Here is a 144,179-nt window from a genome sequence, read left to right on the forward strand (position 1 = left end):
AAAAGGCCTGGATAGGTGGAGTATGTCCGCTGTCTCCCTGTATCTGCCAAGAGTGACAACGCACATAGCGAGGGCTCCTCGGGCATGCTGGGTCAGACACCACGGTTCAAAAAGGTAAGTGATTTTCCCATTGAACAGTCGCGGGATGAAACACCTCCTAAAGCTCCTGTGCAGGTGGTAAAAATTGATAGGGTCCTTGTGCACCCCAGACAGTGGCTTACCTTTCTATATTTTTGTATAATGAAGACTCAATATAATAGGGTGTGCTGAGTCCCTAGGCATTATGCTTATTAGTTCCTCAGGGCCACCATGAAATGCTGTTTCAGGTGGCCCATCCTATTTCTATGGCGGGGCACCTCGGGCAGAATAAGATGCTATGGTGTTTACAGGCACAATTTCATTTCCCAGGTATTCAAGGGACGTCCGTCGGTGGTGCGCTGCCTGTCCAGAATGTCAGCATGAGAATCTGCTGCTGCGTCAGAATGGACCTTATCGAACCTTTGGAATGCAGCACTCAGAGATTCAGTTTTGTGTTGTGACAGTGGATTATGCTACACAGTATATGCAACGCAACATGACAGCCCGCACAGTGGCAGAGCCTTTGTTCTGGGTAAATCTCAAAGGAGATTCTCACTGTAGAGGCACAATGTTTATGTCATGTGCACTTGCTGACCTCTATAATTTCCTCAAATGCTGGCAACAGTCAATGACACCTCTATCGTCAGTAGGGAGCCTGTGCAGGATGAGATAGGCCCAAAGGTTCCCACCATGGCTGTAATCCCACCGGCCTCTGAATTTGGATTGGAACAAGGGCTATTGGCAATTTCCTTTGTCGTCAGAGTCCAAGGACATTTCAGCTTTCCCGACTCCTTTTGATTTGCACCAGTTAGTTATGCGCCCGTTTGCTTTACATTTGGCTCCAGCTATCTTGCAGAAGCTTGTGAAGCCCCATGCAGGGTACACTGTGGCCTGTCTGGATGATGTCATCATTTAGAAGGGGCTTAAAACTCACCTCTTCCAGATTAACTTCTCCAATGATCTCTTAAAAACATGTAATGTGTAAATGTTCATGCTCTGTAACTTTGAGATTATAACTGCGGAATAAGAGATTAACTTTCATGCAGCTACAAGTGTAATGTCAATGTTTGTTTTAAAAAAATGTGATTAGATATTGGAAATTATTTTGATAAGCATTTATGCAGCTACTTGTGTGATGCACATTGGTTCATATGGTGGAAAGTAATAAATTAACTGTGTTTTGGAATATTAGGAAACCAAAATTTGCTTCTAACACTTACTGCCTGCAAAACATACCCATAGCTCATGAAGCGTATTATTAAGTGATTCATGACTGCATCTAGATATTGCTGTCTGTTTAGGAATGTGACAGCATTGTGGAAAGGGTAGGAAATTCATGAAGAGTGTTTGTTGGCAGCCCTTCCTGGATTGATGCCTTGGCGTGATGGAAGGGCTTGCATGATCTAGCGATCTCCAGAGCTATGTCGTCGGGAGCAGTATGCTCCTGGTAGGGTCTCCCAAGGCAAACAGGACTGGAGTGAAGATCCACACTAACACGATCCGAAAAACCCCTATGGAAAATGGGAACAAAAGAATATTTACCCTGCCCGGAATAGGGTCACTGGGACATACCCCTGCAGCCAGGCCTGGGGGTAGTGTTCGTAGGCAAGCGCCTGGTGGCCGGATAGCCCATGTACCCCAGCTGGGCTCAGCCCGAAAAGGCATTGTGGGGGGCCACGTGGGCCCACCAACCGCAAGGTCCAACATGGGGGTTGGGTGCAATGTGTACCAGGCGCTGGGAGAGGGCGGGGTGGCATATGGTGTCACAGCCCCTCGCGACAGAAACTGACTCTTGCCATGTAGAATATTACCTCACTAGGGGGGAAGGAGACGGAACTAGATATAGTTAGGCTCACCTCCACTCACAGTGTTGGCCCTGGAACAAAACTCTTCGACAGGCGGTGGTCCCTTTCCTACTCAGGAGTTGCATGGGGTGAGAGGTGCCGGACGGGTGTGAGGATATTCACAACCCCTGGCTGACTGCCATACAGTTGGAGTTTATCCCGGTGGAGAAGAGTGTCACCTCAATGCAACTTAGGGTCGCAGAGAGGAAAACTTTGACTGTTGTGTGTGCTTATGCACCAAACAGCAGTTCAGAGTATTTGACCTTCTTGGAGAGGGTGGGTGGGGTTCTGGACAGGGCCCCACCTACAGACTACATAGTCCTGTTAGGGGACTTCAACGCTCATGTTGGTAATGACTGGGAAATCTGGTGGGGGGTGATTAGGAAGAACGGCTTGCCTGATCTGAACCCAAATAGTGAAATGTTATTGGACTTCTGTGTTAGTCATGGTTTTTCCAAAACAAATACCATGTTCGAACACAAGGATGCTCATAAGTGTACTTGGTACCAGAGTTCCTTGGGCTAAAGGTCAATATTAAACTTTGTAATCATTGCATCTGACTTGAGGCCACATGTTCTGGACACTTGGGTGAAGAGAGGTGCTGAGCAGCCAACCAATCACCATCTGGTGGTGAGTGGGATCAGATGACAGGGAAAACTGATGGACAGCCCCAGTAGGCCCAGACGTTTAACGAGGGTGTGCTGGGAACAACTGTCGGAGGACCTTGTCCGGAATGATTTTCACTCGCACCTCTGGGGGAGCTTCTCCCATATCCTGGAGGAGATAGGGAACCTGGAGTCTAAATGGACCCTGTTCAAACCTCCATTGTCAAAGCTGCCAGGCAGAGATGCGGCCAAAAGCTTGTTGGTGCCAGCCAGGGTGGCAACCCGAGAGCCCGCTGGTGGACATTGGTGGTGAGGGTAGCTGTCAAGCTGAAGAAGGAGGCCTTTAGGGCCTTGTTGGCTCTGGGGAATCCTGACTCAGCAGACAGGTACCTGCAGGCGAAAAAGGCAGCAGTGGCTGTAGTTGCAGAAGCAAAATCTGGTGGCATGGGAGGAATTTGGAGAGACCATGGAAAACAACTATCGGTCGGCTTCAAAAAAGTTCTGGAGAGCCATCCGGTAGCTCAAAAGGGGTCGGAGGAGCTTCGCTCAGGCTGTGCTCAGCAAGAGTGGAGAAACTCTGACCTCTGATGATGACATTCTTGAGAGGTGGAAGGAGCACTTTGAGGAACTCTTAAACCCGAGGGATATGTCTCACTTACAGGAGTCAGGGCCAGAGGCTTCCGGGCTGTCAAAGTACATTTCCCTGGTGGAAGTCAGTGAGATAGTTGGTAAGCTCCACGGTGGCAAAGCACCGGGGGTGGATGAGATCCGCATGGAACTGCTTAAGGCCCTGGATGTTGCAGGGCTGTCATGGCTGACACGCCTCTGCAATGTTGCATGGACTTTGGGGACAGTGCCTTTGGATTGGCAAACTGGAGTACTGGTCCCTATCTTTAAGAAAGGGGACCGGAGAGTGTGTGCCAACTATCGGGGTATCACACTTCTCAGCCTCCCTGGGAAAGTCTATGCCAGGGTGCTGGAAAGGAGGCTCCGGCCGACAGTTGAACCTTGGATTGAAGAGGAACAATGTGGATTCCACCTTGGCCGTGGAATAATGGACCAGCTTTTTACCTTCTCGCAGATAATTGAAGGGGCATGGGAGTTTGCTAATCCAGTCTACATGTATTTTGTGGACTTAGAGAAGGCCAATGACCAAGTTCCCCAGGAAATTCTGTGGGAGATGCTTAGGGAGTATGGGGTACCGGGGCCACTACTGCAGGCCATTCAGTCTCTCTACATACGGAGTGAAAGCTGTGTCCGCATACCCAGCATTAAGTCAGGCCTGTGCAATGTGGGTGTTGGACTCCACCAAGGTTGTGCCTTCTCTCCACTCCTGTTTGTGGTCTTCATGGACAGGATATCAAGGTGCAGTTGAGGCCAGGAGGGCATTCTTTGTGGGAGTCGGAAGGTGACGTCTCTGCTTTTTGCGGATGATGTTGTCCTTTTGGCACCCTCACATGGTTGCTTCCAGCACGCACTGGAACGGTTTGCAGCTGAGTGTGAAGCGGTTGGAACGAGGATCAGCACCTCAAAGTCTGAGTCCATGGTTCTCTCACGGAAAAGGATGGCATGCCCCTTCCAGGTAAGGGGAAAGAATTTACCCCAGGTGGAGGAGTTTAAGTATCTTGGGGTCTTGTTCACGAGTAACGGGAGAAGGGAGCGTGAGATCGGCCGCAGACTGGGAGCAGCGGCAGCAGTAATGCAGTCACTGTACTCAACTGTAGTGGTGAAGGGGGAGCTGAGCCATAAGGATCATAAGTCCCTACCCTCACCTATGGTCATGAACTTTCTTTAACGACCGAAAGAATAAGATCGCAGATGCAAGTGGCTGAAATGAGTTTTCTCTGCAGGGTGTTGGGACTCACCCTCCGTGATAGGGTGAGGAGTTCGGACATCTGAGAGGAACTCAGAGTAGAGCCGCTACTCTGCCACATTGAGAGGAGCCAGTTGAGGTGGTTTTGGTATCTGATAAGGATGCCCCCTGGATGCCTCCCTCTGGAGGTATACCAGGCACGGTCAACTGGGAAGAGGCCCCGAGGTCAGCCTAGGACCCGCTGGAGGGATTTCATCTCACAGTTGGTCTGGGAACGGCTGGGGATCCCCCAGGCTGAGCTGGAGGACGTTGCGGGGGCCAGGGGCAGCTGGGCCTCTCTGCTTTCCCTACTGCCACCGCGACCCTACTAGGGTAAAAGGGCTAGATAATGGATGGATGGATAGATGTTTGTTGGCAGTATTGGGGTGTGTCATTTAAATGTGTTAATTTTGCTGACTTTAAAATTCTGAGCTACCTACAATATTCACCCATTTGTACAACTGGATAATGTTACTGGAAAAATCTGTCATGCTGAAATGATGACTTATAGTTATTGTAGCGATAGCAGGGGAGCTGTGGCTCTTCCATACTGCAATGCTGCTGCTGTATGTGTGTACATAGTTGAAAGGGAAACTGTTTATGGGACGTATGGCAGTGCTGGCCCAGTGTTGAGTGTTTATTGAAAATATGTAGGCTTTGTGATTGCTGCTGTAACTCTGCTGACAGCTTCTCAGTATTTTGGCCAAGATCTAGTTTAATACTGGCTCTATCAGAGGGCAGGATAGAATCTAATATGGGATTGGTGATGGGACATTCTCGGGGGGGGGATTGATGAATAAATCTTCTTTTGGAATGGTTATATTTTGTTATGTGTGGTCTATTGATCTTAAGTGATAGGATTTATGGTGGATTTCCCCCATTCTTTGCAGGGTCATGTAGACATTTTACTTCTAGTGTTTTTAACTCCAAGGGGGTGTGGTGGCAGTGGGTTGGACCGGGTCCTGCTCTCCGGTGGGTCTGGGATTTGAGTCCTGCTTGGGGTGCCTTGTGACGGCCTGGCGTCCCCTCCTGGGTGTGTCCCCTCCCCCTCCGGCCTTACTCCCTGTGTTGCCGGGTAGGCTCCGGTTCCCCGCGACCCCGTATGGGACAAGTGGTTCTGAAAATGTGTGTGTGTGTGTGTGTGTGTGTGTGTGTGTGTGTGTGTGTGTGTGTTTTTAACTCCAGATGTCCCAGTGAAGGGTTTCTCAAGAAAATGTTGATAGTTCATTGTGAAGGTGGTAGGAAGATAACAAGGTCAGAGGCTTCAGGGATGTAGACTTAAAATAATAACATCTCTTTTCAATGGAAGAACCACAAGGATCCTGATGGATTTCCTAAGTGAATGCCTTTTGCTTGGGAGATTTTCTTTGGATTCCTCAGATTCCCAGTGGAGGATGTCATCTTACATTCCAAGACAGTGTCTTTGTTCATTGGATGCATGTTACCTTAAAGTAACTGCAATTACTCAGTTCTCAGATCTCAAGATCTCAGCAGGAGGGTGTGCCTTTCGCTATAAAGTACCTATGCTTTCCTCTAATTTCATTAAGTCATCGGTTATTAACTCTTCTTTCTTCTTGAGCAAAGTTTCACCATGACAAAACCTGAGGAGAACCGACTGTGATACCAGAACTCCATGTTGACATAAACTCATGTCTGCATGCCATGGTGGATGGGACTTGCCTATACAAACCAGGACAACATCTTATTAGTATTTAACAACAATGTTATTAATATTAGTAAATTCACTAAAATGTTTTTTTCTTTTTCTCCCTTGCCTTTCAGTTGGGAGTGTTTTTCTTTTCTTTTTTTTTTTTTTTTTGTTGTTGTGTTACCGGGTAGGCTCCGGTTCCCCGTGACCCCATACGGGACAAGCGGTTCTGAAAATATGTGTGTCTGTGTGTGTTGCTTTTCTCTGTGACCAGTTCACTTACTTACAGCCAACTTTTTATGTATATTATGCCTCAGATCCTTTGTTTGGTGCTCTGTGTCACTGTGTGAGAAGAGAACTCTGTAAAAACAAATTGAATTCATATGAATTGAACTTCCTTGTAAAATAGATAATTTTATAATCTCAGCACTCTAACTGTAAGATGGTGTAAACCAGTGTTATACGGTCATATTTTCTTTTTCTAGTCAAAATTCTTAAAGCATCATTGTGAATCAGCTGTGGTCTGGATATAATGTAACGTGGACAACCCGTTTATGAAGTGTACAGTAATAAATTCGGCTAGAGGTAAAAGCATGGACTAGCTTTTTCGCATCATATCTAGATTTTTTTTCATCAGTTTATCTAAAATTAAATTTTTGAGAATTTAAAGACAAAACTATTTGTTTAGGCATTACAGCACCCTGACCAACCATGAGAATTTCTTTTATATCAGCATTGAGAGATAAAAAGTTACTGTTCATTTCACTGCTGTCATTTTTTTTTCTTTAAGTAATTTGTTCATTATATTTTGCATTGGTGGTCTGCTGTTACAGTTCATCATGTTTTGGGTAAGTGTATTCTTGTAGCGTCCCGACGGGAGTCCGACACGGATGAGCGTTGCTATTACATCCGAACACGGACGAAACGTAAAATGACCTCCCGTGCAGGGTGATGTTAAAAGTGTACTGTGCATATTGTAAGACACTCAGTGGAAGTGAAACAGGAAACACACACGATTTTGAACTACGGTGAACAGTGAAATGCTACTCTGTGAGTATGACTGGAACCCCGAGACGTGACAAAATACCGGACTGGAACACTGGACCAGGACTGGAGAACAAGAGGCAGGAGCTGACAGGACAGGCACTCGGGACTGGAACATGAACACCTAGGAAACAGACTGAGGGAACAAGAGACCACTAATCGCCAAGAGAGCACAATAGAACCGCTGATTAAGAATCCGCAAGTAGTTCTGCTCCGCTGGCTCCTTTTATACCTCCATGTCCTATGAGACTGTGAGGTGATACGTGAGTGTTACCTAGCGGCACTGAGTGGCACCAGCCTCTGACCAGGAGGGGCAGTGACCCCGTGGGACGTGACATACCACTTTTTCCCAACACACATTGTTGTCATATAGTTGTGCAGATAGATAGAATGAATCAGTTGTACATTTGTGTAGTTGACAGTGGTATTTTTTTTTTTATTTGTTGAATTATATTTTGCTGTTTGTTAGGAGGATAGGGGGTGCGGTGGCGCAGTGGGTTGAACCACAGTCCTGCTCTCCGGTGGGTCTGGGGTTCAAGTCCTGCTTGGGGTGCCTTGCAATGGACTGGCGTCCCATCCTGGGTGTGTCCCCTCCCCCTCTGGCCTTGCACCTCATGTTGCTGAGTTAGGCTCAGGCTCACTTGGACCATGTATAGGACAAGCAGTTCAGACTGTGTGTTTGTTAGGATGCATGTAAAGCTGAACAACTCTGTGTCCTGTAGAGTGGGCATGACTATGTCAATTGATTAATCACATCTGTTTGTTTTTTTTGGTTGCCATTGTTAGAGTAGTTTCAATTTCAATTAGAAATCTCAGTTGACAGGAATTACACACACACACACACACACACACACACACACACACACACACACACACACACTTTCAGAACTGCTTGTCCCAGAGGGGGTTGCAGGGAACCGGAGCCTATCCGGCAACACAGGGCATAAGGCCGGAGGGGGAAGGGGACACACCCAGGACGGGACGCCAGTCCGCTGCAAGGTACCCCAAGCAGGACTCAAACCCCAGACCCACTGGAGAGCAGGACTGTGGTCCAACCCACTGCGCCACCACGCTCCCCCCTTGACAGGAATTAGCCTGGTTTAAATAGCAGCTGGTGACCCACAGTGGCAGCGGTTGCGGCAACCTCTTGGTCTACCTGTGGGAGTCCACCGAGGAAGTCCATCGGCAGCGTGTTCCATGAGGCATATTGCGTCAAACATGTTGACAATTAAAGCTATCTATAACAACCAAGTTGTGGGACGTTGTCACCAGCAGAGACCTAGATGCTCCCCCTGCTAAAAAATACTGGGTTTATCCTCATTTGTCAAATCCTCCATCCTTCTTTACTTTCTCCATGGGACTCTGGAACTGACAGAGTCTTTTGACTAGGACTCTCCACTCTGCTGTGAGAAAGGCTGACTTCATACAAGCCTATGTCTCCCATGTCTCACTGGACCTCCTGGCCCTAACTGAAACCTGGATCACCCCAGACAACTCAGCCACACCTGCAGCATTCTCTACTAACTACTCCTTCTCTCACACCTCTCATTCCTCTGGCAGAGGTGAAGGCACAGGCCTGCTCATCTCTCCCCAGTGGGAACATTCTGCTCTCCCTCTCCACCTGTATGATCTGTCCTCCTTTGAATGGCATGCTCTCTCTATCACTGCCCCAGTCACTCTTGTTGTGGTTGAGCTTGACCACTCTCCTGGCCCTCTCAGGTACTTCTTGGATGACCTTGACATCTTGTTCAGCTCTCCCTCAGGGGACAGTGTTCCACTAATTCTCCTGGGTGACTTCAACCTGCATGTTGACAACATTCATGCATGCAGCCTTCTGTTGCTCCTACAGTCCTCCAATCTCTCCCTCTCCCAATTACCTGCTACTGACAAAGCAGGCAAATGCTTTGACCTTGTATTTTCTGGTAACTGTGGTTCTCCTGTCCTCCTTGTTACTCCACTGCATGTCTCTGATCACTTACATTTACATTTATTCACTTAGCAGATGCTTTTGTCCAAAGCAATTTACAACAGATACTATGTAGTGTTACTAGTCCACACACCTTATTCACCAAGGTTACTACATTGCTAGGTACACTCCTTACAAGGGGTTACTCATCCATGCATCAGTGAAACACACCCACTCCATGACACTCACACACTGTGGGGAAACCTGAACAGCATGTCTTTGGACTGTGGGAGGAAACCAGAGCACTCAGAGAAAACCCACACAGACATAGGGAGAACATGCAAACTCCACACAGACTGAGCAGGGATCAAACCAACATTCTTTCACACCACCCAGGCACTGTGAGACAGCAGCACTACTCACTGTGCCACCATGCCACCCCACTTCTTCATTTCCTTCTAACCCTGCCTCACCACTAATCCTTCACCTTTTTCTGCACCTATTGTCACCTTCCCCCGCAGCTTAAAATCTTCATCACCTTCCTGCTTTGCTTCTGCTATGCTGTCCACTCTCTCCCTTGACTCTCTCTATCCACTATCTTCCAGAGCAGCACACCCCAGTGCCACCCCATGGTTGACTGATATGTTATGTGCTAACAGGACCAAACTCCAGGCTGCAGAGCAAAGATGGAGAAAATCTAAGACTCACTCAAACTTGGATGCCTACAAACTACTCTTAGCTACTTTTCACTCTGCTGTCTCTTCAGGAAAAACTACCTTCTACCACAATAAAATATAGTCTGTGACTAAAAAAACCACACAGACTCTTTACCTTCTCATCCCTTCTGTGTCCTCCACCGCCCCCTCCACCTTCTTCTTTCACTGCTGATGACTTGCTTTCTTTTTCAAAGACAAAGTCAATGCAATCACGGACAGTTCTCAGCATTACCCTGCTCGGTTTGTACTGGACCTCCCTGCGAAGTCATGCTCTCCAAATTCAAGCCACTCTCAGAATCTGAAATCTCTGATCTCCCGATATCACACAGAGCCACCACCTGCTCGCTTGACCTGATCCCATCATCACTCCTACAGAACATCTCCCAGCAACTCTCCACCTTCATCTTTAAGATCATGAACTCCTTGCTCTCTGGTTGTTTCCCAGCTGCCTTCAAGACTGTTCTCATTTCACCTCTGTTAAAGAAACCCTCCCTAGATCCCAATTCGGTCCAAAACTACAAACTAGTCTCTTTCCATTCCTTCCTGTCTACAACTCTAGAGCGGGTAGCCTGTGATCAACTATCTGAATTCCTCACCCAGAACCGTATCCTGGATGGATATCAGTCTGGTTTAAGGGTTAGTCACTCCACGGAGATGGCACGTCTGGTGGTGTCTGATGCTCTCTAGTCAGCTAGAGGCGGCTCCCTCTCCTCAGTCCTCATCCTCCTCGATCTGTCTGCAGCATTCGATACTGCCAGTCAGATTCTATTCTCCTTGCTTAGTCAGCCTGGGATCAAAGCAGTAGGACTAAGATGGTTTGAGTCCTACCTATCTGACAGATCTTATCAAGTGGTCTGGAGGAGCTCCCGTTCTCCTCTGCTTCTCTCAATCAGTGTCCCGCAGGGCTTGGTACTGGGTCCTCTTCTCTACTCAATCTACACTTCCTCCCTTGGCCCAATCATTGCCTCCCATGGATTCAAATACCACTGCTATGCTGATGATACCCAGCTCTTCCACTCTTTTCCACCTGGAGCATCAGACATTTCTGCATGCATTGCTGCCTGTCTGATAGACATCTCTGCATGGATGTCTGATCATCACCTCAAACTCAACCTCTCCAAAACAGAGGTTCTTCACCTCCCAGCTGGCCTGTCCTCCTGTCATGATCTATTGATTAAACTGGAAATCTCACTCATTTTGCCCACCTCCTCGGCTAAGAGTCTAGAAGTGACGATTGACTCAAGTCTATCTTTCTCTCAGCATGTCAAAGTCACAACCTGGACCTGCAGATACATCCTTCATAATATCCACAGGATCTGTTCTTACATCACAACTGACTCTGTCCAACTACTTGTCCAGGCCATGATGACATCCCATCTAGACTACTGGAACTCTCTCTTGTGTGGCCTTCCCGCTACTGCCATCAAACCTTTTTAGCTGATACAGAATGCTGCTTCACAAGTTGTGTTTGACTTGCCAAAGCATTCCCTTGTATGTCCCCTACTCATTTCTCTGCACTGGCTTCCTATAGCTGCCCAAATCAAATTTAAGACCCTGGTTATTGCCTACACACCTCTTTACAAGACTTGATCAGCCGCTACACCCCAACCAGACCCCTTCACTCATCTTCTTCTCCTCACTTGGTGTCCTGTGCACAAAAAGCAAAGCACAGAGGTTCTCAGTTCTGGCTCCATTGTGATTGAATGACCTCCCCCCCTCCACTCAGAACTGCTGAAACTCTACATTCTACATTCAGTCTACATTCAAGACGGGTCTTTTCTGGACTCACTTCCCCCATGTTCTCTCAAGCTCATGTACAGTGTAAATGTTCATGCACCATAACTTTATGATCATGCCCAGATAAGCCTTTACACAGCCGCTACTCCTGTATTGTGTGTAAATGTTTGCGTATCTTTAAAAAAAATTAAAAATTGTAGGAATGTGATCAGGATTCATCTATCCTGAGTTTGTGCAAGTACTTGTGCGATGAACATCAATGCATATAAAATGGAAAGAAAAACACACACACACTTTCAGAACCGCTTGTCCCATATAGGGTCACGGGGAACCGGAGCCAACCCGGTAACACAGGGCGTAAGGCCAGGAGACACACCCAGGATGGGACGCCAGTCCATCGCAAGGCACCCCAAGCGGGACTCGAACCCCAGACCCACCGGAGAACAGGACTGTGGTCCAACCCACTGCGCCACTGCACCTCCTTGGAAAGAAACAAATTAGGTTTACTTAAGAATCACATGTCTAGAACTATGTCTCTCTTTCTCTTAATGTAATGCAGTATGCAGAAAATTTTCTCTGAGATATACAATATGTTACTTTGCACAAAAGCGTCTGCTAAATCAATAAATGTAAATGTAAATTTGATGAGTTTAAAGAGAAAGCAGGCAAGGACTGATTTGGTTTAATCAAAACATACAGCTGAGTTTTGTTTGTGTAAGAATGAAAGTTATTATATTACAAAAAATATCTTCCAATGGTAACATACTGTATACAACAAGATCCTAACACTGAACCTTAGGAAACTGTATATTTGACCTTGGACAAGAATACAGCAGTACTGTTGTTGGATATTTGCACAAATTTAGTGGTTTGATAACCACCAATAAGCAACTTTATAGATAAATTAACAATAACAACAGTACCTTTCCTGGGATGTATGTAAATTTTTGAGGGACTTGAAACTCTAATTGTGAGGGTGTGGATGACGGATGGAGGCAGCAGTGGAGAACAGAACTAGTAGGGACAAAAAATTTACTTTACTTAAAAAAAAAATTTATCTTCAGTAATAAAAAACACTTTAACCCAAGCCAAATACAAATATAAACTGAGAAAAAAAAAACATTGAGTTAGAAAATAAAATGAGGCACATGAGCCATGGACTTAGACCCATGCACCAACAGCAATACACAGCTCTCTTTTTGTTTTCTCTTTCTTCCCTGTGTCTCTCTAACTAATGACCTAATACAACCTAGCAGTAAGCCTGCCTGCCATCTCTCTGAAGGATGGGACAGGAGACCGGGCTCAAATGCAGGTGCTGTGTTTATTGGAGGCGAGACAAGGGAATGGTTGAGGTACAAGCATAGGTCAATCAAGGGGCTAATGTTGTCCAGGGGATGTCACACTACTCAGAAAACCAGAAAGACAAGAGCCAGGGAGAGCAAACACAGGGACAGGAGCAGGAGAAAAGGAAACCAACAATGCTTGCAACAGCACACAGGCAAGCCATGTCCAAGGAGGTTCCACAGTCTGTCCTCTAACAAGCTGCTCCTTTTATTGCCTGTTGATGATCACCTCCAGGTGCAGAGGATGGGTGTGTCATCTGGGGCGTGACACCGCCCTTCTGGCTACACCATAACAGCCTCAACAACTAATTCCAAAAATACATATTCCCCAACAAAAAAAATACAAAAACATACAAACCATTTCTTTGTTATAAATATCCCTATTTTACAATATATAAAAACATTCATCCCATTACACAGTAAAACACTCCGGTCAAGTTGGTTTGGCCCAAGGACTCCCACCTAGAAATATACCAAGTGATTCACTCCTCCTGGTTTCGCAATACAAGCTAACCAGCACAATGGAGATGTTGAGTTGCTGAATTGTAAGTATAGAGATTAATGTTTACTTTGAACAACCAACTGCATGTACTTGTCATTCTTCCTTAATAAATGTAGTTAATGACAAAACATGGATACTGGTAGGCCTTTCCCAGCACCCAATCTGGTTCAGACAGAAAATGTTAAGTGAAATAATGGACCAAAATGAACAATGGAACAGTACAACATGAAATGCATTTGAACAGGCAGCAGCAGCAACAAGATTCAGTATTTTATTGATGATATTTTGTGGGCATATTGCTGAATCTTTGCCACCAGCATACCAGTCACAGCTCAGCATGTGATAATGATGTTTGCTCAGGATATCGTCAAACCAGCGAAGTGCAGGTCTGTGGTGCTAAAGAAAGATAAGTCTACTAAAAGATAGTGAAAGCAGGTGAAAGGCTTAGGTAAGTGGTTTAACCGTAGATTCACAGGCTGAACAGCTATTCAAGAAACTATCCAGGATTTGAAGGGTTGGCTAGCACTAGTACAGAAGTGTGGACTTCCAAATAAGTTAAAAGCATGCATCTGTTAGCATGGCATGTTTCTACACCTTTTCTGGCCACTTCTGGTTTACAAAACTTCTTTCTCAATAGTCAAGTCCCTTGAGAGAAGGGTAAGGTGCTATCCCTGTAGGAGACTTGGTCTACCTCATTGCTACATTGCCTTGTGTGGGCAGAGCAGCAAGCTAGTTTCCATTCAGAAGTATTCAGAGGAATTTTAGAGTAACAAAGGAGGGGGAAATGGTACTGTACAGAAATATGGTAGCTGTGAGGGTTACAGAAGCTGGCAGAAAGATAAGGACAGGTAAAAGTGGAGTGCATTAGCTGTGTGCAGCAGACAGACCAGCTTCAGAATAGCATGGTGGTGGGCTCATGAATAAGGGCTTGTTTCAGCAGTCTCATGGAGGTATCACAAAGCCCAGGAAAAGAGAAGCACAAAAAATTCAGAAGAAGGTGCACTCAGTGACTGAAGAAGGACAGAAGACAAGAATGGCATGGATATAATAGCAGAGAGTATGGATAATGTGGGAACAGGCATTAGAAGGCCTCTTGGGAACAGCTTAGGAGAGCAAGTTCTCAACATAAAAAAATTCTTCATCCAGACAGTCTTTGACGAACTTCCAGCTTCATCAATCCCGCTTAGCTTGGGAAAAGTTGACTCTTCCCAGTTCTGGACTTCTGGCAAGGCACAAGACTGATGGTCAGTCTAGACAGGAAACTGAAATTTCCAGTCTTTATCACAGAGACAATTCGAAGACCAAACATTGTGCTGTGAAACTTCCAGACAAGTTGTCTTGGAGGTTAGACCATATATGTGAAGTTGGTGGAAAACTGCCATTTGCACAGCTAGTGGGCAAGATAATATCGTTGTATAGGGCTTACATTGTGTGAGGTATCAAAGACAGTCAGAAGGCGAAGACTATTAAAAGTGTTATTGACATTGTGTAGAGGACATCTAGATGACTGTATATAAAATAAAATAAATTGCCCTCTCCCTGTCTGTGGGTCTGGTGGTGCAATGGGTTTGGCCTGTGCCTACTTTCTGGTGGGGCTGGGGTTCAAGTCCTGCTTAGGGTGCCTTGTGAGAGACTGGTGTCCTGCCCTGGGTGTGTCCCCTCCCCCTCAAGCCTTACACCCTGTATTGCTAGGTTAGGCTCTGGCTCTCTATGATCCTGCTTGGGACAAGGAGTTTCAGTCAGTGTGTGTATCCTTGTCTGTGGTGGTATGAAAAATATTTTTCAGTCATCTCTAACAAAGCTGACACACTGCATTTCCGTTCACTGAAATCCTTTTTTTTTTTTTTTAGTCTTGCAGCTTGTGATGTAGAAGAGATCATGCTCAATGGGTGTCGCTATACCTAGAGTCCTCAAAAATGTACTAATAAAGCAGGTTTTTAAAAAAAAAAATTGCAGTTTTGCATCATATCAATGAGCATAACGTTTTGGGAGACAACTAGATAAAGTTCTCATTGGGTGAAAAAGGAGCTATCAGTTATAATATACACATATCTGTATGGACCACATGACACTATTATCTTTTGCATGTTACTGCATTTAAGGCATTAGTGTCATGTCTAGAATTATTATTAGTACATTTTTAGAGTTTTGTAACGTTTTCGTTTGTCGATAAAGTTCATTCAAAAATTGAGTGCACCACTTCCTGTTTGTCCAAGCGCATCATTTCCGGTTTGTTCAACGAGGAAAGGCAAGGAAGCCACATGGCCAGCAGCACAAGGATCTGATTGCATCCACAGCTAGGGACTGAGAAATCAATGTCTTTTTATTCCATGTCTTGGTGAAGGAGTCATCAGTAAATAGTCTCAAAAAATACAACGACGACTCGTCTCTTTATCTTGAATGGAGTTTAGCTTGGTGTTTAGTCTGCGGTTGTTAAACCTTGACGAGAACACTAGAATTAGTGAAGCTCTCATTACAAGTAATGCATAAACGTACAAGCTTGCCTTGTTTCATAAACATAATCTGGCCATGAAATGATTTTTAAAAACCATATGAACTTCTGTTGTGCTGCTGCAGCTATTATGTCCATCCATCCATCCATCTTCCTCCGCTTATCCGGGGCCGGGTCGCGGGGGCAGTAGTCCGAGCGGAGCCCCCCAGACTTCCCTCTCCCCGCACACCTCCTCCAGCTCCTCTGGGGGAACCCCAAGGCGTTCCCAGGCCAGCTGGGAGACGTAGTCTCTCCAACGTGTCCTTGGTCTGCCCCAAGGCCTCCTCCCAGTGGGACAAGCCCGGAACACCTCCCCAGGAAGGCGTCCAGGAGGCATCCGGAACAAATGCCCGAGCCACCTCAACTGGCTCCTCTCGATGCGGAGGAGCAGCGGCTCTACTCCGAGCTCCTCCCGGGTGACTGAGCTCCTCACCCTATCCCTAAGGGTGCGCCCAGCCACTCTGCGGAGGAAACTCATTTCTGCCGCTTGTATCATGCGATCTCATTCTTTCGGTCATGATCCAGAGTTCATGACCATAGGTGAGGGTAGGAACGTAGATCGACTGGTAAATTGAGAGCTTCACCTTACAACTCAGCTCCCTCTTCACCACAACAGACCGGTACAATGACCGCATTGCTGCGGACGCCGCACCGATCTGTCTGTCAACCTGCCGCTCCATTTTTCCCTCACTCGTGAACAAGACCCCGAGATACTTAAACTCCTCCACTTGAGGGAGCAACTCCCCCCTAACACGGAGGGGGCAATCCACCTTTTTCCGACTGAGAACCATGGCCTCGGATTTGGAGGTGCTGATTCTCATCCCCGCCGCTTCGCACTCGGCTGCAAACCTCTCCAGTGCACGCTGTAAGTCTTGATTCAACGAAGCCAACAGGACCACATCGTCCGCAAAAAGCAGAGACGAGATCCTGCGGCCACCGAAACAGACACCCTCCGTTCCCTGGCTGCTCCTAGAAATTCTGTCCATGAAGATAATGAACAGAATCGGTGACAAAGGGCAGCCCTGGCAGAGTCCAACATGCACCGGGAACAGGTCTGACTTACTGCCGGCAATGCGAACCAAGCTCCTGCTCCGGTCATACAGGGAACGAACAGCCCGTAGCAACGAGCCCTGAACCCCATAATCCCGAAGTACCCCCCACAGGATGCCACGAGGGACACGGTCGAATGCCTTCTCCAGGTCCACAAAACACATATGGACTGGTTGGGCAAACTCCCACGAACCCTCCAGCACCCTAGTGAGGGTATAGAGCTGGTCCAGTGTTCCACGGCATTGCTCCTCCTGAATCCGAGGTTCGACTATCGGTCGGATTCTCCTCTCCAGTACTCCGGAATAGACTTTCCCAGGGAGGCTGAGGAGTGTGATCCCCCTATAGTTGGAACACAATCTCCGGTCCCCCTTCTTAAAAAGAGGGACCCCCACCCCGGTCTGCCAGTCCAGAGGCACTGTTCCCGAGCTCCACGCAATGCTGCAGAGGCGTGTCAGCCAAGACAGCCCCACAACATCCAGAGACTTGAGGAACTCGGGGCGGATCTCATCCACCCCCGGAGCCTTGCCACCGAGGAGTTTTTTGACTACCTCAGCAACTTCAGCCAGGGTAATGGACGAGTCCCCCTCCGAGTCCCCGGCCTCAGCTTGCTCTACGGAAGGCGTGTCGGAGGGATTGAGGAGATCCTCAAAGTACTCCTTCCACCGCCCAAGGACATCCTTAGTTGAGATCAGCAGCGCACCACTTCCACTGTAAACAGTGTTTGTGGAACACCGCTTCCCCCCTCTGAGTCGCCGGACGGTTTGCCAGAATCTCTTTGAGGCCGACCGAAAGTCTTCCTCCATGGCCTCACCGAACTCCTCCCAAGCCCGAGTTTTTGCCGCGGCGACTGCCAGAGCCGTGTTCCATCTGGCCCGCCGGTACCCGTCAGCTGCTTCAGGAGTCCCATGAGCCAGCCAGGCCTGATAGAACTCCTTCTTCAGCTTGACGGCATCCCTTACCTCCGGTGTCCACCACCGTGTTCGGGGATTGCCGCTGCGACAGGCGCCGTAGACTTTATGGCCGCAGTTCCGAACCGTCGCCCCGACAATGGAGGTGTGGAACATAGTCCATTCGGACTCAATGTCCCCAGTTTCCCTCGGGACCTGGCTGAAGCTCTGTCGGAGGGGAGAGTTGAAGACCTCCCTGACAGGGGCCTCCGCCAAACGTTCCCAACAGACCCTCACTATGCGTTTGAGCCTGCCAGGTCTGTCCAGCTTTTTCACCCACCATCGAATCCAACTCACCACCAGGTGGTGATCAGTTGACAGCTCAGCCCCCTCTTCACCCGAGTGTCCAAGACATATGGCCGAAGGTCAGAAGAAACGACTACAAAGTCGATCATCGACCTCCGACCTAGGGTGTCCTGGTGCCAAGTGCACTGATGGACACCCTTATGCATGAACATGGTGTTTGTTATGGACAAACCGTGACTAGCACATAAATCCAATAATAACTCGCCACTCGGGTTCAGATCAGGGAGGCTGTTCCTCCAAATCACGCCCCTCCAGGTGTCACTGTCGCTGCCCACGTGGGTGTTAAAGTCCCCCAGTAGAACGACAGAGTCCCCAGTGGGAGCGCTTTCCAGCACGCCCCCCAGGGACTCTAAGCGCATAAGCACAGACGACAGTGAGAGACCGTTCCCTGACCTGAAGGCGCAGGGACACGACCCTTTCGTTCACCGGGGTAGACTCCAATGCATGGCAGCTGAACTGGGGGACTATTAATAAGCCCACACCCGCCCGCCACCTCTCACCCTGGGCAACGCCAGAATAGTGGAGAGTCCACCCCTGGTCGAGAAGAGTGGTTCCAGAACCCAAGCTGTGAGTGGAAGTGAGCCCGACTATATCTAGATGGTATCTCTCAACCTCCTGCACTAGCTCAGGCTTCTTCCCCGCCAATGAAGTGACATTCCAAGTCCCAAAAAGCCAGAGTTGGCACCCGAGGTTTGGGTCGGCCGGGCACTCGGCCTCGACCACCGCCCAAATCACAACGCACCGGCCCCTTACGGCCTTTCCAGCAGGTGGTGAGCCCACCGAAGAGTGGCTCCACATCTTGGCTTCGGGCTGAGCCCGGCCAGGCCCCGTGGGCATAGACTTGGCCACCAGGCCCTCGCATACGAGCCCCTCCCCCAGGCCTGGCTCCAGGGTGGGGCCCCGGTGACTCCATACCGGGCGGAGTGAACGAGAGTCTCGATTTTATAGTCATAAGGGGGTTTTGAACCGCACTTTGTCTCGTCTGTCACCCAGGACCTGTTTGCCATGGGAGACCCTACCAGGGGCATATAGCCCCAGGCAACATAGCTCCTGAGGTCATTCAGGCACTCAAACCCCTCCACCACGTTAAGGTGGCGGTTCACGGAGGGGGCTAGTGTGTGTAATGCATATTTATTCAGTGCTGTATACATGACATGGCTGTTTTCATCTCAGTCTCCCTAGTTTGTCCCCGAATAAACATGCAAAACTCCTACCTTATATTTTAAACACAAAGGAAATTCACTGTCCATGACCCTGCTTGGGACAAGCAGTTGTGGACACACACACACACACACACACACTTTCTGAACCGCTTGTCCCAGACGGGGTCGCAGGGAACCGGAGCCTATTCGGCAACACAGGGCGTAAGGCCGGAGGGGGAGGGGACACACCCAGGACGGGACGCCAGTCCGTCGCAAGGCACCCCAAGCGGGACTCAAACCCCAGACCCACCAGAGAGCGGGACTCGGTCTAACCCACTGCGCCACCACGCTCCCCCAGTTGTGGACAATGAAATGGAAATCCAATTCATCGGTAAGTCCAAAACTGATCTGAACACCTTTAAACCAAAGTTCATTATTTAAAAATAGAGCAGTGAGATAAATTTTGAGAGGATATATACCATACAAAATCAATTTTGTTATGTTTAAGCGATTCTAAATTAATGTGTCAAAGACTAATGGCTCATCACACACTGTCTTTTGCATTTTCCATAAATGAAGGTGATGGAGAAGTTTGCTGCTGAACCTTTCTTACCTGACTGTCTGAGTTTGGGCTACATTGTTTCTCATAGGATTCACTCATCCCTCATCATTATTTAATGGACCCCCTTATTTGAAACAATGTTGGACTGAAGATTACTGTAATTTAAGTACATTTTCACGTAGAAAAAAAATGGTTTTAATGGTATCCAGAGCAGTTTGGATGTCTTTGATGTACTTTTGAAAAAAATTTTTTCCCCGTTTTAAGGGAAGGCATGTTGATTTGCTGTGTAGCTGTGTATAAATGGTTGCAGTGTGAACTGGGATATTAACTTGTACTGCTGAGTCATTACATGACCAATACCTCTCCTCTTTCTTTCATCATTATTATAGCTGAAAAACAAAAGCACAATTTGAATAATAGGTTAATATTTTGTGACTCAGGAATCCTGCATAATATTCGTAGGATCCATCCCTACCTCACATCTGGCTCTGCCTAATTACTTGTCCATGCCATGGTGACTTCCCGTCTGAACTACTGCAATTTTCTCTCCTGTGTGGCCTTTCCGCTACTGCCATCAAACCTCTGCAGCTTATACAGAACGCGGCTGCACGAGTTGTGTTTGGTTTACCAAAGCGTTCCCACGTATCTCCTCTACTCATTTCCCAACACTGGCTTCCTATAGCTGCCTGAATCAAATTCAAGACCCTGGTAATTGTTTACAAATGCATCAACAGAACTGCTCTCAGCAATTTGCAGGATTTGATCAATTGCTATACCCCCGCGCACGAAAGGTAAAGCTCAGAGGTTCTCGGTTCTGGCTCCATTGTGGTGGAATGACCTTCCCCTCTCACTCAGAACTGCAGAAACACTGTCTACATTCAAGAAGGATCTGAAAACTCATCTTTTTCGGATTCATTTCGCCCAAGATCTCTCCAGCTCATGTACAATGTAAATGTTCATGCACTGTAACTTCATGAGCATCCCCAGATATAGCCTTTATTCAGCCACTACTTTGGCATTGTATTTGCTTGTTTGTGTATCTTATGTAAAAAAATAAATAAATAAAATATAAATAAATAAATGGTAGGAGGGTCTCAGGGTATCAGAGCCAGTACAGGTGAGAGTGAGTTTCCCTCCTGGACTGACCACCTGACCACTAGACTCAGTCAGAATTACATCACCTTGGGCACCTGGACGGAGGAAAGAATTAATCAAAACAGTTGGAAACTTCTTCTCATATTCTGACATAGTTTAGTGAAACAACATTTTCAAGGCAAACAGAACCTGAATGAAAAAAAGAGAAAATTAAAAAATAAATACCATGTTGAAGTCCACTTGGAGTTTAAAAAGGACTCACAGGAAGCAGCTGCCGGCAGTAACAGCAGAGACACAGGGAATATGTTTGTGCTGAAGCTGAACTGGTTTGGAGATCTATGAGTGTCTCCTGCTGGGGTCTGTGTCCATCACTGGTATTTAAGAGTCAGGACTAAGTCATGTTTGCATATACTGAGGGTGTGGTATTATCGTGACTGTGTGTAAATTTTTTACTTGTCCAAGCCATGGTGACTTCCCCTCTGGACTACTCCAACTCTCTCCTGTGTGGCCTTCCTGCTACTGCCATCAAACCTCTGCAGCTGATACAGAATGCTGCTGCATATGAATTGTGTTTGATTTGCCAAAGCATTCCCATGTATCTCCTCTACTCATTTCTCTACACTGGCTTCCTATAGCTGCCCGAATCAAATTCAAGACCCTGGTTATTGTCTACAAATGCATCAATAGAACTGCTCCCAGCTACTTACAGGTCTTGATCAACTGCTACACCCCAGCTAGACCCCTTCTGGCTTAATTGTGGTGGAACGATCTTCCCCTCTCACTCAGAACTGCGGAAACTCTGTCTACATTCAAGAAGGGTCTGAAAACTCACCTTTTCCGGACCCATTTCGCCCAAGATCTCTCCAGCTCACGTACGGTGTAAATGTTCATGCACCGTAACTTCATGATCTTCCCCAGGTAGGCCTTTACACAGCCGCTACTCCGGCATTGTATGCAATTGTTTGTTTGTCTACTTTATTCTTAAAAAAAAATAAAAAATTGGTAGGCAGTCATCAGGATTCATCTATCCTGTGTTTTATCCACCTACTCGAGCGATGAACATCAGTGCATCAAGTGGATAGTAACAAATTAGGTTTACTTGAGACTTACATGTCTGCAGCTGTATTCAATTTATGTAATGCATAAATTGTACTTTTGCTGAGATGTACGTCGCTTTGGAGAAAAGCTTCTACTAAATGAATAAATGTAAATGTAAATGTAAATGTAACCCCCAAAACTAAATAAATGCCTGTAAATGAATGAACCATTCACAGCAAAAGCAGAATTGTAACTTCAGTCATTTCTGAATAACTTCGGAATAACTTCAATAATTTCAGCTGCAAATTCAATTTATGTATCACTATCGCTAATAGTATTTTGAAATGATGCAAAACAAATTTCAGAGAAATGTAGTAAAGGTCAGTCATACTGAATTGTGTCATATTATGTTATATTCTTGAGCTTTTTGTACTCTTTGTAATATATTTGCAATAAACGTTAAAAACAGGTTAGTGAGGATGAGTTAAACTTTTGAGTTACTCCAAATGTGAAATCTCCTGTTTTCAGTATATTATGGTAATATATTATTACACTGACATAGGTTGCTTAAATTATCAGCGGTGAAAAAGGTGAAAGCTACAGATACTTTGAAATACATAATTTGTGTATTATTTAAGTAGCATTTATGTGTGTACATTTTAGATAAAGGATACTTTTTGTCTGCCCTCTGAAATGCGTCTAATTCTCATATTTCTTTCTTTATTTTTTTCTTTATTTATGTTTTTATTTATTTATTTATTTATTTAATAGTAGATATTTTTATAGCTTTTATAGTACAAGATATGCCAAGACTATAGTATTCCAAAGAATGTAAAAGAGCAGCTTCAACATAGGAAAATTGCATATATAGATAATGTGCAAATAAATGTACATGGCTTTCTCTGTTTAAAAAATGCAAAGTGATTCCATAACCAGGTATGAATGAGGTTAAATGTAAAAAAAAATATAGTTTTATGCAGACTGTAAACAAAACTAAAACTTGTGAGCATTGTTATAGGGTTAAATGGAGGAAAACCTGAAACATTGTATGTACACTGATGCTATTTACTCTTTAATGAAATCCATTACTGAATAAAAGTGATGCATGTGAAATCTAATTGCTATTTTTAATGTGGCCTAAATAACAGATGCTGAGAATTACTGATCCCTAAATTCTCATTGCACACTGTGGTATCCTATAGCAAGGAACACATTAGGAAGAATGCCGAAAAGAGAGAAACCACTTTATTGTGCTATTGTTCTATTTTTGATCCTAAGTTGCAGTTGTTCTCAATCCTTTTCGAAGATGATTTATCTTCAATGAGACACACAAATGCTACAATATGCAGTACAAAAACACGAATATTAATATATCTGTAAAATACAGCTCATGAAATCTATTGAACTGCATTACAAAAAAAAAAAAAAAATGGAAACAAAAAGTCAAAAATCCCAGTCGAGAGTAATGTCAAAAAGATGTCTAAAAAATCCTAGTACTGAAAAAACTGAGCAAGAAACCCAAAAATCCAAAAAAAAAAAAAAAAAGATTAAGGCAATTTAGATTAGCAATTGAATGATCCAGTGATCTAGAATTCAAATGCCACAAAAATGTGAGACATTGAAACATTAGCAAATTATCATATCAAAACAGTTCATCTGAATAGTGTCAGCTGGGTGGTTTAACAGTAAGTCACATTTTTTGATTATGTGTAGATAAAAATGTTATGCATTGTTGCACTGTAGCATTAGAGAAATATTGTATAGGTGTAGGCTACCAATTGCTAAAACTTTTTTGTTGTAAAAAATACCAAATAATTGCAGATGGGTCAAGATCCAAAAAACTTCTTTTTTGCTTGTGGTTAGTAAATACCAAAGACGGCAGACAACAGCTTAACAAAACCAAGAAAATAAATGAAATATATAAATAAAATTAAATTAAGAACTGCAGAATATCTTTAAGTATTGAATACATTCATCAGTAGAGCTGTTCCACTTACTAAAATTACTTACAAATACAACACATGGGCAAAAATGCGTAACATTATATATAAAACAGAACCAGAACCCTTGCTGAACACCCGAAAAAGATTTGTGGTAAAACTGAGAGCCATTTAGTTGTAACCAACAATTTTACTAGAGAGTTATATAAATGAGCAAAAGTTAGAAAACTTTCATTTTCATTATATCTGAGGTCTGTCACTCAGTCATGGATATCAGACAACTTCATGTTGTGCAAAATATACAAATACTTTAAAAAATAAAGCTTATTAATGGACACATTATTGTGCAGCATGACTGGCATTAGTAAAATATGCACAGTGGCTGAGACTGGGGGAGAATTATGAGACTTTGTTGAAAAATTTACCATTTCATCAGACAGTGCAATTTTATCCATATGAAAAAAAAAAATAATAATAATTTGAGAGAAGCAAAGAGAATATATTGGAAGTGCATAAATTCATCTTTAAAACCTGCTTCAAACAAAAAAGCTGCAAATATAGGAACTGATCTTTACATACCTTTTTTCTGGACAGTGAATTGATACATATGCATGATACATGTATGTCATTCTGTATGTTTGTGTATTTAATCAATGCAAAGTCTGAGAAATCAGTGCATGTGTATCACAAAAAGAACAAAACAGCATGTTCTGTGTGTTAAGGTTTTTTCTTCTTTTTTTTTTTTTTTTTTGTAGGTTTGATTTCGCCAAAAAGTTTGCAACAGTTCACAGCTACAGGACACGGCCATGCGATATGCTACCTTTTTTTGCCCCAATGCATTTTGTTTAATATATTTATTTCTTTTGTTTTATTCCAAAAAATATAATACATACATTAGGAAATGTGAGTCTGTCCTTCTCAAGGTTGTCTCGCCACCTCAACCTAAAACATAGTATGAATAAAAATTGCACCACATAATTTTCAGATAAGTTATATTACTAATTATTCTTGTTTGATGCAATGGAAATGTTTCCAGTTTTATTTTTTTCAGATTCAAATTTAACTACAAACATCTGGGATGAATCAAATTTTCTGCTGGGCTGAAACCCCTTTCCAGTAGTCCAAAATGTCATGCAGGTCCTCATCCTTTGCGAATTGCACTTTTTTGCGTAAAGCATGTCCAGCTGCCATGTACTCCTCCTCTCTGTGGCGTTTGCGGTGCAGTTTGAAGCGCTCCCAAATTGTATGTGTGGGCTTGCAGTAATACTCAGGGCTGGAAGAGTAACTGAGGTTGTGGTATTGTGGAGAGAGCTGGGAATAGGCTAGGTCCCTGGGGCGAGGCCTTGTGAGAGGCTCCAAGATAGATGACTTTCGGTTGCAAGGTCCTTCCGCCTGCTCCCCCTGGTCAGGGTAAGAGTGTCGATGCTCGCTGTACTGCCGAATCTTCTCTGCCTCTGCTCTTAAAATGGCTGCTGCAGGTGTGACAGTTAGAATAGTTTCACCTGTAGGAGAGGCCTTTTCAATGTACTTAGCCTCAGATTTGTAGGCACTCTCTGCAAGGTATGACCTCGGGCTTCGCATTCCAGCAGATGTGCTTGGGCGTTTTGGAGAGGCTTCAGGGGTCTGGCGTCGCTGCAGTGAGTGGTGGTAGCTGCCCTTATAAACTGGGGAGAGAAAGCCAGATGCACCCTGTGGCTGCTCTGAAATGAGTACCAGCTGGGGCTCAGCAGTGGACACTGCCCCGGACTTCATTCCCTGGAATGAAGTGCTCTCAGACTTCAGGGCATCTATACAATTGTTGATTATCTGGTTCACTTTGTCTACTTCTTTGGCGATGGTTGAGATCTCTGCCACAGAGCCTTGGCTGTTTCCAGCCATGGAGGGATCACATTCTCTGCGATCAAGTGGCTCCCCTGTACGCACCTCTATGTAACTTCCCTTGGCCATTTTAGGGGTTTCGGGTATATCCTGAATTTTGTACTGCTCTATTTCACTACCAGGTGGTAAGTATGGTATCCTAGACATGTTCTCTCCAGCCATCATTTGTTTCTGGGACATACGGGAGATAGAGCCTCCCTCTAGTTCTCCCCCATACTTGAGCTCAATAATGTTTTTCTTAAGGCTGCACCCTTTTTTGTGCTTTTCATCTTGTTGTCTTTTTTTCCGTAAACAGTAATAGACAACTCCTAAAACAATGACCATGCTGAAGAGGCAACCTAAAATGGTCATGATATAGTGTGTGGCTGTGGAGTTGTTAGAAACCTTTACTTTTCCATTTTTGGGGCCTGTGGAGATAGTCAAACATGTGTGGTTGAACCTCAGAGAGTTTCGTATGGAAGCCACACAGTAGGTGTAGTCTGTGTGAGGCTTAAGATTTTTAAGCTCAACTTCTTCCTTTTGGTTTTTTAAATTTTGAATGTCAGTGAAAAAGCTGTTATTGTAAAGTACCAGGATGTACATTTTCTTAAATGGATGTGGGATCTGAACCATTATGGTGGCACTGGTATGAGACACATGCTTCAGCTTTATTATGGGCTTCACATCAAGGTCTATGTATGTTGGGCTGATATTGATATTCTGGTCTTCTGGGTCATTGCCGGAGGAGCAGTCCTCAAGACCACAGGGGGTGAAGGCCAGTGGAAGTGTAGTTGTTTCAGGAGGTAAAGCAATAAATGGGGTTACATAGTCTTCTGTACACACAGTTGAGAGCATGTGCAGGGCATTGCGAAATGTCGGCATGTTTGGGTTCTGACTGAGAAGACTATAGCCGGAGAAGCCAGGAGGAGAGTCACAGATCATGCGCTCATTTGTTCTGTTGGGGAAGGTGGAGAGCCACTTAATAAATCCCAGGAGCTCACAGGAGCAGTTGAAGGGGTTGGTGTAGAGCTCGCAGGTGGTAAGTTTAGTCAGGCTGGAGAAAGTTGAACCATCCAGCTGCTGAATGCGGTTCATAGAAAGGTCTATGTTTTCAATGTTGGGGCATTCCCAGAAGGCATTGGGTGTGACTGTTTCAATCAGGTTCGCTTGGAGGTAGAGGTATTGTAGCTTGCCTAAGCCTCGAAGAATCCCTTCTGTCAGGTTCCTCAGGCGGTTAAAGCCAAGCTGGAGAACCTGCAGATTGAACTGGGCTGAAAAGGCCCCATCCTCAATGTAACTGATCTCATTTTTAGTTAAATTTAGATAAGTCAAGTTTCCAAAGCGGCTGAGGGAAGAATAATGGATGCTTTTGATTTTGTTTTCATTCAAACGTAGGTCCACAATGGTGCTGTTGATATGCTGAGGGATAGCTTCATAAGGTGGTTGGTTTTGGCTGCAAATTGCCAGCCAAACGAAGCCCTTCTCCCCCTCAATGAGCCAACAGTCCCCCCGAACCTCTGTGGTCTGCAGCACAGAGAAAAATACAACAGACCAGAAGAAGGCACTGATTGCTATGCCCCCACAGTCAGCCATAGGGGCTTCTTGTGAAGTCATTGGTGACAGCTAAACCTACTTAATTAGGACACCAGTTTGATGCCAACAATGAATTTTGTCTCAAAACTAATCCAGCTGGGAGCTACACTGTTCACTTCAATCTAGACTAAAATCAATTAATGTCCAAACTGTCAACAGACAAGAGCAGGATGTTGCTTGTGTTCTAATGTACTCAGTCCTTTTAAACAAGATATTCAGACAGGAATAAAACATTTAAACAGGTTCCCCATGTGTTCCCCAATGAGAAGTATTAAGCATTAGGTGTATAATGATTAAATATTGAACAGTTTCAAATCCTCTTGTGCTTATTTTCCCTGTAATCTGAATTTCTGATCAGTTTGTTCTTCATCTTCTTTCTTCTTATGTGTCTGTTGTTTAAGGGCCCTGAGGAATATCCTGGAAAGAAGAAGAAAAGAGCAAAGAGAGATTAATGAAGAAAAAGGTTTGAAGTGGAAGTGTAACTGAACTTAATTTTAAGGTACACTAATATTTATGGGGGGGTGCAGTGTGCCTGCTGTCTGGTGGGTCTGGGTTTCAAGTCCTGCTTGGGGTGCCTTGCAGCGGACTGGTCTCCTGCCCTGGGTGTTTCCTGTGTGTGTGTGTGTGTGTGTGTGTGTGTGTGTGTGTGTGTCCAACATGGCGGCTCGTGTCAGTTCTCTGGCTGATAATGCCGTGTCGACTATGATGGTGCATGTTGGTGGTAATGATATTCGTTTTCAACACTCTGAGGTATTAAAGAGCCACTCTATTTCTATGTGTAATAATGCCAGAAGGAAATGTTGTAATCTAATAGTGTCTGGTCCTTTACCTAGACTCTTCATGGGGGACATAGTGTACAGTAGATTAGTGTCTTTTAACAGGTGGTTGGAGACATGGTGCCGCTCTAATCGTATATCATTTGTTAATAACTGGGATTATTTCTGGGAAAGGCCCAGGTTTTTCACGCGTGATGGTGTACACCTCAACTGGAGGGGTTCGTTTGTTTTATCCCAGAACTTGGCCTGCAAGTTGCAGGACTGACTCATGGTCCATGGATCATCTCCTTTAGCAGCTGTGTGTATTGATGGGTCTGTTGCTTGTTCTGATATTAGTAGTTATTTCTCATGTGATGGGGTTTCTTGTGCCTTGTCCAGTGTGGGCCTAAAAACTTTAAATAAAAGCGTTAAGTGCAGCCAAAACATTCAAACTATTATAAGGCCACGGCATTTAACTAAACTTAGTGATAGGATCGTTTGCACCGGAAACCTAAAATACATTAAAACAAACATTCTCAACTTACCACTGAGGCCAAACTGTAATATAAAATGCTGTCTGCTAAATATTCGTTCACTAACGAGTAAAGCTGTCCTAGTAAACGACTCAATATTAAGTTATAAGTCCGATCTATTCTTTCTTACCGAATCCTGGCTTGGTGAGTCCGATACTATTCCGCTAATAGAAGCCGCTCCGGACGGATATGATTATTTCCATAAATCTCGTTCTGTGCGTCGTGGAGGTGGAGTCGGCGTTCTTTTTAATAATAGATTACAAATAACACCGAGAAATCATGATAATTTTGCGTCGTTTGAAGTTCTACACCTAGATTTTACGTCAAACCCCAATATAATTATATTCCTTATCTACCGTCTACCTGGACCGTACTCTTCTTTTCTCAAGGAATTTAGCAACTTCATAACCGATTTAGTCATTAACCATGATAAAATAATCCTGAAATCACCCTTATGGGTGATTTCAATATTCATGTAGACGTGTCGTCAGATACTCTCGCTAATAGTTTTCTGTCTCTCTTAAACTCCGTCGGTTTTACCCAGGTTATTACCGGTCCTACTCATTCCCGTAACCATACGCTCAATCTCGTCATAACCTACGGCGTTGATGTTCATCATGTAAACATTATTCCTTTAAACGAGGCTATTTCTGATCATCATTTAGTAACCTTTGATCTATACCTGCCCGTACCGTCAGACAATAGTAAGACCAAAATCGTGCGGCATATTGATAACACTACTACTGCTAAAATTATTAATCATATTAGAAGCTCGGATTTTGGAACAAGTGTAGATGTTGATCAGATGGCTCTAGATTATAATTCGGTGGTAAAATTCGCCCTTGATTCTGCTGCTCCACCAAAAACTAAACTTATTCGAAATATAAGAAACTCGCCATGGTTCAACAAATCAACTCGTGCTATAAAGTTAGAATGTCGTAAAGTAGAGCGTAAATGGCGTTCAACTAAACTAAACATTTATTATGTAGCCTGGTCCGCTTGTCTAAAAAAATATAAAAAGGCACTTTTTCATGCCAGATCCGAATACTACGCAAAGTTAATTGATGAAAATCACAAGAACCCTTGCTTCCTGTTTAATACCATCGCTTACTTAACTGGTAAACACTATCTTTGTGTTTTTTTATGTCGTTTTTCAATAATAAATTAGTGAATATCCGCAAATCCATAGTGCTTTCTAGTTCGGTTTTAGCAAACATAAGCGCTTCTGACGATATTAGTTGTCCGCACCATCTCAGTAACTTCAACGTAATAACTGTAGAAGAAATTACCGTGCTAATTCGCTATATGAAAAGTACTACCTGTCCTTTAGACCCAATCCCCACTAAATTACTGAAAGCTGCAGTTTCCGTGCTTGCAACTTTGAGGTCATACCTGTTAAACAATGGGCTACTCCTGTAACATAACGTAAATGTTTATACAGTGCTGTGAAAAAGTATTTGCCCCCTTGCTGATTTTTTATTTTTTTTTCCTATTTGTCATAGTTAAATGATTGAGATCATCAAACAAATTTTAATATTACACGAAGATAACCCGAGTAAATACAAAATGCAGTTTTTAAATAATGATTTCATTTATTAAGGGGAAAAAAAGCTGTCCAAACCTACCTGGCCCCATGTGAAAAAGTAATTGCCCCCTAAACCTAATAACTGGTTGTGCCACCCTTGGCGGCAACAACTGCAATCAAGCATTTGCAATAACTGGCAATGAGTCTTTCACATCGCTGTGGAGGAATTTTGACCCACTCTCCTTTGCAGAATTGTTCCAATTCAGCCACATTGGAGGGTTTTCGAGCATGAACGGCCTGTTTAAGGTCATGCCACAGCATCTCAATTGGATTTAAGTCCGGACTTTGACTAGGTCACTCCAAAACCTTAATTTTGTTTTTTTTGAGCCATTCAGAGGTGGACTTGCTGGTGTGTTTTGGATCATTGTCCTGCTGCAAAACTCAAGCGCGCTTGAGCTTGAGGTCACAAACTGATGGCCTGATATTCACCTTCAGGATTTTCTGGTAGAGCGCAGAATTCATGGTTCCATCAATTATGGCAAGTCATCCATGTCCTGAAGCTGTAAAGCCCCAGACCATCACACCACCATGTTTGACTGTTGGTATCATGTTCTTTTTATGAAATGCTGTGTTAGTTTTACGCCAGATGTAACAGGACGCACACCTTCCAAGAAGTTTAACTTTTGTCTCATCAGTCCACAGAATATTTGCCCAGAAGTCTTGGGGATAATCAAGATGTTTTTTGGCAAATGTGAGACGAGCCTTTTTATTCTTTATGGTAAGCAGTGGCTTTCACCTTGGAACTCTTCCATGGATGCTATTTTTGCCCAGTCTATTTCTTATTGTTGAATTATGAACACTGACCTTAACTGAGGCAAGCGAGGCCTGCAGTTCTTTAGATGTTGTTCTGGGTTCTTTTATGAGCTCCTGAATGAGTCGTCGTTGCGCTCTTGGAGTAATTTTGGTAGGCCGGCCACTCCTGGGACGGTTCACCACTGTTCCAAGTTTTCTCCGTTTGTGGATAATGGCTCTCATCGTGGTTCTCTGGAGTCCCAAAGCCTTAGAAATGGTTTTGTAACCCTTTCCAGACTGATGTATGTCAATTACTTTGTTTCTCATCTGTTCTTGAATTTCTTTAGATTGCAGCACGATGTGTTGCTTTTTGAGATGTGCTTCACTTTGTCAGACAGGTTCTGTTTAAGTGATTTCTTGATTCAACAGGTCTGGCAGTAATCAGGTCTGGGTGTGGCAAGCGAAATTTAACTCAGCTTTCCAAAAAAATGATAAAAGGTAACTCTGGTCATCTTTGTGTAATATTTGTTTGATGATCTCAATCATTTAACTGTGAAAAATATGCAAAAAAATTCAAAATCAAGGAGGGGGTAAATACTTTTTTATGGCACTGTAGACATATATTTATATATATAGTCACGGCACTTAGGGGAGCTAGAATACACACACACACTTTCTGAACTGCTTGTCCCATACGGGGTTGCGGGGAACTGGAGCCTACCCGGCAACACAGTGCATAAGGCCGGAGGGGGAGGGGACACACCCAGGACGGGACACCAGTTCGTTACAAGGAACCCCCAGCGGGACTCGAACCCCAGGCCTACTAGAGAGCAGGACCCCATCCAACCCACTGCGCCACTGCATCCTGGAGCTAGAATAGCTCTGTGTTAATAGTTGTTATTGGTGTTCATATCTGTATATAGTTGTGTGTATGTGTTGTCCTGATTGGGTGCTGTTCTGTTTATGCGTGGTGTGTTATGAGAGGAATTCTGGGGAGTTTTGGAGGTGACCCTTTAACCATGGAGCGCGGTAGGGGTGCTGGGAGTGACTCAGGGGGATTCTTCAGTGTTTGGGTTCATTTGTACTGTCTGAAACATCTTTATTAGGATTGCAACTAAAGACATGTACCCAAATAAATCATTGCTAATTTGATGCTGTTTGGTTTCTGTCAGATCAGTGACAGATAGAAAGTATAAAGTATTAAGCCTTGTAAAAGTATTTGAGCCTTTTGAAAGTTAGCACCATTTCCTGGATTTCAAAAGATACATACACGTATTCTTCCAATAAGTATTTTATTATGTGTTCTACCAGTTTATTTTCAAAGCCAAAGTATATAATTTGCCAAAACATTACAAAAAAAAAAAGAAAAAAAAAAAAAAAGAAAAAAAACCTTGAAAATGCTGCTTGCATAAATATTCAACCCCACATATTAATACTTAGTAGAACCTCCATTTGGCATAATAACAGCCTTGAGTCTTTTGGGTTAAGTCTGAACCAGCTTTGCACACTGTTCAGGAGTGATTTGGCTCTTTCCTAGCAGATTTTCTGCAAAATCATTGATGTTGGTTGCAAGGTGCTTCTGGACTGCAATTTTCAAAACGTGCCACAGATTCTCAGTGGTGCTGAGATCAGGACTTTCATGAGGCACAGGGTGTAATGGACAGAACACAAGTCACCTGGTGGAAACCATGCAAACATGGAGAGAATTTTCAAACTCTGTACAGATTGAAATAGATTTGAACCCACGTCTGAAGCCATGGCCCAGGAGCTGCAAGGTACAAGTTGTACTCACTGTGCCAATGTACCACTAATATAAAGTACAGTAAATATAGTGAAAGAGGACTGCATTACACATATTTGCTTTCCTCTACATGAACAGTTATTGTACCCTGCAATGGACTGGCATCCAGTCCCGGGTGTTCCTCCTCCCCTGCACCATGCGATTCTAGGAAAATCTCTGTGTAGCGTCCAAAGAGTGGTCTGACATGGATGTGCATTGCTGTTACGTCCCAACATGGACGGAAAGTAAACTGACTCCACGTGCACAGTGCAAACTGTAAAGTACTAGGTAAAGGTGAAACAATGAATGCGGGACACAGGGACAGACAGTGTATTCACACAAAGGTGATATGTGAAACATGAGTCTGTGAGTAGGACTTGAACACAAAGGCGTGACGAAATACTGGACTGGAACAATGGATCAGGACTGGAGGCGGGAGTAGAAAGGATGGGCACTCGGGACTGGAACATAAACACCTATGGAACAAACTGAGGAAACAGGGAACTAATGATCACCTTTTATACCTCAGCAACTACCAGATTGTGAACAGGTGCATGGGTCTGGGCTAGCGGCACTGAGTGGCGCCTCCTCTGGCCCGTAGGAGTATTATCCCTGTGGGTCATGACACTCCGGACTGCTGTGATCCAGGCTAGGGAAAGCTGGTTAGTGAAAATGAATGAATGATTAACAGTTATTATTCAGAATAAAACTGCACAACAGCAATCCCTGTTTGTGTTTTATACAGCCGCTACTCCGGCATTGTATGTGACTGTTTGTGTATTTTATATTTTTAAAAAAAAATGGTAGGAGGTTATTAGGATTCATCTGTCCTGCGTTTTATGCACCTACTTGAGCGATGAACATTGGTGCATCAGGTGGAAGGTAACAAACTAGGTTTACTTAAGAGTCACATGTCTGCAGCCATGTCTCTTTCTCTTACTATAATGCACAAATTGTATTTTTTTCTGAGATGTACATCACTTTGGACAAAAGCGTCTGCTAAATGAATGAATGTAAAAGTAAATGTGTTTCAAATTATGATCCAGCTAAAAATGTAACCTGAGTAATAATTCTGCTTTCAATCTGTCTTGTGGCCTGTGTGGAAGTGGTAAACATCTTATATCGGAACCGCCTGTCCCATACGGGGTCGCGGGGAACCAGAGCCTACCCGGTAACACAGGGTGTATGGCCAGAAGGGGAGGGGACACACCCAGGACGAGACGCCAGTCCGCCACAAGGCACCCCAAGCAGGACTCAAACCCCAGACCCACCAGAGAGCAGGACCCGGTCCAACCCACTGCGCCACCGCACCCCCATAAACATCTTATATACTGGAATAAAATAATTTTAACATTCAGAGGCGAATCAATCATACTCATCAAATCCAGTCAGGCAAAACTGATGTATCAGATTAGCACTCCCAGTAGTTATAGTCATACTCTGCAGTGGTTGTAGTCATAAGCAAGCAACATGCTCATTGCCATTAGAGACCTGTTGTAGTGATCCTAAACACTTACAGGTACTTATTCCATGGTTAAATACTGAACTGACAGTTTGACAAAATGGAAAGAAAATTTACAAATGAAGTTTAATTGAAGCAGCATGTATGCCACAGTTGTAAGGCATGTCCTAAGGATAAATGTTGTCAGCCCTAAGTATTGCACATGTGAAAATCCATCTATGTGATTGCATGAACTGCCTCAACATCCTCAGAATGCATTGACTTCCAGATAGGGTTGAACCACATTCCAGCCTCTGTGTTTCTATACCCAAAGCATGTATGACCACCACCTATTCCAATGCAAGTCACCAGTGTTGTTCACAGCCGAAGACCCAAGACACACTACCAAACATCAGTTTGATATGACACTGAGAATTCAAAAATTGTGGGCCGTATTCTGGGCTCATACTAAATTGCTTAGTCAGAAGTCACCAAGTTCTTAAAGTTTATGTTACAGTTTATTTTTTTATTTGGTCAATAATAATTTGTTATGACAGTCGCAGACTTTAGAGACAGTGGCGAAATGGAGAGTCAGATGCTCATAATGAAAAGTATGTTATGTATATTTTGGCCAGTTTAATTAACCCAGCTTGACTGATGGGGGAGGAATATATTGCAGTTCTACTTCTCCAAAGATAAAGAAACTTACAGCACATGCTGGCACCTGGAGATGAAGTGACAATAATTAACCTTGCTCAGCAACATTAATTTTAGTATCAGGAAGCTAAAAGCGAGTCTAAATTAAACCTTGACGCTGTCTCTTTTGTGCATTTTTACATTCTCCTACTGACTGGCTTTTCTCTCCAGGCAGCTCTGTCATTGCAATGATAACTGTGGCTAATATCACTCAGTTCCCAACAGATATGTTTTTTTCATTTTTTTTTCTCTAAAAGTAAAGAACAAATACTGTATAAATACTATTATGTAATACAATTTACGTATTTAGAGGTGGTGTAGCGGGCTTGGCCTGTGCCTGCTCTCTGGTGGGTCTGAGGTTCGAGTCCTGCTTAGGGTGCCTTGCAATGGACTGGCGTCCCATCCTGGGTATGTCTCCTCCCCCCTCCAGCCTCGTGCCCTGTGTTGCTGGGTTAGGCTCCGTCTTACCACGACCCTGCTTGGGACAAGCGGTTTCAGACAATGGGTGTGTGTGTGAATTTACATATTTGTTTGCAGACCACAAGTTTTTTGTTGAAATATCTTGAAAGTCTTTGTCATTGTAACCTTAGTGAATGGTACTTGGAATATTCAATTGTTTAATGGGCTGAAGGGTGAAATTGTCTTTGGGATCTCTAGAGCTATATTGTCGAGAGCATTATGCTTCTGATAGGGTCTCCTATGGCAAACAGGTCTGGAGTGAAGATCCAGACTAACACGATCCAAAAATCTCCATGAAAAAAGTAAACAATACAATGTTTACCCCGCCCGGAATAGCGTTACAGAGACCTACCCCTGGAGCCAAGCCTGGAGGTAATGTTGCTAGGCGAGCGCCTGGAGGCTGGGCAGCCCACATAACCCAGCAAGGCAACGTGGGAAGCCCATGTGGGCCCACCACCCGCAGGGTCAAACATACAGGTTGGGTGCAATGCCATTCAGGCAGCATGAGGGGGCAGGGTGGTGCGTGGTGTCACAGACCCTCGTGGCAAAAACTTTGTAAACCTCCATTTGCAATTTTTGAGAAAAAGTAGACAGTTTATGATACATATACACACATATAGACTGAATAGATAAATAAATAAACAGTGGAAAAGGTCATTTCGGGGTAAGATTTAATCCACATACTCCGTAAATTAAGGAAATCAACTTATCAGCATCTAGCGACAATGTTATAAATAGCTGTTTGAGCTTACTTAAAATTGTAGAATGCCCAGGAGGGGTTGGCAGCCACTGGTACTAAGACCCAGTGAGTTTCTTCTTTTGCCTTTCAGTTGGAAGTTTTTTGTCCCTTTTCTCTGTGATCAGATGGCTAACTTTTAGCTTTAATAATTAATATACCTGTAGTTATTGTAGTAATTTAAAGACTGTAGTATGTAGTCTGAAACATGATTTAAAAAATGTGTACCATATTCTCCTACCACTGCTATGCCAACAATACCCAACTCCTTCTCTCAGACATTTCCTTGCACATCACCGTCTGCCTCTCGAACATCTCTGCTTGGATCTCTGATTTTTAAAATTTAAAATCTAAAATTTCTGTGGGATAGAATCTTACATTCACATTTCATGTCATCACACATATGTATTTTAATATGATGCACACACACACACACACACACATTTTCTGAACCGCCTGTCCCATACAGGGTCACGGGGAACCGGAGCCTATCCAGCAACAGAGGGCGTAAGGCCGGAGGGGGAGGGGACACACCCAGGATGGGACGCCAGTCCGCCGCAAGGCACCCCAAGCAGGACTCAAACCCCAGACCCACCAGAGAGCAGGACCCGGTCTAACCCACTGCGCCACCACACCCCTAATATGATGCATTAAATATATAAAGAACAGTTTATCGAAGCAACTGAGAAAGGTAAAAATCGTCACTATATAGTCTATAGGTAATTTGTTTTATTAAATATGGATAATTTGCAGACCAAAGTATGCAATGGCCCTTTTCCATCTGATAAGTGGAATTCAAAACAGTGCACACATATGTAAGACTCCAGTCTGAAAAGGCTTGATTCTGAGCCCTAGTTACTCTGGTTTAACTTGGCCCTATATGTCTTCTGAACTTCCCCAAGGACAGAAGTGCTGGGATTTTGCCTGAACACATAATCATTTGCCTGAGAGACAAAAAGAAGACTGAGGATCGTCATGAAGCCAGAGTGAAATTTTTTGCCATATCAGACTGTGACTATTAACAATGTCTGACAAAATCTCTCATTTAAGCTTCCATCATTTCTAGCAAATTAATAAATAATGTGTTCTTTTCCAGTTAAGGTAGTTGCAAGTGAGTAACTTCCTGCTGGAGGAACAGACTTTACAGCTGGAACAGACTTTACAGCTGAAAATGTGAGCAAGACTCCTGAATTACTCATTATTTATGTGCTACCAGGTGGTCAGTGTATATGTATGAGAATGAGTGGTCTGGAGCTCTCAATGCCATTATTATAATGACAGTCTTTCTCACCCTATTCTCAAGTTCCCTAAAAGTATAGATGTTATGAAGGGTGACAAATAGTGTGGTGGTTAAAGACCTATGTAAGCAATTAGGTTAAGGTCATACAGTTAAGCTGTCACGTCCCACGGGGTCACTGCCCCTCCTGGTCAGAGGCGGCACCAATCAGTGCCGCTAGGGAACACCCGCGTATCAGCTCACAGTCTCATAGGACATGGAGGTATAGAAGGAGCCAGCGAAGCAGAACCGATTGCAGATTCTTAATCAGCGGTTCCATTGTGCTCTCTTGGCGATTAGTAGTCTCTTGTTCCCTCAGTCTGTTTCCTAGGTGTTCATGTTCCAGTCCCAAGTGTCTGTCCTGTCAGTTTCTGCCTCTTGTTCTCCAGTCCTGGTCCAGTGTTCCAGTCCGGTGTTTCGTCACATCTCGGGGTTCCAGTCATACTCACAGAGTAGCGTTTCACTGTTCACCGTAGTTCAAACACCGTGTGTGTTTCCTGGTCTCGTGTTTTCTGTTTCACTTCCACCGAGCGTCTTACAGTCTGCACATTGCACTTTTTACATCACCCTGCACGGGAGGTCATTTTACGTTTCGTCTGTAATAGCAACACGCGTCTGTGTCGGACTCCTGTCCGGACGCTACATAAGCAGGAGGTTTAAACCTTAACTGCTCCAAATAACACACACACACATTTTCTGAACCACTTGTCCCATGCAGGGTCGCGGGGAACCGGAGCCTACCTGGCAACACAGGGCATAAGGCCGGAGGGGGAAGGGACACACCCAGGACGGGACGCCAGTCCATTGCAAGGCACCCCAAGCGGGACTCGAACCCCAGACCCACTGGAGAGCAGGACCCAGTCCAACCCACTGCACCACCATGCCCCCATCTGCTCCAAATATTAATCAATAAATATGTACAAAGTTGTATATCATGCTGGATCAAGCATCAAAAAAAAATTAATAAAACGTCATGGTAGGTGTTTTTAGTATACAAAACAAAGTACAACATGTTCATATGAACTTCATATCTATAGTTCTCATGAATTATGCTGGTAATTCAAAACAGTATTCATTACTACAATTCATTACGCTGGTATGTAATGGTTAGAACTGCTCCCTTTGGCTGTGAAAGTTGTAGGTTTATATCTTACCTCTGGCTGTAATGCCCCTGAACTAGATACTTGCTCTAAATTGCTTCAGTAAAATTACCCAGCTGTATAAATGGGTAAATAAGTGTAAGAGGATTTGGAGAAAGAATCAGCTAAATGTACCATTTGAGTCATGTAAAATTTTTCCAAAAAAAAAAAAAAAACAGACTAAACAGTGATAATATATTGAAATGTAGAAAATATGTTCCTTAATAGATGTTATTTGAGGATATATGCATATCAGATATAGGTGTCTCTAACTTTGATGACTTGAATGGTCCTCATAGGTAGCATTTATAGTCTAGAACCTGAGCAGTATCTTGTAAATCATTTGTATCTAGATTATGCCTTTATCATTACATTTTACCCATGTGGGAAGTTAATAACATAGCAGTTGAATTTTCTGCCTTTTCAGGTACCATGTGGTATCCTCCTGGGAGGCTGTAACTTTATTTGATTTGTATAATTTAATCCTCAACAGTGTGCAGGCTGCAGATTGACAGGCCAGCTAATCATATAAGACAGATTTTGCATAGTTTAATCCAGAGGTATGAAGTTTGTGCCCCATCTTGCTGACATAGATGAAACAATAATCTGAGCTTCTGTTGTAAGTACAGACTCAGGATTCAGGTAACACACAAAGCACAGCAGGCAGTAAGCTATCTCCACACAGCACTGCCTAAGACTCTCTAAGGAGGAAAGCAATCTTGAACCAGGGTTGTTGACAGAAGTCATGCCATTTAAAAAATATTTTGCGTGGCTTGCTTGGCACTGTATTGGTGGCACTTTTGTTGACATCTGAAATACGTAGCTTCTCTACAGATAAGTCGAGTATCCATCTGAAAAGTACACCAGAAAAGGTCCCCAGGCTGTCTTGTATGGAATAATGTACAGTAAAGTTGTTCAAATAAAGGCCCACAGCTTTACCTGTTCAACATGAAAGGCAAACCAAAAGAACAAATCCTACTCACTAGAGAAACCCTGGATGGTATGTGCAAGGAGTCTGGCGTATGGGATTTACAGACAAACTTTCAGCTATATATCTACATCAGTTTAATACCTTCATACAGGAACTATAAAATACTGGGTTATAATAAGAATGGCTAAGAGACTTTTGGATTATTTGTTTCAATGTCATTTACTCATTTCAATTTCCTCTGACAATACGATTAATAAATTTTATCACTTCAGATGTTTATAATACCCATAATTTCCTGCCTTTGTATTCATGTATTTATAAGATGGTTTTTCTTCAAAATGACACAGTGATTACTATGCAACACTTTAGCTGACACCTCCATGCAAGCTAATTTGTAATGCTACAGACCCTATACTAAACTCCCTGCAATTATTCTCATTTATACACCAGAGCACTGTAACACACACACACAAACACACGCACACACACACACACACACACACACTAAGGTCAATGTAAACACACCAGTTCACCCAGAACACATGTTTCAGGGCTGTGAAAGAAAACTAGAGCAAACCCATATAAAGATGAGGAGAACATGTAAACTCCACACATACTGAGTTCAGATCAAAACATCCATGTGCTGTGAAGCAGCAGTGCCATCCACTGCATCACATGCATGCACTTAGCCTTCAGGTTATTACATTTACGTTTACATTTCTTTATTTAACTTTTATATTACAACTGTTAGGGTGGCACAGTGAGTAGCACTGCTGCCTTGCCTGGATGATGCAAGAGAATGTGGGTTCCACCCCTGTTAAATCTGTGTGGTATTTGCATTTTAAATTTATTTATTTAGCAGAGTTTCTCTCTAAAGCAACTTCCAATGAACTCTATGTAGTGTTGTCATTTTAAGCATTTGCATTCTCACTCTCATGTTCTGAGTTCTCTGGCTATCTACTGGTATTATTGTTATTACTATTACCGTTATTTATTGTCATTGCTATTAGAATTACTCACTGTCATTGTCATTGTTTTGTTTGTGCAGTATTTGTATTGTCTCTGTCTTGTCCATAGTCTGTGGAGAACCATTCAAGAAGAATTTCATGATACTTGTACCTATGACAATAAACTTGAAACTTATCACAGCCCACACACCTTATTCACCAAGGTGACTTACACTGCTAGATACACTACTTACAATGAATCACTCATTCATACATCAGTGGAACAGTTACATAAAATAAGGGTTATTATGCTGCCAAACTTATAACAATATATACTGTATTTTTTTATCTTATATTACATGAGGGGGTGTGGTGGTGCAGCGGGTTTGGCCTGTGCCTACTTTCTGGTGGGTCTGGGGTTTGAGCCCCGCTTGGGGTGCCTTGCGACGGAGTGGCCTCCTGTCCTGGGTGTGTCCCTTGATCCTCCAGCTCTGCAGCCTGTGCTGCCAGATTAGCCTCCAGCTCGCCGTAACCCCGCTCAGGACAAGCGGTTTTCGTTAATGTGTGTGTGTCTGTATATGACATGAAAGGGATTCTTGCTGACATCAGCAAATGTTTTTCTATTTGTTATATATACTAGGTAAAGACAGATAAATTCAATTATAGATTTTGGATCCTCTGAGGAATGAATTCATAGAACGGAGTGAGGTCATTATCCCCATGTATCTTTTTCACTTTCATCTAGAGCACAGTTAATCTAAAGATACCCCCAGTTTGCCACATTAAAGTTAATCTGTCAAGACCTGGCAGCAGTATTATCCTTCAGTCATACAGACATACACACAAATGCATTCACCTAACTCCTGTACAACTTTTCGCACATCTCTGACATGCTTAAATTTGTATGTCTGATATGGGTCTAAAAAGCTCCCCCAAAGGCTATATCCATATTTTAAATATAAATTGCACTGTGGCTGGATTCCAACCAAGTTTATAGTAAATCTTTAAAGAACAGTTCCTAATTAAATTGCATGAGCATGTTTTCAACGTAAGTCATATATCTGTGAATCTAGAGCATTTTGAACATTACTGTGAAAAATGTGTGTGTTTTGAAACACACACAAACATTTTCAGAACCACTTGTCCCATACGGGGTCACGGGGAACCAGAGCCTACCCGGTAACACAGGGCGTAAGGCCAGAGGGGGAGGGGACACACCCAGGACGGGACGCCAGTCCGTCGCAAGGCACCCCAAGCGGGACTCGAACCCCAGACCACGGGAGAGCAGGACTGTGGTCCAACCCACTGCGCCACCGCACCCCGCTGTTTTGAAACACAGTTTGAGATATAGATTATAGCCTGGTTAGTGGCAATTTTCATGAATCTGTTATTCTTCAAACAACCACAAAGGAATTAGGAAGCTGTATTACAAAAGAACAGACCTGTGATTAGAAGGAAAAATGACTCCTGAAATCACCTGTGTATAAGATTATACACTGCAGTTGAAATCATGCCCTTTGGGAAACAGTATTTTATCTTTAACCAGGAGAGTTATAAGCATGTAGAAGTATCTTTTAGATCACTGCCAATAAACTCATCACATCAATTCATGCAGAAAGAGCATTCACTCTGCAACAAAATTTCTTAAAGACATTGCTTTTCAAACTCAACCTGTCAGAAAAAAATAAAAATAAAACCAGCAATTCAAAATTATAAAAAGTCCAGTAGCAGCAATTATGTGCACTGGACTCTCGCGTTATGAATGCTCAAGTAAATTTTTGAAGATAAAAATACAAATTTGTTTGTTTCCTTCTAGTATCTATTTTCAAAAATCTGTCTGTAAATGTGTTGTGCAGCGAATGCCACCTGCATTTTTGCATCCTGCAATTAGGAGTAAAGAGCACCCAAAAAAGTAGATGTGTGGGACTGCCTTCATTCACACACACACTTTCTGAACTGCTTGTCCCATACAGGGTCACGGGGAACCAAAGCCTAACCCAGCAACTCAGGGCGTAAGATTGGAGGAGGAAGGGACCCCCATCTCAAGGCACCCCCAGCAGGACTTGAAACCCAGACCCACCGGAGAGCAGGACCCAATCCAACCCACTGCGCCACCGCACCTCCCGCTGCCTTCATTCAACTAACGTTTATTCATTAGCCGACACTTTTCTCCAAAGCAGCATAGAATTAATGGTATATAATATTTAGCCTTTCCATCCAAGATCTTTTCATCCAAGGTGGTTCACATTGCTAGACTATACACTACAGTATACTACCTATAGCCAATCACTCGTCTATACACAACAGCAACACACACCTGCTCCTGAGTATTTGTGATCAATAACAATATGAACACTGCACAATTAAAGTTTAAATCAGTTAACACTCGTATTGAATCACATTTGTGGAGACAAGAAACATTTTTATTTTCAATTATTTTAACTGAGCTTTAATTTTATGTCACGTCCATGTCAGCACCGCAATCGACAGCAACTGAAGACAATCAAGCGCCTGATGACAATTAGAGCACTCAGCTTTTAAAAGACCCTCCTCAGCTCCTTCGCACTTGCGGAATCTCAATGAGACAACTATCCTCTTTAGCGGTCATGTCCCAAGCGCCTTCTGTCCCAGTCGTTGTTCTTCGTTCCCCGGCTTCTGACCATTCACCTCGTCCCCTGACTATGTCCACGGATCTTTGCTCCCACTCTGACCGCCGATCGACGGACTCTTCGCCCGTTCCCGACAACGAGAAAGTGCCTGACCCCTCGGTTTCTGACAAATGATCCTGCACTTGGCGCTTGAGGCTGCACTTGTTCTCACAGTGTTCTCATAGCTACCAGAGAACTGTGTGGGAGCCACAATATGCTAAGGCCTGTTCATCTCTCCAGTGTCGGGCCACCTCCACAGAGAGCCCTGACCTAGCTCAGCCCTTGGTAATTCTAAAAGAGTACCAGCACCTCGTGGCCTGCCCCCACACCTGCCGTGGGATTGCACAATCGATGTCTTGTTAGATACCTCTCCCCCTTGGTGCAGAGTCTACCTTCTGTCTCTGCCTGAACAGAAGGCCACCCGGGAATATGTAGCTGAGGCGCTGGCCTCCAGTCTCATTCGGGTCTCAGCCTCACCAGCCTCCATGGGCTTTTTCTTTATTGAGAAAGAGGATGGAGGCCTACACTCATGTATCAATTATTGCGGGCTCAATGTGATAACCATGAAGTACCGTCATCCCCTGCCTCTCATCACCGCTGCACTGGAGCAGGTCTATGGAGCACGGGTGTTCACTAAGCTAGACCTTCGGAGTGTGTATAATCATATCCAGATCAGGGATGGAGATGAGTGGAAGACCACATTTAGCACCTCCCTAGGCCACTATGAGTACACTGTTATGTCTTTTGGTCTTTTAAATGCACCCAGGCCTTTGTTAACCATGTGTTGGGGGTTTTGGTAAACAAGCGTGTGCTCGTTTATTTGGGTAACATCCTGATCTACTCCGGGTCCATGTAACAGCACATCCAGCAAGTGTGGCAGATGCTACAGCGGTTATTGGCTAACCAGCTCTATGTGAAAGAAGAGAAGTGCCTTTTACATCAACAACAGGTTTCCTTCCTTGGGTTCATCCTGAGTGCAGAGGGAGTGGCTATGGACCCCAAGAAGGTCCATACCATTTTGGAGTTTCCCCAGCTTACCTCAGTGATAGCTCTGCAGCAGTTTATGGGCTTTGCCAACTTTTACCGTAGGTTCATTTGGGGTTTCAGCTCGGTAGCCACCCCCCCTTATGGCTCTGCCCGAGGGAATCAAACTCATCTTGTGTGGACCGCTGAGGCGCTGGATGCCTTCCAGGCACTTAAAGAGCAATTCACAATGACGCTAATCCTCAAACACTCATACCCCACGTTGCCTTTTGTACTGGAGGTGAACGCCTCCATCATCGGTGCCGTACTATCCCAGCCGCAGGGCACACCTCCGGAGCTCCATCCCTGTGTTTATTTTTTGCACAGATTGTATCCAGCCGAGTGCAATTACGACATACGGAACTGTGACTTGTTGGCTATCAAACTGGCCTTGAAGGAGTAGAGGCACTGGTTTGAAGGGGCTGCACATCCATTCCTAGTTCTCACAGACCACCAGAACCTGCAGTACTTGCAGACTGCTCATCGCCTGAACCCATGCCAAGCCCGATGGGCATTATTCGCCTCTTGTTTCCAATTTACTGTGTCATACAGGCCAGGCAAGAGGAACACCAAGACAGACGCCTTGTCCCACATGCATGACAAGGATCTGGTTCCAGCCTCTGGTCACCCAAAAGAGAGAACCTAGCCCAGTACACAAGCCAGCTAGAAAGCAGTAGATCCCGGTACGCATGCGGACTCTTCTACTACTCCATTGGGCACATGAGTCCCTGGACAACACGTCCACTGGACCCACCTTCAGTGTGTTCTGGGTTATCAACCTCTGTTGGTCTCATGGCATCCGGGACCTAACGATTTGCCTACTGTCGATGCCTGGTTCCATGTCAGCGAAGAGGCCTGGCGTCCAGTTAAAGATCATCTCCACCTCCTCTGTTATAAATAGCAGGCGGATCATAACTGCCACACCTTCTCCTTCCGGCTGGGGGAAAGGGTATAGTTGTCCACCAGGAATCTTAAGTTGTGGATCCCATCAAAGAAGCTCAGCCCACGCTACATAGGCCCCTTCAAAATCCTTCACCAGATCAACCCGGGGACCTATCGGTTGCAACTGCCCCTACAGCTGCTCGTGTGTCCCACATTCCATGTGTCTTTCACGCCATACCGGACTTCCCTGTTCCTGGCCCCTCGGGCAGTTGCGCCACCCCCAGCTGGAGCAGGTGGATGCCACCTCAGTGTACACTATCCGGGCATTCCTCGATTCTCGGTGTTGGAGCAGGGCATTGCAATACCTGGTGGATTGGGAGGGGTATGGCCTGGAGGAACAATGTTGGGTCCCTGCGCCCGATGTTCTTAACCCTATCCTAATCACTGATTTTCACAGAGACCATCCAGACCGGCCGGCACCCAGGCCCAGGGGGTATTCTTCCAGAAGCCGTGGGGTAATGTCACACCCACGCTCTCATTGCCCGTCCCTGACAATGACTCTTGCTTGCTCCTTGTTTTTTTTTTCGGTAAACAGAACCCGCAATTAGGTGCACACTGATTCCTTGGTCTGACGCCTTCATCATTGACAGGAGTTCAGCCACAAATATTTAAACTGTACTTTGACACTAGTGATTATTGTTTCCAAGGTAATGTAGAGGTAAATACAATAGATTTAGCCACACAATAATTATGATACCACAAAGGGACAAACCTTTTTCAGATTGAGACACCAAATGTGCATCTCTGTTGCAAAATGTCTAATGTAGGCATCTGAAGTATGTGGAAGTAAAATCACTATGTAATGGGCAAAAACGGCAGTGTACCAACTAATAAGCTTTGCATGAAAATAGGATATATATTATTATGTTCATAAACCATTGCAGCAGTTTTGTACATAAAGTGACATGCAGTGATATAATTCTGCTTCTCTATTATCTGTCAGTGTTGCTGAATATATGGCAAAATTTTTGTTGCATTGGCACTCTACCTGACTCAAACTGTAAAGAAGATTATAATAATGCACATAAATGCTATGTATGTCCACAGAACAGCATCTGTATTTAATACTTCTGCCCTACAATAGTGCCATATTCTTTAGTGTATCATCTTACTGTAATGGCAGTAGCAAAGGTGACTGTGTAGCAAGAAGCTGTTTAGTGGATGATCAAAAAGTGAAAAAGCTAATGAGCTGGAAAGTTTTGATTGCTGAGGGCTAATTAGAGCTGTATGTACTCATTGTGAGAATAGCTCTTATCTTATGATTTATAGCTATTCATTGTGTTATACCAAAAATCATAACCTTCACTTAAGAGAAACGACATTCAAAAAAAGATGAAAGCCTTTTGACTGTCCACAATTAAAATGAAATACACACACACATTATGAAATAAAATAAATAAAACTAAGTAAAAAAGAATTCAAATTAACAATAAATGGAAACCTGTAAGCTTCAGTTGAGCATACTAATAACGTTCCAGCCAAGAGCTGCCTTACAAATTGCAGAAGCAGCTGCCATTACCGATTTTCCCTGGCAGATGCAGTTCCTGTCACAGTTTCAGTATTATGTTAATGGTGGCTGAGAGGCAGACAAACCCTTCTTGTGCCTGCTAGCACAAAACTTACATGTCTCACTTTCACCCACACATTAAAGCCCTGATGCCCAAAGCCTAATGGAGGCTTTGCACAGTATCCTTCATGAGGTGTCCTAACAAAGGCAGAACTGTACAAAGTATAATGTTAAAGTTTAATGTTGAGAGTCAACTTGTGCTCCTTTTGCATGGGCCCGCACATAGGACATCTTATGTGGACTGTGTTATGTGGATTTCATTTGTGTATACATTAATATACCATACTTTAACATAAAAGCAAATATTTAAAGCAAGACACCATTAAAATAATATGATAGTTTTGAAATTCACAGAAATATCAAATGTACATATAATGTTAGCTCCAGATGGATATCTACTTCACCTATATTTAAATATATATTTTTTTATTATTATTTTCTGTGCATTTTAACATTTTAATTACATCACCATGGAGGAACTGAATGCTGAATTTAACAGTTTTCCTGAAATCATTTCTAGGATTGACTCTCAGTGCCAGTTAGGATCCAGAGATTGGAATATGTAATATGTTATCAATAATTACCTTCATTTTCATAGTGCATTCACAGTTTGTTTCTCAATCTATACTTTAATTTTCCATTTTGTTTTGGAACTAGTTTCAGCAATCCTCAAGTTAGCAGTCCAAATAAACTGTAAAAATGTGTTGTACCACATATTTCTTAAACAAAGCAATCAAGCAAACACAAATAATGAAAATAAAAAGTTTTAGGTTCTTCTATGGACTGCTTTTTATTGAAGTACAACAAGGGGATGTATTAAAGCCTTTCTTGTCAGAAAAATGTGAACACATTAGAGGCTGTGAAATAACAAACACTAAAAAGAATTATGTGCCAAATTTCACAAAATCTATAAACCTAATTACTGGAATACCCAAGGAGACTCTTAATTAAAGCAGAGCGCAATAACCAGTTAGTTAATGTCTTTTTTCCCAATGACAATTAAATTATCATTTCCAATGTAAACATTGCATTTGGCCAAACTCACAGTTGTCCAATCAGTGCATCAGGTATATGTCAGCACCACCCTTCTAATGAAACTAATTATTTTCACTTAGACTTAGCATTTCCAGTGAGATTTTTTTTTTTTTTTTAAAAAAAAAAAAAAAAGAAACAGATTTATTTGGAAGTTAAGAAAGACTAGATGGAAAATAGAATTATAGAAAAGCATTGCTGAATGTACTCAGTATAACAACTTCATTTTATGACCTAATTTATTTTGTGCCCTTACAAACTGGTTCTTCGTGTTACGAATGTTTATTACACATTTTCCAAGACACAGATATTTTCAGGGTTTTAAAAAATTTATTTTTAATATTGTTTCACTGTTCTATTTCTGTAATTTTAATTTTAATTTTCAGCTTTAAGTTAATAAAAATGTTAAAATGAAAATTCGTACAAAGAATTTTTATTTATTACTGTTCCATCCAAGGTGGGTGTGGTGGTGCAGCAAGTTTGACTAGGTCTTGCTCTCTGGTGGCTCTGGGGTTTGAGTCCCGCTTGGGGTGCCTTGCGACGGACTGGCGTCCTGTCCTGGGTGTGTTCCCTCTCCCTCCAGCCTTGTGCTCTCTGTTGCCAGGTTAGGGTCCGGTTTGCCGTGACACTATTTCGGACAATGTGTATACTACATCCAAGATTTTTACAGAATCTTACCAGAAGGAGCCTTACCTCATGTACAGATAATAAAGCTGAAAGTGGATAGAGGCTGATGGGCTTTGCATAGGCTTATGTGATGACTTTGGTCAGCAATCAGTAACCTCATTAATTCCAATTCTAATCATTTTTGTAAATAAATAAATAAATAAAGTTGCACAGGTTCCATCCTGGGTGTACTCTGCCTCACTTCCTATGCCTAGTATGTAGGCTCTAGACACTTTTTTGTTTGTTAAAGTTGATGGTTTTAAAGAACCTAAAAATTTGAAAAAAATCTAAGGGTTTCAGCATTATTTAGCTATTCATTGTGACTCAGTGGTAATTGTTTCAAGTTTCAAGTAATTGCGATTTTGTTGTTAGAAGCAAATTGATATACAAGCAGACTTCCGGACTCAATTGCATTAGTATATTGAAAACTCATAGTCTATGTTATAATAAAATTTATTATATTGAAAATACAATTGAGTTAGTATATTGAGAACAGTTATTTTAACCTTGTTATTTCCATTCTAGCAAATCACAGTTTGCCATAGTTTCTATCTCTATGTTATTAGATTCACAGGGTGTGTCCATTTTGTTTTGCCTTTCTGGTTTTTCCCTCCCACCATCTTGGATTTGGAGTCACACCAATCCATCAATATCAATCAAGGAGTAATGGACAGGATTTGCTGGACCAGAAAGGTGGCACTTCCCACAGGTTGAAAAGCAATTTCCTGGAGTCCACTAGGGGAGCTCACTCATTGATTAATAAACTTAGTATTATTTTGATTGTGCTCTTATGCATCCTGTTTACTTTACCTTTAATAGATTTATATTTTTCTGCTTTATCACTTCTATATTGCTTTTACACTTCTTTGATTGCTTTATCTTTAGATAGTATTTACATTTACATTTATTTATTTAGCAGATGTTTTACTCCAAAGCGACTTCCAATGGATACTATGTAGTGTTATCAGCCTGCACACCTTATTCACCAAGGTAACTTACACTGCTGGATACACTACTTACAATGGGTCACTCATCCATACATCAGTGGAACACACTCTCTCTGTAACCCACACACATATATAAAAGTATAAAAGTAGTGTAGTTTAGAAAGTGACAGGAGGATTTGTTTTGTGGTTTTGACCCTTTTTTTGTTTCTGGGTTTGAGTTAGAAAGTGGACTGTCTACAAAGGTTGGGTTGTTTAGGCTTTTCCTTTGTTTTGGAATGCCCTTCTATTCACTTTTGTAAGGTTTGCTTGTCGGCTTTTTATGTTGTGCACATTGATTATTTGCCCTTTAACAAGAACAGTAAATACACGTTCCAGTTTTTCATCAATTCTTAACTCATAACGTACATTAACTTGGTTACACCCCTAGACACCCTTTGTGGTCGTAATAATGTTTTTAAACTACTGTTATTATTAACACCAGTCGAACTAAACACAATATTTAAAACAAGGGTGGCACAGTAATGCCACAGCAGTGCTGGTTCCCATATTTGAATCTTGCTCAGTTTGTGCTGACTTTACATGCTCTCTTGTGATGTTGCAGGTTTCATACAGGTACTCTGGTTTCCTCCCACAATCCAGAAACATCTGTTTCAGGTGAATTTGAAACTCTGAATTGCCCTTAATGGATGTGCATAAATGAATGTGTGTAATTGTCCTGTGATCTTGCCCATCGTGTACCCTCCCTTTGACCTTGTACTTCTGGGATAGGCTCCAGTGACCCAAGACCCTTAACTACAATCACATTTACTGACAATGAATCAATCACCGAAAACAGATTCACCAATAAAAGAATGCAGAGCAACAGCTGAACAAGGGGAATTTGTGAGTGACTCTGAGTTTAGGTGGAGCTGGTACAGTATGCTGAGTACCTTGGGAATCTCTGTCTGAGTCATCAACAGTTGTCTCTCCAGCATGGGGAAAACAGAAGCTGTGAAAGAACTCTTGGAAGACAGTCCAATATTGGATTAAAGGAGCGCTCACGTTCCCCTGTCTAAGGTCCCCATGAAGGTAGCTTGCTGGATGCACATCGAACAAAGTACTACTCAGCAATTTCTTTATGATCAGACATGTGTTTACTGCTCAGTGTGGGGCATGGTGCAAAGCCATCTCATGATATATATGTGATTAGATTGATGTTCATACACACAATAGATGGCTCCCTGTTATATAAGTATGATGTTCTCTCTGCATTATTGTACATCAGAGCACTATACACCTGCTCAAACTTCTGTTATGGGAATGCAAGACAATGATTAAATATTACAGGAAATGTATGTACACAGAACTATTGGGAGAAACTGCTATAAATAAGTCACATGCAGTACATCTTTGCAGCTGTAAGCAAAGGCTTTTGGTTCTGTGCTGAAATAGAAGGTCTGGCATACTATGCCATTGCAGTGACAAACTTTTAATAGATTCTTTAAATCTAGAAATAATGGAGTTTAAATGAATAAATCACAAACCCCATTTCTGGAAAAGTTGGGATATTCTATAAAATGCAATAAATATAAAAATCTACAATTTGTAAATTCTCTTGAACCTTTATTTAGCTGCTAGAAGTACAAAGACATGACTTTTAATGTTTTGGCTGACCAACTTGATTGTATTTCGTAAATATAAACGAATTTAGAATTTGATACCTGCAACACACAAAAAAAAGTTGGGACAGAGGCAAAATAAGAGTGAAAAGTTCGTAGAATATTCAGATAACATCATTTTGGAAGATTTCACAATAAGCAGGTTAATTGGTAACAGGTGAGGGTATCATGATTGGGTCCAGAAGGAGTATCCACCAAAGGCACAGTCTTTGCAAGTAAGGATGTCTCGTGACTCATCACTTTGTACTAAACTTGACAGAATTGTCAATCAGTTCAAACAGAACATTTCTCAGTGCAAGAATGTGAAGAATTTAGCTCTGTTACCATCAATAGTATATAATATTGTGAAAAGATTCAGGGAATCTGGAGAAATCTCAGTGCGTAAAGGGGAAGGCCGAAAATCCCAAATGAATGTGTATGAGCTTCGAGCCCTCAGATGGCACTGCATGAGAAACCATCATGCTACTGTAATAAAGCCACATGGGCTTGGGAACACTTGTCATTTAACACAGTCTGCTGCTGCATCCAGAAATGCAACCTGAAGCTCTATTATGCAAGGAGGAAGCCATACATCAATTCTATGTAGAAATGCCGCCAATTTCTCTGGACCCAAGCTCATCTCAGATGGACCGAAAGGCAATGAAACGTGTGCTGTGGTCAGAGGAGTCCACATTTCAGCTTGTTTTTGGGAAAATCGGACATCGAAAAGGACCATCCAGACTGCTATCAGCAAAAGGTACAAAAAACATAGCAAACGCTTTTCTCCAAAGTGAGGTACATCTCAGCGAAAACAAAAGTTTGTACATGACATTAGAAGAAAGAGACATAGCTGTAGACATGTGATTCCTAACTAAACTTAGTTGGTTTCTTTCCACTTGATGCACCGATGTTCATCGCAAGCATAGGGGCATAAAACGCAGGATAGATAAATCCTGATAACCTTCCTACAATTATTCTTTTTAAGGTACACAAACATTTACATACAGTCTTATACCATACATGTGTACAGGTAGTATATGCTTTACCTTTTAAATACAACAACATTAATTAGCTTGTTATTAACACTTTTGTTTACCTTGTAACTTCTGTTGTGCTGGGATTCATGACGTATAACATTTTTCAAATGTCGGGCAAAAAAGGTCAAAAATCCTAATAGCTTCATGTACATATCAAATAGGCTTATCAGCCACAACATTAAAAGCCACCTGCCTAATATTGTGTATGTCCCCCTTCATTCTCCCAAAACAGCTCTGACCCATCGAGGCATGGACTCCACAAGACCTCTGAAGGTGTCCTGTGGTATCTGGCACCAAGATGTTAGCAGCAGATCCTTCAAGTCCTGTAAGTTGTGAGGCCTCCATGGATCAAACTTGTTTTTTTCCAGCACGTCCCACACATGCTCGATTGGACTGAGATCTAGAGAATTTGGAGGCCAACACCTTGAACTCTGTCTCTGTTCCTCTTCAAACTCTGTTCCTCAGAATATTCCTGAGGAATTTTTGAACTGTGGCAGGGTGCATTATCCAGCTGAAATAGGCCACTGCCATCAGAGAATACCATTGCTATGAAGGAGTGACATGGTCTGGAACAATCTTTAGGTAGGTGGCACGTGTCAAAGTAACATGCACATGAATGCCAGGACCCAAGGTTTCCCAGTAGAACATTGCCCAGAGCATCACATTGCCTCCGCCAGCTTGCTTTCTTCCCATAGTGCATCCTTTTACCAGCTCTTCCCCATGTAAATGATGCACATGCACCTGGCCATTCATATGATCTAAAAAGAAAACATAATTGATCAGACCAGGCCACCTTCTTCCATTGCTCCATGGTCCAGTTCTGATGCTCACGTCCCCACTGTAGGCACTTTTGGCAGTGAACAGGGGTCAGCATTGGTATTCTGACCAGTCTGCAGCTATGCAGCCCCATATGCAGTAAGCTGCGATGCACTGTGTTCTGACACCTTTCTATCATGGCCAGCATTAAGGTTTTCAGCAATTTGTGCTACAGTAGCTCTTCTGTGGGATCAGACCAGATGGGCTAGCCTTCATTCCCCACCTGCATCAATGAGCCTTGCATGCCCATGATCCTGTCATCAGTTCACCGGTTGCCCTTCCTTGGATCACTTTTGGTAGGTACTAACCACTGCATACAGGGAACACCCCATAAGACCTGCCATTTTGGAGATGCTCTGACCCAATCATCTAGCCATCACAATTTGGCCCTTGTCAAAGTCGCTAAGATCCTTACACTTGCCTATTTTTCCTGCTTCCAACACAAAATTTAAGCAATACTGTTCACTTGCTGCCTAATATACCCCACCCCTTAATAGGTGCCATTGTAACGAGATAATCAATGTTATTCATTTCACCTGTCAGTGGTTTTAATGTTGTGGCTGATCAGTGTAACTTCAAAGCTGATTATTTATGATAGCCGTGCTCCCAAATGTGCTGTCTGATCTTTAATCGTGGGGAGCGTAAATTAAAACAAAACTACATGCTTTAAAAGAGTTGGTGAATGGTTCAGTAATAATAACTGTGTGTTTCTCTGAACTGCTGTGCTGTGAAAGTGAAGCAGAAAAGTGAACTTGAAAGACTAAAATATCTGGTTAAACTCAAACTGATGTGAGGTTCTTCAGTGGCAAATGTAGGGGCAACTGGTAGAATGGCAGAAAGGTTACAGGTTCCACAGTCCCTCCTCCATTTTCTCCATTTCATGAGCAAACATGTTAAAAGGGGTTTAGGAGGTTAATCAAGAAATCATAATTAAACACCAATAACAGACTTTCTAGCTGCTTCATATTGATTAAATCATTAACACAATGTCATACCCTCGTGCACCCTAGTATACACTGACAAACCCTGATTCAGCCAGCATCTGTAATGGTATGGGGGTGCATCAGTGTCCACTGCATGGCTGACTTGCATATACATGAAGGTACCATTGAAGCAGAGGCATATATTGGGATTGTAGAGACGTATGCTACCATCAAGGCAATGTCTTTTCCTGGGAAGTCCACAGTTATTCCAACAAAACAATGCCAGGCCTTATTGTACATGTGCTACAACAGCAAGGCTTCATAGACACAGAGTGCATGCGCTTGACTGGCCTGCCAGCAGTCCACATCTGTCTCCTATTGAAAATGTATGGCACATCTCACACACACACTTTCTGAACCACTTGGCCCATACGGGGTCGGGGGGGAACCAGAGCCTACCCGGCAACACAGGGCATAAGGCCGGAGACACACCCAGGACAGGACGTCAGTCCGTCGCAGGGCACCCCAAGCAGGACTCGAACCCCAGATCCACTGGAGAGAAGGACCTGGTCCAACCCACTGCGCCACTGCACCACTGCACTCTCTATGGCACATCATGAAGAGGAAAATCAGACAACGGTGACCACGGACTGTTGAGCAGCTGAAGTCTTGTATCAAGCAAGAATTGTAAAAAAATTCCACAATTCCAGCAACAATTAGTATCCTCAGTTCCCAAACAATTAAAAAGTGTAATTTAAAGAAGTGATGTAACACGGTGGTAAACATGCCTCTGTCCCCACATTTCAGTGTTTGCTATGATGGAGGCAAACTCGCCATACCAATTTAAATTCAAAGTCAATATTCTCTACTGATTCTGCTTTCAAAATTTTTTTTTAAAAAAGCATACCATTTGCTACATTGTCAATAAAGGCATTCCTCCAGTATTTGCTTAATACTCTGGCAAAAATGTTGTTTCAAATATATTATATCTCCATTGCTAATATTCTGGGCTCATCCCACATCTCACAGATTGAGCTTTACCTGTTTTTAGTTAAAATGCCTCCTCTTGGTGACAGCAGTTAAAGTGGAAATACCTATCATCTGAATAGCTCTGCTAAAAGTATTGTGGGATTACAATTAAAAATAGGTAAGGTTTAGTTTTCTGAGAAACATGTTCACAGAACCACAGATTGAATGGCAGTCCACTGGATGAATTGAGAAATGACTTCACATTATGAAAAAAGGTAATTCTCAATTAGTACTGCCTTATTGTGCAGTGTTAACAGGTAGTTCCTCAAATAAATGCTGGAATTGATTTCTTGAATGCACATAGCGGAAAGTGACAAAAGACATTAAACTTCTCATTGAAGAAGAAAAAATGAACAATTTCAAATAAATGAACAATGTATTTGACTTCCCTTTCCCTTTTTCATCCTTTACTTATCAGATATTCTTTCTCAGTCACCAGAACATGGTCATACAGGATTTAAAATTTTATTTAAATGTATAAAAAGAGGGGGTGCGGTGGCGCAGTGGGTTGGACCGCAGTCCTGCTGTCCAGTGGGTCTGGGGTTCAGGTCCCGCTTGGGGTACCTTGCGACGGACTGGCGTCCCGTCCTGGGTGTGTCCCCTCCCCCCTCCGGCCTTACGCCCTGTGTTGCCGGGTAGGCTCCGGTTCCCCGTGACCCTGTAAGGGACAAGCGGTTCTGATAATGTGTGTGTGTGTGTGTGTGTGTGTATAAAAAGAAAGGAAAATGAGACAGTGTCAGAAAAAAAATTAAAAAGATTAAAAGCAGATCTTCAGTATATCATGTAATTTTCCAGACCAGCAAACCAGCGCTTATGCTCTCTGTGAACTTAGCAGCTGGTGGTAAGCAAGGCAGGAGCTGACAAGACTGTTCCTGCTGAGTCAGAACATTGCTGAGCGCACACTGTCACCGCACAACCCCAACCTACGGGTACGATACGCTGCCAGGTGTGTGCTTGTGGTGTATGTCATCCTGTAGTCATTATTACTGCAGAAAGCTCACTTCACCAAAACAGTATATAACCTTTTGCCCTCATATTGTGTTATGCATCAGTATGTGTTTAAGTTGCTTTGACCCAATACTTTTATTATTATTATTATTATTATTATTATTATTATTATTATTATCATAGGGGCGCAGTGGTGCAGTGGGTTGGACCGGGCCCTGCTCTCCAGTGGGTCTGGGGTTCGAGTCCTGCTTGGGGTTCCTTGTGATGGACTGGGGTCCCGTCCTGGGTGTGTCCTCTCCCCCTCTGGCCTTACACCCTGTGTTCCCGGATAGGCTCCGGTTCCCTGCGACCCCGTCTGGGACAAGTGGTTCAGAAGGTGGGTGTGTGTGTGTGTGTGTGTGTGTGTGTGTGTGTGTGTGTGTGTGTGTGTATGTATTATTATTATTAATGTTGTTATGATTATTACTGGTACATGCAATGACATAACATGAAAAGAATGTACACTTACAGGCACTGCATGCACAAATGATGGTCTCCTAACATACATGAAGTTGACTCCCCTCCATATAGGGAGCACATACCTCACTTTACAAATGTGATGTAGATGGAAGACATGGGATCTTTCTCTATATGACTGAGGGGGCGTTACAAACCTATGAAATCTATTGTATACATAGTTTAAAAGTCTTTTGTTGAGGAATAAAGAGTTAAATCAGACAGACATTACCCCTCTTGAATATTCTGCTATAATGATCTCCAGTGCTTTTTTCTGAAGCTAATGAAGATTAACTTTGATTGCAATTCTTCAATTTCAAATCTTACATTTATTAATTTAGCAGATGCTTTTCTCCAAAGCGATGTACATCTCAGTGAAAATAAAAGTTTGTATATTACATTAGGAGAAAGAGACATAGCTGCAGATGTGATTCTTAAGTAAACCTAGTAAGTAAACCCCTTTATTTCTTTCCACTTGATGCACTGATGTTCATCGCTCCAGTAGGTGCATAAAATGCAGGATAGATGAATCCTGATAACCTTCCTACAACTGTTGTTTTTAAGGTACATTTACATACAATCTTATACCATACACATGTACAGGTAGTATATGCTTTAACGTTTAATTACAACATTTTTAATTAGCTTGTAATTAACACTTTTGTTTACCTTGTAAATTCTGTTGTGCTGGGATTTGTGACGTATAACATTTTTCAAATGTTGGACAAAAAAGGTCAAAAATCCTATTAGCGTTTACATCAGTGTCCTTAGTTATCATGGAACAAAATACACAACTACAAAGTTCCCAATTTGTGACTGTGCATATTGTAACGACCCCGCGTTACTGTTTTAGGAGAGAAACTCCTAAATGTAAATAGTTGCATTATGGGGAATAATTTGAAATGTGGGTGTGCAGCCACTGGAGACACTTCAGCGAAAAATGATGGGGTGACTGTGTCTACCAGTGTGTTAGGAGAGAGCCTGGGGATGTTAAGCAGGCTGGGGAGGTTGGCTGTAGGCACAGGTCCAGAAGAAAATGGGGTCCTGGGACTGAGAGCATTATTTCCCTGGTGCTGGTGTTCAGATAAATTGTTTGTAATGAACGCTGCCTCTGCGTCCTTTTTCGCCCCATCCAAACCTACAGCGCTGCGTGCCACAATATAAAATCTAAGATTCTGTTACTAACTGGCCGTCCTGGGAGCCGAAACACAATACAAAGTATTCCGATCATATTTTCATAGGTATGAAATAACAATAACTGAGCTTTGTTTTCATATAATAAAACACAAACTAAGGTTGAGTGTTACACTAGTGACAGCAAATAGTATGTCTATCAGTTCAAGATTTAATTTTCACTAGACATCCCGATCAATGTTGACAAAATTTCATTATAAATACAATCAATTCTTTCTTCCAGTAAATAGTATTTTGACATAGATGATTTTTGATCTATGCATTCAAAGACCACACTCAGTTAGCTCCAATTATAAGTCTTGTAGGCAAAGGCTAAAAAGTCCCAATCAGAAAAAATATTGAAGTGAAAAAAGAGAATTTCTGTCTAGCATAAATCTTATTTTACAAATATTATATAGCAAAGATAGGGTGGTGCAGCGGGCTCGAGTCCCACTTTGGATGCCTTAGACCGGACTGGCGCCCCATCCTGGGTGTGTCCCCTCCCCCTCCAGCCTTATGCCCTGCGTTTCCGGTTAGGCTCTGGCTCACTGCGACACCGCTTGGGACAAGTAGCTTCACTAAATGTGCGTGTGTGTGTGTTTGTGTTGGTATAAAGCAGGGAATCTACCGTTCACATCTTTAGGCAAGTTTTCTTGTTTGTTTCTGAGAAACTATCTGGAGATAGTCAGAAGCACCTCAAAATGAAATATCAACATACTTAAGACACCATGAAAATAAGCACAACAAACAAAAAAATTACAAAGCAACTGAAAAAAAAGACTGCAAAGAGTTTCAGTTCATAATAAGTTCATAGTAAAAGAGTCAGATGTATGTTCACATAAACATGCATTTTATCTAATCCTTTTATTAGTAACCATTGCGGGGTTGGAGTGGTCCACAGCTAACCCCAGACACAAATGGAAGGAGGCAGGGCACATCCTGAACAGGTTACCAATCCGTTGAAGCATATCTTACTCATTAAAACTTGAAATATTAAACTAATTTTATGGCTTTATAATTTGCATAACTTTAAATGTTTTATCCTAGCTGTTTTGGTTTACAGCAGTATTTAATTTGCCCAAGTGTAATATTGCCATGCCGTCGGGTGGGAAAGACCGACGGACTCAAGTGCAGCACTCTAAGGGATAGGCAAGAGAGTAGTCAGCGGGCAGGCAAAGGTCAGGCGAGGGACGAACATTATCAAAGGGGGTAGTCAGGATCACAGTCAGGGAAGTCAGGCAAGAGATCAGGAAACCAGAAAGACAAAAACACTGGAAGCATGGAGCCACGAGGTAACACAGAGGTCAACAGTTGCTCTGTGAAGAGGTTTGACATTGAAGGGCTTCCGGGGCACCCTTTTATCCTGTGATCCCCTGACAAGCTGCAGGTGGCGCTGATGGACCGGCAGGCATGACAAATATTACAAAGCACCTCATAGCATCTTGAACCTGTGGCTTTTACAATATTGTGTTATTTGTGCTACTCAATCTAGCAAAATATTCAGAAAAATTGCAAAATGACAAATTTTTGCAGTACTTAGTAAGTTTGTATGTAAGTATGGATGACCGTTTATAAATGTTTTTAAAAAGTTCATCAATTTTTAAGTTAATTCTGACATGAAAAAAATAAAGAAAGAATATTAATAAATAAGCAGTTCTATGCCTTAGCAGCCCTTTGAAATATTGTTAACTATAAGGTGATGTTAATGTTATTAAAGTAATAAGTGGAAATATGAAACACAGTACAACAATAATTAGCTGAAGTTGATAAAGACAAATGAAAAGAAAATGGAAAAAAAAAAATTGCCCACACACATGCTTTTTATTATGATTGCCAGCCATAAGACAGCATATCTCCTATAACTAATGTGTTACCATTACACAAAAATTTCTGAAACAAAATATACATATCCAGTTTGCATGTCCACTTTTAATCACACAAAAATCACATTAAATTATCTTTTTCAACAATGTACAGTACTGTTGTCTAAAGTAAAAATAAAACTATCATTCTGTGTACTTACAAACTGTATTTTAATTAGTAAAGTCATAATGAACTGCCTTGGAAGGCTACATCACCCATCTGACTATGGACACATACTACAATGTTTATCTATGTTTGGTATCTGTTTACATAAAGTCTACAAGTGACATGTCTTTGGAATAAGTTGTTCTTTTCTGAGAGGTGAAAGGTTTCATAATTAAGAATATAAAATAAAGACAATGGATGTGAAAATGGGCAGTTTCTTCTGTTTTTCCTCCATTAAGGCACAGTAGTATTGCATTACCAAAGGTAGTTAGTAACAAGTTACTTTTACTATGTTGCTTGTACTTCATGCATTTTGGGGTAAATTTTGACAATAACCCATTTTACTTTTATTTATGTACAGTTTTAAACAAAACACTATTGAAAAATATGTCACCTGACTTCTTTGGTTGATTTCATTGGCCAAGCTTGCTAGCAGTAAGACCAATCAGAGTTTTGTGTTGACTAATCAGAGCTAGAGATTAGTTTTGTACTACCTTGACTGACTTACTAATTTATGTGCTTCCAAGGAGCTGAACTCCGAAAAGAAATGTGAGTTTAGACATATTGCTTTGCTTTCTGATGAGGTAAAGAAAGACAAATAAGAAGTTTTCCATTACTGAGCAATTGGTATCTGCAAATAAGGAAATAATGAAATATTGCTCGCAGTCCAAGGAATCCCTCTCCTCTAAAACTTGCCCCTCCAGCACGTCTTATCCCCTTTGCATCTCTCATAGACCCCTTTGAGGTTGCACTACTATTTACATTACACAGCAGTCTGTAATGCCCTATAATGGGTACAGTGGTCACCTTGCAGTGAAAGGACACAAGGCTGGATCCTTGCTCATGCTATTCTTTGATCACAGTACTTACACTGAACTGATACAGTACAAAATGCTTAGCTTTTCAAAGGCTAAATTGTAATCTTTGTAAATAGCTTAGTATAAAAGCCTAAAATTGTGACCATGGACAAAGCAGTGGGGTAATCAAGGTGAATATTAATACTTTATAGACTGTGGTTTTTCCACAGAACCGTGTGGTGCAACAGGATGTGACTGATTCCCAGTCAGTCTGTGTGAAGTTTCCATGTACAGTCCAAAGGCACACTTTTAAATGAATTTGTGAATAAATTACTCATAGTTTATGTGTGTGTGTGTGTGTGTGTTTACACAGAATGTGTTTCATGCTGAATGTCTGCATATATGACTGATTCACTGTAGGTACTGTATCTAGCTACTGTATCTGGGTGAAAAGATTCTGCTGTTGCTCCTGCTGAATCACCATCAGCACTGAAATGTCCCAATGACACAAGTGCTCACAGTAATTGTTGCCTTGATTCAACTAATCTTTTTCTTTTTGAAAACACAGGCACACTGATGTAGAAGAAACATAAAATGAGTACTGTTCTTTACAGTTTGAATATGAAACGGTAGCAAATGACAATATTAACACTGAATGCTGGTAGAAATCAGGTACGCAAATGTGTCACATTCTTGGTATATTTTCTACAAAATACAAATGTAACAATTCTTATCTTAATTAGCCACAATATCATAGCAACTGTATTTATAGAAGTATTTTAAATAAAATGAATGTCATTCCCAAACACATTGCAATTTGCTTTATGAGAACATATATATATATATATATATACACATATATATATAGCTTAGTTGGTGCATTTATTAATCCAGTTTTACATGTTTGAACCTATGTCTCAATTACAGCTAAGTATTTTATGGAACCAATTAATGTGAAGTAATTGGCTGAGAGGTATTACAAAAGGAGTTTAGGGGGTGCGGTGGTGCAGTGGGTTGGACGGCAGTCCTGCTCTCCGGTGGGTCTGGGGTTCGAGTCCTGCTTGGGGTGCTTTGTGGCGGACTGGCGTCCCGTCCTGGGTGTGTTCCCTCCCCCTCCGGCCTTACGCCCTGTGTTACCGGGTAGGCTCCGGTTCCCCGTGACCCCGTAAGGGACAAGCGGTTCTGAAAATGTGTGTGTGTGTGTGTGTATTACAAAAGGGATTGTCACAGAAATTGAGCCATGAATCTGACCCTTGATAGGTCATATAACTGGCTGCTATGCCACTAGCTACCATGGTATAGTGCATTGCAATCAGGTATACAGCAGAATGAAGCCTCTGAGTGAGGCTGGAGGCATTTTTTATATATAAATACCTTGGTAAATAATTATAGTCTTCATATGAGAATTTGCTACTATCACCAATACCTGAACCCACGATAGCTTCACCGGAGCATGGAATGGTATGGAGCAACACTCCAGTACTATCCACTTTTAGGGCTACCTGATTCTGTATATCAGTTGTTAGATGCTCCTCAGCAGATTCCGACAGCCACCATTCTGCTGTCTGTACCAACCAACACCTTTTCTGGTGTCTGTCCAGCCTTCTGAGTCTTCATCAGAAAATTAGTTTGATAATTAAAAAATATATAACTGCATGGTATGAAGGACATGGTATTGCTGTGCTACATTATGCACTGGAAAAAAAGAAGATATACTCATAAAGCATTGTGAACACTGTTGCACATTGTCTCACTACAATGGAGCCTCATAGCATTCAAACAATGTTCTTATCATAGAAGAGCAATCATCTCTTCAATGTTCCCATATTCAGGTCAACCATGCTGTGCTATGCAGCAATGTATTCAGTATCTTAGAATTTGTAGAAGTTTTTGGAACTTAGAATTTAACAGGAAATGTATAAAATAAGGGGGTGCAGTGGCACAGTGGGTTGGACCACAGTCCTGCTCTCTGGTGGGTCTGGGGTTCGAGTCCCCCTTGGGGTGCCTTGCGACGGACTGGCGTCCTTTCCTGGGTGTGTCCCCTCCCCCTCCGGCCTTACGCCCTGTGTTGCTGGGTAGGCTCCGGTTCCCCGTGACCCTATATGGGACGAGCGGTTCTGAAAATGTGTGTGTGTGTGTATAAAATAATCAATGTGAGACTCTCATGCCCCAGCAGATCAGGCAAGTAAACAAGTGGATAAATGTAAAGGCAAGAACACCACCCCACCCATGTCACAGAATGTCATTGAAACAACTGCTTAACATGCTCCTGCTACTAGTTTTTGACCTGTACTTGGATCGCTGTCCTGGATTTCGCATTCACCTCTTGGACAACGATCATGCACTCGTCTTCAGCCTTTACTCTGCTCATTGACCTGGATTACAGATTTGCCCTAGAAAAAGACACAACCACTTTTCTGACTCTTTTAAATAAAACCTGCACTTGGCTCCTATCTTTCATCCCACCAAATCCTCTGTTCATTATAGAAACAACGTGTTTAAAAATTAAAAAGATTCATTTGTGAAAATTAATACAATGGCACAAATTCATCTTCTTTCACTTTCATCTAATGTTAAAACATACACACACTGTCTAAAACCGCTTGTCCCAAGTGGGGTGACAGCAAACCAGAGCCTAACCCAGCATTACATGGCGCAAGGCTGGAGGGGGAAGGGACACACCCAGGGCAGGACGCCAGGCCTTTGCAAGGGACCCCAAGCAGGACTCAAATCCCAGAACCCCTAGACAGTGGGATCTGGCCAAACCTGCTGCACCATCGCACCCCCGATTGTAATGTTAATATTTCATATTTATGTGAAATGCCTGGATCAAATTCAAGACTCTGGTTATGGCCTACAAAAGCATAAATGGAACGGCTCCCAAATATCTACAACACCTGATCAACCACTACACTTTAACGAGACTGCTATGCCCCTCCACCTCTGCCTGCATGATGGTCCCATGCACAAAACGTACAAAAGCACAAAGATTCTTGGTTCTAGCTCCAATGTAGCGGAATGACCACCCCCTCTCACTCAGAACTGCTGAATCTCTGTCCACATTTAAAAAGGGTCTTAAAATTTCCAGGACCACCAGTCTGTCACAAGGCACCATAATTGGGACTCAAACCGCAGACCCACCAGAGAGCAGGACCTGGCCAAATCTGCTGCACCACCGCATCCCCCGCAATACAGACAGGAGACTAAAAAGGTATATATAGAAACAATGATATAAAATTGAATTAGTTTATCAAATCCCTCTTAGGTTCATTGCTGAGCTCATACTTTGGCCAGAATGACTTCAAGGAGCTTCAGACATCGCACCTGTTCTTCTGTTACAAACTCTTCAGCAGACAGCTGTAGGGAACCCTAGCTCCCCTAATCCACACAAGTTATAGCTTGCATGGTGTGTACTACTGTTTTTTTCAGTTCAGAAGGGTTAAAATATGCATTGCATATTAATAGCTATAATTATAATACAACTAATATTATATAAGAAATAATAGTTTATACATGGGGTACATAATAATAACAACAAAAGACAACGCTTCCATGCTGCAAGATAAGCATAAATTCAGTCCATACTTATGAAGGGATTCATTATGTAAATTAAACTTAAAAGGTGAAAACTAAATACTAGTGCAATCAAGTCAGGTATTGAAATTGCTATAAATGCTATACTTCTGGTGGGGGCGCAGTGGCGCAGTGGGTTGGACCGGGTCCTGCTTTCCAGTGGGTCTGGGGTTCAAGTCCCGCTTGGGGTGCCTTGGGACAGACTGGCGTCCCGTCCTAGGTGTGTCCCCTCCCCCTCCGGCCTTACGCCCTGTGTTGCTGGGTAGGCTCCGGTTCCCTGGGACAAGCGGTCCTGAAAATGTGTGTGTGTGTGCTATATTTCTGTTAGTGAATTAAAATTTGTGGTCATTATCATATTAAAGTGTCTGTCATGTGAGCTGTATAGCCTTTAAACAGTGTAGCTCAGTCTATGCTTGTGGGCAAAGATAATTAATTTATGTAGCAGCCAGTTTTTTAAATATCCTTAAAGGTTTTTGCAGTTTGGTGTTACGTCCCAGCTGCATCTCATAAAATAATTTAGCTGTAGTGTCTACAACAGCTATCGTCCTTTTGAAATCCTATGCCAAAGCGCTTTTCTCTAAACAGACAAAAATTCAGTTGTATCAAGACGCAGAGTTGATTCAGATGAGCCTGAAGAAATAACATTAAGGCTCACTGTAGTATATGTGTCATTTCCAGTGGACAAATACTTTGTAAACAGTTTTGTAACTTATTTCAAAAAACACCTGAGAAGCACCGAACCTTGCTTGCTAGTCAATGCTTTGTGAGTAGTGCTGTCACATCAATTAGTATGTGATTGCTAAGAACACCATAACAAATAAATTAAATTGTACTCATTAATATGATGATGCATATTTCTCAGGGAACTATTCCAGCTGGAAATTTGATAAGTTGATAAGCAGTTCTCCTCCGTGAACCGCCACCTTACCGTGGTGGAGGGGTTTGAGTGCCTGAATGAGTCCAGGAGCTATGTTGTCTGGGGCTATATGCCCCTGGTAGGGTCTCCCATGGCAGACAGGTCCTGGATGACAGACGAGACAAAGCGCGGTTCAAAAACCCCTTATGAAGGAAAAATCAAGGCTTTCGTTTACCCCGCCCGGTATGGGGTCACCGGGGCCCCACCCTGGAGCCAGGCCTGGGGGGGGGGCTCGCATGCGAGCGCCTGGTGGCCAGGTCTATGCCCACGGGGCCTGGCCGGGCTCAGCCCGAAGCCATGACGTGGAGCCGCTCTTCGGTGGGCTCACCACCTGCCGGAGAAACCGTAAGGGGCCGGTGCATTGTGATTTGGGCGGTGGTCGGGGCCGAGTGCCCGGCCGACCCAAACCTCGGGCGCCAACTCTGGTTTTGGGACTTGGAATGTCACCTCACTGGCGGGGAAGGAGCCTGAGCTGGTGCGGGAAGTTGAGAGATACCGTCTAGATATAGTCGGGCTCACTTCCACTCACAGCTTGGGTTCTGGAACCACTCTCCTCGATCGAGGGTGGACTCTCCACTATTCTGGCGTTGCCCAAGGTGAGAGGCGGCGGGCTGGTGTGGGCTTATTAATAGCCCCCCAGTTCAGCCGCCATGTGTTGGAGTCTACCCTGGTGAATGAGAGGGTCATCTCCCTGCGCCTTCGGGTCAGGGAACGGTCTCTCACTGTCGTTTGTGCTTATGCGCCTAGTGGCAGTGTAGAGTACCCGGCCGTCTTGGAGTCCCTGGAGGGCGTGCTGGAAAGCGCTCCCACTGGGGACTCTGTCGTTCTACTGGGGGACTTTAACGCCCACGTGGGCAGCGACAGTGATACCTGGAGGGGCGTGATTAGGAGGAACGGCCTCCCTGATCTGAACCCGAGCGGTGAGTTGTTATTGGATTTCTGTGCTAGTCGCGGTTTGTCCATAACGAACACCATGTTCATGCATAAGGGTGTCCATCAGTGCACTTGGCACCAGGACACCCTAGGTCGGAGGTCGATGATCGACTTTGTAGTCGTTTCTTCTGACCTTTGGCCATATGTCTTGGACACTCGGGTGAAGAGAGGGGCTGAGCTGTCAACTGATCACCACCTGGTGGTGAGTTGGATTCGATGGCGGGGGAAAAAGCTGGACAGACCTGGCAGGCCCAAACGCATAGTGAGGGTCTGTTGGGAACGTTTGGCGGAGGCCCCTGTCAGAGAGGTCTTCAACTCCCACCTCTGACAGAGCTTCAACCAGGTCCCGAGGGAGGTGGGGGACATTGAGTCTGAATGGACTATGTTCCGCGCCTCCATTGTCGGGGCGGCGGTTCGGAGCTGCGGCCATAAGGTCTCCGGCGCCTGTCGCGGCGGCAATCCCCGAACACGGTGGTGGACACCGGAGGTAAGGGATGCCGTCAAGCTGAAGAAGGAGTTCTATCGGGCCTGGCTGGATCACGGGACTCCTGAAGCAGCTGACAGGTACCGACGGGCCAAATGGAGCGCGGCTCTGGCAGTCGCCGCGGCAAAAACTCGTGTTTGGGAGGAGTTCGGTGAGGCCATGGAGGAAGACTTTCGGTCGGCCTCAAAGAGATTCTGGCAAACCGTCCGGCGACTCAGAGGGGGGAAGCGGTGTTCCACGAACACTGTTTACAGTGGAAGTGGTGCGTTGCTGACCTCAGCTGAGGATGTTCTCGGGCGGTGGAAGGAGTACTTTGAGGATCTCCTCAATCCCTCCGACACGCCTTCCATAGAGGAAGCTGAGGCTGGGGACTTGGGGGGGGACTCGTCCATTACCCTGGCTGAAGTTGCTGAGGTAGTCAAAAAACTCCTCGGTGGCAAGGCTCCGGGGGTGGATGAGATCCGCCCCGAGTTTCTCAAGTCTCTGGATGTTGTGGGGCTGTCTTGGCTGACACGCCTCTGCAGCATCACGTGGAGTTCGGGAACGGTGCCTCTGGACTGGCAGACCGGGGTGGTGGTCCCTTTTTTTAAAGAAGGGGGACCGGAGATCGTGTTCCAACTACAGGGGGATCACACTCCTTAGCCTCCCTGGGAAAGTCTATGCCAGGGTACTGGAAAGGAGAATCCGACCGATAGTCGAACCTCGGATCCAGGAGGAGCAATGCGGTTTTCGCCCTGGCCGTGGAACACTGGACCAGCTCTATACCCTCACTAGGGTGCTGGAGGGTTCGTGGGAGTTTGCCCAACCAGTCCATATGTGTTTTGTGGACCTGGAGAAGGCATTCGACCGTGTCCCTCGTGGCATCCTGTGGGGGGTACTTTGGGATTATGGGGTTCGGGGCTCGCTGCTACAGGCTGTTCGTTCCCTGTATGACCGGAGCAGGAGCTTGGTTCGCATTGCCGGCAGTAAGTCAGACCTGTTCCCGGTGCATGTTGGACTCCGCCAGGGCTGCCCTTTGTCACCGATTCTGTTCATTATCTTCATGGACAGAATTTCTAGGCGCAGTCAGGGAACGGAGGGTGTCTGTTTTGGTGGCCGCGAGATCTCGTGTCTGCTTTCTGCGGACGATGTGGTCCTGTTGGCTTCATCAAGTCAAGACTTGCAGCGTGCACTGGGGAGGTTTGCAGCCGAGTGCGAAGCGGCGGGGATGAGAATCAGCACCTCCAAATCCGAGGCCATGGTTCTCAGTCGGAAAAAGGTGGATTGCCCCCTCCGGGTTAGGGGGGAGTTGCTCCCTCAAGTGGAGGAGTTTAAGTATCTCGGGGTCTTGTTCACGAGTGAGGGAAAAATGGAGCGGCAGGTTGACAGACGGATCGGTGCGGCGTCCGCAGCAATGCGGTCATTGTACCGGTCTGTTGTGGTGAAGAGGGAGCTGAGTCGTAAGGCGAAGCTCTCAATTTACCGGTCGATCTACGTTCCTACCCTCACTTATGGTCATGAACTCTGGATCATGACCGAAAGAATGAGATCGCAGATACAAGCGGCAGAAATGCGTTTCCTCCGCAGAGTGGCTGGGCGCACCCTTAGGGATAGGGTGAGGAGCTCGGTCACCCGGGAGGAGCTCAGAGTAGAGCCGCTGCTCCTCCGCATCGAGAGGAGCCAGTTGAGGTGGCTCGGGCATCTGTTCCGGATGCCTCCTGGACGCCTCCCTGGGGAGGTGTTCCGGGCTTGTCCCACTGGGAGGAGGCCTCGGGGCAGACCCAGGACACGTTGGAGAGACTATGTCTCCCTGCTGGCCTGGGAACGCCTTGGGGTTTCCCCAGAGGAACTGGAGGATGTGTGCGGGGAGAGGGAAGTCTGGAGAACTCTGCTCGGACTGCTGCCCCCGCGACCCGGCCCCGGATAAAAGCGGAGGAAGATGGATGGATGGATGGATGATAAGCAGTTAGCTTGTTCCAGGTACATTTCAAAGACCCACTCAAATTAGACTCCACTTCTGCCGAGATTATAGGTACCTTGTTGCCATAGGAGATCACCTTACAGTGGTTACCAGCTTCAGTATCACCTCTATATTCTCCTCTTTCACACTCAGTCTTTTGTTATTCTCACTAGACAAATTACACAAAAGTGTACAGTCGCAGAGTAACAGAATTACAAAATAATTTGGCAAATAAATTGAAAAAGTAGGAGCAATTCGCCCGTTCACTGTACCACCAAAGTTTGGTGCCAAGAAGCACCAATATTCTTGCAGTCTCCTGGGGTTTCAGAGTTAATAGTAGGAGTCTGAATACTTTCAAATGACTAAATCAGAGCATAAATTAAACACACCATTTATGGAAAACCTGCATTAGTTCTATTAACAGTTTTATGAGCTATCTGATCAAGGGAAAGTTTACCTTTTTTTTTTTTCTGTTGAGAAAACAAAATCCCTGAAGCTCTCTCCTTTAAGAAAGTAGAAGAGTATAATACAGTATAACCTAAGCATATTAAATAGCAAAGGCACCACTCCAGAAACCAGAGATGTGCAAGGACATGTCTGGACTACATTTTACATCTCCTTTGATTTGCTCCTGTTTTCAGCATCAATATCTAGTGCCTTAATATGTTTTTTTTTTTTATATTGTCCCCTACCCTGTGCTCATCCACCAGTGAAACCCTAGCGTACATGCTATGCAGCATCACAGACAGATGGTGTGCTGTGTTCCACTTCAAAGCGCATTCAGCCAAAGGCTATTTTTCACAGGAGGTTCCATGCCGACTAGAAGAGCAGCAAACCCTTGTAGGCGTGGGTGCACTCATTTCCTTATCGTTAAAGAAAGTGCTTTTACAGTGTGGAGTCCAGACTGAAAAAAAATGATTGCTTGAGAGTCAACTGCTACAGCTTCCATTTAACACTGGTGCCACATCAGAAACTAAGTGATATAGTACTGTGTATTGAATTAAATTGTGTGGTATGAATTGTGGTAGAATGCAATTCTGGTAGAATTCGTGTAGATTCAGGAACAACTTGCCAAAACATTCCTTTGTGTCTCATTGTCCCTCCCCATGTCTGTCTGTAGCTTTACATATTAAGTTCAAAGCACTGCAAATAACCTACAAGACAATCATAGAATCAGCACTTTGATATCCACAGTATCTGATAGACAGGGCTGTAGCTATGGTGTCCTGGGTCCCCTGAAAAAATATTGATGTGGGCCCCTGCCGCCCTCTATCCATATCATATACAGTATAAGATATGGGCATGGAGGCCCACATCTATGGTGCCATAGGGATTTCTTACAAAATAACAGAACAGACAAAATAAATACATGCAAATAAAGGTTTTTACTGAACATCAGCAAAATAAAACCACACAAATCTGAAATATAAAAAGAGAGAAGTGAGTTGTATTCACATTTTCTTGACAGTATTGTCATCTTAAAACATATATCAGCAGCCGGTATGTCTGTAATCTTTGTGACACGTATATCCATTTTATTCTTGCATGTTTTACAAACCAACTCTATTTACATAATAGCGCAAAAAAACGGGGACTTTGACCGTATAATCGTTCGGTCAGCATGTGTAAGTACAGTAATGAGAAAATGATGTGACAGTACCAGCAGGGGGGCATGGGCAGCGGCGGGCAAGCAGGCAACAGCTCTTATTTGGTGTCGTATTCCTGCGAAAGTAAATAAGGCGGTGAAATGATCAGGGTACATTATATTTCTGGTACCCAGATTTATGTTTTTTTTTTCCCCTGACATTTTCAATCACTCAATCTCTTGTTCTTCCACTGTAACTTCTAACTTCCACTGTTCTCAGAGCAGTCTCAACTCTGATTGTTGATGTTTACTAGCTGGGGTGGGACTTACAATTTTATTGGGTCCCTCTGCTGTTTGTCACTGGCTGAGCTGAAATAATTAATAATTATTAAATATAATAATAATTATTAATTACTAAATATTACTAAATTACTAAATATTTACTAATTACTAAATATTTTTAGGGAGGGGAGAGGAGATATTTGGAAAACTTCTTTCATGAAATTGCATGTTTTTGTGGTTAATCTCTCAGGCATACAAGCTGAAGCTGTAGTATATATCCTATAATTATTCAAAGAGTAGGGGCCTATATAGCGTAACTACTGGATTTTGTAGGGCCCCCTGGGCAGTGAGGGCCCCTATAATTGTCACCACCTTTCACCCCATTAGCCATGGCCCTGGTGATAGATCCATTTACCACAGTGCTAGTCACCTTCACATTTAGCTGCCTGTTTGTTCCACCCACAAGGGATTCAAAACTAAATTCCTGGTGGTTTTTGTTTTTGGCCCAGTGTGGTACAGCAAACATCTCTCTTCCTCATGGCAGCAGAATCATTAATCATGAATAACTAATCATTAATCACTGCAGAGCCATTGCTCAATATACAAGGTCTCAAAGCCCATCTCTTTCAGACCTTCTTCTCTCCTGATCTCTTGACAGAAATACATACTGTATGTACAACACTATATGGTGTGATTATCTATGTATTTCCTTTTAGAATCTCACTTATATAGGCAATTACTGTTGTAATGTGTACCAGCAAATAGCAGCATCAAAAATTGCTCTAATAATGTGCCTGTACCTGAAGCTTTGTCTGTTTTTGAATGCACATGTGTATATTGAGCTTTACATCATCTTGAAAAAAGCATCTGATACACAAAAATTTTTTTCATGCATAATTTACAATGTGACATCCCCAACACAGGCAAATGAACTTGAGAGAAATCAGCAGGGGTGATGTTACACCACTACTCCTAGGTTGAGGAATCTCAGTCGAGACAACCGTCCCCTCTGCGTTTGCAACCTACCACTTCGCTTTGCTCGTCCCTTGCCCCGTGTTCCTGGTTCATCTCCCCTGTCCTGATTCCTCGTCCCTCAATCCTGCTGCCCTGCTCTACAAACTTTGCTTCGTTCTCCGACTTCGACACCGGATCCTCCCTCAGGACATTGTTTGTTCCTCGGTTCTTTGACCTACGCCTGCCCCAGACCACGATTCCTGCCTTGCCTGTTGGACAAGGGGTAAAAAACGCCTTGGATCCAACCTCCTATCTCCTGCCCTTGTATGTGTGACGGTACAACATTACTTAAGTTATTTCACACATAAAGCTTCATCATCATTGTTCTTCACAATCAATTTTAAAATTTAAAATGTTAAAGAAAAAACTTTTTCAAAATCCACATGCCACAGAACAGGAGATGAGAAACTTTGAATGTGAATGCAGTTACCTGCACACCTTTTTCAGTTCATAATTGTAGGAACTACAAAACACACTGGAGACAGACTATGTCTCTGGTCTCAGTCAGTACAAAATGGTAGAATGTTACAGACTGTCGTGATTTTGTGAGGTATTGGTGAGAATGTAAGTGCAGTTTTTAGTAGAAGTGGGGTTTCGTTGTATGAGGTGAATCCAAAATCCTGGTCAAAAAGCCAAGCAGAGGTCAAAGCCGATCATGCAAATGTTGTTCATGATGCTAATCTGAAATCGAGGTTGAAGGTTCAAGCAAGGGCTGAAACAGAAGGAATCAGGAGCAGGGGCAGGGAGGCAGAAGTGAGCAGTCAGGAGTGCAGCAGGGACAGTTGTTTCAATAAGATTCCATGAGTACTGCAGGTTCTTTTAATGGCTGTGTTAATGAGGTGCAGGTTTAGGTATGTGGAATTAGTTCTTGCAACCTTCCCCGTGGTCCACTGGTGTAATCTCCCCAAGATCGTGACAAACACATCACGGCTGGTTTCAGTCACAATATTAATTCACCATCAGAACTTCAGTGGAGAGAAGATTGAGTGCACTGACATCCTAGGAATGCTAAGAGTTAAATGGACAAGTTGAGTTTCTATTAAATATGCAATTTGTTTCATCCGCTGCACATAACCTTTATTACGTTATTGAAAGACTCTTAGAGGACACAAGAAAAGTCTGTCCTACAAACTGTGAAGAACTCTGAAACCACCCTGTTGGCAACATCTTCAATATGAATGGGCTGTGAAATAGAATAGTGAGGTTTATTAATCTCTGAGAGATAACTGTCAGGGTGAATAGAGGACGTGGGGAGGGCTGGACCCAAGTGTAGGATTGCTTGTTTAGAACTAAGGGATCAAACGGGTTCTCATTGACGGAGACCGGCCAAGAGTTGGTCAATCAGTGTTCAGGGTGAGAGCGAAAATCCGTAGTCAAAGTCAGGAGGCGAGACAAATTTTTCAGAAGTCAGGGAATGAAAAACAGGAGATGTTGCCAATGGGGAACAGCACATGGAATACTGTGAGTAACATAGACACAGAGGAGACAGTTGTCTCACTGAGATTCCACAACTGAGAAGGGGCTGAGGAGTATCTTTTAAAACTGAGATCATCTGATTATCATCAGATGCTCAATCGAAGCCAGGTGCTGCTGGTTGAGGTGCGGGTGTGGACGTGACAATAACTTTCTGTTGCTGACTTTACCATTACAGACACCAAGCTGCAAACTGGGACAGGAGTCTCTCACCGGAAACCATCTGTATTTCCACAATAAATGTGTGGTTGCATTCTTTCAAAGGTACTAACATCCTGTTGAAAAAAATACATGCATTCTTGGGTTGTCTTCAACAACTCTTATTTACTACCAAACAATCCATATACATCTTTTTCACAACCAGCATATTCAGAGGCCCTGGTAGTTTCTGGATTAATTAAGCAGTACAATTACACTTAAGTATTTCTCACACTGACAATCACCCCTCCATATGAAAATAAAAGAGGTTTCAGTGCCAGTGCTATCCTGATCCCTCAGTATGAGAGCTATCTATGATTAATGTAGCTTGGTGGTAAGCAAACAGAAGCAATTACAATGTTGATATGCATTAGCTGAAGCCACTAGTCCCAAGCACGGTCGCAGTGAACCGGAGCCTAACCCGGTAATACAGGGTACAAGGCTGGAGGGGGAGGGGACACACCCAGGATGGGATGCCAGTCTGTCGCAAGGCACCCCAGGCAGGTCTCAAACCCCAAACGCACTAGAGTGCAAGATCCAGCCAAACCTGATGTTGATATGTTCTGTCTGCTATTGGTATTGGCAGTGACCTCTCCTAGGTCTTTGGAAGGGCCAGTGTAGGCCACTAGAGACCCATGGAAGACACACAGGAGCACAACACTCCCCCTGCTCCCTTGAAACCCTCCACATCCCTCCCCATAGCAGTGCTCTGCCCCCTCAACAATAAGCTGGTCACATTTTAATCTTTCTGTGATCTTTCCATCTTTGAATCCCCATATAAATGAGAAGCGTGGGTGAAGCTAATCCATTCAAGCAACTTTGATTAAATAAGAAGTGTGATGGTGTCTCACTTTCCCAGCTGTAAAAGAGGACAATGGTACAGTACTACACTCTGATTGAAATTCTACAGTGACTGTAGCATTCTGGTAGAAACAGAGTAACTATATCTAGTGAAAATCCATTAAATTAATTGAATCTTGGTCATCATCAAGTCTAAAATATCTAATTTCTTAGCTCTGCATGCACATTAGAACAGAGAGAGCCTCTGTTTCGGGATCTTGGCCGGAATAGTGGTGCTGCACAATTTGTTCAGCTGTCTAGGACCATGGAGGACAGAATCTGGTTAGTGAATTTTATAATACACAGTAATTACAGGCAGGGAAAATGCCTGACATCTCTATGGCCATGTGTTTCATGTCTGCTCTAAAGTCTGGGTTCCCATGTTTTACTTTTGGTTTCATTTGTGAAATCATCATTTGGAAACTTTAAGTTGCTGCAGGCTTTGTGTATTCGTTTCTGAATTGCAACTAAATAAAATATTAAATGTGCTTAATATGCTCATGAAAAAAAACAATGCCTTGCAAAAGAATTTAAACTCTTGACCAATCCAAAGTTATCTCAGGCTGTTAAAGGTTTTCCTGTTACCACAAATGGCACATTGAAACTTTGTTTTGTCATAATTTATTTCAAATTAACTGGGGGTGCGGTGGCGCAGTGGGTTGGACCGGGTCTTGTTCTCTAGTGGGTCTGGGGTTCGAGTCCTGCTTGGGGTGCCTTGTGATGGACTGGTGTCCTGTCCTGGGTGTGTCCCCTCCAGCCTTACGCCCTGCGACCCCGTATGGGACAAGCAGTTCAGAAAATGTGTGTGTGTATTTCAAATTACTGAAAAATGAAATAAATTAGATTAGGGTGAAATACTTTTTATGCTAGAAAATGTTTTTTAGGAACATAAAAACAATTGTAACATGCTGTTTGCATAGATATTTAGTCCCCAAACATGATACCTAGTAGACCCACCTATTGGTGCAATAAGAGTTTTAAGTGTTTTCGGGTATTTTGCCCCATTCTTCAAGGCAGATTTGCTCCAGGTTGTTCAGGTTCAGTTTCAGTGTTCTGCAATAAAATACCACAAAGAAAAACATACAATGCACCACCTCTGCTTTAGCAAAATGGCAGAATTGATCAGGGGTGTGGAAACTTTTGCAAGGTATTGCTTCTTAAGAGTGAAAACACAGTTGGAGTTCATCTTGTTTTCAGTATATATTTACATATTAACATTTGACAGAAGGAAGATGGTTTGCCATAGACCTGTCTAATACTTTGTCACAGCTTGTTCCTAGCAGCAGAATCGCACGATTGGATTTTATTAATCCTTTCCTCATATTTCCATCTTGGATGCCAAACGTAAATCAGAAGAAATGGATAACTGCTTCAGGCCGAGGCAACGTATTGCCACACTTTGTTTTTTCTCCCAAGTCTCACATGGATTAAATGATTGTGCAGCAGGTCTAACAGCTTTATGAGAGACACTGTGCCTCTGGCAGTAGCCCAGCAATATCACATCTAGGAAACACAGTGGGCCGCTTTTCAGTGCAAACATTGTTACTGCCACCTTTGAAACATATTTACCTACTTAGAAAAAAAACACTGGCTTTGGCTTTATTTGATAATCACCGGCTTTAGTGACAGTGATGCTACTCAAAGTATTTGAACACCTCTGTGATTTTAGAAAAGGGCCCAGTAATCTAGTTCTGATATTCAGTCTTCCCCTGTCAACAACTGTTTGTTGTGCCTCCAGTTGTAATAGACCTGCAGAGTTCAGGGCACTTTCTTTCTTTCTTTCTTAAAATAATTACTGCTGAATAATTAATCAGTAACAAATTATTAATAATCATTCAGCATTAATAATTGAATAATTAATCAATAATGAATCATAATCCATTCCAGTTGCTGAAAGCACATCATCAAGTGGTGAATGTAAGTGGGAAACTACAGAGGTAAGCACCTAACATTACAAACTGTCAAGCATGTAGCACATCATTTTAGTGCTCATGACACTGCGTTTTGATTTCTGCTATAAATAGGTCCCTCCAGGTCAACCATGCACAAGAACAAGTTTACCCCCCACCAAGAGCTATATGCTCATACAGCACACAATGGATATTTCTAAGGCAAAACTAAATTTTTAAAACTTCACTGTGACTTTCAATACTTCATGCCACTATTGTTGGTACAGTATTGACGTTGCAATTGTTAGCCTGTTATCAATGTAGTTGATCAGACAACAGCTTATAAAGGTCCCAGTCCCTTTCCAGCAGAACAAAACAGATCAAAAGCAAATCTGAGAACTGTGTATTACTTCATTATACCTTCAACAGAAAGCATTACTTTCTGTTGAAGGTATAATTAAGTAATACACAGTTTATTTCACTTTGTGTGAAAGACATGAAAAATGTTTCAGCTGCATTTCATATGAATTAGAGACTTCATTAGCTCAGCTTTAGTCTACCTGTAAATTGATCATTTTATACAACATTACATACAGGTCTCATACAACCTTTTGTTGTCACGACCACACACGTACCACAACCAACAGCACCTGCTTCCAATCAAGCACCTGTCAGCAATCAAAGAATTTATCTATAAAAACCATCCCCAGCTCCTTCTGTGTTATGGAAACTCTTAGTAGAGAACTGGTCTGCTAGTGTTCATGGCTATTCTGCAGCAGCTTACCTGGCTTCCTCCAAGTTCCTTGTTCCCTCACCTGTCTTCTTGTCCCTGTTTCCCTCACTTTGCATCAACCATGTCTTCTGAATCTTTCCTCAGACCCTGTTTGCACCTTGGATTGAACCATGCTTTCCCCTGCTGAGAGCATTGCCTTGTCCTGAATATCTTTATCCACAACTAGGTCCACACCCAGGTTTCCGGTCTGCTCCGAGTGACATTTGTCTCCTTGAAAGTTTACTGGACTATATTCTTTTGGACTTGTTCCTTTAGACAACTGCTGTCATCAATCCCAATGCTATACTGATAATGCTCATCCTGAACCTAGGTCAATGGGCATGACCACTGAGAATTTTGACAGGTTTGTAGTGCTCTGTAGTTTTTATTTCTAGAAGCCAAAAATATTTTTTTCTCTATCTAAACACAGTAGTTTTAATTAACCCATTTTATCACTATGTCTTGGCACATTACAGAATACACATGTAAATGACCATCTCACTTGCTATGAGTAACCGATTGTCCATGTTGGGGCTGTGATTGTCTGGAGTCTATCACAGAAACTCAAAATACACTGCAAACCAAGAGTACACCCTGGACATGATATCAGTGCATTGCAAACCTTTGAATAGGTCACTAACAATGATCCAGTGAGCAATGGAGATGTAGAACTTGACATACACTTTACAAAGAAGGGGTGGGACTCAAATATGAGGTAAATAGAGATGAGAGATATAGGACTGACTTGCCTGTACACTCTCCTGAGGTAAGTAGTGCTGGTGCTTCTTAAATCTGTGTTGGGCTGAAAGTGGTCAGATGCAGGTAAGGCTGCCTTTGGTTGGTGTGACAGGTGTTTCCAAAAAATCTTGTAACAGTTTACGAAACATCGCAGTTTCTGTCAGACTATTATGAAAATAATAATAGTACACCTAAATTGAACTTACTGGACAAACCAACTGATTAGGGCAGTTTCTTACATTGTGGGACACTGTTGCTAATTTTATTGGTATCTATACAACATTACCTGTAGAGTTTCAGAATTTGCCCCATTTTTGTACAACACACACCCTGGACAGGACACCAGTCCATCACAAGGTGCCCCAAGCAGGACTCAAACCCCAGACCCACCAGACAGCAAGACCCAGCCAAGCTTGCTGTGCCGCCACATTTCCCATACAAAGCAGAACCTTACAAAAATGGATATTTCTATTAGCCAGGCTGTTTCAGTCTTGCAGGTTTTTGTTGTATGGAAGCATGTTATGTGTGGGATGACTATTCACTCTAGCTCTATGATAATGAATGTTTTCAGAAATTTTCCTCCTTAACAAAAGAATTTATTCAACATAAGTGAGTGTATTCAATAAATAGTGTAATCAACATAAGTGAATTGTCCACGTTAACCTACACTATGTTACAGGACGACATAATCTCTTGTGTTCCTGTTGCTCCTAAATCTCATGCAGTTGCATCATCAAAGCACATAGAAAAACGTGCATATTAATTAGTATGTGTTGAACTATAATAAATAAGCAGGCAATCGGTGGAAAATGGAAGGGTCCTTTAAGGGCAAGCACACCAATTTCATGACAATAACAATGTGCACCTAATAAGACCACAAATTTAGGTACTTACACCAATGAGATGATTAACCAAGGCACTTTCACTGTCTATTTAACCTCAAAGCCACTAAGGACTCTTATTTAAATCATTTAGGACAGGCTGTGGGACATGACACCAGTGCATAGCTCGCCGGGAGCCACCGCGAGCACTTCGTTGGGGTTGTCAAGTGGGCACCTTTCTTCATTGATGTTTCATTGAATTGAGCCCACGACACCTCCAGAAGGCTCAACGGCGAGATCTGGCATCCCAGACCCACCCCCCTCCGTGCCCACAGTGCAATCCCAGAGACTCCACCCACAAAAAAAAACCCCACCCCAACCATACATCAACCACCAACAACCAACCAACACACCACATCAGCATATGGAGGTGACAACAAAACTCAAACCATTGATGTTCACATAGGCGAATACTCCCCACTCAAGTGTGCTTCCCCCAAACACCCTGATGCCTCCTCATCCACAACCACTGACTGGATCTTTCTGCTACCTCTGACAAGCTTTTAATCGCTGCTCTTAACGACTGACCCCTAAAACAAAACTCCAACAGTAGCGACATGGTTGATTTTTCAACAAACCCTCTAGTACTGATCTCCACCGGTCTAATAACGCATTGCCAGCCTCGCTCCCTCACCTCACCAGCCAACTCAGTGTACTTCAATTTCTTCCTCTCAAAGGCATCTTCCAATGAGTCTTCGAAGGGTATCGTTAATTCAATGAAGTACACTATCTGTGCACCCTCGGAGTACAGCACAATATCGGGTCTCAACGCTGTGATCCCAATGCACTGTGGGCGGCATCTGCAGCTGTTTTCCCACGTCCGCTACCAACTTCCAGTCATGCACTTCACCCCACTTAAAACTCGTACCACCACAACCACGCGCGTGAGTTGCAACACTCTCCCGCTCCCGCACAAAAGAAATTAGCTTATTTCTTCCACACCACGGGAGTGAATTAACTTCAACCCGCTTGTTCTCCAACAAGCATGCCAAGCATCTTAACACTTCATTATGCCTCAAGTATATCTTCCCTGAGATAAACTAACCTTACATGCAGAATGTGCCTCAAAGAGGCTATACCACCGCACAAGCTGCAAGTCGGCTCTGTACCTACCCAGCGATTAAGATTCTATGGAGTAGGGAGAACATCGTAGGTGGCTCCAATGAGAAACTTAATACGACCGGCATCCATCGCCCACAGATCACGCCAGCTGATCTTCCGTTTCTCCACATGCTCCCAAGCCAAACATTGCCCTTGCACACCATGTGACGTCGCAGTTGCCCGCCTTGTCTCCTCTTCCTATTCGCGGATAAAAACCAATCACCATCTTTCTCCTCTCCAGCAACTTAGCTTTACTCTACAACTTTATTTGATCGCCGGCACCGAGCCCCAACCTACCTACCTGCACCTGACCGACCACATCGCTGTGCTCAACCACTGTCTGCGCATGCGCAACAGCTTCCTGTGGATCCCACTTACGTCCTGTTTTTAGACTTACAGGAACTGATCTCCCCCTCAGTGAACCGCCACCTTACCATGGTGGAGGGGTTTGAGTGCCTGAATGAGTCCAGGAGCTATGTTGTCTGGGGCTATATGCCCCTGGTAGGGTCTCCCATGGCAGACAGGTCCTGGATGACAGACGAGACAAAGCGCGGTTCAAAAACCCCTTATGAAGGAAAAATCAAGGCTTTCGTTTACCCCGCCCGGTATGGGGTCACCGGGGCCCCACCCTGGAGCCAGGCCTGGGGGGGGGGCTCGCATGCGAGCGCCTGGTGGCCAGGTCTATGCCCACGGGGCCTGGCCGGGCTCAGCCCGAAGCCATGACGTGGAGCCGCTCTTCGGTGGGCTCACCACCTGCCGGAGAAACCGTAAGGGGCCGGTGCATTGTGATTTGGGCGGTGGTCGGGGCCGAGTGCCCGGCCGACCCAAACCTCGGGCGCCAACTCTGGTTTTGGGACTTGGAATGTCACCTCACTGGCGGGGAAGGAGCCTGAGCTGGTGCGGGAAGTTGAGAGATACCGTCTAGATATAGTCGGGCTCACTTCCACTCACAGCTTGGGTTCTGGAACCACTCTCCTCGATCGAGGGTGGACTCTCCACTATTCTGGCGTTGCCCAAGGTGAGAGGCGGCGGGCTGGTGTGGGCTTATTAATAGCCCCCCAGTTCAGCCGCCATGTGTTGGAGTCTACCCCGGTGAATGAGAGGGTCATCTCCCTGCGCCTTCGGGTCAGGGAACGGTCTCTCACTGTCGTTTGTGCTTATGCGCCTAGTGGCAGTGTAGAGTACCCGGCCGTCTTGGAGTCCCTGGAGGGCGTGCTGGAAAGCGCTCCCACTGGGGACTCTGTCGTTCTACTGGGGGACTTTAACGCCCACGTGGGCAGCGACAGTGATACCTGGAGGGGCGTGATTAGGAGGAACGGCCTCCCTGATCTGAACCCGAGCGGTGAGTTGTTATTGGATTTCTGTGCTAGTCGCGGTTTGTCCATAACGAACACCATGTTCATGCATAAGGGTGTCCATCAGTGCACTTGGCACCAGGACACCGTAGGTCGGAGGTCGATGATCGACTTTGTAGTCGTTTCTTCTGACCTTTGGCCATATGTCTTGGACACTCGGGTGAAGAGAGGGGCTGAGCTGTCAACTGATCACCACCTGGTGGTGAGTTGGATTCGATGGCGGGGGAAAAAGCTGGACAGACCTGGCAGGCCCAAACGCATAGTGAGGGTCTGTTGGGAACGTTTGGCGGAGGCCCCTGTCAGAGAGGTCTTCAACTCCCACCTCTGACAGAGCTTCAACCAGGTCCCGAGGGAGGTGGGGGACATTGAGTCTGAATGGACTATGTTCCGCGCCTCCATTGTCGGGGCGGCGGTTCGGAGCTGCGGCCATAAGGTCTCCGGCGCCTGTCGCGGCGGCAATCCCCGAACACGGTGGTGGACACCGGAGGTAAGGGATGCCGTCAAGCTGAAGAAGGAGTTCTATCGGGCCTGGCTGGATCACGGGACTCCTGAAGCAGCTGACAGGTACCGACGGGCCAAATGGAGCGCGGCTCTGGCAGTCGCCGCGGCAAAAACTCGTGTTTGGGAGGAGTTCGGTGAGGCCATGGAGGAAGACTTTCGGTCGGCCTCAAAGAGATTCTGGCAAACCGTCCGGCGACTCAGAGGGGGGAAGCGGTGTTCCACGAACACTGTTTACAGTGGAAGTGGTGCGTTGCTGACCTCAGCTGAGGATGTTCTCGGGCGGTGGAAGGAGTACTTTGAGGATCTCCTCAATCCCTCCGACACGCCTTCCATAGAGGAAGCTGAGGCTGGGGACTTGGAGGGGGACTCGTCCATTACCCTGGCTGAAGTTGCTGAGGTAGTCAAAAAACTCCTCGGTGGCAAGGCTCCGGGGGTGGATGAGATCCGCCCCGAGTTTCTCAAGTCTCTGGATGTTGTGGGGCTGTCTTGGCTGACACGCCTCTGCAGCATCGCGTGGAGTTCGGGAACGATGCCTCTGGACTGGCAGACCGGGGTGGTGGTCCCTCTTTTTAAGAAGGGGGACCGGAGATTGTGTTCCAACTACAGGGGGATCACACTCCTTAGCCTCCCTGGGAAAGTCTATGCCAGGGTACTGGAAAGGAGAATCCGACCGATAGTCGAACCTCGGATCCAGGAGGAGCAATGCGGTTTTCGCCCTGGCCGTGGAACACTGGACCAGCTCTATACCCTCACTAGGGTGCTGGAGGGTTCGTGGGAGTTTGCCCAACCAGTCCATATGTGTTTTGTGGACCTGGAGAAGGCATTCGACCGTGTCCCTCGTGGCATCCTGTGGGAGGTACTTCGGGATTATGGGGTTCGGGGCTCGTTGCTACGGGCTGTTCGTTGCCTGTATGACCGGAGCAGGAGCTTGGTTCGCATTGCCGGCAGTAAGTCAGACCTGTTCCCGGTGCATGTTGGACTCCGCCAGGGCTGCCCTTTGTCACCGATTCTGTTCATTATCTTCATGGACAGAATTTCTAGGCGCAGTCAGGGAACGGAGGGTGTCTGTTTTGGTGGCCGCGAGATCTCGTGTCTGCTTTCTGCGGACGATGTGGTCCTGTTGGCTTCATCAAGTCAAGACTTGCAGCGTGCACTGGGGAGGTTTGCAGCCGAGTGCGAAGCGGCGGGGATGAGAATCAGCACCTCCAAATCCGAGGCCATGGTTCTCAGTCGGAAAAAGGTGGATTGCCCCCTCCGGGTTAGGGGGGAGTTGCTCCCTCAAGTGGAGGAGTTTAAGTATCTCGGGGTCTTGTTCACGAGTGAGGGAAAAATGGAGCGGCAGGTTGACGGACGGATCGGTGCGGCGTCCGCAGTAATTCGGTCATTTGACCAGTCTGTTGTGGTGAAGAGGGAGCTGAGTCGTAAGGCGAAGCTCTCAATTTACCGGTCGATCTACGTTCCTACCCTCACTTATGGTCATGAACTCTGGATCATGACCAAAAGAATGAGATCGCAGATACAAGCGGCAGAAATGCGTTTCCTCCGCAGAGTGGCTGGGCGCACCCTTAGGGTTAGGGTGAGGAGCTCAATCACCCGGGAGGATCTCGGAGTAGAGCCGCTGCTCCTCCGCATCGAGAGGAGCCAGTTGAGGTGGCTCGGGCATCTGTTTCGGATGCCTCCTGGACGCCTCCCTGGGGAGGTGTTCCGGGCTTGTCCCACTGGGAGAAGGCCTCGGGGCAGACCCAGGACACGTTGGAGAGACTACGTCTCCCAGCTGGCCTGGGAAGGCCTTGGGGTTTCCCCAGGGGAACTGGAGGAGGTGTGCGGGGAGAGGGAAGTCTGGAGGACTCTGCTCGGACTGCTGCCCCCGCGACCCGGCCCCGGATAGCGGAAGAAGATGGATGGATGGATGGAAGGAACCGATCTCACCACTGGGTCTCTTGAGCTTGACAATGTTAATTCCAAACCAACCTTGGCACACTTGAATTCTTCCACAAGACTAGTCAGTGGTAATTCCAAGACCCCCTTTCCATACAAAGCCACACTACTCAAACAATGAGGCACCCCCAACCAACTCCTAATAGCTTTGCTCATAACCCTTTCCAGTCTTCCAACCTCTCACATAGAGACCTCGTATATAGTTAGCGGCCATCTAATACGAGGCAATAAGCCAAACTGAAGGCACCAAACCTTCAGCTTCCCTGGCAAAAAAGATTTATCAATCCTATTAATTGCCTGTACTACATCCTCCCTTAATCTTTTGACCTGCTTCCTGTCGCTAAATGAGGAATCATACCACCGACCCAAGCTCTTAATTGGCCTTTCAGCCACTGACGGAATTTTTTCCCCATCAATCTGGAAATTCTCCCGTGATAACTTTCCTTTAACTATCGACAAACTCCTACACTTACTAGGTTTAATTTTCAATCCGGCCAACTTTAGATTTCCATTCAACTTCGTTAATAAGCGACGAATACATGGGACAGTAGTAGTAAGCAGAGTCATATCATCCATATACGCTCTGATTGGCAGAAGGCGAGAACCATCCTTCAGCCTCATACCCCCAACCACCCATCTCGACGCCCTTATTAACACCTCCATAGCCATGGTAAAAGCCAGAGGCGAGATTGTGCATCCAGACATAGAAAGAGATAATAATAAATGTTAATACTTTCAGGATGAACAGAACACATGGAGGAGGCTGGACCCAAGTGCAGGATCGTTGATCAGAATCAAAGGAAGTGTTCTCGTGGTTGAAAATGGGCAAATGGTCGGTTGATTGGTGAACTGAACAGAGGTGAGGATCCAAAATCGTGGTCAAGGGACAAGGCGTTCGTTATCAAAGAGACGTGGACCAGGACTGGGGAACAATGAAGGACAGGACTTGGAAGAGCAGAGTAAGGCAGGCTTGAGAGGGAGAGTGCGTGCAAAACATTAAAGAAACTTTGTTAGCTTTTCCATTGTTTGTTGGCATTTCACCTTTCGCTTTATTGTTTACTCTTTAGTTTCATTTGTGATCATTTCCTTTTTCTTGGATGCATCACCATCACTTGCATCACATTTTCATTTTAGTGCCATGGATGCAAAGGTAAAAATGAAAGCCAAATATAGTAACACGAGACATGTAACGGGAAAAGAAGGAGGTCTGTCCTACCTCGGGATCACGCACCCCACCCACAAGCTGACAAACTCCTATAGACACACAATGTTTTGATGAGTTTTGCAACGTAGCACCCCTTTATTACTACAGACCATTGTATATACACTAACTAAAATTTTTCATATAATAGGCTTAATAATGAATTTTGTATTTGATTGTTACTTAAGGACGACAAAAAATAAAACTTCCGGTCAGTAAGGGGTGGTTCGTAAGTATGGGTTGCATGTAAGTCGGTTGTTCATAACTCGGGGACTGCCTATAAGTAAATATGTTGAATAGACACTTGTCTGAAGGCAAGGCTGATGGTTTTCTGGTGATACTTTGTGGACACTTCTTTCCTCTTGGGTGAGTGTTCAATGACAGTGATACTGATATTATCCCTTTGCCTGGGCCTTATCAGTTTTCATGCAAGAATATATAGAATAACTGATGCCATAGGTAAGGTTTATGACCTCCTGCAAATCTTGATATGTCTTACAGAATATCATCTCTCCCACAGAATTCTATATTCCATACATTTTTGATTCCTTATTTGTTCATTGAATGTAGTTGTAATGTCTGCACATGTTGGCTTAATGCTTCATTAGATTCCTTAGTCCACTACTTTGAATTATGGCAAGTGCTGTCAAGTCAAGAATCACACACACACACGCACACACACATTGTCAGAACCGCTTGTCCCATACAGGGTCGCGGGGAACCGGAGCCTACCCGGTAACACAGGGCGTAAGGCCGGAAGGGGAGGGGACACACCCAGGGCGGGACACCAGTCCGCCGCAAGGCACCCCAAGCAGGACCAGAACCCCAGACCCACCGGAGAGCAGGACTCAGTCCAACCCACTGCGCCACTGTGCCCCCCCAGTCAAGAATCAACTTTGAGAAATTATACGGTTATTACATCAGCGGATGGTATAGAAGTAGTTTATTCTGCACATGTCTTTGGACTGACAAACGTGCAGACTTCCACACAGAGGGAGCCAGATTCAAACCCACAGAAAATGAGTTGTGAGACATTGCCTAATGATGCAATAGTCTGCCTAAAGGCTGAAAACTTTATTAGGAACTCAGAAGACAATTCTTAAAAAGTATACATTAAGGTAGACGAATACTAAAGTTGTTCTACACCAGTGTAATTTCACTTAGTCTGATATCAGTCATATGTTCGCCTCTCTCACTGAGCATCTGCTGGTTCGAGATATATATCAGCCTTAGTAGATTAGTGATAGATCCTCCTAGATCCTGTTGAAATGCCTGTGGATTTAAAAGGCGATGCTATGTACTGTCACTTAGGAAAGTGGAACAGGAGCCAACTGGCTTACTTACCAGTGTGGCTCAGACTAAACCTTCCAGCAGGAACAGGTTGCTCTGCCACTAGCTGTTCACGTTGTTCTCTTTGTTTGCGCTTTCCACCGTTTACTCTGGTGACAAAAAGAAAATAGGAATGAAGTGAAATTTTTAAGAAATTCTTTACGTTATGTGGGTTATGGAACGTCCTCTCATCACAGGCAGAATTAAAGTAGAAATCTCTTGAAAATTATGTAATCCCAAAAAAGCATGAGAAACACACAACCTTTGGATAGATAAATAACAGTCTGGGCAGAGGCCTCATGAGGAAGAATAGGATTTGTCTGAACGCCAATAGATTGCTGCAGGCAGCTTCTTATCTCTATGTGTAGCACTTCAGGGTACAAGAAATATGCAAATTTTCCAATAATTAATACATTACCTCAGATAAGACCCTGCACTGCTTTAACCAGTGGGCTGTATAGAGGGGCTGGGGGTGGGAATGGGTACTAAGTGATTATGTCATTTCAGGCAAATTGTGTTTTTGTTGGGAAATTTACTCAAAACCTGGAAACAATAACAGATGATCGTATTGGAAACACTCATCATAGAGATCAATGTCAGGCTGGGACATACTGTTAACAGCTTTTGCTTTCTGCAAAATGTTCAGTAATATGAGTTTTGGTAAATGTAGAAAGTGTTCTCAGTCAGCTGATTTCAACATGCATTCCCTGAATAAACTTTACCCAATTGCACCAATGAACTTCTTCAGTGTGGCTCCTGAAAAGCTTTTATTGCAATTAGCAAAACTTGAGTTAATTTAAGTAGCAAAAACTGTTCAATCCCTCAGATCTTTCACTATGTATCACTGGTCACCTCTCAGTGTCAATATCTGATGCAAATAAATTATATTTATATGAAGAACTGTATAGCTCAGGGGGTGCGGTGGCACAGCGGGTTGGACCACAGTCCTGCTTTCGGGTGGGTCTGGGGTTCGAGTCCCACTTGGGGTGCCTTGTGATGGACTGGCGTCCCATGCTGGGTGTGTCCCCTCCGGCCTTATGCCCTGTGTTGCCGGGTAGGCTCTGGTTCCCCGTGACCCCGTATGGGACAAGCGGTTCTGAAAATATGTGTGTGTGTGTGTGTGTGTGTGTGTGTGTGTGTGTGTAAAGAACTGTATATTTATGCATGGTATTGCATGAAGCCACACGATTCACAATGAAATGACAGCAAATAGAAAACTCAAGCAAGTTAGTTTGATGGTTTGTGTTCCTAGTTGAAAGTAAGGGCAAATTTATACAGTGCTTTGCACAGGATGTGTGTTGCATACACACCCCACCATTCCTAGGCAAAAATTTGAAGCAAAAAAAAATAAAATTGAAGTAAACTGCAGTAAATAAAAAGGATTAATAATTTAAGTAAATACAATAAATCTTATTGAAATATTACTTTTTCCATCCCATAAGAATCTGAAATAAAGCTAAAATCTAAATAAATCAGAATTCTGAGGGTTCCATTGTGCCTTGGACCATGAAATTTGCATTTCAGTGAAAGGGATGATAGTCAGTGGGCCAATGGCAGCTGCCATCCAGCAAAGTCCAGTGGAAAGTTAAACATGAATGAATCAAAACAAGAGAAGAAGCTTGTAATCTTGTGTAGCGGGTGGTCTTTTTTAATTATTCAACATAATGATTCAGTTAGCTGTTCAATGACCCATTTTATGGCTATGAACAGATACTGGAAGTAGAGAGTCCTTGGCAGCATCAATCCCGCAGCTGTGCCCACCCACTCAACTCAGAGGGTGAGTATCCCATAAAGGCCTGGGAGGCATCAAAAGGGATCTTTCCAAAGCACCCTGTGAGGACATTTAAAATTTAAATGGCTATCACAGTGAATCAATAATCCTGTTGTTCTGTTAATCTTTGAGAACATAGGAACCTAAATAACATATATGCAAGTCTAAGTGTTAGATATGAAAAAGCACAGCATCCTTCTGTAAATTTTATAAAAAGCCACAAAGTAAAAAACTGAATGGGAAGTATGACAAGAATAAAACATTTGCCCTTTTAAGCATCTTATTTATTTGATTAATGGCTGACTTGATGAGTGATGAGAGGGGAAGAAACAGGAGAATGGTTCCATATGTTTTGACATAGGCTATGTCTCTCTTTGGTTTCTGTTAGCCCCTAAGGGGTTGCTCAACTTTGACTGTTCCATGAACTTCTGGCACAGGTCTCCTATGGAAGCAGGAGGAAAACTGCTTACAATATTTAAAATATGAAAAAAATTACAATATACATGCACACGGCTGGTATTGTAGGTATTAAATGAATTTCAAAGATGGAGTCAATCATTAAACAGATATACTTTAAACGTTAAAACCACAATTGTTTCCTTTTCATAAATATTACCCTTTTTCATAAACATGTATTAGCTAAAGTCCCCTGTACTTCTGTGTTATATGCTAACAGTTTGAACAGCATCTTTCTCTCTGTTCATATTGCTGCCAATCAGTGAGATGGCTTGTTACAATGCAAATTACCACAGACAACATGCTTTGAAGGCTTCCATTCCTGGATAAGTATAAACCATCAGCTTTGCACTATCCTGCTCACATCAATTTCAAGCTAATGGCATTACTGCCCTTGCATGAAGTAATGCTTGGCTATAGCAGAGTCAGACAGGAGTCAATCTGAGACACAAAGTGACCCTGTGGGAAGAAGACTGTAAATGACAAGTTGCAGGTCCTTGGTTGAGAACTTCTCATCAACAGTTAAGAGAAGCATAAAATGTGAATTGCTTAATTAGAACTCATAGTCATATAAAATAGTTAAGGGAACAACAACTACAGCAGTAGCCTGCCTAGTGGTGCAATGGGTAGTTTTTGTGCCTCACAGCTGGTTCAAACCTGAATTTCACTGTGCAGTATTTACACATTTTCCCCATGTTTACAAGTGTTTTCTCCAATTGCTCGGGTTTTCTCCCAAAGATGGACCGGGGGATGCGCTAGTGGGTAACTAAGGAATTGAATAAGAGACATATAACAGCATGGGCTTATTCTGGTTTCAACTTGGGTAAATAATTTTAAGTACAGACGGTCCCCGAGTTACGATGGTCTGACTTACGTTTTTCAACTTTACAAAGGTGCGCTATCAATACACATTCAGTAGAAACAGTACTTAGAATTTTGAATTTATTTTTTTTTTTCCTGGCAAGCAGTATGCGGTACGATACTCTCTTGTGGTGCTGGGCAGCTCCAAGTATGCCACGCAGTTGCTAGTGTATACAACCAATACTCTACAGTCCTCTATGTTGCCAGTTTTTTTTTTGAATACCCCCCTACCCAGTATCTACATTGTGTTTTGTGCATCCATCATGTCTATGAAATGTCCATCTGTGTCTCCTGCTACTGATGAGAAGAAGAAGAGGAAGGAAATTACTCTTGAGGAGAAACTCAAAATAATTGCCCAGCATGAAGGTAGCAAGCCCGTAATGGCTATCACATGTGAACTTTGACTTTCGCAATTGATGATCTCCACCATCTTAAAGGATAAGAAGCAATGATGTTCATAAGGTTAGGTGTATTAAATGCATTTTCGACTTACGATATTGTCCGCTTACGTCTGTAGTTTAACATTGTAAGTCGCCTAGCAAAAAAGTGTCAGCTAAACGAATAATTGTGAAATGTAAACTTTTTGGGCATGCAGTTAAACATACAGCTGATAACTGAATTGAAATTCAAAAGCAAATCTCAGTCTTGTACAATCTTTCACCTCCATGTAGGCCCTGAATCAAATTCAAAACCCTGGTTACTGTGTACAAATGCATCAATAGAACTGCTCCCAGCTATTTACAAGACTTAATAAACCGGTACACCCCAGCCAGGCCCCTCCGCTCATCTACTTCTGCTCGCTTGGTGGTCCCACGCACGAAAGGCAAAGCTCTGAGGTTCTCAGTTCTGGGTCCATTGTGGTGGAATGACCTTCCCCTGTCACTCAGAACTGCGGAAACTCTGTCTGTTTTCAAGAAGGGTCTGAAAACCCACCTTTTCCAGATCCTTTTTGCCCAAGATCTCTCCAGCTCATTTATGGTGTAACTGTTCACACATTGTAACTCCATAAGCATCCCCAGATACAACCTTTATTCAGCCATTACTCTGGCATTGTACTTGCTCATTTGTGTATATTATTACATTAAAAAAAAAATAAAAAATTGGTGGGAGAGTATCGGGATTTGTCTATCCTGTGTCATGCACCTACTCGAACGATGAACCTCGGTGCAGCAAGTGGTAGGGAACAAACTAGGTTTGTTTGAGACTTTCATGTTTGCAGCTATGTCTCCTTCTCTTAATGTAATGCATAAGTTGTACTTTTGCTGAGATGTACGTCGCTTTGGACAAAAGCGTCTGCTAAATGAATAAATGTAAACATAAATGTAAGTTAGAGTATGGAAGGCATGCAGCTGGGATTCTCTAATATGTATTGTAAAGAGCAATGCCAAGGCTGTTTCTGTTGTGGATGACACAAAGTAACGGTAACTGCTATTCAAAATATCAGCCTGTCTGCAATGTCTAACCATTTCAAATCTTTCTGCCTTCATCAAGGCAGGACAACTATGAGGAAAACTGACAAATTGTCCATACAGAAACCTTATGAGAGACTGCTCTCCCTGTCCACATGATATGCTGAAAATGTTTGTGTGGCACTGATGGAGAGGGGAGATGAGGGATGCTCTATAACACAGATGGCAATCTCTTCCATTGTCTGCAATAAGATGTCAAAGTGCTCCCTTGATGGAGGGGCACTTTGATGTTGACACAGAGGCACATCCACTGTGGCCTGATTTGTTAAAAGACCTTGGATACAGTAAACCTTGCCATGTGGTGCAGATGGGAAAGCATTATGCATCCACCAGAAAACCTTTCACTCAGGGAAAATACAGTATGACAGCACCAATAGCAGGTGCTGGAGGTAGCAGTGGCAGTGAATCATCTGGGATAATGGGCAAATCCAAAGATTTTTTTTGTATGACTGGGAATCATACCTTGAGTTCTGAAACCCAGATGGACCTGCAGATGAAGAAAAGCATCAAACTGTTTTGTCACTTCAGCCTGCAGCCCATGATTTCATACTCATCTGTTCAAGAAATGTGCTTAGAGAAGCAGTACAAAATAGTTTTGCTAACTGGTGGGTTTTGGTTAGGGAGGAATATTTAACCTGTATAGATAGAGACATGACATAGTGCATTAACAAATTAATTCAAATAAAAACACTGAGTGCTTGTAATTTTATAACATCAGACATTTATTAATGTAGCATTCCATCTGCATTCCTTTTAAGGAGCACAATAGTTAGTAAATATTCTGTAATAATGGCAGGGAGAGTAGTCTGATGATACTGTTAACTGACACAACATCTTGTACCAGCAAAACCACTGAAAGACTTACAAGTCATATTAAAAATCCCAATCATCTGAATTCACACACACACACACATTTTCAGAACCGCTTGTCCCTTACAGGGTCACGGGGAACCGGAGCCTACCCGGCAACACAGGGCGTAAGGCCAGAGGGGGAAGGGGACGCACCCAGGACGGGACGCCAGTCCGTCACAAGGCACCCCAAGCGGGACTCGAACCCCAGACCCACCGGAGAGTAGGACTGCGGTCCAACCCACTGCGCCACCGCACCCCCTTATCTGAATTCAATACATGGAAATTAGATATGAATTAAAATAATGTGCACCAAGTTCTGCTGTTACAAACATTTGAGTCACAGTTTTTTTGTTCTTTATTTATTTTAATTGTATTTTCTTCTTACCATAAACTTGTCCTATCCTGGGTCTGTCTTGTCTAGCTTAGTACCCTGTGCTTCCAGGGCAGGCTCCATATCACTACTACCCTGCCACTGGACAAGTGATTGTGGTCAGTGAGTGAGTGACATGTTGAATTTTCTTCACTTGTCTTTTTTCAAACTTTTTTTGCTGCAGAGTGAATACAACCTTCATTTCCACATTCAGCTTTCAGTAAAACACACCTAAACAGAGCAGGACTGTGGAACTGGTGTAGTTCAACTCGATTTTCCACTGTTTTTATAGCTCATGTCTGGAGTTGATGAATAATTGAGAGTTGGCGATTAATAACAGGAGCGTATCCCGAAACCACTACATGCAAGGCAAGTCAAGAGAACAGCCTGGACAGGATGCCACTCCATTGCAAGAACTGGCAAACAGTCAGCATTCAGTAGGAATGAAAAAGTAATTACAGAGAAAAAAATCTAAAAAGACATCTGTAATATCGTTTCAAGTTAATAAAATGTACAAAATAAAGTTCTGCATCAAAATGGCATCCTGTCTAAAGTATACTAATGCCTCATGAGAGGCTCTGGAACATAGCAACCCTACAAAGGACAAGAGGTTGATGAAACTTGAATACCTAAATAAAAATCTTACTGGTAAATGTTGATTTATTACAGCTTTCTCAGGCATTTTTAAAGAACCTAGCCTGGGAATAGATTCAGAAACATCTATATCATTTTTTTTAATAGAGAACAAAGTTTTTGATGTACATACTATGGACAATTTAGCATCAGCAATCTACTACTTGCATGTCTTTGGACTGCGGGAGGAAACCATAGCACCTAAAGGAATCTCATGCAGGCACTGACAGAACATGCAAACTACACACAGACTAAGCAGGGATCAAACCCACTTTCTAACGAATCTGCCAAGTGCTGTGAGTCATCACTGTGCTGCCCTGCTACAGTCATATATTTATTAAAACTTATGAATTCACTGTGATGAGTTCCTAGGCAAACTCAGTAGCCACCCTACGTGTTCTGGACAACCTTAGTGAGACCAACACAGCAAAGTACTCTCAATGCCAAGTGCAGAGTGAGTGCCACAGTTTTCTAGAGTCAGGTCCTAAATAAATAATGCAGTGGAAAGTAATTCCTCCCAGCCTACTAAATTGTCCCTATTATTCAGTTTTGATGCAGTATGATATGACTTTGATGTGTTATGTACATTGCACTGGTGGAGTACAGGTGTCATGACATTTAAATTTATTCATACAGCAGACACTTTTCTCCAAAGCAACATACATCTCAGAGAAAAAAATACAAAGAGTGCATTACATCAACAGATTTGCATGCAGATATGATTCCAGAGCACAGTCAATTTGTCAGATTCCACCATATGAACCAAAACTGAAAACCTCCTTGCTTTTGATTTTGGCCCTTTTGTGCGCAGGACCACCAAGCAGGCAGAGGTGGAGGAGCGCAGCAGCCTAGTTAGGGTGTAGCACGTGATCAGGTCATGTAGATATTGGGAAGCAGATCCATTGATGGCTGTATAGGCCTTAACCAGAGACTTGAATTTGATCAGCTATATGAAGCCAATACAGAGAGATTTTCATAAACACATGGAAACAATAGCACAAGCTCTTAGCACAGCTTATTTTTCAGTTGTGCATATTTCAGAATTATATAGAAAAGTATAACAGAAATTCAACCGCTTGTGCCATAGAAATAGTTAGCGGGTGGAGTGAAAACATTGGCTCTGATGTAATGTATTAAAAAATAACTATACATACACATCCAGGCAGGATATCACCATGGCCTGGACAAGTAGTTACGCAGAGACTGTTGCTAGATAAGGACGGATCCAGCAGCTATTATGCAGGATGTATCAGCAGATCCTAATTGTGGCTTCGATGTGCTGAGAGAAAGACACACACACATTATCAGAACCGCTTGTCCCTTACAGGGTCACGGGGAACCGGAGCCTACCCGGCAACACAGGGCGTAAGGCCGGAGGGGGAAGGGGACACACCCAGGACAGGACGCCAGTCCGTCGCAAGGTACCCCAAGCGGGACTTGAACCCCAGACCCACTGGACAGCAGGACTGCGGTCCAACCCACTGCGCCACCGCACCCCCCGAGAGAAAGACAGACTTGAGTCAATCATTGCTCCCAGACTCTTGACTGCGGAGGTAGGCAAAATGAGTGAGTTATCCAGTTTCATAGAGAGTTCATGAGAGGAAGACAGGCCAGCTGGGAGGCTGATTTTATTTAGTTTTATTTAGTTTTATTTTATTTTTGAGTGAGAGATATGAACATTTTATTAACTTCTTCTTGAATCTTGAAGAACCATTTATGAATATTACATGTATAAATATTATTAAATAACATATTGTATAATAATTTTAACAGTTTATATATATACACAAATTTATTTAACAGATGCTTTTTTCCAAAGCAGATTCCAATGAACTCTATGCCGTGTTATCAACCCATACACCTTATTTACCAAGGTGACTTACACTGCTAGATACACTAGTTACAATGGGTCACTTATCCATACCTCAGTGAAGCACAGTGTCTGTCACACAGTATGGGTGAACCTGAACAGGATGTCTTCAGACTGCAGGAGGAAACCCACACAGACTGAGGAGGTATTGAACACCAGGCACTGTGAGACAGCAGCACTACTCATTCTACCACCATGCTGCCCAGTATATCATTGTGTATTTTCATATCATATACTGTATGATAATATTAATAATATTACTTTCCAAAGTAACAGTGAAAAGTACTTGGGTTTTTTTGTTCCATTTGCCCACAGGAAAGACATTAAATTAAGATCCAGGAGGAAGATGCAGCCTGTGTCATCTATAAAATCCCTATGATGATCAATTGATTCTTTATTTCAGAGGACTGTAAGAAAGATCAATGTAATAACGTGAAAGATTTGTCATTGATTGGTCATGTAAACCGGCTTTACGTCCATCAACATCATAGTAAATTAAACCTACAGAGGCATTTTTACAAGCATTCTCTTCCATGATTGAATATACAGACTGCTTTCCATATAACTATACTTACTGAAGGAAGCAGACTGAAAAATTTAACTGTTTACAACCTGAGTTACAGTAAATTGACTTTATTTTTTTTTCCTGTGCACATATAAACATGTCCAAAAGATCCCTCTGGGAAATAGGTTTGCTTACACTGTAGAATTACATGGTCAGTGCAAATAAGAACACTTTTGGTGGTAAATTTCATTGAAAAGTACAATGAGTGGAAGTACAATAGATTAGACATATTAAGAGAATTAGAGTGGAGGTTTATGTAAATCAAGCATTCTTTATACAATTAAAAGGATATTTTGGTAGGAGATTTGGAAAAAAAAAGACCCATCTTCTGGCAGCTCAGTCTGGTGGCAGTATATTATGCTTCAGGGAACTGCTCCATCTCAGCTGCCATAGGTCTGAATTGCAACCTGCTCCAGTCAACGCCCACATAGGCCATATGTGTCTGCTTACAATGAGATTAACATGCTTCTTTTGCCCCACTTCTTCACAGTCAGACCTTCTGCCAACCCTCATTTCTTCACTAAAGGGTTTCTAAAGTGATTTACCAGAACTGTCTGGGGGTTTGCGCAGCAACAGACAATATCTCGGCCAAATATTGCATATATAGGTCCAGTTGTAGCAGCTATAGTTTTGGATTTGCGATACACCGCAAGGTTCTTTGCTGAAGGTCTGCCTGTTCTGTCTGAAAATGAATGCCTACCTGTTCATTGGGTGGTTTTAAATTTGGAGGTAGAGGCCTTGTTATTCTTTTTTTAAGCATACCTCTACCTAGGAGACAAGAGAAACAGCACTGTTTCTCCTTTTTATTTTTGTTTTTTTTTTGATAAGGACTTTGCTCAGGCACCACAGAAGTTGACTGACCTCACAGCAGGTGCCACTAAATTTTAACCCTGTCTGTTTAAATTAGAAGTTTTTAGTAATACCAGGTAGGACTCTAACAAACTTCCAGAAGGAGACACTGTGGGAGTCATTCTGAGAGACATAGTACTTGTAACAAATGGTATTTATCCAGCCATATACTTTTTCCCACTCTTCTATGATTTCTATTTATCTTTCTTACAAGTCATAAATGTGACAAGGAACACTAAACTCCTAAAAATATTGGGTTTTTTATAGAGTCAAAAAAGCTGTGTTTCCTTTAAGGACTCCAAAGTACTCATTCCACAGTAAAATCTTCAGTATGGATCCAGCAACACAAACACTCTAATGCTAAGAGGGCCAAATACATAAAGCAGTAAAAAGAGACAGAAAAGCCATATGGGTACAAAGTCCAGCCAGTTGCATTAGCCTTACAAATGGAGGCAAATTGTTAATGTTCCCTTGTTATCTCAATAAATGGCATACACAGAGCAACAAACACAGAAGCACACACCGTCATGTTCCACACTACACCCCAGCAGATCTGTGCACACCTGCACAGAGTTAAGGGCAGGTACAAAAGAAGCACCATGATCTGCTCCAGTTGTGGAATCTTACTGAGACAACTGTCCCCACAGCGATCATGACCTAGTTCTCATTCCTGCTCCCACTGGTTTTGAGCTCTGCCTGGACCTTCGACGTGGATTTCGGATTTGCATCATGGACGACTTTTGCATGCTCGACTTTGGCCCTTGCTCTGCCCTTCGGCTTGGATTTCAGATTTTCTCCACAAATACTGTAAATAAAAACCTCAGTTGGGTCCAACCTCTTCCTGCTGCCTGCTGTCATTTGCAAAGCTACAACTTCATGAAGTCTTGATCTCATTTAAAGTTACCACTGTATTGACAGGTACTGTCATCTCGGAAGAGGCGAAGCCGAGGAGTTGTTATAATGAACCAAACCGCAAGTGCCTTTATTCAAAGCACAATCAAGAGGCAGGCAAAAACCATTGTCGAGGACAGGCATAGGTCAAGCGATGTGCAGATGTTGTACCGAAGGGCGAGGCAAGAGACATAGCCAAGGAAGCACAGCAAGTGTCAGAAAGCAGGAACAAGGGAGAGGGGCAAAGGAGACCACAAGTATTTCTAAACACACTGGCATTGCAGTTTCTCAAGACAAGGTTCTGCAAGCAAGTGTGCAGGCACGGCCCCTTTATACCCTGCCTCTCTGATCCATGGCAGGTGTGGGCATCAGGCGTGAGGCCGTAGGCATGACAGGTGCTCATAAATGAGCTGCAGGTATTAATTTTTTGATCACTTATTTAAACTTATTTTATGGGTTATCGTGGATTGCAGTTATAGTAAGTGTCTCATTGTCAAGGCTGAAAGATTTTAGTCAACCACAATGAATCAATTCATTGTAGAAGACCAGGGTTTTAGTCATGGCTAAAAATTTTATTGAAAGATACACAGGAAGGGGGTGTGGTGCTGCAGTGGGTTAGACTGGGTCCTGCTCTTGGGTGGGTCTGGGGTTCAAGTCCTGCTTGGGGTGCCTTGTGATGGACTGGCATCCTGTCCTGGGTGTGTCCCCCTCCCCCTCCAGCCCTTTGCCCTGTGTTGCCGGGTTAGACTCTGGCTCCCCGCGACACTGTATGGGACACGTAATTTCAGATTGCGTGTGTGTACGTAGGAAGGAACAAGAAGGTGAAAACTAGCTCTTCCTGGCATGGTTTGCCTGGTGGTTTAAGTTTTGGCTGTTTTTCTCATTTTTGCACTGACACTAAAAAAAGAGAATATAAGCCTCATTGCTTTACAGAAAACAATATGTAAGGCCTTAGTATTTATTTAATCTTTCTTTTTTTAATACACAGTGCACCATTACTAAACAAAGGGGAAATATTTAGCAATGTATGAAGTCACCACTGATTAGATGGAAAATACATTTCTTTTACTGTCACAGTATTTCATTTAAGAATGAAGTACATTTGTCAGTGGCATCACGTGTGCAAAGTGTACTGGAAAGTCATGATTTGCGTGATTGCATGGTTTGCATGCAGACAAGGATGAATAATCTTTGAGCTCATTACCACTAAGAGAAACTTCACAGCAAAGCAGGTCATGGTCCCTGGGAATTTTAAGAGCTAAAAAAGAAAAGGAGCTAAGGGAAGTCAAGAGCACAAATTCAATGTATGGATTTATAGTACAAAAAAAGCTGTTATGGAGCTCACAGGACAGAAACTGATGCTATAATTCACAGTAACAAATCAACTACAGTAAAAAGAATGGGAAACAAGTGGTGTCTTTGGACCCAAAGGTCGCAGGTTTTGTGTTTCGGTCTATTATCCTTGATGAAGGTACTTACCATAAACTGCTGCAGCAAAATTAACCAGCTGTACAAATGGGTAAATAATTGTAGGTAGATTAACATTGTAAGTCACTTTGGAGAAAAGTGTCAGCTAAATAAGTAAATGTAAATGTTGTAAGGGGTGCTGTTAATTTCTGAAGAGTAAACAGTGTTTTCTAAAGGAAAGAATGAAGAAAAATAGGATGCTGACACAGCAATGCATCTGAGTTTATAAGCAATAAATTACTGGAGCTATTCCTCATACCTTTATATCCTCATGAAACACTTGCTCTGCAGAGTGCAGAAAAGACCTTAAAACAGCACATACTGACTGCAGGCCCCTCTGATGTGACAGGACGAACAGGAGTGACACAGGTCCTCAGTAAGTATCATCACCTGGGCTTGCTGTGCAGAGCTGCAGTGTTTCCTCCGGAAGACAGAGAAAAAGCAGCAGGTTGTATTGATTGTGTTTGCCAGAACATGTTGCATGTTGGTTAGACATGACAGCAAGGCTGAAGTATGGACACTCCAAATGCAATGCACTTTTTAAAAGGTTGAGATTCATAGACCTTTCTCCTATATTCATAATACATATAGATTAACTGCTCTGTGCATCCTCAAGACATAGCTTACACAGTACAGAAAAACATCTTACAACTGAAACCTGATGTTTTTCAGTCACACATTAGCTTGTTAAATCATTGTCACTTTCTACTCTAAATAAGCAGTACCCGCATCAGTAATGCTATTCAAATGGTAAGAGCACTGTTGCCATTGAACTGTCACTGACGAAGCAGTCGGCTCCAAACAGAAAATCTTCATAGCTTTGGCAGCAAGAGTGCATTAGGTTAGCATCACAGAAACGCTACATCCCCACAGCTTTTTTTTTTCCCCACTGAGAAGTTGACAAATAATGAGAATTATAAATGAATTTGCCTGGGCTGAGTTCACAGTCAAGATGGCGCCGTGGATAGCTGCCTCGGTGTGGAGCTCCACAGTTGTTTTACTGTTTTTGTTAGTTTGCCCTGTCTTTAGTTATACTCCGACAACCAGTTTTACCAGGGAAGAACTGCTAAACATTCGGCAATACACGCCACCCAATATTTTAAAGTTTTTGATTATTCTGACATTCTGCTGGACATTTTAGACTAAAATAGTTGGAGGTGCAGCGGCGCTGCTCAAGCGCTTCAAGAAGCGCAAGCGTGGAAAGCGAGCCGGTGCGCTAGTCAAGCTCCGACAGCGCGGCTTTAGAACCATGCTTCCTAGTATCCATTTGGCAAATCTCCGCTCTTTTACCCAACAAAATGGTTGAACTTCTTCTGTCCAAAAAAGAAATACGGACTTCTTAAACTCTGCCGCCCTGTGTTTCACGGAAACTTGGCTGAATGAAGTCATTCCGGACAGCGCGCTACATCTCATCTGCCGGGCTTCCAGCTGTTCAGAGTGGATAGGTGATGTACAGGTGTAACAGCGTTGAAGAAGATGTGCTGTCCCGACCTAGAAGCGCTCTTCATCAACTGTAAGCCTTTCTAGTCGCCACGGGAGTTTTCCTCCCTCATTCTCGTAAGTGTTTACATTCTACCGCAAGCATGTGTGAACACACAGCGCTGCAACAGCTGGCCAATCAGATCACAGACACAGAGCAACAACACCCGGACTGTTATCATTTTCGGGGACTTTAATAAAGCAAATCTCTCCCGTGAACTGCCAAAATACAGACAGCACGTTACATGTCCTACCAGAGACAGTAATATACTGGACCACTGTTACACCACACAATAAAGAATGCATATCACTCTGTCCCACGGGCAGCTTTGGGGCTCTCTGATCACTGTCTGGTTCATCTTATACAGACCTAGGCAGAAATGTCTGTGAAGATTCTCAATCATCCAGGTCATGGCATAGCTATAAAACAAAGGCAACTGGACTTGCATGAGTTTTCTTGAAAACGTTTCACCACTCATCCAAGTGGCTTCTTCAGTTCTAAAAGACTGGTGGGGAGTTTTGGTTTTAAACTTGGAACATCTATGGGTGGAGCCCATTTGAGACTCACATGACTGGGGTCTGTTAACAACCCAATAATCACCTGCCAATTGGAGGATGTTATTGAAATTAACCTGGGTGGTGTCCTGTTTTTCTACAATTAGCAGTACTTAACAACCCATTAATGGCCAGAACCACCAGACCCAAGGTGTAAATGGGTGTGAAACTTTTTGGGGACAGATGCTAAGACTATATTATATATGGTTGATAAATGGTGTCTCAGTCCACCTCCCCTGTTCAGAGAGGGGTTTTCCAATTTTACATAGATGGCTTCCTTCACTCCTCTTTCAAACCATCTGTCTTCTCTGGCTAAAATATGTACATTGTTATCCTCAAAAGAATGTCCCTTGTCTTTGAGGTGTAGGTGGACTGCTGAGTCCTGACCTGAAGAACTAGCTCTCCTGTGTTGAGCCATGTGTTTATGAAGGGGTTGTTTTGTTTCACCAATATACAGGTCTGTGTATTCCTTAGTGCACTGAACTGCATAAACTACATTGCACTGCTTTTGCCTAAGTGTCTTGTCTTTGGGGTGAACAAGTTTCTGCCTCAGAGTATTGCTGGGCTTGAAGTGCACAGGGATATGGTGTTTTTTGAAAATCCTCCTGAGTTTTTCTGATATTCCAGCCACATAAGGGATGACGTTCTTTCGTTTGTTGTTCTCCTCTCTGTCTGTTCTGGGTTTCCTTCTGGTACTTTTGACGAAGGCCCAGTTCGGATATCCACAGATTCTGAGTATTTGTCCGATGTGTTTTTGTTCCTTCTCCTTGCCTTCTGTCCTTGTGGGTACTGTCTGCGCTCGGTGGTGTAGGGTTCTGATGACACCCAGCTTGTGTTCCAGAAGGTGGTGGGAATCAAATAATAGATGCTGATCTGTGTGCGTGGGTTTCCTATACACTTCAGTGTTGAGGGCTCTGTCCTCCTCCACATACACCGCACAGTCTAAAAAAGCCAAACAATGCCCACTGATGTCCTCCCGAGTGAACTTGATATTGCTGTCCACTTCATTGATGTGCTGTGTGAAGGATTCCACCTCCTGCATTTTGATTTTAACCCAAGTGTCATCCACGTACCTGAATCAATGGGAGGGGGTGGTTCCTGTAAAAGAGGTCAGGGCTCTGTTCTCCACATCTTCCATATAGAGATTGGCCACTATAGGTGACACTGCTGACCCCATTGCACAGCCTTGTCTTTGCCTGTAGAAACCTCCATTAAATTGGAGGTCGGTGGTAGTCAGACAAAGATCCAGCAAGATGCAAATGTGGTCTGGGGTGAGGTTGGTTCTGTCGGCCGGAGTGCTGTCCTGTATTAGTCGTTCCCTTACCACTCTTGTTGCTTCTGGGGTGGGAATACATGTAAAGAGAGCGATATCATAGGATACAATGGTTTCTTCTAGGTCCAGTTGGATATTCCTGACCTTGTTAACAAAGTCCTGAGAGTTTTGAATGTGATATGGAGTATTACCAACTAACAGAAGTAGAATGGTGGCCAGGTGTTTAGCAATATTACATGTGACTGAGCTGATGCTGCTGATGATGGGTCTGAGTGGAGCTCCTTCCTTGTGTATCTTGGGGAGTCCATAGATACAAGGGATGGCCTCCCCAGGATACAGCCAGTAGTACAGTTGTCGATAAGTAGTCTTTTCTCTTTCCAGTTCTTGCAGGTAGTTTATTATTTTCTTCTTGTATGTATTGGTGGGATCCCACTTCAGTGTCTCGTATGTGGCCATGTCACGGAGGAGATTACCACACTAAAGTGACCAATCAACTGTATTTAGAACCACTGTACATCTTCCTTTATCAGCCGGTAAGATAGTGATGTCCTGGTCTCTTTGTAGTGATACGACTGCCTTCCTTTCATCAATGGTGAGATTGCAAGGCGGTGCTTTAGCACTGGCAAGGGCAGCCGTTACTTTCAACTTTAGTTGTTCTGCTTCTGTGTTGGTCAAAATGTTATTCCTAATGGCAGACTCTGTGGCTGTAATGAGATCTACCACAGGTATTTGTTCTGGTGTTATGGCAAAGTTTAGTCCCTTGGCTAAGAGATCCCTCTCCGGTTGAGTGAGCTCCCTGTCAGACAGGTTCTTAACCCACTTCTCCTGGATGCCCAGTTGCATGGTGTTGTCATCCTTTTCCCTCCAAGTCAGTTCTTCTGTTTTGTATGAATTCTTATGCCGAGTTTGTAAAGAAAGAAATTTGCATTTCTGCTGTTCCTTACCTTTGATGTGTTGTGAGATCTGTGCCTTTTCCACAAATTTGGAGACTTCCCCCAGAATCTCCCCAGGTAGATGTGATGCCACTTTGTTAAGCATCTGTTCAGCTTCTGATTTAAGAGCATCAATGGTGAAGTGAACCTGTCTCACTCTCTCATTGAGCAGCTGGTTTTGGGCTTTCTTGAGGATTTTCTCAGCCCTGTGACCCTTTACTGTGGAACCTAGGTATAAGCTGGTAGGAATGATCTTGTGTTGCCTGCATCTTAAGTTGAAGCATAAGTGATTCCGGTAATCTGCAAGTGTCCTCAATGTCCTTTCCTACTCCCGCACTAGTCGAAGGGTGCTAGTCCTAAAGTGCATGGCAATATGTCTGTGAAGATTCTCAATCATCCAGCTCATGGCATATCAAAAAAAAAAAAAACAAGCTAAAACAAAGGCAACTGAACTTGCATGAGTTTTCTTGAAAACATTTCACCACTCAACCAAGTGGCTTCTTCAGTTGTAAAAGACTGCTGAGGAGTTTTGGTTTTAAACTTGGAACATCTATGGGTGGAGCCCATTTGGGACTCACATGACTGGGGTCTGTTAACAACCCAATAATCACCTGCCAATTGGAGGATGTTATTGAAATTAACCTGGGTGGACAAGAGGCATTCTTTTGAGGATAACAAGATACATATTTTAGCCAGAGAAGACAGATGGTTTGAAAGAGGAGTGAAGGAAGCCATCTATGTAAAATTGGAAAACCCCTCTCTGAACAGGGGAGGTGGACTGAGACACCATTTATCAACCACATATAATATAGTCTTAGCATCTGTCCCCAAAAAGTTTCACACCCATTTACACCTTGGGTCTGGTGGTTCTGGCCATTAATGGGTTGTTAAGTACTGCTAATTGTAGAAAAACAGGACACCACCCAGGACTCATTTAACATGCAACAACAACAAACCATGGTTCACTGCAAAACTCAGACAGCTTTGTCAGGCCAAAGAAGATGCCTACAGGAGTGGGGACAGAGTCTTGTATAGACAGGCCAAAAACACACTGACAAAGGAGATCAGAGTGGCTAAGAGTAACTACTCTGAAAAGCTGAAAAAACTGTTTTCAGCCAACAACCCTGCATCAGTGTGGAAAGGCCTGAAAGATATCACCAATTACAAGACACCATCCCCTAGCACTGTATCGAATCAACAACTGGCCGACGATTTGAATGAGTTTTATCGCAGGTTTGAAAAACCCTGTCTCACACCCCATACCTATTCTGACCTTCTCTCCATGCATCCATCAACACCTCCAACAACCCCACTCTTCCCCCCTCCTGCACTTTTGGTCTGTGCAGAGGATGTGTGTCAGGTCCTCTAGAAACAGAAGACAAGGAAAGCACCAGGTGTTTCATCAGCCTGTCTAAAAACCTGTGCTGACCAGCTGGCCCCTATCTCCACAGAAATCTTCAACAGATCACTGGAGCTGTGTGAAGTTCCTTCTTACTTTAAGTGCTCCACAATCATCCACATTCCAAAGAAACCCAAAATCACAGGACTGAATGACTACAGACCTGTTGCCTTAACTTCTGTGGTCATCAAGTCATTTAAAAGACTGGTGTTGGCCTACCTGAAGGACATTACTGGACCCTTTCTGGACCCCCTGCAGTTTGCTTATCGAGCAGACAGGTCTGTTGATGATGCAGTCAACATGAGACTGCACTACATCCTGCAACATCTGGACAAACCAGAGACTTATGTGAGAATCCTGTTTGTGGACTTCAGCTCGGCCTTCAACACCATCATCCCAAACCTCCTCCTGTCCAGATTAACCCAGCTGTCTGTGCCCACCTCCATCTGTCAGTGGATCACCAACTTCCTGACGGACAGGCAGCAGCTAGTGAGTCTGGGAAAATTCTCATCCAACACTCAGACGATCAGCAATAGCGCCCCTCAGGGATGTGTGCTCTCCCCACTGCTCTTTTCCCTGTACACCAACGACTGCACTGCAAAAGACCCCTCTGTTAAGCTCCTGAAGTACACAGACGACACGACACTCATCGGCCTCATCCAGTATAGTGACGAGTCTGCTTACAGACAGGAGGTTAAAGAGCTGGCTGTCTGGTGCAGTCATAACAACCTGGAGCTGAACACGCTCAAAACGGTTGAGGTGATTGTGGACTTCAGGAGAAACACCTCAGCATTACCCCCACTCACCATCATGAACAGCACTGTGGCAACAGTGGAGTCATTCAGGTTCCTGGGCATTACCATGTCACAGGACCTGAAGGTGGAGTTCCACATAGACTCCATTGTGAAAAAGGCCCAGCAGAGGTTGTACTTCCTTCCCCAGCTGAGGAAGTTCTACTCTGCAGTCATTGAGTCTGTCCTCTGCACTTCTATAACTGTCTGGTTCAGCTCAGCTACAAAATCAGACCACGGAAGATTACAGCGGAGAGTCCGGACTGCTGGAAGAATCATCGGTACACCCCTCCCCACCCTCCAAGAACTGTACTCATTCAGAGTGAGTAAAAGGGCTGACAAAATATTCTAGACCCCTCACATCCAGGCCACTTCCTCTTTGAACTCTTGCCGTCTGGCCAGCGCTACAGAGCACTGAGCACCAGAACAACCAGGCACAAGAAAAGTTTCTTTCCTCAGGCCATCTACCTCATGAACAGTTAAATGCCCCCACTGGGCAATAAACATGTGCAATACACAACACTATTTATACTTATATTTATTTAACACACTATACCTCTTATTTACATACCTTTACATTTGTATATAACATACCTCTACATACATATAATGTCCAGTTTCTATTTTTGTATATTGTGTATTTTTTATATTTTTATATATTTTTTTTTATTTTTTATTCACTTATTCTATTTTTATTATCTGTGTCTTGTCACTGTCATTCTGTCTGTGCTGTGGAAGTTTTTGTCACCAAGACAAATTCCTTGTATGTGTAAACATACTTGGAAATAAAGCTCATTCTGATTCTGATTCTGAAGTACAAGTACCGTGTACAAAGTACTATGAAATTCTTGCTTGAGTGCTTCTCCACAGACTATGAACAAAAACATCAGATAGTACTGCACAAAAAAAATAAATAAATAAATAATGCCGGTAACAATAACAATAAATAGTCAGAATACTTTAAACTGACAATGCAAGTGATGTGCCTATGTGCTTGGAGGAGTCAGTGCAAATTTTAGTTGCAAAAGGTGGCACATTAGTGAGTGTTGAACGCTCTTACAGTGATGGGGTAAAAGCTGTTCCTGAACCTAGCAGTGTGGGTTTGAATAGATCTACGCTGCTTTCCAGAGGGCAGAAAACAGAAAAGTGCCCATGCGGGGTGACTATGATCTTCCATGATGCACTTTGTCTTTCTGAGGCAGCGTGTGGTGTAGATGTCCTGTACTGCTGGCAGCTGTGTGCCGGTGATTTTCTGAGCTGTTTTAACCACCATCTGCAGGGCTTTCTTGTCCTGTGTGGAGCAGCTGCAACGCCAGGATGTAATACACTCTGTGAGGACGAACTCCACAGCACACTTGTAGAAAGTGGTGAGGACTGTAGTGGACATCCTGGCTTTCTTCAGATGCCTGAGGAAGTGGAGACATTGATGGGCCTTTTTGATGATGGATGCTGTGTGCTCAGTCCATGTGAGTTTGGCAGTGAGGGTGACCCCTAGGAATCTGAAGCTGTTGACCCTCTCTGCAATGTCCCCTCCGATGTAGATGGGTACATGAACCATATCCTGTTTCCTGAAGTCAATCACCACCTCCTTAGTTTTACTGACATTGAGAGACAGGTTGTTGTCTTGGCACCTCTCTGCCAGGAGCCTCACCTCCTCTCTGTAGGCCATCTCATCGTTGTTGGTGATCAGACCCACAATGGTGGCATTATCGGTAAACTTTATGGTAGTGTTGGAGCTGTGACTGGCCACAGTCATGTTTGAACCAGGAATATAGCACCAGGCTCAGGATGCTTCCCTGTGGAGAACCAGTGTTGAGGATCAGTGGGGAGGAGGTATTTCTGCCAACCTGCACATGCTGGGGTTTGTTGGTGAGAAAATCCAGGATCCAGTTGCACAATTTGGCACTCAGTTCCACACCTAGTAATTTGTGGACCAGCTTGGTTGGGATGACAGTGTTGCATGCCGAGCTATAGTCCACAGGTAATAGCCTTTGCAACAGACAGAGGCCGGCTCAGGTGAGTGCTCATGCTCCTTTTATTCACTCAGGTGCAATGACAGAAGATGGGGGGGGGGGGGGGCACCGGAAACGGGTATTTGGGGATAGGACTTCGGGGTATGTGGCGTTGTCATGGGGCTCGGGAACGAAGGCGCAGGCGTGTGCGGGGTTTGGAAATGGTGATCGGGCGTGCGTCTGCAGTGCTCTTCCTCCTCCTCTCTCGTCTCGTTCACCCCTCACTGGGAGCCCCGGGTGAAGAAATAGAGGCGGCAATTAGTCTCAGCTGTGGGCAGCTGCCCTCGGGCTCCGCCATCTTTGCTCGTCGCCTCGGCGTGCTGCACCTTGCATAGCAGTTTATATTTTCCTGGTGAGCCAGAGTGTTATGAAGTATGTGGGATATGTTGTGGCGGTAGGCAAACTGCAGTGGGTCCAAAGTGTCTAGGATGGTGTCCTTAATGTGTCCCAGTATGGGCCTCTTAAAGCATTTGATTGCAATGGGGGTCAGTGCCACTGGGCAATAGTTATTAAGGGAACTCACTTTGTTTTTCTTAGGAACGGGGATAATGGTGGTGTTTTTAAAACAGGTGGGTACAACTGTGCTTTTTAAGGAGGTGTGAAGTATGTCTGTCAAGACAGCAGCCAGCTGCTCACTGCATGTTTTTAAAACACGTCCTAAGATTCCGTCCGGACCAGCAGGTTTGCGAATATTGACTTGATTGAAAGTTTTTCTCGTTTCTGCCACAGAGACGATAAAACTGGAGTCATGTAGCGCTGTGGGAGCTCGTACTGAAGGGTCATTGTCTGCGAGCTCGAAACGACCATAAAACGCATTCAGTTCATCAAGGAGAGACGCACCGGCAGTTGTGAATGTCAGCGTCTGCTGTTGTGTTCATTCCTGTCATTATGCACCTCACAATTTAGGAAACCATGAACCACATAGTGCAGGTTTACCAGCATCCTTGCAAGATTGAGGGGGTGTTCCAACTTCCTCTTTCATGACTCACATTGACAGCAAATTGAAGCTACAACTCACAATCCATTCATCCTTTGTCAACAACCACTTGCCTCAAGCTTGCCCTATGTTGCTAAAGATCTGTTTTTGATCATACAATAAATTACCAGTTGTCCCAAGCAGGGTCACAGCGAGCCAGAGCCTGACCTGGCAACACAGGACGCAAGGCCGAAGCGGGAGGGGATGCATCCAGGACAGGACGCCAGTCTGTCACAAGGCACCCCAAGCAGACCTCAAACCCCAAACCCGCCATACAGAGGGTACTGGCTGAACCCCCGCACCACTACACACCCCACAATCCAGTTTACAATATTTAAAACTATAATATGTAGTAACTGTAAGGTGTACATAGACTACAAAATCCTGCTCCATGGTAAGGTAGGGAGGTCGTAATCTTTGATCCATACACATATCCAAAATTGCATATGACAGATTTGCCACATGGTGTAAAAATCTTACAGACATTAATACGTTGTGCTACAGAATGACACTGTAAAAGGTTACACAGTAGGTAAGGTTGTTTGGGCAACCTTTTTGCATTTCAAAGGTGAAAGCAGATTACTTCCTAAGAAAAAACCAGAGGCTATACTTACATCACTGTGACAGAATGCAACACCCTGACTAATGCTGAGTATGTTATGTTATGATTCAGGTCCATGCATCCTAATTTATTCTCAAGGAGGCAGAGAAAATTGCTTTCAGAACCTATATTACCACGATATTAAAATAATCTCAGGTAACCCTCCTAGGGAAATCACACTTATAAGATATTGTGAAATAAGCAGGAACCATTGTGTTCTGAAGCAGATTAAATGATGGATATGTGTTTTCTTCCTCTTTTACCATTCGCTGCCTTTGAATAATGTACAAATGAATACAGGCTATACTACTACAGTAAAGGGTAACATCTTTGAATGTGTATGTGTTGAACACAAAAGTATGTCTGGATCATGTTTTTTATTTCATAAAATATATTATAATGAAAGGAAAATAAGGAAATCCAGTAATCCAGAGAGGATAGGTGTAAAAAATACATTGGTTTGTTCATTCGTTCACTCATTCCGTAATCCACACCACCAGACCCCTTTCTCCTGGTGCAGAGCACAAGGCACCCCATGCGGGACTCAAACCCTAGACCCGCCAGAGAGCAAGACACAACCAAACCCACTGCGGCACTGTGCCCCCCGGATTATAAACTTTTTTCCATAAAATCTCAGATTGTATATTGAAGATGAGGGGGCCACAGTGACGCAGCGAGTTTGGCTGGGTCCCACTCTCTGGCGGGTCTGGGGTGCCTTGCAGCGGACTGGTGTCCCGTCCCCCTCCAGCCTTACGCCCTGTGTTGCCGGGTTAGGCTCCAGTTTGCCGCGACCCCACTTGGGACAAGCGGTTTCAGGCAGTGCGCGTGCGTGAGCGTGCGTGCGCGAATTAAAGATGATCATAAATTCGAAGTGTTGAAGCTTGGAAACTGGAACCTCACAGCTGTGTCATTACTAAGTACAAATGTAAACATGTAATCTTTCTAATAATTCCTGTGATAGACATCATTTTTCTGACTTGCCTTGTGATTTTGCTCATACATGCCAAAGAAATTTGCTTCATCCATGTTTCTATTCTAAATGTGACGATCATTTCTTTTATTTTTTAATAATAATATATATACATACATATATATAAATAAAAACAGTAGTGGGTTTGATCTCCGCTCAGCCTGTGGGGAGTTTACATGTTCTTGCCATGTCTGCGTGGGTTTCCTCCCACAGTCCAAAGACATGCTGTTCAAGTTCACTCATAGTGTGTGACGGGTAGAGAGACTGTGTTCCACTGAAGTATGGATGAGTGACCCATTGTAAGTAGTGTATCTAGCAGTGTAAAGCACCTTGGTGAATAAGGTGTGTGGGCTGATAACACTACATAGAGTTCATGGGAAGTTGCTTTAGAGAAAAGCATCTGGTAAAAACATAAATGTAAATTTATATACAGTTATATGTCATGAACTGTATATACAGGATATATATAATTTTTATGGTACTGAGAAACTGACATATAGCAAAGAATGTGGATATCCTTGTCCACCAATTTCATGCTATTTAATCTTGAGTATTTCAGACAGAAACAGAATTTGCCTTCATTAGCTAAGCTCTAATAAAACATGGCAAGGCTCTCTAAATACTGCATTTGAAGTCTTCCTTGATTATGTAAGTGGCTCGGACCTTGATGTGACACAGTCTGCAGGGCCCTGTTGAGTTTGGGCACCTAACCAGACATGTATAGTGTATGCTTTATACACATGGAAGTTGGATAGAACTGAGGTGAAAATCACTTTGGCTCAGTTACAGGACACATCTGCTTACAAATTATTACATCACTGTAGCACCAAAGCCTGGATTTTTCAAAGGTGTTGGAGGATATTCTTAATTACAAGGTTTGGCTATTAGAATGACCAAATGAAACTAAACAGAAAACAAGTGAATATCTCACTGCATATCCTCTTCTGTATATGTAGTAACCACATAAGCAGTACTCCATAACTGCTGCAAGTTTTTATACAGAAATGGTGTACTTAATGAGATACATTCTAAAACAGTTTTGATATGTTTGTTGTTAAAAAATTGGCTAATTTTTACAGCTAAATTTAAGACTTAATACCATTAAGGTTGCATTAAGTCTAAATGTAAATTCTGGGATTCAGTGTTGGTCTCTGTGTTGACTCATGTACCAGCAGTGATTGCTTTTCCCATGTCTCAGTGGAGTATGCACTTTATTGTCCTCCACTTATCACAATAATACTATGCTATTATGGCACCATGTCAAGAGAGATCCCAGTGTTTCACAGGAAGCTATCTGTTGTAAGTAAAAAATAAAACCATTTTCTTAATTAGTGCATAACTGTTGCTTGAAGAGAAGAGAAATGGTACAGATGTGTCAGCAGTTATCATGATTGTGTTGAGGAATGTGAAAAGATGTAAAAGATAAATGCTGGGAATTAAGTGATTAAAACAAACTGTAGCATCGGAACATTAAATTCAATGACTAAACTCAATTTCTTACACCTTTTCAGAAGACTGTAACTGACATCAGCTGCAGAACTGGAGAGGAAGAAATATGAATAGTAGGATATTACCTAAATATTTTATTTACTGTTTTACCAACCTTATGCAAGACTACATTATACACAGTATGTGTGTACTATGTAATTTAAACATAAATAGAACTACAGCTGTCTCTTCAACCACACTCTTTGCTTGGTGATTGAGGTCATTAAGGGCTGATAAACATGCACGTGGATGCCTTTGTTTGACATCTGGCATAGTTTCTCAGTTCTTTATGATACTTGTGAAATCAAGATGATATTTTTTCTGCATGGATGACTATTTAATGTGACAATTTTATACTGATTATGCTGCATTTTTTTAAATGTAATTTTTTTTAAAGGAATTAGCCCCTTATGCAACCTGGTGCCCCAAGATGAATCCTTGCAATACTTGCATTTCTGCAAGGCAGATCTGGACAAAAGTAGTTCTTCAGTTGCATTTGCACAGATCAGTATAGCTGTGCTCGGTCTCTCTTGCGCAAATACCAAATTAAAATAATTACGGGTATGCATATGGCTTTCGCCCACGACCGCATGCCCCGCTCCTGCACCTGCAACTGATGAAAGTGGCATGCGATAAAAGGACAGCTCAGATACTCCTGAGTGCCGAACATCTTCGAGAGCAACCACAGCACCTCTTCACTAGTGTATTCTCCCTCTGTTCGGCCTCTGGACTCTTTGCTCTTGTCTTCCCAGTTCTGACTTCTGTCTGCCCCTCTGTATGACGTTTTCTCCTCCCTGACAGTTCTCTTGCCCGCCCCACTGGATAAACGCTACTGCTTCTGAGTCCGTCGACTGGATCCCTGAGTTCCACCATGACAATGGCGATGGACTACCAAGGGCCACTGACAACTTGTCAAGTCCACCCATTGGGTTTTAACTGTTATTTATCTGTTCACTGGAGCTGAAGTAATTCAATTATCTGATCTAAGGCAGAGTGATTGTCGCAGCTACTTATTAAGCATTTAGAAAAACTTGCATCCACCATTGAGCCATCCCCCTTCTAAAAAATACAAAATTACAAAAAATATCACCCTCTTATCATATACACACACAGAGTCTGAAACTACTTGTCGTAAGTGGAGTCGCGGTGAACCGGAACCTAACTCAGCAACAGAGGGTGTGAGGCTGGAGGGGGAGGGGACACACCCAGGACGGGACGCCAGACCATCACAAGACACCCCAAGCAGGACTTGAACTTCACACCCACCAGAAAGCAGAACCCGGCCCAATTATTGTTGTTATTATTTAGATTATTAGACTTTTTAAATACCTTCTACAGTATATTGAGAGGCTCACTAGCTCACTGTTGCCGTCTGTAAAAAAATTATCCCTTTATCTCAATTATCTGGAATAATTGTGACTATTGTTATTGTCACACGGAACCAAGGGCGCTGGGGTGGCTGGACCGAAGTGCAGGATCGTTCATCAGGAACCAAAGGGTCAGGCAAGTTCTCATTGTTGGGGACAGGCGAAGAGTCGGTCAATCGGTGGTCAGAGTAAGAACAAGGATCCATGGACGTGGTCGGGGATGATGCAAAGAGTCGAAAGCCGGAGAACAGATACAGGAAGCAAGGGATGAGGAAGAACAGGACACAGCACAGAAAGACGGTTGTCTCAGTGAGATACCGCAAGGGAACGGGAGTGGAGGAGGGTCTTTTAAGGGTGCGTGTACTGATTGGTGTCCTATGCGTGATCTGTGTTAGGTGCTGTCGATGGTGATGTGGGCATGGACGTGACAGTTATCCTGTGCATTGTTTTTTTTTTTTTTTTGACTTGTTGACTTTTTGTTTTGGCTTGTTTTTTTTTTTTGGCAGCAAAATTTAGATGGATTTCTATACAGTTTCAGTAGCATACAGAGGTGCTTTTTTTCTTTAGTAATCAAATTGTGAGGTTTTCACATTCACATTAAGAATGGTACAAAGTAGCATGATGTCACAACATGCTACCTGTGTTTTATAATCCTCAAAAGAAATGTTTTTAAGACACTGCATAATAATTTTATAATAATTTTATTTTGTTTTCCTCAGTGCATAGGGGGCGCGGTGGCGCAGTGGCGCAGTCCTGCTCTCCGGTGGGTCTGGGGTTCGAGTCCTGGGTGTGCCCCCCCCTCTCTGGCCTTATGCCCTGTGTTGCCGGGTAGGCTCCGGTTCCCTGTGACCCCATATGGGACAAGCAGTTCTGAAAGTGTGTGTGTGTGTGTGTGTGTTCCTCAGACTTGCTGTGAAATTGCCAGTGATGTCTACCCATTCATCTATTGTCAATAACCACTTGTCCATTGTTCGGTTGCAGTGGCCAGAAGCCTACAGGATACAAAACAAAAAAACAACCTATAGAGGGGCAGACTGTCACAGGAAAATCATATTTATACAGATACACACACTAAGGACAGTTGCCAGCTGACCCAAAACACATGTCTTTGGACAGCTGGAGGGACATGGAGCACCTAGAGGAATCCTATGCAAAACATGGGGAAAAAAGCCACATTGAGCACAGCCCAAGCAGATTTAAACCTGCAGCCTATGAGTTATAAGAGGGCATAGTACTATTCTACCTACTGATGTATCACTGATAAAAACACATTCATTTGCTGGCAGCTGCATTGGTCAAACACAAAATAATAACATTTTATAATTAAATTTTGCAGTTTGGCAGAAAATCCACTGCAGTGGGATGCAGTAGCACACTGGGTAAAGATGCTGTCTTTTACCTCCTGAGGTGTTTGATGGACTTGAGGTTCAAATCCAGCTCAGGGTGTGCCGAATTAGCATGTTCTGCTCATGTTTGCACACAGTTGACATGCATAGAAGACAGCAATAGCAAGCCATTTCCTCTTTTGCATAGGAATCCATGCATGTAGTTACTATAAGCTGGATCTGACTCAATGGCATATCCAAACACACTGTCTGAAACCACTTGTCCCAAGTGGGGTTGTGGCAAACCAGAGCCCAACCCGGCAACACAGGGTGCAAGGCTGGAGCAGGAGGGGAACAAGAGGGGTAAAACTAAGGAGCTGGTGATTGACTTCAAGAAACAGGATACGGCTCATGCACCAATCTACATAGGAGGGGACATTGTAGAGAGGGTCAACAGCTTCAGATTCCTAGGGGTCACCCTCACTGCCAAACTCACATGGACTGAGCACACAGCATCAACCATCAAAAAGGCCCATCAACGTCTCCACTTCCTCAGGTGTCTGAAGAAAGCCCGAATGTCCACTACAGTCCTCACCACTTTCTACAGGTGTGCTGTGAAGTCCATCCTCACGGGGTGTATTACATCCTGGGGTGGCAGCTGCTCCATACAGAACAAGAAAGCCCTACAGAGGGTGGTCAAAACAGCTCAGGGAATCATCGGCACACAGCTACCAGGAGTCCAGGACACCTACACCACATGCTGCCTCAGAAAGATGATGCGCATCATGAAAGATCATAGTCACCCCACACGGGAACTTTTCTCTTCTCTGCCATCTGCAAAGTGGCTCAGGTCTATTCAAACCCGTACTGCTAGGTACAGGAACAGCTTTTACCCCACTGCTGTAAGAGTATACAACACTAACCAATGTGCTACCTTTATTAACTAGAGTTGGACTGCTCCTCCCAAGCACATTGGTAAATTACACTGCCACTTTAAGCATTCTCATTCTCTCGTTCTGAGTTCTCTGGCTGTCAACTAGTATTATTGTTATTACTGTTACCATTATTTATTGTTATTCCTGTTGCACTACTCACTGTCATTGTCATTGTTTTGTTTCTGCAGTATTTCTATTGTGTGGGGGTGCTGTGGCGCAGTGATGCAGTGGGTTGGACCACAGTCCTGCTTTCCGGTGGGTCTGGGGTTCAAGTCCTGCTTGGGGTGCCTTGCGGTGGACTGGCATCCCGTCCTGGGTGTGTCCCCTCCCCCTCTGGCCTTATGCCCTGTGTTACTGGGTAGGCTCTGGTTCCCCGTGACCCCATATGGGATGAGCAGTTCTGAAAGTGTGTGTGTGTTTCTATTGTCTCTGTCTTTGTCCATAGTCTGTGGAGAAGCATTCAGGAAGAATTTCATGATACTTGTACCTATGACAATAAACTACACTTGAACTTCAACCTAGGATGGGACACCAAACTGTTCCAAGGCACCCCAAGCAGGACTCAAACCCCAGACCCACCAGAGAGCAGGCTCCGGCCAAACCCACTGTGCCACCATGCCCCCACGCCATATCTATCTCTAGGCAAGTCGTTTACTTTTATTCTTATTTGCTTAAAAAAAAAGTAGCTTTCAAAAACAGTGTAGATGGCTGACCCACAGTGATCACAACAACCTCTTCCAAACTCACTTCTCCCCTGATTTTATAAGTGCTTAATTAACATGTATACATTTGCTGTATAATTATTTTTAAAAACAATTTATTTAACAATTTAGAAGCCTATATGTAGCTAATCTTGTAAAATAAACTGGTTCACATGGAGGTATGTGACAAATTTAATCATGCATTTACATCCAAATTTCTCCTTCAGTTGATGCAATGCACTTCTTTGTGTTGTTCTCTAAGATGCAAGTTGCTTTGGAGAAAAGTGCCTGATAAATCACTCACTCACACACAAACACGTGTTGTCTGAAGTCACTTGCCACTTGACTTTGCCAGAACTGCCTGATGATGTGAATGACACACATGGATACAGCTGGCTCCTTCCCAGTTACAATAATGCAGTGAAGTGCACAGAGCTGGACAAACGGTATCACCTCAGTCCAACTGTCCTAAGCATAATGTATTTCACTACACACACACACACACACACACACACACACACACACACACACACACGCACAAACATAGCTTGAAGCTGCTCATTCTGAGCCAGAGCCTAACCTGGCAACACAGGGCACAAGGCTGGGGGGGAGGGGACACACCCAGGACCGGACACCGGTCCGTCGCGAGGCACCCCAAGCAGGACTTGAACCCCAGATCCACCTAAGAGCAGGACCCGCTGTGCCACTGTGCCAGCACCCCCCCGGCCTGATAAATAAATGAATAAATGCAAGAAAAATGTAATAGCAACAGACTTAAGAAAAACACAGCACAAACATAAAATACATAATATATATACACACACAGACACCGTCTGAAACCGCTTGTCCCGTACGGGGTCGTGGAGAGCCGGAGCCTAACTCGGCAACACATGGCTCAAGGCTGGAGGGAGAAGGGACACACGGCGGTCCATCTCAAGGCACCCCAAGTGGGACTCAAACCCCAAGCCCACCAGAGCGCAGGACCTGGCCAAATCCACTGTGCCACCCTGCTTCCATATGTGTGTGGCAGCTACTCCATACAGAACAAGAAAGCCCTACAGAGGGTGGTCAAAACAGCATATATATATGAGATATGAGAGTGAAACAAACAAAGAGAGTCATGCCAGCTCAGACGTTGCCTGGATTAACAAGGTCTGTGCCAGATGTTGGGGAACCAGGGCATACTGGTGATAAGTGGGCTACTGGAACTAGAACAAGGCATGCATGGACAAGATATGAGAATAGGGAACTGTTGGAATGCTACTACACAAGTAACCCCAGTGAAAGGGGTTACATGAAGAGGATGTGGGACCAATGGATACTTTGAAACCCAACATCAAGACTAACACCTAAAAAACTAGTAGCTCAGTGTTCCAACAACTGCTACCACAACTAGAGATTGATGTTGTACAACAAGGGGGAGCCAGGACAACAGGTCAGGGGGGAGATATCACCATCCCCACACTGTGAGATTGGGTACCAAGCCCCAAGAACAATGAGCCCTTGTAAGCTGAATGCAAGAGCAGCTGACCTAAGAGATAAGATCATGGCTAAGAAGGACACCTGGAACCCCTGTGGCCAATTACCAAGACCAAGTGAAGTACCTACTGAAAGTCTACTAGAAGATGTGAATGCAGCACTATGAACAATCCCTACTGAGACCAACCATCCGATGTACAACACAGCAACAGTGATCCTTGAGATGCTTGGATACAAGATGAATACCAAGCATAAGAAGCAGTATCCTCCATGGAAAAGAAGGCTAGAGGCCAAGATCAAGGCAGCACGAAGGGAAGTTAGCCAGCTATCGGAACTGCAGAAAGGTGTGATGAAGACCCTGCCTAAGAAGTACAGCAAGCTGTCTATACCTGAGCCCTTAGAAACTGCCAAGCAAAGACTCACAGCCTTGGCTAACTGCCTGAAGAGGTACACAAGAGAGATAAAGGGCAGAAGAATAAAAAAGATGTTCTCCACAGAACCCTCCAAAGTGTACTCTCAGTGGCAGGGTAATAACATGAGAGTGGACCCACCAAGGTTGGAGAGTGAGCAATACTGGAAAAACATATGGGAGAAGGAGGCATCACATAACAACAAAGCCCAGTGGCTAGTGGATCTAAGAGCAGACCACAGCAACCTCCCTGAACAGGACCCAGTAATCATCACAGTGGCAGACATCCAAGAAAGAGTCTCAAGTATGAAGAACTGGACAGCACCAGGCCCTGACATGATCCACACCTTCTTGCTAAAGAAGCTAACTGCACTCCATGAGTGCCTGGCAACACAAATGAACCAGCTGCTAGTGGATGGGTCCCACCCTGAATGGTTAACAGAAGACCGGACAGTCCTGATCCTGAATGACCCCCAGAAAGGAACAGTCCCATCCAACTATTGCCCGATAACCTGCCTCTGCACAACATGGAAGCTGCTCTCAGGTATCATAGCGGCTAAAATGAACAGGTATATGGCTCAATACATGAGCGGGGCTCAGAAAGGAATTGGTAGAAACACCAGAGGAGCAAAACACCAGCTACTGGTAGACAGAACAGTCACTCGAGACTGCAAGACCAGACAGACCAACCTATGCACCGCCTGGATTGACTACAAGAAAGCCTATGACTCGATGCCTCACTCATGGATCCTGGAATGCTTAGAACTATACAAGATCAACAGGACACTAAGAGCCTTCATCAGGAACTCAATGGGGCAGTAGAAAACAACCCTAGAGGCCAACTCCAAGCAAATTGCGCAAGTCACCATCAAGTGCGGCATCTACCAAGGAGATGCGTTGTCCCCACTGCTGTTCTGCATAGGCCTGAACCCCCTCAGCGAGATCATCACCAAGACTGGCTACGGATACTGACTACGGAATGGAGTAAACATCAGTCATCTCCTCTACATGGACGACATCAAGCTGTATGCTAAGAGTGAACGAGACATCGATTCCCTGATCCACACCACCAGGATCTACAGCAATGACATCGGAATGTCATTCGGATTGGATAAGTGTAGCCGGATGGTAACAAAGAGAGGGAAGGTAGTCAGAACTGAGGGGATTGTACTACCAGAAGGCAACATAGCAGATGCTGAGGATAGCTACAAGTACCTTGGAATCCCACAGGCGCATGGGAATCATGAAGAGGCCGCAAGGAAAGCAGCAACCGCCAAATACCTGCAGAGAGTAAGGCAAGTCCTGAGAAGTCAGCTGAATGGGAAGAACAAGGACCGGGCTATCAACACCTACGCCCTGCCGGTCATCAGATACCCCGCTGGCATAATAAGCTGGCCAAAAGAGGAGATAGAAGCCACTGACATCAAGACAAGGAAGCTCCTGACAATGCATGGAGGGTTTCACCCCAAATCCAGCACCCTGAGGCGGTACGCTAAGTGGAAAGAAGGAGGCCGAGGACTAGTGAGCGTCAGAGCCACTATCCAGGATGAAACAACAAAGATCCTTGACTACATCAGGAAGATGGCCCCGACTGATGAGATGCTTAGTGAATACCTCAGGCAGCAGAAACTCAAGAAGGAGGTCAAGGAAGAACAGGAACCATCACACACACACACACACACACACACACACACACACATTTTCTGAGCCGCTTGTCCCATACAGGGTCACGGGGAACCGGAGCCTACCCGGCAACACAGGGCGTAAGGCCGGAGGGGGAGGGGACACACCCAGGACAGGACGCCAGTCCATCGCAAGGCACCCCAAGCAGGACTTGAACCCCAGAGCCACCGGAAAGCAGGACCGTGGTCCAACCCACTGCGCCACCGCACCCCTTCAGGAACCATCATAGAAGGACAAACCCCTACACGGTATGTACCACCGGCAGATTGAAGACGTGGCTGATATCGAAAAATCATACCAGTGGCTGGACAAAGCTGGACTGAAAGACAGCACAGAGGCACGCACTAATCATAGCAGCACAGGAACAAGCTCTAAGTACAAGATCAATAGAGGCCGGGGTCTACCGCACCAGGCAGGACCCCAGGTGCAGGCTGTGCAAAGATGCCCCTGAGACAATCCAGCACATAACAGCAGGGTGTAAGATGCTAGCAGGCAAGGCATACGTGGAACGCCATAACCAAGTGGCTGGCATAGTGTACAGGAACATCTGTGCCGAGTATGGGCTGGAAGTCCCAAGATGAAAGTGGAATACACCCCAAGGGTGGTCGAGAATGACCAAGCTAAGATCCTGTGGGACTTCCAGATCTAGACTGACAAACTGGTAATGGCTAACCAACCGGACATAGTAGTGGTGGACAAACAGAGGAAGAAAGCCGTAGTGATAGATGTCGCCATCCCAAGCGATGGCAACATCAGAAAGAAAGAACATGAGAAGCTTGAGAAATACCAAGGACTGAGAGAGGAGCTGGAAAAGATGTGGAAGGTGAAGGCAACAGTGGTCCTCGTGGTAATCGGAACACTTGGGGCTGTGACCCCTAAGCTGGGAGAGTGGCTCCAGCAGATCCCAGGAACAACATCCGAGATCTCTGTCCAGAAGAGCGCGGTCCTAGGAACAGCTAAGATACTGCGCAGAACCCTCAAGCTCCCAGGCCTCTGGTAGAGGACCCGAGCTTGAAGGAGTAAGACCGCCTGCAAAAAGGGGGGGTGAGTGGGGAATTTTTTATATATATATATATATATATATATATATATATATTATATATAAAACAGTTATTAAATACATAAAAGAAAGTTATAATAGCAATTTGTTTAACCCTCATATATCACTAACCCTAAACTCTTCACTGCTGACTTTTTACCCTCAAAAATTACAGCCTTTTAATTTGATTTAATTGTTTGAAATACGGGGGTGCGGTGGCGCAGTGGGTTGGACCACAGTCCTGCTCTCCGGTGGGTCTGGGGTTCGAGTCCCACTTGGGGTGCCTTGCGACGGACTGGCGTCCCGTCCTGGGTGTGTCCCCTCCCCCTCCGGCCTTACGCCCTGTGTTACCGGGTAGGCTCCGGTTCCCCGTGACCCCGTCTGGGACAAGCGGTTCTGAAAGTGTGTGTGTGTGTGTGTTTGAAATACAATGATAATACTTCTCACTATGGTAACACTTTGCTCAGACAGCTCCATCTGGTTCCAGCCAGTCAACCTGAAACTGGTTCTTAGCAGGACCTGGGAAATGTTTTTTCTCTGAACCAGTGTTCTGGTATATGATCAGCCAGACTACTGTTATGTTAATGTTGCCTGTTACCACTGATATGTTAATGATCAATCCAATCTGCTACTCCAGGAATATTTTATTAGTTAATGCAGCTTCTTACTGTCGATTATTTTCTACTTCATAGAACTATTTGCCATTACACCCCAGATATTTGTGAGTGATTTTTTTTTGCCCATCTGTTACATCATGTCGCTGCCCCATGGCTCCCTTTTGCACACTCCATGCTTTACTATGTTCAGCTTCATCATTCTGAGCATGTGCCTACAGTCAGCACCCCCCTCATTAGTAGTAGTGCCCCAGGCCTCAGGAAGCACAGGACTGGTGTGCTTGCATGGCTGTTAGAGTATCTCAGGGTGGCTGGTGCAGTAAGATGCCAATCAGGGGACAAAGGGAGACTGATGAGATCCTTTCTCCTATCACCCAGGCTGCCTGGTTGCTGAGAAACCGATGTAGGCACTAGTTATAGGGTTCCATGGCTTACAACCACCTGGAACACCTTCCACCCCATACAGAGGTCCATGACAGCAAGGCTTCTTGTTAACTTTGCTATCAAACTCACATGCAGGATTTTGGATTCATTGTCAAAAGCCAAGCATCCCGATATACACACACATCAACAAATTCTGAACTATGCTGACATTACTGAGCAGCTTGTAAAATCTAAACAATTTTGGACAGACAGACCAATTCCTTCATCCTTAATGAGGATATTCAAACTCAGTTTTGAGATGAATTGCCTTTGTTTCAAACAAAGAACCTGTCTTAATCTCATGCCAGTAAAGTCGTAACTTCAGCAGATATCATTCTGTTGAGAAAAAAATGTTCTGAAAAAAGTAAAAAGGACTTGAAGTTGCCGCAGACGTCCACAGTAAATCCTAAATTCACCTAACATGAAGACAGTCCACTATGGCACAAGGTCCTCGTTACACACTTGCTTAGAATTACTTCAGATCCAATTACTGTTGAGCTCTATACTTAGCATACAGGGAGTTGTCAATAACTCAGTTACTTTTGGAAGAGGTAAGATGAACATTGTGTGTGAGTGACACAGAGAGAGTGTGTTTCACTGATGTATGGATGAGTGACCCTTTGTAGGTAGTGTATCTAGCAGTGTAAGTCACCTTGATGAATAAGGCGTGTGGGCTGGTAACACTACATAGTGTCAGTTTAAGTCACTTTGGAGAAAATCATCTGCTAAATAAGTAAATGTAATGTAAATGTAACGTAAGTGTAACATTGAAGATGAGCATTACTGATGCATTCACTGACTGTTCAAATCCTGCCTTATGTTTTACCCTGAAGTAGCCCAAAGGTTTGCTTTAACCTGAAATGATACCAACTAATGCCTGGATACCGAAGACTGCTTGATGAGAAGGCTGGTTCCTAAAGACAAAAAAAAAAAAAGAACGCTGAAGGAGTTTCTTCCCAGATGTTACATTTCAAGTCTCATTTCAGTTGCTTCTGAACATGCTCTAATTAGCTGCTGGCTCTAATCTCTAATGAATTGCCTTGTAATGTGTACCTTTTGAGACTTTTAACATGCCCTATAACTGAGATATACATTCACCTTAACATTTCATACAAGGTTTTGAAATGTTATTGAAAAACTTTAGTATAAAGAAGAACACCAGTTCCTAACCAACAATTTAGTGATAATCTTGTCACCTTGCTTTATAAGTATGTGAAATATTTCTCATATTCATTTCCAATGAATAGGCAGTCACATTGGTTAAGCAGGGTCAGTGGGTGAACTGAGATAGCATGGAGAAGTGGAAGCTATGCTGGCAAGATGTGTGAGCTGTAGAGGCAAGTCGCATTAAGTTCATTGCTGGAGTGACGTATGACATGTTGTCGGCGCCACAGAATGTTAAGCAGTTGGCAGGCTGTTGTGTAGCAGTGTGGCAACGCTAAGACACATTTTGTCGGGCATATGGGCAAACAGCTCCAGGTACCGCAGGTCATTGCGGTTACTTTATGGTGAATGGATCGTATACTTTATAGAATTAACAGTGTTGTTCGAAGATACTATTGAGGAGGCATATGAGCGGAAACTGTTGAAGTATGGGGATCTGGTGGCAGAAGCAAGAGACCATGGGTGGCGGGCTCATGTGAGACCGGTAGGGGTTAGGGGGTTTGTGTCTAAATTATCTACATCATTGTTGGGGGAATTTAGTGTTAGAGGCTGTTTGTTAAGGCTGGTGGTGAAGGACTTGTCTGAGACTGCTGAGAAGGCGAGTCAGTGGTTATGGTTGAGAAGAGAGCAGGGTAGTCGGGGTTATAGGTTGGAGGGAGGTGTGTTGTGGTTGGTAAAGTTAGTGGCAGGTGGCTAATAACGGGAGGGAGCTTGTGGAATGTATGGAGGCATGGCCTTGTTAATTAGATTCCTTTAAATTTGTGGCATGGTGCATTTGCAGCTTTTGTTCGCATGTATGGAGCTAGGTGTCATCTGGGATGGCTTGAATTTGTAAAGGTAGTGCAGTATTGGGAGGTACGGTGGTGCAGCAGGCTTGACCGGGTCCTGCTCTCTGGCAGCTCTGGCATTCGAGTCCTGCTTGGGGTGCCTTGTGATGGACTGGTGTCCCATCCTGGGTGTATCCCCTCCCCCTCCAGCCTTATGCTCTGTGTTGCTGGGTTAGGGTCCAGCTTGTTGGGACCCCACTTGGGACAAGTGACTTCAGCAACAGTGTGTGGGGGTGTGGGTGCAGTATTGTTTAATTGGGGTAGTTCAGTTTGTGGAGTTACAGTATTTGCTGAGAGTGAAGGGCATCTAACGTGTGTGGAGGGGGTGGGTCTGGGATGCCAGACTGCACTGCTGAGCCTTCCTGATGTGTCATGGGCCTAGTTCAATAAAACATCGACAAAGGGGTGCCCACTTGACAACCTCAATGAAATACCCATGTTGGTACCATGTAGTTCTGGTGGTTAGGGGAGGAAGTTAAGCTGTCTGATCTTGAGTCATGGAGATATATGATGGCAATGCTGGATGTTTTTCTCTGTGGCTTCATGGTGAAGTCAGTTAGACTGGGTCCTTATGTGCAGCCGTTATAATATACGCATGGGGTGTAACATCTTGCCCTGTGTATCTTGAATGCAATACCAAGAAACACCAAATGTCCTGTAAACGGTGAAATATCCTGTACTAACCTATCTGTAAGACAGATCTCATTAATAAAGTCCCAGGAAGCAGGTTCAGAAAGCTTATTTGACTGCATTTCTTACTCAGAAAACATTAAGCTTAATATTTTAAACATTACAATCAAAAAAACTGGTTATTCAAATAATTAAGCATTTCCAGCACTGCATTTATTCAGCAGATGATTTTCCCTAAACACCATGTCTGTGGGAGGAAATCTACACAGACAGGAAGAAAACATGCAGACTACACACAGACTGGGCAGGGATCAAACCCACGTCCTCTTACACCATCCAACTGCTGTGAGACAGCAGCACTACTTGCTGTGCCACCCAACACCCATAAAAAAAGTTAAAACCTAGTAATGAATTACTAAGACCCGGAGGAACTAAAAACTGATGGTTAATAGACAAGACTGACCAGTCCTCCATTTTTGCCAGCACATTGAGTCAAACCACAATTAGTAATAGGGTCTTCCCTTTTCTAACTCTGCATTTTTGTGAAATTAAAGGGTTATTTTTTATGTGAAGAAACAAGAAATTGTATGGAACATGAAACTTGATATAAGATAAACGTGAGATTCAGAATTTGAAATTCCACTCAGTTCAGCAGTGTCCCATATAAAAAATTACCTTCAAGGTATTTGGATCTATTAGGGGTGCAGTGACGCAGTGGGTTGGACCGAGTCCTGCTCTCCAGTGGGTCTGGGGTTCGAATCCCGCTTGGGGTGCCTTGCGACGGACTGGCGTCCCATCCTGGGTGTGTCCCCTCCCCCTCCGGCCTTACGCCCTGTGTTGCTGGGTAGGCTCCGGTTCCCCGCGACCCCGTATGGGACAAGCGGTTCAGAAAATGTGTGTGTGTGTGTGTGTGTGTATTTGGATCTAATCCACCATATATGTCATTTTGTGTGAACAAGTAAATGGAAAACCACACTTATTGTTGTGAACTGAAAATGGACCAGCTTTACAGAGCAGTATAGACACCACCTTTTCCATTAGGTGATCAACTATGTGTCAGATTAGGTCATATGAATTATAAATGTTGCAATGTTTTTCCTATGAGGGTTCAGCAATCCAAGTAGCTTCAGTATCTGACAATGTGTTTGGAGTATGCTGTTCAGATAGTTGAACCTCATCAGGCTGACAAGCCACGGACAGCGATGAAGTAAAACCAAATTGCAGTCAGATTTTCTCTTTAAACATTCTTAAAAGCCGGATATGAAAAAGCAACACAGTCATAATGATTTTTTTTTTTTTCCATATTGGTAGTAAAGGCTCTCTGAAAGAAACAATTTTGATACTCATGATTTCCCACCAGTTATCAAATGCATATTCTTTCATGAGTTCCTTCTAAAATGAAAGTAAGTTAATTGGAAAAAATTAAGCACTAAAATTAGAATGATGGAAGAATTTTTATGAAAAAATGAAATGGAAAACCAGGGGGTAAGCTTCAACACATATAATCTGTGTGTGTGTGTGTATTCAGTTGAAGTGATATGATTAGTCCATACAAATTCATTTGTCTTCAGCCATTGTACGGAATCATATCACTTCATCTGAATAAGCACACTCCAGAGTATGAACTGCAGAGCATGGCCTATTTTGTCCTCCAGAAACAAAAGTAAATGACAGATTTGTATGCACTGGTATGTCCATCATCTGTGTGTACCTGTGCATCTTACAAAGCATATACATGCAAGATACAAACACATACTTGAAATTAATAATTTCAAATTCTGTCTCTCTTCATTCACTGAATCTTTTGTTTTGGATAAAAATGAAAATGTTTTGAGGGACGCAGTGGGTTGGACCACAGTCCTGCTCTTCGGTGGGTCTGGGGTTCGAGTCCCGCTTGGGGTGCCTTGCGACGGACTGGCGTCCCGTCCTGGGTGTGTCCCCTCCCCCCTCCAGCCTTGCGCCCTGAGTTGCCGGGTTAGGCTCCGGTTCCCCGTGACCCCATATGGGACAAGCGGTTCTGAAAATGTGTGTGTGTGTGTGTTTTGAGGGGGCGCGGTGGTGCAGTGGGTTGGACTGGGTCTTGCTCTCCACCGGGTCTGGGGTTTGAGTCCCGCTTGGGGTGCCTTGCGACGGACTGGTGTCCTGTCCTGGGTGTGTCCCCTCCCCCTCTGGCCTTACGCCCTGTGTTACTGGGTAGGCTCCGGTTCCCTGTGACCCCGTATGGGACAAGCGGTTCTGAAAATGTGTGTGTGTGTGTGTGTGTGCGTGTGTTTTAGGATTTTGGTTCCCCGCGACCCTGTATGGGACAAGCGGTTCAGAAAAGGTGTGTGTGTGTGTTTTAGGATTAGATAAGAAATATTTTTAATGTAAATGTATACATGAAACATAATATATAAACACAGCACAATAGAGAAGCAGTTACACTAATTTACATGTTAAAAGTCGAAAACCTGGAAGCTCTGAAAAATTGATTACATGTAAATAGAAGTGTATAGGGCTGTCTGAACAATTTGGCAAAAAAAACAGAATCTAGAAAACAGCCCCCTCCCCCCAAAAAAAAGAAAAACAAGTCTGTTTGCCTTAAGAGACAAGATTTTTTTTAAAGGGGGTTTGCAGCTCTTTACCCTTCAGAATCTTTTTCTCTGTCTTTCTTCAGGGTAGGCAAAGAAAAGTATAGTAATTCCATAAAACTGGTGGCAGGGAACACATAAAAGTTTAAGAAGGGTAAAAGTAATTTTATACAGGGAAAAATCACATAATGCAATAGAATGGTAGAAAATAAAAAAATACCCATCATGCATAATAAATCTCTTTCAAATGCATCGCAACAGACTTTGTTTTGAAAGGGTATTACATTTGTTTATGCCAGTCAGCTGTAGCCCCTTTATTTCATGAAACAATGGACACAAAGGTTTATTTTTACAAGCCCACTTGTTAACCTTTGTTACTTCATTCTGCAAAGAAATAACTATAACTATACCTCTATACACAATATTTAGGCATATTTTCTATCTATGAGCAAATGTATAATTTTGAAGGATTATCTTTTATTATTATTATCTTTTATTATTATTATTATTATTATTATTATTATTATTATTATTGAATACTTGGCAGCCACTCTGCTTACTGGAAATGGATCTATGGGAGAGTGTTTCTCTTGTTGTATAAATACACATTTACAAAATCTTTTAATATTAAATATTAATTGCAGAGTATCTACTTTATATACACATTTTCTGAACCGCTTGTCCCATATGGGGTCGTGGGGAGCCAGAGCCTAACTCGGCAAAACAGGACGTAAGGCCAGAGGGGGAGGGGACACACCCAGGACAGGACACCAGTCTGTTGCAAGGCACCCCAAGCGGGACTCGAACCCCAGACCCACTGGAGAGGAGGACCCAGTCCAACCTACTGCACCACCACACCCCGTTTACTTTATATACTTGCTAACTTATTTTCAGTAAGTGCTTATTCTTTTCAGAATTTATCCCAGAATCATTGTGCACAAGCAGGAGGACACACCTTGCAAATCCTCACAGATTTTAATAAGTAGCATTCTTGTCACTAAGCCACACTCAAAAATGGTCTGACAGCTATATTTCAGCTACAGCTATGTAAGATGTAGTGGTGGCAAAATGTGTTGCAGAATGAGTAAGACTTGTACTGCACAGTGTGATCGAGCTTTAGGACAGGACAAGATAAGATAGGATACATTCAGGGAGATTCACATACAGCAGCTCAAAAAACACATAACAGTGCAGTTTGTTGTTGACAATAAATAAAAGAAAACAAAAAATGACAAAATCAACATGTACTAAAACTAAAGTGAGAATGATTACACCAGTACAATGACTCTTAGTGCACCCCCTGCATCACCTTGTTGAGGAGTTACAGGGACAGATGGCTGTTGATAAGAAGAATCCTCAAAAGTGCTTCTTTGTGCACTGTAATTGAACAATCCAGTGACTAAAGGAGATGATGGTGATCACCTTGTGGAGGAACATGAGCTATTATCCATAATGGACCTTGACTTGCTCCTCATCCTGGCCTCTGCCGTTGCCTGCACTGATTCGGGAGTTAGACCCACAACAGAAACTGCTTTTTTCACCAGCTCGCCAGCAGAGGTTCCCCCAGGACAGAACAGTATAGAAGAGAATTTGTGTAAAACTTTGTTGCACACATTAAATGACCTCTGCCTTCTGAGAAATAACAGCTTGCTCTGTCCTTGCTTATACAGGCCATCTATTTTATGTGACCAGTCCAGTTTATCATTGATATGGACCCCTCAGGTACTTGTAGCAGTGAACAGCCTCCGTATCTGTACCCTCGGTGGTAATGGTGTATAAGCTAATTCAAGGCAAATTTATCTTTAATTGAATGCCATGCTTTAGTTATGACTTGAAGACACTGTCAAGCCACAATTTCAGAACAAACAGGTGAATATTGAGTTATTTAAACCACATCAGAAGATGAGGTGATTTTATGCCATGCAACATTTAGCACCCTGCACTGTCTCCATTTATTAAAAAAGACAGCTAAAAAGTACATATAGCAGTATATCTGGAAGCCAAAACACAACACAGCAACCAGGGCAGCTGGTGGTTGGAGCCGCTGCCTTTAGACTGAAACGCCACAATTTCCAATCCCACCTTATGCTGTAATAATCTTGAGCAGGGTATTTTCCCTGACTTACTGCATTAAAATTACCTAGCTGTACAAATGGGTGAACATTTCTAAGCAACTTAATATTAATAACTTAATATTTGTTTTAGAGAAAAGCATCAAGTAAATTAATAAATGGGAACTGAACCAATGATTTGTACTGAAGCAATAGTGTGGCTGGAATTGACTTTAGAGATGACAGTTCTACTTCATATGTCCCTGGGAATGTGAAGACTGTCAGTCAAATATTGAAATCATTGGCTCTATAAACCAACAAGAGAGATTAACTTAGTTTTGAGTTGCTTATTCCTTTTAAACAGCATGACTCTTTTGGCTTTCAATGTAATTTTTTTTCACCATTTTTATTCAGTCTTTTAAGAGTAGGGCCACTCCCACAACAACAATAATAATAATAATCATAAAAATAGTTACTCATTCTAGAATGCCCAGGAGGGGTAGGCAACCCCAGAGGTTTTTTCTCCCTCCATTTTCACACACACACACTTTCAGAACCGCTTGTCCCATATGGGGTCGCGGGGAACCGGAGCCTACCCGGTAACACAGGGCATAAGGCCGGAGGGGGAGGGAACACACCCAGGCCGGGACGCCAGTCCGCCACAAGGCACCCCAAGCAGGACTCGAACCCCAGCCCCACTGGAGAGCAGGACCTGGTCCAACCCACTGCACCACTGCGCCCCTCTCAAGTTTCAGTTGGGAGTTTTTGTTCCTTTCCTCCGTGGCCAGTAGGTATACTTATAGCTCTATAAAAGTACTATATTATGATAGTTGGCGGTCAAATGTCTTCTTTGTTTCTTATCTGATGTATTTGTTTTTCTTGACTTATGCCTATGTTAAAGCATTCTGTGCCACTGTGTGAGAAGAGCGCTCTATAAAAATAAATTGAATTGAATTAATAATCATCATCATCATCATCACCTCCTTTCCCTCCATCACAGACATTCACACCACACACTAGATCCACAAAACCGCCAGGATTGCAGATTACCCCACGCACCACTCACACAAACTCTTCACCCTCCTGCCATCTGGCAAAAGGTACCGAAGCATTCAGGGCCTCACTGCCAGACTGTGTAACAGTTTCTTCCCCCAAGCCATTAGACTCCCCAATACCCAGACACGGGACTGACACCAACCCACACACACACACACACACACACACACACACACACACCCATACTCAACTGAGTAATTGGAAATTTTTTTGCACTCTTTTTTCTTAAGTTGCTGCTAAAACCTAATTAGTATGTTTACATTTATGGCATTTATTGTATAGTCATTGTTTATATATATTAGTATGAGTTGTTTAAATGTAAGGGGTGCGGTGGCGCAGTGGGTTGGACCACAGTTCTGCTCTCCGGTGGGTCTGGGGTTCGAGTCCCGCTTGGGGTGCCTTGCGACGGACTGGCGTCCCGTCCTGGGTGTGTCCCCTCCCCCTCCGGCCTTACGCCCTGTGTTACCGGGTAGGCTCCGGTTCCCCGTGACCCTGTATGGGACAAGCGGTTCTGAAAATGTGTGTGTGTGTGTGTTTAAATGTAGCACCATGGTCCTGGAGGAACCTTGTTTCGTTTCACTGTATACTGTACCAGCTGTATATGATCGAAATGACAATAAAGCCACTTTGATTTTTTGACTTTAACTTTTTGATTTAGCTAACCATTAACAGTTTGTACTAAAATCTGATGACTGTGTCCCTTTGTCTTTGTCTATGGTTGAATATAGTGTGCCTCAGGGCTCTACATCAGGTCCATTTTGTTCTCTCCCTATATGTTACTATTAGGTAGTCTTTTGCTAACTGTTTTACTGATATAAAACTATGGGTGAATAATATTTTTTATCTTTGAAAAAATCAGTAAAGCAGAGGTACATGTGGTGGGTGGTGGTCCTGAAACTCTTGAAACACACCACGCCAATCTTTATCACCCATAGTTTAAGCTTCACACATACAGAATGTTTTAAGGACTTGAGTTTTTTTTCGGACAGAAACCTGACATTCGTGTCTAAAGTTGCTACACCGACTAGGTCATGCTTCCTTCAGTTGAGAGATATAGCTAAATTAAGGCGATTTTTATGTAGGCAGGATGTTGAGAATTGGATCATGTTTTTGTTTCAAGTAGGTTTGGACTATTGTAATGATCTATCAAGTTGTCCTTACCAGACTGTATCCAGGTTACAGTTAGTACAGAATGCTGCTGCCAGAAATGGTACAAGAAATAGGGAGTGTGACATATAACACTGGTAGTTCAATAACTGGATTGGCTTCCAGTTAAGTTTAGAGTTGATTATAAAATCTTCCTTTTGACCTATATAGCAGTAAATGGCATTGATCTCATTTGCCTTTGTGAGATTATTGATTTTTATATTCCAAGTTTCCATCTGCTTCATTCATTGGAAGCAGATTACCTTAAATTGCATGTGATCAATAAGATCACAGTAAGAAAGCATATCTTTACCTAAAGAGCACCTAAATTTTGGAATAGCCTGCCTGTTAATGTCAGGAATGTCCCATCTGTCTCAGCTTTTAAATCCAGGCTTAAGACTTATATGTTCACTCTGGCATATCAATGACCAATGTAATTCCTGTTTGCTCTGTTGTTTTTTTTCCCGTTACATTTATTCGCTTAGCAGACGCTTTCTCCAAAGTGACTTACAACACATACTATGTAGTGTCTAGCCCACACACCTTATTCACCAAGGTGACTTACACTACTAGATACACTACTTACAATGGGTCACTCATCCATACACCAGTGAAACACACTCTCTCTGTGACACTCACACACTAAGGGGGACCTGAACAGCATGTCTCTGAACTGTGGGAGGAAACCGGAGCACCCAGAGGAAACCCATGCAGACACAGGGAGAATATGCAAACTCCACACAGACTGAGCAGCGATCAAACGCATGTTCTCACACATCACCCATGTGCTATGAGACAGCAGCACTACTCGCTGTGCCACCATGCCACCCACACCTGCCTGGGGGACATCTCTTTGTGGATGTATGATCACCACCTCAACCTCAACCTCTCCAAAACAGAGATTCTTTATCCCCCAGCTGGCCTGTCCACTTGTCACGATCTGTTGATCAAACTGGACAACTCTCTCATTTCACTTACCTGATTGACGCAAGTCTGTTTTTCTCTCAGCACATCGAAGCCACAACCCGGTCCTGCAGATATATCCTGCATAATATTCATAGGATCCGTCCCTACCTCACAATTGATTCTGCCCAACTACTTGTCCAGGCCATGGTGACTTCCTGTCTGGACTACTGCAACTCTCTCCTGTGTGACCTTATTGCTAATGCCATCAAACCTCTACAGCTTATAAAAATGCTGCTGCACGAGTTGTGTTTGATTTGCCAAAGCCCTCCCATGTATCTCCTCTACTCATCTCTCTGCACTGGCTTCCTATAGCTGCCCGAATCAAATTCAAGACCCTGGTTATTGTCTACAAATGCATCAATAGAACTGCTCCCAGCTATTTACAGGTCTTGATCAACCACTACACCCCACCTAGACTCCTTCGCTCGTCTACTTCTGCTTGCTTGGTGGTCCCCCGTACAAAAGGTAAAGCGCGGAGGTTCTCGGTTCTGGCTCCGTTGTGGTGGAACGACCTCCCCCTCTCACTCAGAACTGCGGAAACTCTGTCTACATTCAAGAAGGGTCTGAAAATTTTGCCCAAGATCTCTCCAGCTCATGTACGGTGTAAATGTTCATGCACCGTAACTTCATGAGTATCATCAGATAAAGCCTTTATTCAGCCACTACTCCGGCATTGTTTTTGCTTGCTTGTGGGTGTATCTTACATTATTTAAAAAAAAAAAAAATGGTTGGAGGGTCTCAGGATTTGTCTGTCCTGTGTTTTATGCACCTACTTGAATGATGAACTTAGGTGCAGCAAGTGGTAGCCAAAAAACTAGGTTTACTTGAGCCACATGTCTGCAGCTATGGCTCTTTCTCTTAACGTAATGCATAAATTGTACTTTTGCTGAGATGTATGTCGCTTTGGACAAAAGCGTCTGCTAAATGAATAAATGTAGATGTAGATTTTTTTTTTTTTCTAATTAAATGAATTTATTCAGTTATAACGGGGGCGCAGTGGGTTGGACCACAGTCCTGCTCTCCAGTGGGTCTGGGGTTCGAGTCCTGCTTGGGGTGCCTTGGGACGGACTGGCGTCCTGTCCTGGGTGTGTCCCCTCCCCCTCCGGCCTTACGCCCTGTGTTGCCGGGTTAGGCTCCGGTTCCCTGCGACCCTGTATGGGACAAGCGGTTCTGAAAATATGTGTGTGTGTGTGTGTGTGTGTGTGTGTGTGTGTGTGTGTGTGTGTGTGTGTTCAGTTATATGAAGTTTGAGGGTACCATAAGGAGCATGCTACCCTACTTCTGAGTATGTCTTTGGACTTGCACTAGAGCTAAAGCAATTCTGCTGCACAGTCATTAAGGCTAATGATATATTTATTGGTTTTGTTTCTTCTGAGGATAGTTTTGAATGGTCTTGTGTGCAAAGGTGCCACTACACAAACTTGGCATTCAGTGAGCCTTGCGCACATTAAGACTCAATCCACACTATTTTCATCAATGCATCTCCACCCTCCTCAAGAAACCTTACAGTATGACCCAATAATAGGGTGGAACAGCATGTGCATTCTACCTTATAGCCTTGCTTCCTCCTCCAGCCACATCTGTACTATTATAGCACAGGTGCCAACAATTCATAACATTCCTTGTGGGGACTTTGCAAAAAAAAACTTGTGCCAAGATATGAAGATTACTTCAAACTTAAGATCAGCAGTGGGAAACAAAGGGCTCATAAAATCAAAATGACTTAAGGATGTTCAAAAAAAGAAAGAAATAAAATAAGATTAAAAACAAACAATTTCATGCCTCAAATACAGTATTTTTATACCTCCCACTCCTCAGGGAGAGTTTTGACCCAAGCTGCAAGAAGTTATCCTTTTCCTGTGAAATTTGAGTATGGCTTTATAACAAGCAGGATTTTATTTGTATCAGGTTTAAAATAGCATGCAGTTTGCATGTAAGGAAAAGACAAGGACATTTCTAATCATTTTTTGCAACACAGGTGACAAGATGATTGCAGGGAACTGTGCCAATCATAAATGCCAGCATGAGAGCAAAAGTCTTCTACAAATACTATCTTTGCATATATTACTCTTTTCCCTGTATTTACTTATGTAATTCCAGTTTAACCTGAGAAGAGGTGATATCAATAGGAAATGGAAAATAAATTAACGGTAGCTACACAAACTGTGGTATACATATTTTTAAAAACGTGGTACTTAACTGGTTTGTGTTATTTAATAAATGCAAGCAGATATTATTTTTGTTTTTTTTATTTATGTTTTTTACAGCTTTATTCAACACTTATTATCTTTACACTTTGTCAAAATTTAGCTGCTAAATTCCAGTTTGTTATCATTTCAGTGTCATTAAAATCGTTTCCTTTTAGGAAAATAATTGTTCTATTCCCTATTATATTACTGCATCAAACAAATTTGACATATCAAACAGGAAGTTCTTATTTACTCGTATACAAATATATCGCTTAATACACAATTAAGTATCGACTTACGATGGTTTGACTTACGATATTTAAACTTTAGCGAGAGATATTCAGTGGAAGCCATACTTTGATTTCTGATTTTTTTCCCCTGCAAGCTGGGCGGTGGCAGTGATCTGAATCTCCCAGTTTGTCACACGGTCGCTAGTGTATTTAACCAATACTCTAAAATGTTCTGTGTTGCCAGCGTTTTTTTTGGAATCCCCACCCTGTATCTGCGTTGTGTTTTGTGTATCCATCATGTGTACTAAATGCCCATCTGTGTGTCCTGCTACTGGTGAGTAGAAGAAGAGGAAGGCAATTACTCTTGGGGAAAAACTCTAATCAGTATTTTTATATCTATAGTATTTATTATTATATTGTAATATCTTTGTTTGTTTAGTAATTACTGTACTGTCTTGTGCTGTTTTGCGCATGTGAACTTTATGTAGTCCTGTGTAAGTAGCTTTCTGTTGTTTTATGTAGCATCACGGTCCTGAAGGAACGTTGTTTCGTTTCGTCATATACTGTACCAGCTGTATATGGTTGAAATGACAATAAGGCCACTTTGACTTTAACTTTGATAAAGGCGGCAAGTCCGTAATGGCCATCGCACGTGAACTTGGACTTTCTCAATCAACGATCTCAACCATCTTAAAGGATAAGAAGCGATGATATTCGGTAGGCCCGTCCTGGGTGTCCCCTCCCCCTCCGGCCTTACGCCCTGCATTGCCGGGTAGGCTCCGGTTCCCCGTGACCCTGTATGGGACAAGCGGTTCAGAAAATGTGTGTGTGTGTGTGTGTATGTGTGTGTGTCTGTGTGTGTGTGTGTGTGTGTGTGTGTGATATTCGGTAGGTTAGGTGTATTAACTGCATTTTGGACTTACGATATTTTCAATTTAGGATGGGTTTCTCAGAATGTTACCCCATCGTAGGTCGGGGACCACCTGTACCTTAGTTATTTATTTTAATTATATGAAGTTAATTTTATATATATATATATATATATATATATATTGCAGGACTGATTACGTTAGGGGAATAATAAAATGCTGCTTAAGGCCTCCCTAAAAGATAGGGCTGGTCCTGGCCATCAATGCACTGCAATGCAATTAAGCACCTGTGTCATTCAGAACCAAGAGTCACTGTGTCAATGGAACTTTCTGATAAAGCCTCACAAATGAATTGCTGTGATTCAGCTGACGAAGGTCCTGCATTGAATGATGCTGATGGGATCTGTGGGTTTCACACCACATGAGAAGTGTGGACAAAATGAGTAATACCATTTAGAAACCACTATTATTGTTATTAAGCAACATGGCAGAAATCATCACACTTTTCATCTCCACAGAGTGTTTTTCAAAGTGATCAAAGACAAATTAGTAGGAAAAGTAATTGAAATGAGACATGAATTTAGTGGTGCAGAAATGGAGGGAGGCTGCATACAGCGCAACCAACGCTGACTGTTTAGATCCTGGTCACACTATAGTACTCATGCAATACAAGAATTTTTCCATGATGCTAGTACTACATAGAGGCAGTTGAGCTAATGGTGCAGTTTGTTGAATGAATCTAGTGGAATAAGTCTTCTTTGATATTCATAACCCTGCAAGACCATAACATCATTTCCCAGTGCCAGGGTCAAATCATGACTGCTCAAAAAGTCACAGAAGAAGCACTACAGTATGTCATTTACCTTAAAATGTGCAAATGTTTTGTTGATATTGTTAGGATGTCATCCTGTGGGATGGCAAACTGAATAGTTTTGATTTTTAAATTCTATTTGAATTGTCTGAATTTTCTGAATTATCTGAATTTTAGGTTTCTTCATCTAACCTGTATGATATTATGCTGCTGTATTTTATTTCTCTCTACAGGAATGGGGTAGTTTCTCTTTTCACATCTTTATCCCAAAGCTGTTAGTGATTCAATAATCTGTATAAGATTATAACTGTATAAGTATTCAGCAAAATTACTTATAAAAAAGGGGTGTTCCTTTGAGATGGCTGTTTTGCTTTTGCACAGCATAATAAACTTTAACTGATTAATGTGAACTAACAGTATTAGATGAACAAAATACGACATCATAAAACATTCAGTGTTGGCTATATTACCCTTTTTCACACCAAGTCATGATCTTGTGAGAGATACGGTGCAGCTATAAGACACAGTGAAGCCCTTTCTGAAATAGGGATGAACCCTGTACATAGATGTATGGTATGCAAAGCAAAGTAACCAAACAACTGTGAGGTGTGTAGATGCAGAAAAGTAAAGGCATTTGGTATCCATTTATCAATGTAAATCTTGTACAACTTAATCAGTACCAGTCCTGCTTCTTACCACAAATTTTCACCCCAAGTGGGACTCAAACCACAGACCCGCCAGAGAGCAGGACTCAGCCAAACCCACTACGCCACCATGCCCCCACCTATTAAATCACAGATCTACTAAATTATCCAATATAAATGTGTGTCTGATAATGAAACTATCCCACCCCTGTAGGAAGAAATAAAATACGGCAACATAATATCATACAGGTTAGATGAAGAAACTAATTATATATTATACTATAGTATATATTGGATAATTTAGTAAGACCTCTGATTAATATTATTAATTATTATATTAATAATTTTTTTTTAAATTTTAAAATAATTAATTAATCAATGTTATTATTTAGTATTATCCCTTTATTTCCCAAAATTGTTTACTGCATTCTTAAGTCCAGGAATAACGAAGCGGTCAACATGAGAGCTCTTCCTACAGTTAATTAGAAGACAAAGCATAGATTGTTCATCTTACATTCAACATTTACTGTGGTAAAAGACACTTATAAATTTTCTTAAAGGCAGTACCTCCTTAACTGCAGAATTAAAAACAGGTGTAGTGCAGTAGGAAGCGTGGTGCTTAGATCTGCTGCCTTTGGACTCAGGTCACAGGTTGTGTGAGAACTCAGTAAGTATAAATCTATAACTATGATTAGGTTATTTTTCCCAAAAAAAAAAAGAAAAAAAAAAAAGCATTTTCAGTGTGAAGTCAGTTCTGAAACAAAAAAAAAAAAAAAAAAAAAATCTTTGTTTTAGCATGATTTGTCCTCTAATTAGAAGAGAAAGGGAAGAATATGTGAACAATTAGTCATTTAAAAGCAGTTGTCTTCCAGGTTACCTCTCCGGGGTATTGAAACAGTGCTCAAATGTAATACTGTGGTATAAAGAAGATAATGGCTGAAGTATTATATGACTTTAAGGAATTCAATTTGTCATGTCTAGAAGACATTATTAGTTCATTTTGGGGTTTGGAACATTTCCTTTGTCGATAAAGTTCATTCAAAATTATGCGCATCACTTCCGGTTGTCAGACCAGGAAAAGCAAGGAAGCCACATGGCCAGAAGCACAAGGATCTGATTGCATACACAGCTAAGGACTGAGAAATCAATGTCGTAAGTGACTGGAATTTATTATTTAGAGTTTAAAGATAGGATATTAAGAATTATTTTATAAAAATATAGAATAATTTACGTTCTAAGAATGTTTTTACAAACGAACATGTACATGTAAGCTGTATGGTTATGTTAATGTTTGCCACATGTATATAATGTTTTGTTATGTAAAATAATGATACAGACTATTTTTGTAAATTGATTTTCTTTAATTTTTTTGTATTTTGGTTATAGTTTTCACTCCATGTCTTGGTGAAGGAGTCATCAGTAAAGTCTCAAACAATACGACAACGACTCGTCTCTTTATCTTGAATGGAGTTTAGCTTGGTGTTTAGTCTGCGGTTGTTACACCTTGACGAGAACACTAGAGTGAAAAGACAAGAACGGATCAGTAATTATCAGGATGGCTTCCAAAAGTTCAAAATCAGCTGCAAGTGGAAAATCTCAAAGGGTAGCCTCAAGTGCAAAATCTTCAACCTCTTTTGCCAGTACTGCAGGACGTGCACGAGCAAAGGCCGAAGCAGCTAAGATAAGAGCGGAATATGCAACTAAACAACTAGGGCTAAAGCTGGCAGCAGCTAACAAGGATTTAGAGGCAACTAGAAGAGATGCAGAGGCAACTAAAAGAGATCCAGAAATACAGTTTGAAAGAACGAAAGTACAAGCAGGACTCGAAGCCTTACGTCTGCAATGTGAAACTGAAGCAACAGCCCATGAGGCGCAGGTTTTGGAAATGGCTGAGGATTTACAAATTGTAGATGAAGTGGCAACAGAGCTTCAAGATAAAAGGGAACTTACAAGTGAATATGTTCGTTCACAAAATGCTCTTAAAGAAAGCGCTTCTCCGCCACATTTACCTGTTGAAAGCCAATCGTACAAAGACCAGGAGAAAAGCTTTTTAACCCATCAGACATTGGCGGATGACGCTGCAAAGCCTTCACGAGGCAGCATTACAAGAGATTTTGAAGAAAGGGACAACATGTTGTAACGATCTGGCTAATGAGTTTGCCCAGATCCTCACGTGGATTCCAGAAAGGCGTATAATTATATAAACCCAGATGGACACGGAAAAAAGGAAGCTCTTCTTTTTAATATCTTGTAGGCAACTATGGATGACATATTTCACACAGCTGTCTTTACAATAAAATAAACAACATTAAAGTAAACTCCAAAATGTGCGAGGCACAAAATGTGTACACGGCCAAGTATATCAGCCTGCGCGCGCGGGAGAGAGGACCGAGGGGAGGAGCAACCCCTTAGTCTCCACCATAACACGTCATCATTACGATGTACTTACCATTAATAACGAAAGTGAAGAAGAAGATTAAAGGGACAGATATTACAGGAAGGAACCATAAATCAAAACTTCCAACCATACACTCCAAGACAGTTCAACGTGCATGCTCAGCCTTTTTTCCCAAGTAAGGATCCTGCACTCTTACCAACACCTGCAACAGACCCTTTAGCACAGTACTTAGCCAGACGAGATCTCACAAACTCGGGCCTGTACCAGTTTGATGACAAACCTGAGAACTATCGTGCATGGTACGCATCATTTACTAGTATAACCAGTGACATTCAACTAAGTGCAGTTCAGCAACTCGACCTCATGATCAAGTGGCTTGGGAAAGAATCCCGTGAATATGTCAAACGCATATGGGCAGTTTATGTCAGCAATCCATCCGAGGCACTAAACAAAGCATGGGAACGGCTGGGGGAGTGTTATGCTGCTCCAGAGATAATAGAGAAGTCACTTTTTGAGCGTCTTGAGAATTTTCCAAAGCTCAGCGCAAGAGATCACGTCAAGCTCCGTGAGCTTGGAGACTTGTTGACAGAAATACTTGGTGCCCAAGAAGACGGCTATCTTACCGGTTTATCTTATTTGGATACCTCACGTGGCATTTCACCAATTGTAAGCAAGCTACCCTTTGGCCTCCAAGAAAAATGGCTTTCTGCTGGATCACAATACAAAGAGGACAATAATGGACGTTTTCCTCCTTTTCAGTATTTCTGTGCATTTGTGTGTTATGAGGCAAAAAAGCGAAATGATCCCAGCTTCCTGAACCAAGGGAGCGGCACTATCTCCTCAAAACAAGACAGGCTAACTTCAAGAAAAAACGACAGAATTTTCTCAGTACAGAAAACAGATATTTCTTCACCACAATTTAACAAAGCAACAAATGTTGATCTCACAAAAACCTGCCCTTTGCACAACAAACCGCACTCGCTACAAAGTTGTAGAGCATTCCAGAACAAACTTATAGAGGAACGAAAAGCCTTTCTCAAAAAAAAATGGCATATGTTTTAAATGCTGTGCTTCGACATCGCATCTGGCCAAGGACTGTAAGGCATCTGTAAAGTGTCTGGAGTGTGATACCACCTACCACGTCACAGCCATGCATCCAGGCACATCGAGTCAATCATCAAAGGCCCCTCGAACACCAAAGGTGGACGGCGGGGAGGCTGAAACCACTAATGCAGACACAGCTGTCATAAGTTCAAGCTGCACGGAGGTATGTGGCAAGGGACAATTCAGCCACTCATGTGCAAAAATATGCCTTGCAAAAATATACCCACATGATGCTGTCCACAAAGTGGTAAATGCATATGTGATAATAGATGACCAGAGCAACCGCTCATTGGCCAGACCAGAGTTCTTCAGCCTGTTCGGTATAAAAAGTCAGCCTTCTTCATATCAACTGAGAACCTGTGCAGGTTTAGCTGTAACAGCTGGAAGATGAGCTGAAGGATTCATGATCGAATCCATAGATGGCAAAGTGGCAATTCCTCTTCTACCACTTATTGAGTGTAGTAACATCCCAAATAATCGCACAGAGATTCCAACTCCAAATGCTATGATTCATCAGCCCCATCTACAACATATTGCTAAACATCTCCCAGAACTTGACTCGAATGCAGAGATCTTACTTCTTCTGGGTAGAGATGTATTAAGACTACACAAAGTAAGACAGCAGGTAAACGGGCCACACAATGCACCGTTTGCCCAACGTTTGGACCTTGGCTGGGTAGTAATAGGAGAAGTGTGCCTAGGAAACATTCATAAGCCAATCATCAGCAACTTCAAGACCACCGTGCTGGAAAGTGGCCGTCACTCCATCTTCCGGCCATGCCCAAGTTACATGCAGATAAAGGAATCATTACCCAACCTCAACCAAGCCCCTAAGATAACAGAGGAAGCACTAGGAAAAACAGTGTTCAACAGAACTGATCAAGACAACAGACCTGCTCCATCAATCGAAGATGCAATGTTTATGGAAAAGATGGATACTGAAGTCTACTGAAACAGTAAGAATACCTGGGTAGCACCACTTCCGTTTAAGGAGCCACGACCGCACCTTCCTAACAATAAAGAGCAGGCTGTTAAGAGATTCATGTCACTGCAGAAAATGCTCAAATGGAACCCAGTAATGCAGAAACAGTACTTTGCATTCATGGACAAAATCTTTCAAAATGGACATGCTGAAGTAGCACCACCACTAAGGGACAATGAGGAATGCTGGTTCCTTCCTACATTTGGAGTATATCATCCTCGGAAGCCCGACCAGATTAGGGTGGTGTTTGATTCAAGCTCACAATACCAAGGAATCTCCCTAAATGATGTATTTAAACAACACGTTGATCGGTGTTCTTCTCCGCTTTCGCAAGGAGAAAGTAGCCGTGTTAGCAGACATCCTGCAAATGTTCTACTGTTTTGAGGTAAGCGAGAACCATCAAAACTTTCTTAGATTCCTGTGGTACGAAGAAAATGATATCAACAAAAACATCATTGACTATCGAATGAAAGTTCATGTTTTCGGCAATAGTCCTTCGCCTGCCGTCGCCATCTACGGGCTGAGAAGAGCCATTAGAGAAGGTGCACCACATTATGGCGATGATACTGTTCAGTTTGTGGAAAGACATTTCTATGTCGATGATGGTCTCATATCTGTACCAACTGATCACGAAGCAATTGACCTGCTTAAAAGGACACAGGCCTCTCTAGCGGAATCAAACCTTCGCCTTCACAAGTTCACCACAAACAGTCAAAACGTCTTAAAGGCCTTATCCCCAGAAGACTGTGTAACAACTGTCGAGGACTTAGACCTCAGCGGAGAGACACAATCCATCCAGCACAGTTTGGGCCTCCTGTGGGAGATATCGACAGACACCTTTACCTTTTCTGTATCAACAGATACAAAGCCCTTCACTCGTCGTGGTGTGTTATCCACTGTACGCAGCATTTTTGACCCTGTAGGTCTGCTGGCCCCTGTCACTGTCTGTGGGAGAGCCCTTCTTAGAGAGCTTACTGCTGACCTCCCCGATTGGGACACTCCTCTCCCAGAAGAAAAACGTGATAAGTGGGACTCATGGCGCGAATCGCTTCACGATCTCAAACAGATGCACATACCATGAACCTATACGGACATGTCACTTTGCAACAGTGAGCACATTGAGCTTAGTGTGTTCTCAGACGCCTCGACAAAGGCGATTGGAGCCGTTGCATATCTCAAGACCGTTCAAAAAGATGGTCACACTGAGATCGGATTTGTCATGACTAAAGGACGGTTAACACCCAAATCCGAACCTACCATCCCACGCCTAGAACTCTATGCGGCTGTTTTAGCTGTTGAGTTGGCAGACCTCATCTAAGAGGAGCTAGATGTAAAGTTTGATAAGGTTAATTTCTACAGTGACAGCAAGGTAGTACTTGGATACATCCATAATACCACTAAAAGGTTCTACGTCTATGTGCACAACAGGATTCAGCTTATACACCACTCTTCCAAACCAGAACAATGGCACTATGTTCCCTCTGAAGAAAATCCCGCGGATCACATTTCAAGATTCCTGCCCGCCTCTTGTCTAGCACAAACAACCTGGTTCTTTGGACCATCATTCCTACGAAATACCCCTGGAGAAGGCAAGCACACATGTGAAAGATTTGACTTAATACAACCGGAAAGGGACATTGAAATCAGGCCAGAAATAAAAACTTACAGTACACACCTGATGAAGAACACACTCAATCCAGATCGCTTCCAGCGCTTCTCTAGTCTTCATTCGCTCCTTAGAGCTGTTGCATGCCTGACTCACATAGCTAAATCCTGCAAACAATCGGGCAAAGTTAGGGCGTGCAAAGGATGGCACTGGTGTAAACAACCATGTTCACCCGAGGAACTTGACCAAGCTATGAATGTTATCCTCCAAGCTGCACAAAGATCTGCCTTCCAAAAGGAACTTGTAGTTCTGCATGCTAAAAAGCCCATTCCAAAGGATAGCTGTCTCCAAAAGCTTAGCCCAATCATTACTGATGGCTTGATTCGCATTGGAGGCCGGCTACAACATTCAAACTTAGAAACTAATGAAAGGCATCCTGTGATTTTGCCTAGGAACAGTCATGTAGCCTTACTGCTGACACGCCATCACCATGAGCAAGTGAAACATCAGGGACGCCACTTCACGGAGGGAGCCATACGAGCAGCAGGATACTGGATCTTGGGCGGCAAAAGGCTCATCAACACAGTCATTCATAACTGTGTGATGTGCAGGAAGCTTAGAGGTAAAGTTGAGGAACAATACATGGAAGACTTGCCTACGGAGCGTCTCCAAACATGCCCTCCATTCACTTATGTCGGACTAGATGTTTTTGGTCCGTGGATGGTTACTGCTAGGAGGACCCGTGGAGGACACGCAGAAAGTAAAAGATGGGCAATTATGTTCAGCTGTTTAAGTTCTAGAGCAGTACACATAGAGCTGATAGAGTCTATGGATGCATCAAGTTGCATAAATGCACTTAGGCGCTTTTTCTCCATCAGAGGACCAGCTAAGCAGTTGAGGTCCGACTGTGGCACGAACTTCATCGGCGCAAGCAAAGAACTTGGAATGGATAAAAACCAACTGGATTCGGGAATACAAAGATACCTCAGCGAGAAAGGATGTGTTTGGGAGTTTAATCCTCCTCATGCTTCGCATATGGGTGGCAGTTGGGAGAGAATGATAGGCGTTGCTAGAAGGATCTTGGACTCTATGTTGCTAAATGCCCGCCTCACCCACGAAGTTCTCTCTACATTAATGGCAGAAATTGCTGCGATTATGAATGCGCGACCATTAGTACCGGTTTCTACAGACCCGGACAACCCTCAGGTTCTTTCTCCATCCATGCTTCTCACCCAAAAGTCAGGTGCTCCACCACCACTTGGTGACTTCTCGGAGAAGGATATGTACACTAAACAGTGGAAACAAGTACAAGCACTGGCAAACCAATTCTGGACACGATGGCGCAGAGAATACCTGCCTTATTTACAGTGCAGACAAAAATGGACCACCCCTCGCAAAGACTTGCAAGTTGGAGATGTGGTCCTGCTCAAAGACAAGCAGGCTGAATGCAATTGTTGGCCTATGGCAAGAATAGCTCCACATTTCCTGGAACCGATGGTCATGTTGGACAAGTCGAGGTTAAAACAGTTGAGCAGGGTACTGTGAAGACATTTCGCAGACCAATTACAGAAGTTGTTTTACTTCTCCCTGAAGGTGTTTAGGTTGACCTGTGGTATACATATGGGTAGTGACCTCACCAAGGTCAGGCGGGGAGTGTCATGTCTAGAAGACATTATTAGTTCATTTTGGGGTTTGGAACGTTTCCTTTGTCGATAAAGTTCATTCAAAATTATGCGCATCACTTCCGGTTGTCAGACCAGGAAAAGCAAGGAAGCCACATGGCCAGAAGCACAAGGATCTGATTGCATACACAGCTAAGGACTGAGAAATCAATGTCGTAAGTGACTGGAATTTATTATTTAGAGTTTAAAGATAGGATATTAAGAATTATTTTATAAAAATATAGAATAATTTACATTCTAAGAATGTTTTTACAAACGAACATGTACATGTAAGCTGTATGGTTATGTTAATGTTTGCCACATGTATATAATGTTTTGTTATGTAAAATAATGATACAGACTATTTTTGTAAATTGATTTTCTTTAATTTTTTTGTATTTTGGTTATAGTTTTCACTCCATGTCTTGGTGAAGGAGTCATCAGTAAAGTCTCAAACAATACGACGACGACTCGTCTCTTTATCTTGAATGGAGTTTAGCTTGGTGTTTAGTCTGCGGTTGTTACACCTTGACGAGAACACTAGACAATTCATTTACTTTAGTAACAGAACAATTTTCAGCTTGACATTCAAACACAAAACGGATACATAAAGATTTTCTTGTTAAATTAGTTTACCCAAAAACTCAGTTATGCAGCCTTTTTGGGAGTGCATTCAAATAATTAATAAAGATTACCTAGGAACTGATTTTTAAAGATCTTGAATAAACAACTGCACTGGACTATTTTGATCATCTTCCCTAGACAGGACTTGTCCTACAAGCAGAACATTCTTTGTATTATATTAATATTTTATTGATGTTAGTAACACATGGAACAAAGCAATATTTGACAGAACTGATCTTTACTCAGGGGCGCGGTCCTACTTGGAGTGCCTTGTGATGGACTGGCATCCCGTCTTGGGTGTGTCCCCTCCCCCTCCAGCCTTGTGCCCTGTGTTGCCAGGTTAGGCTCCGGTTTGCCACGACCCCACTCGAGACAAGTGCTTTCAGCCAGCGTGTGTGTGAGTGATTTTTTTGGTCAACTGAACAGAGTGCCTGGACAATTAATATACTACAACCAGATAAAAATGTTAGCTAGATTGTACACAGTGTCAGTGTTATGCAGGCAATGCAAGCTGAATGCTTGGTAGACTTGGTACAAGTCTACAGGAGCGCAGGAGAGCACAAAGGCTGACATTTACTGAAGTATTGGCCCATAAAATATCTCAAAAGCTGTTGTGAGCAATAACCATTTGTCATCTTGTCTATTTTTGAACGAGACAAGTGAAGCAAGGCACTAGCAGGTTGCAGCTACACTGTTTTGTAGTTATATACATTTAGTAGTTTCTTTTTCATGTTAGTAAATAGTTCCAAAGACCAAGCTTGTAAACATTACCTTTATTCATTTAGCTGATGCTTTTCTCCAAAGCAACTTACAATATTAAGGTTACAATTCTTTACTCATTTATACAGCAGGGTACCTTTACTGGAGTAATTTAGGATAACTTCCCTAAGGGTACTACAGCCAGAGGTGGGGATCAAACCTTTAGATCCAAAGGCAGTAACGCTAACCACTATGCTATTGGCTGTCTCTGAACAAGCATGAATAATGTGAAAAAGGCTCTGGCCTTGTACAATAAAGAGATGCTTACACATAGTTTGGCGAGATCCTTCAACAAGCAAATTTGCTATTTACCTGAACCAGAACTCTTAGAGGCCTGTAAATTTTCTCAGTGGCAGGTAGTGAAATCCACAGTCAATAAAATTTATAATGCATTTTACATAATTGTCCGCTGTTCTTAAAAGACAGGCCCA

The 144,179-nt window shown here is 43.4% G+C and overlaps 1 protein-coding gene across 1 annotated transcript; it reads right to left on the minus strand.

The window, feature by feature from the left end:
* Nucleotides 1–24,929: 24,929 nt before the first annotated feature.
* elfn1a (extracellular leucine-rich repeat and fibronectin type III domain containing 1a) lies at nt 24,930–27,317 on the minus strand. Its single transcript, XM_018744246.1, has one exon. The coding sequence runs from the start codon at nt 27,315–27,317 to the stop codon at nt 24,930–24,932; it is 2,388 nt and encodes a 795-aa protein (XP_018599762.1).
* Nucleotides 27,318–144,179: the final 116,862 nt, after the last annotated feature.

This window comes from Scleropages formosus, chromosome 3 (genome assembly GCF_900964775.1).
Source record: "Scleropages formosus chromosome 3, fSclFor1.1, whole genome shotgun sequence".
In the NCBI taxonomy this organism is placed as follows: Eukaryota; Metazoa; Chordata; class Actinopteri; order Osteoglossiformes; family Osteoglossidae; genus Scleropages; species Scleropages formosus.

Coding starts and splice junctions, on each gene's coding strand:
- elfn1a (XM_018744246.1), bottom strand. CDS start 27,317: ATGACTTCACAAGAAGCCCCTATGGCTGACTGTGGGGGCATAGCAATC.